The following is a 121,896-nucleotide window of genomic DNA, read 5'->3' as shown; positions in this document are numbered from 1 at the left end:
CTTAACTCTATGGTTTTGGCTCCAAATCGACAACATGGCCGTGCCCGCCATTGAGCTTCAAAACGTGTTTTAGAGACCCACGGAGAGTCAATGTGTGACGTCACAGTAGCTTTGTCCATATTTTTTACAGTCTCTGCACACAACACTACTGGCAAAGCTGTCACTGACCACGTGAGCTTGCTTCATCTTGAGAAGTCTGTGAGTAGCCTACCCAAAATTTTATGTTCTATAACACTTGTTTCACATTCATACAGATGTGTTTTTTCTTTTTAATCCCGTGTTTTGTATGTAACGTTATTAGCTGCTAATTTCAATTTGACCTAGTTTTAACAAATGGATGGTGCCGAACATTGCAGTCAGCCAGCTAACGTAAATATCAAGTTAATATCAATATCCTAGTTAGATAGCAAGAACCTAAACTACAACGAATGTAAAAGAGGTTTTAACGTTTAAAAAAGTTTGGGATTACTTCTGCCATTGTCTTAGATTGATTTGTATCATATTCGTCTGTGGAGTTAATGCTATCAAATTGGCTAACAGTCAATCCGAGTGTTCTAGCTAGTTTAACTTTAGCTAGCTAATGTTACACTCTGACCGCCAAAATCATGTGCTTCAGCCTCGCTGGCATTTGTCAGAGATGAGTCATTGTTCTCAGTAGAGTGCACCATAACCTCAGGGTCCTCTAATTCTTCGGGTTCCACATTTATTCTCCCTTCTACCTCAGAGAAAGAGGAGCCCCATGGAATTAATGGACTGGAATGAGGCAAAACAGGTAAACGTTTGTTGGAAGATATATTCTAAATTTGACATCCTACTCATTTGTTATTCGTTACTGTACACAAACAAAGTAAGTCTTTCTGTTCCTTAAATATGCCATGACCTGTTTTAGCAGATGGTTGATGGTGTTCTGAAAGCCAATCCAAAGGGTGAAGAAATCTATATGGAATATGGCAAAACTAAAACACTGACAGATGCTCAGCGTAAATAGATGGTGAACATCCTGGTCGCAGACATGATTGAGTCACATGGGTAAGAAGTTTGTCTCCCTTTTTTCTTAACTTGTATTTAAAACTCACATGCATTTTAAAGATGCTCTTACGAACAAACAATGTTTTGTTTTGACAGGAGGATTCCGCCATCAAATGTGCGAATCAACAATGCTCTGAGTATCGTGAGTCTTTTCCCAAACCTCCAAGATCCATTTTCAAAAATTGGATACATAAGTTCTTGTTCATGTCTCCCTAAATAACACTTACAGCAGTATACCCTACGTCGTAGCGGTACTCATTACGTTATCTGGGTCAAAAATTCATTATATTAAATGGGTAGAAACACACACATCTACCTTCATGTTTTGTCATATTGAGTGCTGTAACTTGAATGGCTATTTAAACAGTGCCCTGAATTAACACTCATCCATGCACCTCTTTTCATTTTGTTTCTAAACAGGAACACTACTATGATCCCGATGGCAATACTGGCTACCTCGCATGGAGGATCAAGACGACTCAACGCAACACCTCTAGTCGGTCCCAGAGGCATTCCATGACCGTTCATCAAAACAGCCCAAAAACTCCACGAGAATCTCTGGTAACTGGTGAACAGCTCTTTGGCGATGAGTGCAAGGAGGCTATATCTACAATGAGACACTCCACTGATGAATCCATTGTCAAAGAGAGGATGAGGGTGACTTTCCATTATCGACAGAAGCTGGCACATGATGAGTATCATCATCGATCCTGGATGTGTTCCCACGTTTCTTGGATGTGGCAGGATTGGTAAGGCCAGTTTCAGCTTTTTCAGCTGCAGCTTTAATATTTGACCCCTGTAAACCGCCTTCATGTGAAGTATACTAACAGCCTAATTCAAACAAAGTGCCTGAAGTGCTTAAGGACAAGTTTCTGGACTGTGATTGGCTAATTGGCTTGGTGTAGCCAATCACAGTCCAGAAACTTGTCCTTAAGCACTTCAGGTGCTTTGTTTTAATTAGGCTGTAAGTTTGGAAATTGTGTGTCTTTGTTTAAAGATTGGCCAGAATTTCTCCATGATGTTTGGAGATGAGGTGTCCGGGAAGTTCCTTGCTAAGTGGCCTACATATTTCAAGCCCTAGGTCATTGCAGAATGCAAGACTCTTCCCCCAAATCCGCATGTTGTGGAGTTGATGTCAGCATTGGAGCCACAACCTGAAGCACTCTGTGGTTAGTATAAAGATTTACGGTGGATTCAGAAAGTAATTTTTGCAAATGTATTAAAAATAAAAAATGGAAACATCTTATCTTAACATCCTTGATGTCTCCAGAACTTGATTTTAGACCATTTGTGGCAAATTCAGCTGATTAGACATGATTTAGAAAGGCACACACCTGTCCTATATAAGGTCCAACAGTTCATAGTGCATGTCAGAGCGTTAGCTGTTATTTAATACATTTCCTTGGATCTATGCCTCGACATAATTCTATCTCAGAGACTTCCTTAGACTTCATGGCTTGTATTTTGCTCTGACATGCACTATGAACTGTTGGACCTTATATACAGTATACAACAGAAGTGAGTACACCCCTGTGCAATATCTACTTTGAGGCCTGTATTTTCAATGTAGTCTTTCTAAAGTATTTGTTTTTGATTGTTCATAAGAGTAAATACTCTACTTGAAATAATGCAGAAGTTTCCGGTAGCATGCTGTGACACGTTTGGTTGCTTCTCTCCTAGTCCCGCTTATTTAACTTAATATGTGATGGAGTCTTATTACTAAATAACCCAGCGCTTTTTATTTACGAAAAGACTGCTAATTCGTGAGGATTTATGCCGTGATTGAACGCCGAACTATTTCGAGAGAGAAAGACTGAGAAAGACGAGGTCATCGGGATTGCTCTCACCTGTTCGCTTAACAAGGTTTAACCAGCCTCTTATACGCTTGTTCAACATGGCTCAAGGCACGCGCGGGGGTAAGACTTTTACTGCCGAAATACTGTAATGAGAGAAATAGTTTGAGAAGAGATTACTACAGCTTTGGAGACCAAGTTACAACCAGTCAATCAATGCTTGGAAGAGCTGAAATCCCAGTTGGCTGTCTGCAACGATAAAGTTACCGACTTAGAGCGGGCCACTGTTGAAGCTGACGTCCGCCTCTCTGAACTGGAACGAGAACAACATAAGATAAAGAAAGAAAACAAATATCTGAGACAGAAGATCGACCAGCTTGAGAACCATAGCCGAAAATTTAACATACGTATTATCAGCCTTCCTGAGGGTGCAGAAGCCGGTAACCCCACTGCTTTTACAATCAAGCTTCTGTATGATCTGTTTGGTCAAGAGACCATTGGTCCCGTACCACTGATAAGTGTAGCGCATCGCACCGGCCCTGTCAGGAACGACTCTCGTTGCATGATTGCAAGGCTTTACAGTTTTGAGGTCAAAAGAAAGATTATCCGATTGGCAGCAGAATCCCATTCTCTGTCCTATAACGGGAAAAAGATCAGCATTTACTCTGATCTCAGTGCCGAAATTCTGAAGCAAAGAGCGTCTTTCAATCAGGTGAGATCGGGGCTGCGGAGGCTTAACCTGAGATCTGGATTTATCCACCCCGCGACACTCATCTTGACCTTCCGTAATGCAACACACAAGTTTTCCACTGCGGAAGACGCACAGGACTTTTTTGATCATTACATAAATCGTGGAGAAGATGAGGACGATGCTACACCGACCAACGGCTGATTGATCTATTCACCCATACAACGACTTCCTAAATCAGGTACTTTTTCATTTAGCCTTGGATAACCTATGCTGAAATGAAGGGACAAGATCTACACATAGGATGATCTAATTTTCTCTATGATGCACAGATCATTCTGATTTGGCCTATTTTTTTCTGTTTGTTGTTGATATAATCCCCTTCATTATTATGAAATGTGATACTATGTTGGTTACATCGCCTACTGTATGTGTTCGAGGCGTGATAATTTTGTTTTTCTCTATTTTTATTATATTGTTACTACTCTTGTTCATTTATTCACTCATTTCTTTTTTTGTTTTTCGTGCCTTATGAGGACTTGGAAGATATGAAGCTATCACGCCAAGTAACTTAGTCTATTTCTATCTTGTACTAATTGTCTGATTTTTCAAGCTTTAATAGATATTATAATTATTATTGTTATTATTAATACCAAACATTAAATAATAATCATAGTAATATACAAAGTTTTAATATATGTCTTATTATTAATACTATGCTTGAATATATGAATCATTATTAACACTAAGCTTTAATTTATCTAGCTTTAATACATATCTTGTTATCAATACCAAGCTTTAATAGATATACTATTATAAATATCGTATTTTAATATATATCCTATTAGTAATATTAGGTACTTCTTATCTAGCCTTGGACAACCTATGCTGACATGCTGAATTAAAGGGACAGGATCGATACTTAGGACGATCTAATTTTGTCTGTCCCTGTTGACTTCTTACCGATTTGGCTTAATATTATGCTATTATAATGCACATGGGGTGGTAGAGTTTAGTAGTGATGACGACTGCGATGAAGATGATGACGTCAATGGTAATGTTTACAGTTTGTTGTTATTGTTAGTGTTTTTATTATTATTTACTACCAGCTACTATAGCATGTTGTTGTTATTGTTATTATTATTATTATTATTATTATTATTATTATTACCATTATTATTATTATTATTATTATTTTTATTATTATTACATGTTATATCTTATTTACTTTATTTTATTTATCTTGTTTGTATTACTTTTATGATTGTCTATTGTCATAATGGTACTGGTGTTAGGTATTATCGTGTGATGATATTGATAATAATATAAGTATTGTTGTCATCTTCGCTGTCATCATCATTATTTTAATATTACGGTCTTATTTTCTTCAAATTAAATCATTCTACAGTATTTGGTCCACCATATGATGAACCTGTGGGTGGCGGTGTTCTGGTCAGTTTATTATTTTTTTATTTTATTTTTTTACTTTTGTTTTTGGTCGGCATGATGGGGCAATGCGCTTACCAATGGGAAATTAGGTACAATACAAGGAAAATGTATAATGGATTTTATTTGGGCAATGGGAGGTTGTCTTATAGTTAATTCAGATGGCACTGATGCTTTGAGACATTTGTTTATGTGGCGCTGCCCAACAATGTTGCACCGGGAGTTGACCGGTCCATCGCCACCCTATGGGACTTTAGGGGATGTGGCCGCCATTTGTAGCCATGCTGCAACCCTGCGTTAGTTATGCAGGGTGGGGAGGATTTGCTGGGAGGGACACCAATCACCATTATATTTATTAACTTTTTTATTCCTATTATTGGGTTGGGTTACTTTGGGCGAGTACTTATTATGGGCCTTTTTGTTTTGTTTTGAATTTAGGATCCTTATTAACAAAGAAATAAATATTTAATCTCTACTTTACTCCTCTAAAATCAAATGTCTTTAACTATTTTTTCATGGAATCTTAAAGGTCTTAACAGTGCTATTAAACGGGCTAGCTGTCTGGACATTTTAGCAAGAAATCGAATTGAGATTGCCATGTTACAAGAAACTCACTTACGTGATAGAGATGTACATAGATTAGAAAATCACCGCTATAAAGTAGCTGCTTTCGCCTCACCCCCAAACAAAACTAAGGGAGTCACTATAATCATTGACAAGAAGCTAAAAATCTCTATTGTAGACAAAGGTAATGATCAGGAGGGCAGAATAAATGTATTTATAATGGTATAAAAATTGCTTTTGTTAGTGTGTATGCACCTAATTCCTATGAACCAAATTTCTTTCAATCGTTGAACAATATATTGATGGATCTAACTTTTCAACTGGTTATTGGGTCAGACATGAATGCTGTTGTAGATCATATGTGGGATAAATCTAAGGCAGTCAACCATAATTCTCAGTCTACAAATGCATTAAGACATTTGCTATATGATTTTAACCTTATTGATACCTGGCGTGCTCATAATCCAGGCACCAGAGTATTTACCTTTTATTCTAATAGACATAGATCCTTCTCCCGGATTGATTTTATTTTAATATCTTCATCATTATTTTCCTCTGTTAAAAAAATAGTAATTTAACCCATGAGTCTATCAGATCATCATGCCTATTTCTGTCAATTTCAATTTTCCCAGTTTACGAAAAAAAGAGCCAGATGGCGCTTTAACTGTACATTATTGGACAACCAAACATTCTGTGAACAATTTCAATCTGAGTTAACTCATTTCTTAATGATCAGTAAACATTCAGTTGATGATTTTCGGATACTTTGGGATGCCATTAAAGGTTTTATAAGAAATAATGCAGCTGCATTTGCTTCAGGTCTTAATAAATCACAACAGAAGAAAATATCTGAATTAGAAAACCAGCTATCTGTCTTAGAGCTCTCTCAACAGAGAAATTATTCTCATCATGTAGCCTCCACACTGGCCAAGGTTAAGACTGAACTAACCTGATCAGGAAAAGAGCTGAATTTGCTATCCACAGAGTTCGAGTCAACCATTACTTCCATGGAAATCGACCCAGTCACTTTTTGGCTAATAAATTACGTAATAGTGACCATCTGGCGAATATTGCAACTGTTATGTCAGAAAACGGTGAGTTGCTTACCGATCCAAGATCTATTAACCTCAGATTTACTAATTTTTATAATAAATTCTATACCTTCTGTAGAGGTTGACAAGTTATTAAAGGGTCTTAAACTTCCTGTTTTATCAGCGACCGAATCAAGCTCACTGGATGTTCCAATATCTCTGCAAGAACTTAAGGCATCTTTGGAAGCTATGAACAAAGATAGATCACCTGGGTGGGATGGCATTCCTCCTGAGTTTTATTTGAGGTTCTGGGATCATCTAGGCCCATTATTACTTGAGATGATTAATACAGCCATCTCTAAAGGTTCATTTGGGAGAGATGTGAATATGTCATTAATCTCACTTCTGTTAAAAAAAGACAAGGATCCAAACCAATGTTCCAATTGGCGCCCCCTGTCTTTGATTAACACCAATGTCAAATTATTCTCTAAAGTTTTATATCATCGTCTGAAATTGTTTTTACCTAAATTGATTCACCCAGACCAAAGCAGTTTTGTGAAGAAAAGGCTCTCTTCAGATAATCTACGCCGTCTCCTTCATATTGTTAATTCTTCCTCTAATGCAAAAGTTTCTTCAGCTGTTCTTTCTGTTGACGCTGAAAAGGCTTTTGATCGTCTAGAATGGCCATATCTCTGGTCTGTCTTAAAATCTATGGGACTAGGTGCAACGTTTATAAATATGATTAAAATATTATTTGCTAATCCGTCAGCTAGTGTTATAACAGGTAATATTTGCTCTCCTTCATTTAAAATTACCCGTGGCAGTAGGCAAGGTGATCCGATCTCACCTATATTGTTTATTTTATCCATGGAACCATTAGCTCAGACTATCCGTCAATCTACAACTATCAAACCAATTACTGTTAATTCTTCTGACCATCATATTTCTTTTTACGCTGATGACATTTTGTTGTACCTTGAGGATATCTCTCAATCTCTCTCAAACCTTCTTGATACTTTTAACAATTTTAACTCAATCTCAAATTATAAAATAAATTGGTCCAAGTCATTGTTAATGTACCTTAAAATCCCTTCCAAAGATATCCCTACTCATGAGATCCCTACTGTATCTCATTTTAAATATTTGGGCATTGATATATTTCCTTCTATTGAAAAAATTGTATCGGTAAATTGTAATCTCATAAAAAACACGTTTTCAACGTACAAAAATGCCAAGTTACTCAAAAGTATTGATATCAAAATGACGCCAAGTTACGGTACTACAAACAATATAGGCTATCTTGCCTCACCTAAATGACATAAGATGTATTTCAAAGCAATGCTACCCAATATTTCCTCAATTCTTTCAAGTCACTTGGCCCTGTGTTTTGTAATCTTACCATTTTACAATGTCATGCAAAATTGTGTCAGATCAAAGAGTCAAATATTTCGAATTGCCTCATGGAACACATTGAAATTAATGTACAAAACTGCTGCTGAGTAATTACAGGAAGCATATTTCTCCAGAAAACATATTTATACTTGCTTCTGAACTGAATTTGAGTACATGTTATTGTATATTTGCTACGTACAATAAATACTGCATGTAAAATACATATTGTACATACATACATAGAGAACTTCTTTATCCCCATGGGGACGTTTCCCTCGCAGCATGTTACATTCACATTTACGAACACACACCAAGAAACATACTATCATTCACGCAACAGAAAGGCTGGGCAGCGAAATACATACATACCAATACAAATTGGACATATACACGCCTATTCAATCAATCTTGACTGTGAGAGAGCCATCCACACATATGTTTGGCCTGTCCATGTAGTGCATGCTTATACACACAGGGCCAAGTGACTTGAAAGAATTGAGGAAATATTGGGTAGCATTGCTTTGAAATACATCTTATGTCATTTCGGTGAGGCAAGATAGCCTATATTGTTTGTAGTACCGTAACATGGCGTCATTTTGATATCAATACTTTTGAGTAACTTGGCATTTTTGTACGTTAAAAACGTGTTTTTTATGAGATATCATTTCTTTTTGCAAAGTGTTTTATTATGAGATTGAGAAATGCGAAGTCTGATGAGCGTGTACCGTTCAGCAGTTTCGGTTTGCTATATATGTAAAACAGTGGCTGTGAGAAAGGGTGTGGTGGCGTAAGCGTAAACGCATCAGAAACGCAGATGAAATATGGCCAGTGTATGTACTCACGGATTTGACGTCCATCCAACGAGCCTTGACTGACAAAAGAATCAGCAAGCCCGAAGAATTAGAACTCCCTAGGTCGCAACTTGTGTAGCCTTCTGTCCTGCTCCGTTGTCTGTTATTTCGTGGAGATGCACTTTTAGTGTTTGTCAGGTTTATAAGGCATTTTGATAGGCTTATCTGCAGGTAGGAATCCTCTTCGCTGTTTTGCTAAACTAGAACCGGAAAACATGAAAACTCCAAAAAGGTCAGAACAAAAGACTTTACTCAACAAAAAGGGAACAAAAGGGAACAAAAGGGCCTCGCAGGGCAACTCTTCAAAACAAAGGAAACTTCAGAAACACAGGGAACACAGGAAAACCAAAAGTCCAAAAACACGTGGAAAACAGAACATGGCAGGAACACATGGGGCAGGAACCAGATCAGAAGCATACGCGACAAACACAACCAACAACCAACAAGGATCCAGCACCTGAGTCCAGGAGAAGGGAACTTAAATAGACAGACACTGACGAGACACAGGAGGGCACCATGAACAATCAGGCCACAGAAAGGGAAGGGAAAACGAGACAGCCAGAAAACAATGATTGGACAATTGAAAACAATAATACAATTAAACAGGGGGAGCAGGACACAAAACAGAAGTGCCGCCATCTGGCGGCCCAACAAGGAAAACACAGACAGGAACACAGAACCATGACAAACGTGGCGTTTGCTGATAAGAAGGGTTTGTACGGTAGCCAAGTGAAGAAATGTAGTTAGTAGAAATGGCACAGCGGTGAACTGGTGTAACTTTTTAATAAAAGGAATACATTTGCTGTCATGAAATGCATATGGGTGGCCATGAGTGAGTTTTGGTAAAGCAAATATAAGTGTAAGAGAACATTAGTGTAAAAGAGGAAATTATCTGCCTGAGGACGAGGCGGAATTCAATCCTTCAACCGGAGGTTTACCAGTCTGTCACTTTGTTAGGGCAGCACCATGACATAGCTATGCAATGCATGAAATATCATTAGCAAACCTGTCCGTGGTTTTAAAGAAGAACACAGGCGAGTAGGCACAGAAGAGCTCCCGTTGAATCCATATGGCTTTGCAATATTGTAGCCGGTTAACAATTGAACGTGCAGACGGTACGTCATAATACAGTGTATACGTTCGGGGAACGGCTGGTAGATATGGTGCAAAAGCAATAATTGAGAAGTAGTACACAATTATTAGTGAGGGTAAAAGTAGGTTAAAGAAACACGTTTCTAGCTGGGCTTGAACCTAGGACCCTGTGTTCCCAAGACTGTAACCTTACCCACTAGGCCACAGGCAGACTAGCTGTTGGTACTGAAAATGTTTCAGAGTAAAAAGGTATGGGTATTTTGCGTGTGTATGCAAGTTTTTCATTGGGTCGTGTAGGTGAAGATTTGGCGGGTGTCGATAAAATGTCCAATGGGGAGACATGTTACATGAGAAGAAGAAGAAGAAAGAGAAGAAGAAGAAGGAGAAAACGCAAAATCCCCTTAGTTTGGGGCTTTATTGTGTGGACATGTGAAGTTGTTTATGAAATCTGTCTGTTGAAATGGGGTCAGAATGTACAGAATTTAATGTTTTTAAGGGCTGAGTGTCTGTGGCTGTTGTGGTTATTTCTGTGGGGAACCCTGAAAAGTGCCGAACTCTCGGTGCTGTATAGGTATGGGGCATGCCCCCGCCAAGGCGTAACTTGGCGGGATGGCATACCTGCCATCCCAATAGAACTAGATGACCTCAATAGATGGTGTAATATACCTGTCTCTTTATCCGGAAGAATCTCTATCATTAAAATGAATATATTACCTCAAGTTAATTTCTGTAGTTCTATGATTCCCATTGCTCCACCCAGTGGTTACTGGGATAAGCTGCATAGAAATATATCAAAATTCATATGAAAAGGTAAGCGAGCTTGTGTAAAACTATCAACTTTCTAGAATGGAAAACAGTCTGGTTGACTTGCTGTACCAAATTTTAAACTGTATTTTCAAGCTTTATCATTTCGTCCTTTAGCAAGTTGGTTTGATTCAGATTGTGAGGCCCCCTGGATAAACATGTAGAGAAATATGGTTGCTCCTACCCCCTTACATGACATACTTTTCATAGATATCTCATTGAAACAGTGTAGATTACATTTTGGCCCAATAATTGCTCACGCAGTATCAATCTGGCATAAATACGAAAAACTACTTAATTGGGATACTAAGTGGCATGCCCAGACTCCCTTATTTCACAATCCCTCCTTACGTAAAGGAGGCCTCTGGTTTGTGGCTCATCAGTGGGCCAATTCTGGTATACATGCACTGAGCGATGTCATGGATGGTCATGGCTTAAGAACTTTTTCAGATCTGAAAGAAACTTACTGGGTACTTCTTTTTTCTTGTATTTACAACTTCGGTCTGCTATGCAGGCCTACGGGGTCCCATGGTCTCAACCACCCATTCACCCCTTAGTTACTTTCATTAAAAAAATATCAGGTTTACCCAAAGGACAAAGCTCCATAATATATAAAGATTTATTACAAAGATCTTCATCCTCATTACCTGTCATTCAAGCTTGGAATACTGGTTTTGGCATACAACAACATATCAACTGGGTCAAAGTTTGGGGAAATATTAGCATGGCATCCCGAAACCCAAATCATCAGCTGATCCACTTCAATTTTGTTCACAGAACTTATCTAACTCCTCAGAAACGCTATAGAATGAAACTAACGAACTCACCAAATTGCTTATTCTGTCCCTTAAATGTAACTGGTACCTTCCTACACATGATGTGGGAGTGCCCCATGGTTAAATTCTTTTGGGAACAGGTTGCTAAACACTTATCCAAAGTACTACGAATAAATATTCCTTGTTGTCCAAAATTTATGCTCCTTAATGATGATGAAATATTAACTTTAAACACATTCCAAAGACGTTTCTGGCTAGCAGGAAGCACAACGGCAAAGAAAATGTTGGCACTCAGATGGCAATCTCCACATACTCTCCCATTTAACCAGTGGAAACAGTTATTACAAGATGTTGTATCAGTGGAACTTTCTACAGCAAGATTAAACGGTGCTAATTACCAGACAATAGAGAATTGGAATTCCATTCTAGATCAAGTTAAGTCCTTTACCTTATAAAGTAAGGACCTCTACCTTATAAATATGATGCCCAATTTGTTTTTGTTTTTTTTACTTTATTTTATTTTTTATTTTTTTCTTCAATGGTGGTTGGTGGTGGGATACAGGGGCTGATGGGAAGGGATAAGGGGTTGGTGATTTGATACGATTGAAGAGTTAAGGAGGGAGGGTTGCCACCCATCTGGGAGGGATAAGGGGATCTATAGAGGGAGGGGGATAATGGGTATGTGTTTATGTATGAGTATAGGCATGTGTATGTATGTGTGTGTGCGTATATGTATGTGTGTATGTATATAATATGTGTGTATGTATATGTGTATATATATATATATAAATATGTATGTATGCTGGACGGAGTGTAGCACAGTGGGTAAGGAACTGGACTTGTAACCGAAAGGTCGCAGGTTTGATTCCCAGGTAGGACATTGCCGTTGTACCCTTGAGCAAGGTACTTAACCGAAATTGCTTCAGTATATATCCAGCTGTATAAATGGATACAATGTAAAATGCTATGTAAAAAAAAAAAAAAAAAGTTGTGTAAGACGCTCTGGATAAGAGCGTCTGCTAAATGCCTGTAATGTAATGGTTGTTTTATTTTTATTACTATTTTTATTTTATTTGCTATTTGCAAGGTAATAATATTATGTATAATGTGCAATAATATGCAAATATGCGCAATAAGCTATATGTGTGTGCATGTTACATGTTTATTATTATTATTATTATTATTTATTTATTTATTTTATTTTATTTTATTTTTTACATTATTCTATATGGAGTGGCAGCCAGCAGGTACATTAAGATATCATTTCTTCTGTTTTGTCTTATACTTGAATTAATGTAACTTTTTGGGCTTGTACCTGCAACCTTTCTCAAAAAAATAAAAAAAACTTGATCACAAAAAAAAAGAAGAAATAATGCAATTATTGAGAGGTGATACAATTTTGAATCATTTGACATTTAAGTGATATTGCACAGGGGTGTACTCTCTTCTGTTGTATACTGTAGATAGGTGTGTGCATGTTGATACCTTCCCAGTTTTATTTTGTATACATATATATATTATATGTATTGTATTGTGTTTCCGTTTCTGCCATTACTGTGTCTGTAGTTCCTATGCTAAATGGCTGCTGGGGTTCCCAGGAAGGGACAAGACAATTTGTCTCTGGCCTGCCACTTAACTCAACCTTTTGATATGTATGACTGCAAACTGTATATCCAGACACCACACAGCGTGATCGGCAGAGATTCTCTCAGCGCAGCGACCGAATGTGCTGGGTCTGTCTCTCCCTTGCACATTGAATTAAACATCAAATCCTCTGACTAAACTTTGTCAGCGTGTTCTTCATCATCTTGCATTTGACTCCACGAATAAGGGCAACATATCCTAACAATGTCTAATCAACTGAATTTGCCACAAATGGACTAAAATTTGATAGTAATATAATCTGTCTCTAGGATGGGATGCTGATATGTCAGCAATTCTCTTGCTCCTGCATCTCCTCCCCCCAACCTCACGAGGCCGGCAAGATCAGTTCAGCTCAAGCAGCCAATCATCTTGTGAGATATCTTAGGGTAAATAATGTTTGTATTTTGTACAAATTTGTTCTTAACCTCATTATTTTTAAATAAATTGTGATAATGATAATTTAAAAAGTAGGATGCCTTATGATAAATGTGGAAATGCTCTAAGTAATTCTTCTTGCACAGGTAAAAAGATGCAGCCTGTAACCGCAAGACAAATAAGTACCTGAACAAACTACCACTATACCATTATGTTCAATTGCTTACAGGAAGGAGCCAGTCTTTCGACTTTCCTTGTGGTGCGACGGGATGCGATAGGAGCTGAGGAAAGACAACCCTTCCTCCTCGGGGTTAGGGTGCAGAACAAAATCCAGAGGTTCTACATCGTCTTTGACCAGAAGGCTATCCCATGCAGAGCCCTGACATCGGTGGCAGCTTTGGATGAGCTGTTCAAAGCTCACTACGTCATCGGTCTCAACTATGATGAAGTTCTTTGCGGTTTCTACACATTCCTTCAAACCACGGTGTACAGCATTGACGTCGGAAGCGCAAAGGAGACCCCACGTGTCAAGGAACTCTGAGCACGACTGCTGCAGCGAGACAACTGACTTGACTGACAGCCTTCGCGTGAACACATCCAGGACCGAAAATGTTCACGTTTTGTTTGTAAAGTGCACCACAACACCTGTTCACTTTGTCAACATTTGACGTTTCAGCATGAACTATTCCCAGGCAAGAACTTGCGTTTAAAATGTGGACAGCCAGGATGTCCCTTATCTTTTTGTACCAATAACAGCTTCAGAAAACACATTAAGATGTGCATGGTCAAGGACTAGATCATCCAGTAGACACCAGCCAGGACGTCGCCACACAAAGAGAATGTGATATGGAGTCTTCCTCATGTGATCTGGCAGTATGTACAACTTCTGGTGCCACTTTGCCAGGTCGTTCTGTTACCTCACAGAATGTTCTTGTTGCATCTCATTTGTCATCCATGTGTGGTTCAGTTGTTGCACACTTGCAAGTGTCGGGTCTCTCTGAAAGTACTGTTCAAACAATAGTAAGTTCTATGGGAGAAGTTGTTAATGATGTTCAAAGTCAAGCATGAGAGGCTGTTCTGAAAGTCTTTTCCAGTGAAACTAAGGGTTCAGACCTTAACCAAAAAGTAGAGCATTGCTTCAACAGTTTAGATAATCCCTTTTCAACGTTTAACACTGAGACCAAGAGGCAGAAATATTAGGATGAAAAATGGGAAATAGTCGAACCTGAAGAGCATGTCCTGAGAGTGAGATTAGATGTGCGTAGACATAGAACAACAGGTGTCTACAGCGAATTTCCAGTAACAGACAAGTATATGTATGTACTAGGGGTGGACCGATATGGTTTTCTCAGAGCCGATACCGATACCGATTATTAGTAAGTCAAGGAGGCCGATAGCCGATATTTGGGGCCGATATTCAGTTGCAGTAAATGTTAAAATTTTTGTGCCAAAATTTACAGCAACACAAACCCCAACACAAGGCTGCCTTTAAATGATATGTTTAATAGAATATTTCGTAAAACATGAAATATTTGAAAAATAAATAAAAAAATGAAATGAAAATGAAAATCAATTTTACAGACTTCACTCAGAACAATGTTTAAGTGTTTTTTTTTCTTCCGGTAAAAATAAATAAAATAAAATAAAAATTTAAACCCTTCCCTCCTTACTTTCCCTTCAAGTCCCTGTCCCCAATAACCCCTCAGTAGTCCCAATTCAGTAACACCAAGTAGTGGTGTAGAAAGCATAGCTTTTCAGCATTTTCTCCTGTCAGACGGTTTCTGTTTTTGTCATATATTGCTGTGACTTCACTGAACACGCGCTCACTCGGAACAGAGGAGGGTGGAGAGGAGAGACATCTTCTGGCTTGAGAAGCAAGTAACTTAAAGCGTGCTTCATTCTGTTTCCACCATTGCAGAGGGTCACCCTTTCGTCTGTTGATCGCTGGCTCTTTGATGTAGAGATGTCGCTCATCCTCAAGGCTGGCTTTGTCAGAGTCACCTGCATGGGAATCAAGGAAAGAACTGAACATCTCATCAATACGACCATGATAAGATGGCTCTGCTTCTGTCCGTTGCCTTTTCGGGTCTCAGTCTTTCGCTTTGGTTCCTTGTGCAGCAGTCTGCTCTTCCTCATCGGTCACTCTTGTAGCTTCCTGCTCTTCCTCACCGGTCCCTCTTGTAGCTTCCTGCTCTTCCTCACCGGTCCCTCTTGTAGCACATTGACTGGTCCCTTGTGTAGCAGTCTGATCCTCCTCTCTCAGCCATTCTTTGGCCTTGGTCAATGTTCCATCAGAGGAGAATGCATGGCTCTTACAACGGGGATCCAAGAGACATGCCAGCACAACATTTTTTGTTTCTTCAATTTTTGAGAAACGTCTGGTTAGGCTCTCCAGCATGACCTGCCTGAGCGTTCTGATGCCTCGTGAAGAGGGACTTTTATCATCTTGAAGTAGCATCTTCAGTACTGTCAGACAGGGAATGATGCATGACACAGATGAATCATAATGGCTCACTTCCAGTGTCACTTCTTCTATTGGGATGAGAGTTTCAACTAAATTGGACACAATGTCCCACTGGTCAGCAGTAGGGCACTTGTATCCGCCTAACCAGACGATGGGCGGCAGTGTAGTATAATGGGTAAAGAGCTGGTCTTATGACCTAAAGGTCACAGGTTCAATTCCCGGGTAGTACGCTGCCGTTGTACCCTTGAGCAAGGTACTTAACTGCATTGCTTCAGTATATATCCAGCGGTATAAATGGATGCTATGTAAATGCTATTGTAAAAGTTGTGTAAGTCGCTCTGGATAAGAGCGTCTGCTAAATGCCTGTAATGTAATTAATGTAATGTAATGTTCACCTGAGTAGATGCTAAGAGCACGCTTTTGCTCAAGCATTCTTTGCAGCAGGTGGAGCGTTGAGTTCCACCTTGTTGGGTTGGTCTGGATTATGTTGTGTTTGGGTAGGCCAAGGTCCTCCTGAATCTCCTTCAAATGCTGCTTGGCGAGAACAGAGTGGTGGAAGTGGGTAGCTCACTTCTTTAGCATTGCAATGACGTCGATGACTGCTCTTTGGCTTGACAGGCCATCGTTCACCACAAGTTGTAGCGAGTGGGCTGTGCAGCTGAGGTCTGGCAGTTCAGCGAGCCTCATTCCTTTTACCATATTTGCTCCACTGTCACGAAGTACAAGCCCCACATGGTCTTTGCTTATGTTCCAATCATCCAGCATGTCCAGGAATGTCTCTCTAATATACTCCCCAGTGTGGGACTCACACATCGCTTTTGTATTCAAAACCACCTGCTTTCTTGTCCATCCATTGTCAATGAAGTGGCATGTAAGACTCATAAGTGATTCTGTTGTCCCAGACCAGCAGTCAGTTGTGAAAGAGAGTGAGTGGCCGGCATTCTCTGGTTGGACCAGAGCCTTTATCTTCTCTACAACCTTGTGGTGAATACCTTCCATCATTTCTGTGCGGTAATACTTTTCGCTTTTCAGTGTGTATCTTGGTTCAGCTACAGCCATGAGGCGCTTGAAGCCAGCATCAGACACCACTGTGAAAGGTTGGTTGTCACTAACAATCATCTCTGTGATCACTTTGTCCAAATGTTTTGATTTGCCATCTGTATTTGGCCACCTTGTTTGTCTCTGAAACATTTGCTGTATTGTAGGCTGAGGTTGAGTCGTTTTCTCCGAAGTTTCTCTTTTCTTCTGTGCTGCATCATGCAATGCAGGGTGATGAATCCTTAGATGAGCCCAAATATTTGAAGTATTTTTAGTTTTTGTAATTGCTGCTCCCATACTGACACTTTCTTGGCATGTGTTGCACACCGCCTTCCCTGGTGATGGTTGGGTGACTCTACACTACGCTTTTAGGTCTTTGTGCAGCCATCTACAATGAAAAAAGCATACTGCTGATTATTTAATTCAAAATTAAGGCGGTTTCAGCATACGTTTTCCCATAGCCGTGTGTGCAGGCATATATACTATCAAGTATCAACTTGATGTAAGACTCTACCATATTAACAAGACTAATCCGTTATTATAATATCAAAATATGATACTTAAATTCCTACATAATCTGACTACTAATAGCACTGATAGCTGTACTAATTGTTAAAATTAAATTTGGTTTATCAAAGGGCAAATGCATTATAGACTAGTTCAGGTAAGTGTGCGTGTGTGTATTTTTCATTTTCAACCAAGACAGCCCTAGAAATTGTGTGAAGGGAAGGGGACTACAGTGCTACTTAGGACTACTGTGTCTTTTGTGGCTTGGTTAGGCCTGTGTGGATCATATCTTTATCATTTTGTTCTATGCTGAATATTTTAGATCGTGACTGTATTCTAGGGCCCTATGAAATTCGTTTTATCTTTTCCTGTTTTCGGATTTGAATTTTCCTGTTTTCGAATTTCTCGGATTTAATATTTTTTCCTTCGGATTTAACAAAAAAACAATACAAAATTATGTTTTTAACAAACTTTAATAACAGTACATCTGCAAACAGTGTCAATGCAGTTTTTAAAATTTGTTTTGATTTCTTTTTTTTTGTTTAATTCGGTTCAATGCAGTTCAGTGCAGTTCAACTGCCAGTGCAGTGCAGTCCAGTGCAGTGCAATAACAAAATAGTTAAATAGTTAAATAATAAAAAATAATAATTTGTTTAAAATTGTGGTGGGGTGGGCGTAGTTTGGGTGTCGGCTGCAGAGAGAGAGTGAGAGGAGCGGCTCTCGGATCCTTCGTCACAACTGTCAGGTGGAGGTAATCAGCGCCGATAATTATCAATTGTTTAATTGCGCTGATTGCCTCTGTTTTCAACAGTGAGCCTGGGGTTTTTAAAAGCGGGGACAGGAGCGGGAGTATTCGGGAGTAAACGCCAGAGAGACGACGGAACTGCACAGAATTACCGAACTAAAACAAAAGATCTGTGTTACGTTGTGGCCGAGCGAAGGCCGTGGGCTTAATAAAAGAGCACGGAAGTGCTAAAAACCAAACGTTGTCTCACGTGAGTCTGTTGGAAGGCAGGAGGGGTGGCACTCACTTGCCACAAAAATAAATCAGAAAAATTGTAAAATGTAATTTCTTTCAAAGGGATGTCCTTTAAAAATTCATGCTTCTCCCCATCTCTGGCTGACATCACCATTGTGATACATGATAGTTAGGCGCTTTGTGTTTTAGTCAGTGAGGGACTCTCTTTTGTCGGTCAGCAGCGTTTTGTACTTGCTGAAGCTTCTCTCTGTATCAACAGAGCTAACAGGGAAGAAGAGGTATGGCACAGCAACCTCTGCAACTTTAGGAAATCTTCCCCGGACACCCTCCCAGAAGCCACGAAGGTCAAGATCTGCTGGGGGCTTCTCATTTCTCACACACTGCTGGTACACCAGCCACTGCTCACTAAGCTCAGCTGAAGGATGAGCAAGAGGTTGCAGCTTTGCATAGTGCTCGATTTGCTTCTCCATGGCAGGGGCTTGTCTGGGGTCAAACACCCTGAGTAGCCTGTACACCTCCTTGGCTGGATGGCCATCCCAGTGTTTGGAGAACTTGTTGAAGGCTAGATGGAAAGCTTCATGGAGATTGTCCAGAATCTCCCTCTTCACCCTCATGCCAAGCTGGTCAAGGATGCTGTCAGTGTTGATGCCGAACCCGCATACCTTTGCTGTTCCATTACCCAGGTAGGACTCTAGGTTTTCCATGATGTTGAAAGCTGAAACTGCTGTGGGGCGGTGTGTGCCTTCGAGGATGGTCAGTGCTGTGATGAGCTTGGAGCATGCTTCAGAAATTAAGGTCAACTTCACCTTGATCATGTCCTTCTTCTCCTCAGTAGAGAGCAAGTCAAGGATGTTGGTCACTGCCATAGCAGATGACTTTTCAGCTTGAACGAACTCGTGGTAGAGATCAATGTGGTCTGCATGATATTGCAGTTTGAAACCAGCTGTTCTATCTTGTGTTTCCTGCTTCTGGGGGCACCTTTGTGTGTACACACTCCTTCATTTTCAAGAAGGCAATCCATCTTCTTTTCCTGGCAGGTTTTTTGACGAATGCCGATCTGACCCACATCACCAACGATGCTATTTCACCAAAGTATTTGAAGTGCTGCCAGGTCTCCCCCACCAAGTTGATCACATGACACAGACAGCCCACCTGCACACTGTTAGGCATCACACCTTTCAGTACTTCTCTGTAGGCCTTCAAGCAGTAGGATGCATTGTCTGTCACTACTGCCCAGACATCATTCAGGTCCAGCTTGTTCCTATGCATGGACTCCAAGACTGCTTGAGAGAAAGTGGGGTAATTGCAGGCATCCATGAAGATGACATCTGTAAGGAAGTATTGATCTTCAACACCTGAAATACATGTACAATTGTGTCATTATTCTGGCAGACAGATCAAATAACTTTATTATGAATTGTACTGCAAACAGTAGTAGGCTAATAATAATATTAATAATGATAATAATAATAATAATACCACTAATAATAATTAGTATTATTAATCATGTGATACTATAGCCTACATTTATGATACGTTTCATTACAATAATAATAATAATAATAATAATAATAATAAATAATAATAATATTACTACCACCACTAATAATAAGTATGTATTGATCATGTGATACTATACATTACATTATAATGTAGCCTAGTCTAATGTATTTTTAAAATACGTACATTGTCTACATTTATTTTGACCAACATTATTTAAATCTTGAGTGCAACACAATAATTGTGAAATGCAAATTACGTCCCACAGGGGCCACCGCAGCCTGCTCCGCCCAGCGCCCAGGAGAGGCTGCCGCAGCCTGCTCCACCCAGCGCCCAGGAGAGGCCTCCTGCCCCGCCCAGCTCCCAGGAGAGGCCTGCTACGCCCAGCTTGCAGCAGGGGCCACCTGCTACACCTGTTGTCCAGCAGGGGCCACCTGCCTCGCCCCCTAGTGTTCTCTCGCCGCCCAGTGTTCCCGGGCCCCCCAGTGTGCCCGCGTCCTCCAGCGTGCCCACGTCCCCTATTGTCGACCGGCGGCCAGTGTTTTTACCCGCCTGTCTACCTGTCTGTCTGCATGTCAGTAGGTCTGCTTGTTGTCCTGTCTGCCTGTCTGTCAGCTTCTGTGTCTGTCTTTGGGTTCGCCCCTCCTGTTGCATGTCTGTCTGTCTCTTTGCGTGTCTGTCTGTCTTGCTGTGTGTCTCCCCGCCTGCTTGTCTCTCTGTCTGCTCTTCTGTTAGTCCTCCCTGCCTGTGTTAGCCCATTCCCTGTCTGTGTCTTAGCCCATTCCCTGCCTGCGTCTATCAGTTCCGTGTCATCGGTGAGTCCGTTCCAGTGTTGTGTCCTTGTCCGTTCCGTGCTGTCTGAGTCCACTTCGTGTTGTCTGAGTACGTTTCGTGTTGTCTCTGAGTCCAGTTCCTTATGTGTCAGAGTTTAGTCCAGTCCCTTTCCTGTCTGAGTCCAGTCCAGCGTTGTGTGTTTTGAGTGTGTGCCAGTGTCTATCCGTGCCTGTCAGCTAGCTAGTGTCATGTTTGAGTCCGTTTCGTGCTGTGTCTTGTCGAGTTTGGTGTCTGTCTTGGCCCGTTTCCCTGTCTGTGTCTCCGTCCGTTTCAGTGTTGTCTGTGAGTTCAGTCCAGTGTCGTGTCTGAGCCCAGTCCAGTGTCATGTTTGTTTGAGTCCCGTTCTGTGTTTGAGTCCCTGTCCTGTCTAGTCCAGTCCTGTTCCGTTCTGCCCGGTTCCCCTCCTGTGCCCGGCCCCGTCCGTTCCGTCCCTGTTCCCGGACCCCCGTCCGGCTTCCGTCCCTGTGCCCTGTCTCGTCTCGTCCCAGTCCCCAGTCCTGTCTCATCTTGCCCCAGTCCCCTATATATTTCTATTAGACTTTTTTTGTAAATGTGTCCTTAATTGATGAATTGCTCTCAGGTGAATCTTGACTTTCACTAATGAAGGGGAATGTGCGAAGCGTTAGATCAACCAATGATCAGCCAGTTCTCTAAAATAGCTCAGGGGTGCATCTCATGAACCTTCAATTGGCAAGCATATATAGACAGAGCACAACACAGTGTTACAATTTCTGACAATGGAAGATCAATAAGGAAATGAACAGGGTGAGCAGCTGGGAAGAAGAAGAGGAGTAAGGCTGCGTGGTGGAAGGTAGGGAGGCAAAACAGAGGAAGAGGCAGAAGAGGCCAAGGACATAGGCACGTTCCTGATGAAATAAGGGCCACAATTGTGGACCATGTTCTCAATCATGGCCTTACAATGGCCGAGGCTGGTCGAAGGGTGCAGCCAAATGTTGGGAGAACAACCTGATCCTCAATCATTCAAATGTTTCGTAGACAGAACAGGTATGTAATCCAACAATGTGCACTGTAATGTAATACTGTTTACTTACTGTAATGATTCATATTACAGTATTCCACTTGCATTTTACAGTATACAGTACATATACTTTATACAGATACATACTGTACATATACTGTAACACACAAACACATATGTTTTGAAATCTTACTCAATCTTGTCTTGCATTACCGTATTTTTCCCACATAGGACTGCAAGACTACCTCACAGGGGGCCCCTTTTCACACCTCAACAGGAGGACGCTATTTTCACCATGGTCATAGCAAATAATGCTATTAGACTAAAGGAGATACAGAGTGCCATTATAGAAGACAACAATGTCTTTGAAAACATCCAATCTGTTAGCATCTCAAATATCAACATGGTGCTGAAAAAACAACAGATGAGCACTAAACAGCTGTACTGTGTACCATTTGAAATGAATGGTGACAGAGTGAAGGAGCTACGGTACCAGTATGTACAGGTAAAACATCTATGTGCATACAGTAACTACAGTAAACAGTACAACATTGTATAGTGATATACAGTACAGTAAGTGTGACCTGTACACATTTGCTATGGCTGTAGAAAAGAACATGCAATATGTATACATTTGATGTAACTGTATCTTGTCTAAAATGAAAATACATGTAATTCATAAAACCCATTTTGTATCTTCTGGGATATAGCGTATAATGGAACTGGAAGTAAGTGAACCATCTCACAACTTCATATACCTGGATGAAGCTGGCTTCAACCTGGCCAAATGCAGAAGGCGTGGTCAAAATGTCATCGGCCACAGAGCTACTGTTGATGCGCCAGGCCAACGGGGAGGGAACATCACTATGTGTGCTGCTATTTCAGAGCATGGTGTGCCAACTCGTATTCCCATTATAGGGCCACACAACACACAGCATCTCCTCACCTTCTTAGACACCCTCTACAGGGATCTCATCCCTGATGATGAAAGCGCTCTGATTAGAGATGATTTACCAAAGTATGTGGTAGTTTGGGATAATGTGAGTTTCCATCGCCCACTACAGGATGCTGATGGAATTCCTCCCACCCTACTCTCCATTCCTTAACCCAATTGAGGAATTCTATTCAGCATGGAGGTTGAAGGTTTACGATCGCCAGCCACATATTCAGATGACCCTGCTGGCTGCCATGGATGCAGCATGTGAGGACATCACAGTAAACGCCTGCAGAGGCTGGATAAGACATTCCAAAAGATTTCCACACCGCATTGCCAGGGAAGATATCCGTTGTGATGTGGATGAGAATCGGTGTCCCGACAGACAGGAACATCAGGAGGTGTAGAAAGATTGCACTATAATTCCCCATACAGCGCTGCATTTACAGTTCTGCCCAAGGGGTGTTTCCTATGTTTACGTTTCTAATTTTGTATTTTTTCCTTTGTGCTATGCAGTGCTGTAAAACAGTCTTGTCTCTTTCTTTTCTGTATTGCAATGACATGGTCTGTCAACAAATTACAGTACAAACAGTAAAAGCGTAAATGTGAATCCTGTCCAATCTCTTGCAATCAATCTCCCACATACGGTAATGTGTAACTTTGTACTGTTGAAATTGATATATTGTCACGGTACGGGTAGGGGGGACCCAAACGCAGATAGGAAAAAAACACAAACTCAAAAAGGGAAAATTAACAAAGATTTTACTAACAAAAAAGGCAAACAAACAGGGAACAGACAAGGCCACGATGGGCAAAAACACAAACTCAAAAAATATCTAAATAAAACAGAAAACAAGAGGAACTCACAAACACCGGCAGGGCAGAACACGGGCAGAGCAGAACACGGGCAGGCAGAGCACAAGGGCAGGTCAAACAAAAGGTAGGTACATACGGTCTGAAACAAACAGAAGTCGGGAACAAACACAAGTAGGAAACAAACACAAGGAACCAGCACCCGAGTCAAGGGAACAAAGAACTTAAATAGACGGGGTAACAAGACACAGGTGAACTGAAAATACAATCAACCCAGAAAAGGAGGGGATAACAAGACACAGGTGGGAACATTGATAGAATAACGAGACAATTGGAAACAATCATACAATTAACAGGGGGGAGCAGGACACAAAACAGAAGTGCCGCCATCTGGCGGCCCAACAAGGGAAACACAGACAGGAAAACACAGAACCATGACATATATGCCATACAGAAAAAGTGCAGCCTTGTGTATTTTCAATAATTGTCATCAAAACCTTAGCCATAGTTTACATCAGAAAATACTTTGAGTACACTGTTATATTGACAACATGGCTAAGCATTTTGACTATCTTGTTTGTAAACAATGACACAAGGACTTGTCATTCTGATGGCGCTGACATGTTCATTGACATAAATATTTACTTTTGAGAAATAAGCTAAGAATTCTGAGCAAGTTACGGACTTTTGCAGGTAATCCATTGTGTGGTGCTGTTTGTACGAATTGTTTCGAGAAATGCACTTACTGTTTTGCAAATGTTAAGGATGATTTGAGAAATGTACCAAAGCGACTGAGAAAAACTGTAATATACTATTATGTGTTCCTGTTAAAAAAGAAGAGTTTTCAAGATGGATGCCATGCATGCGGCAGTGCCATGAGTAAACATTACGGTGGCCCTGAGGGTCAAAACACAATAACATTTCAGAAAACACAACAACATTTCAGAAAACACAACGACATTTCACAAAACAAAACATTTCAGAAAACACAACTACATTTCAGAAAACACAACATTTCTCAAAACACAACGTCATTTCACAAAACACAACGACATTTCACAAAACACAACGACATTTCAGAAAACACAATGACATTTCAGAAAACACAACAACATTTCAGAAAACACAACGATATTTCACAAAACACAACAACATTTCACAAAACACAACGACATTTCACAAAACACAACAAAATTTCAGAAAACACAATGACATTTCACAAAACACAACGACATTTCAGATTACGAAAAAGGTGGGACAACACTTCTTGATTGTCATTGGACAGAACCCAAGTCAGTAAAACGTAATTTCCTGTTTCTATTGTGTACTACTCTCAGCAGTGTCCTTGCACAAATTTTAAACTGAGTTTGAAAGGATGGAAGAGGAGATTGAAATCATAAGGGAGTATTTTAACAAAGGACATTCATATGATGTAATTATCTCCGCCAGGCGAGAGTCTGAAGGGGATTATGCATTTGGTCGCGTGTGTGCGTGTGAGTTTGTGTATCTGCCCGCAGCTAATCTCGCATAGCCTACTACTGGGCCGAAGTATTTTATTTGAATGAGTTTCCATCATTGTCCTTTGAAATACATTGAGTGCTAACTCCGCACTCCTCCTAACTGGCCGGTAGGGGCCGCAAGTGATCAACAAATGGAGCATCGCGTAGTTCTGGCACGACACGAGAGTCAAGCGCTTCGGCTGAATCAGCTGATGGCTCAGCTGGTACTTCAGTACCACACCGCTGTCTGCACCTACTGTTCGACTTGTATCATACACCCAGACCTGCATACCTGTTCTGGGGTGCCTAAAGGCTCAAGTGAGTAGAGGTGACATCACTGCCTCTGCCACATTCTTTGTAGTGGATGAAGGAACCCCACAGCTCGGGATGGAACCGGATGACTGCTCTACATCTCTGTATTAGTGGAGATACCGTCCTCCCCTCTTCTGCTCCTCCGCTCCTGTGATGACCATGAGTATCACTGCTTCCACTGCTCTCACTGCTCCTACTGCCCCTGTGATCGGCTGCGCACAGGACTTTGTGCATCGAGTTTAAATTGACCCTACTGTTAAACCGGTGCATAAAAAACTATGTTGTCTGCTCTTTGCAGTCAGGGATGCTACCTCTACTGAACTGAAGCGCCTACTGGAAGCGGGTGTCATAGAGAAGGTTGATGCCTCTACCTGGGTGTCCCCTATAGTAGTTACACAAAGGAAAACCGGTGGAATCCGTATGTGTGTGGACTAGGGGTGTGCAGAGACGTCATTATCTATATCTGTATCTGTATCTGTATCTGTTCAACCAACAAAATTATCTGTATCTGTATTCGGATAGAAGACAGGAAGTGGGCATGGTTTATACCGGGAGTCACGTTAAATCAGGCAAATGTTGTATTTTTTAACCTAATATTAGGTTGGCAATGCAATTGTTGTGCCTTCAAAGCATCAAATTGATTTAATATTGGCATATAATTAATTATGAAATATATTTCCGCATCCTCATACTATACTTTTCATCTCTCTCTTTTTTTATTTATTTTTATGAACTGTCTGAACACCACCACCACCACCACCTAACCTCCTGCGTGGCGGAGCTGACATCTGCATTCCGGGCTTCCCCACCTGGCTTCGCTCCCCAGCAACCTGCGGCTCCCGCTACGCCTGGCATTCCACCTGCACCTGCTCGTGAACCCCACCTTCCTCCTCCGGAGAAGTACGACGGAGAACCTGGTGGCTGCCGCCTATTCCTTATCCAGTGCCGGCTGATCTTCCAGCTACAGCCAGCTACCTTCCCCACTGAGCAGGCCCGAGTTGCCTACATAATCACGCAGCTCACCGGGCAAACTAAGAAGTGAGGAACGGCTGCCTGGGAGGAGGGGCTTCCCTGCGTGCAGACCTCCACGCTGCTCGCAGAAGAGATGAGACGGGTCTTCCACCGCTCCAAGCACGGCCATGAAGCGGCGCGAGAACTCCTGCGCATGCGCCAAGGGGGAATGACGGTGTCGGACTTCGCCATCGACTTTCGTACCGTGGCTACCTCCAGTGGCTGGGAGAAGAAAGCTCAGCACGACACCTTCCTCAATGGCCTGTCTGAGAGCGTGAAAGACGAGCTGCTGACCCGGGACCTGCCCGAGGACCTCGATGATCTCATCGCCCTGGCTATCCGCGTGGATTCACGCATCCGAGAGCGCACTCTCGCAGCCAAGGGGTCTACAACCGAGCAGTCACAGAGGTCCTGGACCACTGCCGCACCTTCTACCAATCCCAAACCTCCTCCAGTCATGATGTCGGACCCGGAACCGATGCAAGTCAACCGTGCTCACCTGACCAAGGAAGAGAGGGATAGAAGGATGCACACCAGGTCCTGCCTCTACTGTGGGAAACCAGGCCACTATGTCGCAGCCTGCCCGCTAAAAGACAACGCCCGCTAGTGTGTCGAGGAGCACTAGTGGGCGTGATTCCAATCGAATCCTCCTCAAAACACCGGACTTGCCTGCCCGTCACCATTGAGTGGGAGGGACGGACCAAAGGGACTACCGCCCTCATCGACTCTGGGGCCGAGGAGAGCTTCCTGGATGCTGGGGTTGCCGAGAGATGGGGGATCCCCTTGGAGAAGATATCATGCCCTCTAGTGGCCAACTCGCTCAATGGCCAGAGGTTGGCGAATATCACTCACACCAGCGTTCCTCTCAAGGTTCGGCTCTCCGGCAACCATCAAGAAGAGCTTCGGCTCCACATCATTGAATCTCCCCACTCACCCATCATTCTCGGGCATCCCTGGCTTGAGAAGCACAACCCCTGTGTGGAGTGGAACTCACACAAGATTTTGGGCTGGAGCCCATTCTGTTTAGCATCTTGTCTGCGAGAGGCCCATTCTTCTGTTCCTGAATCACCTCCTCCCGAGAAGCCGACAGACCTGTCGGCGGTTCCTACCGAGTACCTGGACCTAGAAGAGGTCTTCAGCAAGTCCCGAGCCACCTCTCTGCCTCCTCACCGCCCTTACGACTGCGCCATCGACCTGAGGCCCGGCACCGCTCCCACCAGAGGTCGATTGTTCTCTCTGTCTCGGCCGGAAATGGTTGCCCGGGGCGGGCGGTCACGGAGGCGTCGTGGTCGGGCTGCCTCCCGGTCGGCCAGACCTCCAGCTGCTCAGCCAGTGGATCCCTAGCCTGCGTCTTTTGAGGGGTCTCGGCTGGTAATTTTTCCAGGGCCCGGCCCGCGGGGGTCCCGCCGGTCCCGTCCGGCTGCCCAGCCGGGTTCCCTACGGCTGGGGTCCGTGTTCCTGTCCCCTGCCCAGCGCAGACTGCAGGGGGGTCTGCCTGCTCCGCCCCAAGTCCAGGAGAGGCCGCCTGCTCCGCCCCAAATCCAGGATAGGCCGCCTGCTCCGCCCGTCGTCCAGCAGGGGCCACCGCCGCCTGCTCCGCCCGTCGTCCCGCAGGGGCCACCGTCGCCTGCTCCGCCCGTCGTCCCACAGGGGCCACCTCCGCCTGCTCCGCCCGCCGTCCCGCAGGAGCTGCCTGCCCGGCCCACCGTCCCGCAAGAGCTGTCTGCCATCCCACAGGGGCCTCCGTCTGCTCTGCCCCGAGCCCTGGAGAGGCCTCCAGAGCTGTCCAGCGCCCAGGAGAGGCCCCCTGAGCCGTCCAGAGGCCCGGAGAGTCCGCCTGCTCCATCTGTTGTCCCGCAGGGGCCGCCGCGGCCTGCCCTGGCCACTGTCCTGAAGGCAAAGCCACCTGCCTCGCCCAGTGTCCACGCCTCGCCCCCTAGTGTCCGTGCTCCCCCTAGTGTTCTCGCTCCGCCCAGTGTCCGTTCATCGCCTAGTGTTCTCGCTCCCCCTAGTGTTCCTGCCTCGCCCAGTGTTCCCACGCCCCCTAGTGGCCGTGCTCCCCCTAGTGTTCTCGCGCCCCCTAGTGTGTCCAAGCCGTCGCTGCCCCTACCCAGTGCCCAGAGACCTTGTCCCATCCTTGTTCCCAACCGTGTGTCTGCCTGTTCACCTGCCCCCTTATCTGTTTGTCTGCCTGTCTGTCTGTAAGTCAGTTGGCTTGTTTTTTGTCCTGTCTGCCTGTCTGTCGGTCCTCGTGCCTGTTTTTGAATTCGCCCCTCTCCTTCCCTGTCTGCCTGTCTCTTAGTGTGTCTGTCAGCCTTGCCGTGTGCCTCCCCGCCTGCTTGTCCCTTTGTCTGTCCTTGTAGGTCTCCCAGTGTTATTCCTGTGTCAGTGTCAGTCCGGTGTTCTGTCTCTGTCCAGTCCGGTGTCTGCCTCGTCCCTGTCCAGTCCGTTTCTGTCAGTCCCTGTCCAGTCCGTTTCTGTCAGTCCCTGTCCAGTCCCTGTCCAGTCCGGTGTTTCTGTCAGTCCCTGTCCAGTCCGGTGTTTCTGTCACGTCCCTGTCCAGTCCGGTGTTTCTGCCACGTCCCTGTCCAGTCCGGTGTTTCTGCCATGTCTTGGTCCCATCCAGGTTTCTGCTATGTCTTGGTCCCATCCAGGTTTCTGCCATGTCCTGGTCCAGTCCAGGTTTCTGTCGTGTCATAGTCCCTTCCAGGTTTCCGCTATGTCCTTGTCCAGTCCTGAGTCCTGTTCCCCCGTCCTTGTCTAGTTCTGAGTCCTGTTCCCCCGTCCAGTCCTGAGTCCTGTTCCTCGTTCCGAGTCCTGTCTCCAGTGTGCTCTAGTCCCGAGTCCTGTCTCCAGTGTGCTCCAGTCCCGAGTCCTGTCTCCAGTGTGCTACCAGTGAAAACGCCAAGAGGCGTTTCCTGGGGGGGGGGGGGGGTACTGTTGTAGTCTGTATTAGTATCTGTTTGCTGTTAGTGTTTATTTTATGTTTTTGTAATTTTATTATTTTTCACATCCTCCGTCCCAGTATTTTCATTCTCCCGGTCACTTGTCTCCCCAGTGCCGTCTCTGTGTCTGTGTTCCCTGAGCTGCTTCACTCCCCTGTATTTGCATGATTTCACTATTCGGGTGGTTCCGGTTTTTCGTGGTTTCCCCCCTTCTTTCCAGTCTCGTTTTACTTACTTCCTGCTTATATCTAGTTTTACTAATTTCTACTAATCCTTACTAACTTATAGATTGTAAAGTACTAACCTCATTAATATACTAACATGTTAATATTACTAATGGATTAACAAACACTAGTTTTGGGTTTTTGATAGTTTAGATCACTATACTAATACATTAACCATTCTCCCCTTTTCCATGCTGTGCTGTAGCTCCGCCCCTTTTCTTTCTAGTCTGCCCTAACGCTGAGTCCTGCAATTGCCTGCACCTGTCTCTTTCTCTAACTGCACCTCTCTCTCTCTGCATGTGTTTTACCTGCTAAACCCAGGTTGTCTGTTATCATTGTTGTCTATGTGATTCAAGTCCGCGTTTTGTCAGTCCCCTGTCATTTAATTAGTTATCCTAATGTTCTTCACCTGGATGTTGTTTTTTACTCCGCCCTCACTCACGTAACCCCTCCTTGATTGTTACCTTCCCCAGTGTATAAATGTCAGTCTTTTCCACCAGCTCCCTGTCAGAATGTTGATCGTATTCACTGTGCCGATGTTTTGTAAGCCTTTGTTTATCGAGATTCCTGAGACGCCTTTTCCGTACGACTTCGAGTTTGCCTGCCCCTTTTGTTTGATTGCTTTCTGGTTTGACCTTCGCTTTGTTTTGACTTCTCTTTTGCCTGTTCCTTTGTACCTTCGCCTATCTGATCTCCTGGTTTTTGATTTTTTGCTCGTTTACCACTATTCTTTTGGAAACTTGATTTTGTACTGTTCTATCTCTGATTACCTGGCTTTGAACTTTGGACTGAATAAAGACAACTTTTTTTGGATTTCCCTGGTCTGCGTTTGGGTCCTTGCACAGAACATAACATGTATAGGTTGCGGGGGTTTGAAAGAAATCCAGCTGCCACACCAGGTTTGTCTCGCACCTCCTCCTCGATGCGAGTTTCCCTGAGTGATAGCCGGGAACGGTCAGCTCTCAGCCCGCTGCCTGCTGTGCGCTGACTCGGTGGGGGCGACTACAGAATATAGCGATCACTTTTCAATAATGTGTAGTAAATGAAATGACTAGTTGGTGAAATCAAAGTCCTATGTTGCAAACACAATGTGCATTTTTATCTAGTGGCCATCCACAATGATATGAATCGATTTGAAGAAACATAATGGCTGACGCACAGAACTTATTTATTAAAAGTTTTGCAGCGCAGTGGCTCAAAGTTGTTGGTGTGTGTAACTGGTGCCTCTCTCTCACTCTCTCTGCCCATGTAACGTTAGGTCAGATAGAGGCTATAAGAACACAACATGGAGCTGGCTTTTTTTTTTTTTCGAATCCAAATAACTAGCAACTTCGGGTAGAAGAAATATCTGTTTCCATCGCGTTTTGTGCTTTCCCGAATACCATATTCGGATTCGGATACATCCCTAGTGTGGACCTCCGTGAACCAAATAAGGCAGTGATTACAGACCGCTACCCACTGCCACACATGGAGGAATTGTTCTCCAACCTGCAGGGAGCAAAAGTGTTCTTTACGATCGAATTGGCAAGTGCGTACTACCAAGTGCTGTTGCATGAGGATAGCAGAGATCTCACGGCATTTATTACACATGAGGGCCTTTTCAGATTCTGTAGAGTCCCATATGGTCTGGCATCTGCACCCTCTGCCTTCCAGAAAATTATGCCCCCATCCTCCAGGGCCTGCCAGGTGTTCAAAACTACTTAGATGACCTGATTGTCTATGGTCCTACCACTGCTTCACATAACCAAAACCTCAAGACCGTGCTGCAAAAGCTAAAAGAGGCTTGATGCTCAACGATGACAAATGCCACTTTAATAAGCCCTCCCTCCGCTTCCTTGGACATGACATCACTGCAGACGGTATTCTACCAGACAGAGAGCACACCGACGCAGTCCTGAAGGCTCCTGCTCCATCTGATGCTGCTTCCTTGCGTTCCTTCTTGGGACTGGTGTCGTGGTACTCCAAGTTCCTGCCAAACTTTGCGACAGTTGTGGCTCCAATGCGCAAGTGTGTCAGTGCTACAGACACCTTTACACGGACTGATGCTGCACAAAACAGTTTTGATGAAGTCAAACAGCTCCTGGTAGATAGCCCTGCACTCACTTTGTTTGACCCCACCCTTCACACAGTGATCTCCACCGATGTGAGTGACTACGGTTTGGGGTCTGTGTTCGCTCAAGTGCAACCGGACGGCACAGAAAAACCGGTGGCTTTCACGCCTCGCACACTGTCAATGGCAGAACGCAAGTACTCTACTGTCGAGAAAGAGGCACTTGCATGCATGTGGGCTACAGAAAAATGGCGAACATACTTATGGGGCCGTCGCTTCACACTTCATACTGACCACCAAGCACCCACCATGCTGCTTACAACAAAGGGCATGGGACGTGCTGGGATGCGCATTGCCCGATGGTCAGCACGCCTTCTCTGCTTTGACTATAATGTCATCTACCGACCTGGTTCCCAAAACTACACAGCTGACTGCCTTTCACGTCTTCCCCTACCTGCCTCTGCTGACCCTGCAATAGATGTGGAGCCCAAGATAGTCGCCCAGGTCTCCTCTACACTCCGCTCCTTGTCAGTGACTGAGTTTGAAGCAGCCTGTTCTGGCTGCCCTGAAATGACAGCACTGCATGCACAGATCGACAGGGGATGGCCTCGTTCAATAAAAGCAGTGAGCCAAAATCTGACAGCCTACCACAAGATCAGAGATGAACTCTCAGTTAAGGACAATTATGTCTTCAGAGGCAATCGCCTCATTGTACCAGTTACCTTACGCCATACACTGATCACTTGAGAGTCACCAGGGGGTCATACGCACTAAGCAGTGCCTGCGAGACCTTTACTGGTGGCTGAGGATGGACTCTCAGGTCCAAGCCTGCATAGCTACATGCGTTCCTTGCCAGTCTAATGATAAAACTGCCAAGCCTCGTTTTGCACCCCTACAACCAGTACCACTGCCGGATGGCCCAAGGAAAAAGCTAGGTCTTGACATAGTGGGGCCTTTCGAGACAGCTGTTGCCCGCCTGCCGTTATGCTATTATGCTGACGGGCTACTACTCCAAGTGGCCTGAAGTGGCCTTTTCTCACACTGCTGCAACAGATGACGTAATAAAGTTTCTTACCTCTGCTTTTAGCCAACACGGTAACCCAGAGAGCATAGTTACAGACAATGGAGCTCGCCTTCGTCAAGTTCCTTGAGGAAATCGACATCCGCCACAATCGGGTATCAGTCTACTATCCGGCGGCCAACGGGGCCGTTGAACGTTTCCACCGTGTTCTGAGAAGCTGCATCCAGACAGCAATCCAGCAGTCTCGACCATGGCACGAGGCTGTGATTGATTGGCTGCAAGTTTACAGAGCCACTCCCCACGCCACCACTGCCGCCTCACCACATTAACTGCTTTACGACTGGAGGATGCGCACTAAAATGGACATACTGCCCCTGCAGCCTGCTGTGACTGCACAGGGTGATTCTGTGCGCAGAATGGTCCAGAAGAAGCAAGCCAAGATGAAGTGCTACACTGACTCCAAACGTGGCACTCACATGCCTCTCTTTCAGGAGGGAGAGAAGGTTAGGATAAGAATACCTCACCAGGTCCCCAAAGCACATCCTAGATTCAGTGGACCAGTGACTGTGGAAAAGAAGGTAGGCACAAGCACCTTCTTGCTCAGCTATGGGGAAAAATGGAATGCATCCCACCTGGCTCACTTCCCCTCTGCAGCTGAGTATGAGCCTGTCAACAATCCTACTACGACATCCCACTGCGCGCACACTCCTTACATCCAGTCGCGTGCAAGAAACAAGCCTAGTTGGCATAAGGACTATGTCATGTACTGAAAAGTAGTAATTGTAACGTTGAGTCATTCAATGGCTAGAAAGCCAGGCATGCCAGTTTATACTGTTTATCTTTGTGCCACTAGATGGTGCTGTATTACAGTGATTGAAGTGAACTGAGTGAGTTGTAGTTAATTTACTATTTCTTGTTAAAAAAGAAGAGTTTTCAAGATGGATCCCATGCATGCGGCAGTGCCATGAGTAAACAGCTATTCCTATCCAGCCTGCATCCTTGTTTATTTTGCGACATCCAACATTACAGAACTTGCACAACACTGTTGTAGTTTCACCACGTCAGACCCACGTCAATAATATCCGCCGTCGCATAATTACGTAGCCTAGTGTAAGTGCAGTCGGATTCTCTTAGCACAGCGATTGTCTTTTCCTTAGTCCTTGTGAATCCTCCTTCACATCTTTCCTTGACCTCATGACGTTTTCCATCGAAGTCAAGGAAAAGTGGTTAGGAAAAGACAGGACGTGATTTTTTTGACTATTCGGACACAGCCCTTGTTTTCACCCAAAAGGGAGTGTGGTTGTTCGGACGACATGGAAGTGACGTATGACTGCTCTTAATGTGTTTAAGGGAAATGTCCGGGCTGCAAAGTAAGCAGTACGGTAATAGCCTACCCTGCCCCCCCCCCCCCCCCCCAACAATTCGTATGGAAATAAATCAACATGGAACCAATAATCACTAACTTTGCAGCGCCCAGTGAGAACATATCGGAGAACACCCAGCTAGCAACTGCGCCTAGCAACCAAGCTTGAGCTAGCGTCACGGTGCATGACCACTGCAGCATTGAAAGCAGCACGATTTGATGCCTCCCATTAATTTCCTATGGGACAAGCGTCAATCTGCCCCGCAATGCATTCTGGTAGCAGTGCGCTGAAGCGACGGGTAGCAGCGCGTATGGCAAGCCATTTTAACATTTAATCGAACCACACTCCTATTGGGATGGCAGGTATGTCATCCCGCCAAGTTACGCCTTGGCGGGGGCATGCCCCCATACCTATACAGCACCGAGAGTTTGGCACTTTTCAGGGTTCCCCACAGAAATAACCACAACAGCCACAGACACTCAGCCCTTAAAAACATTAAATTCTGTACATTCTGACCCCATTTCAACAGACAGAATTCATAAACAACTTCACATGTCCACACAATAAAGCCCCAAACTAAGGGGATTTTGCGTTTTCTCCTTCTTCTTCTTCTTCTTCTTCTCTTTCTTCTTCTTCTTCTTCTTCTTCTTCTCATTCTTATTTTTCCTGCCGCCTATCCCACTAACAACATGTCTCCCCATTGGACATTTCACTAACACCAGCCAAATCTGCCCTACACGACCCAATCAAAAACGCACATACACACGAAAAATACCCATACATTTTTATTCTGAAACATTTCCCGTTCAAACATCTAGTCCGCCTGTGGCCTAGTGGGTAAGGTTACAGTCTTGGGAACATGGGGTCCTAGGTTCAAGCCCAGCTTAGAACACGTTTGTTTAACCTGCTTCAACCCTCACTAATAATTGTCTACTAGCCTACTTATCAATTATTGCTTTTGCACCATATTTACCCGCCGTTCACCGTTCAGTTATTAACCGGCTACAATATTGCTAAGCCACATGGATTCAACGGGAGCTCTTCTGTGCTTACTGGCCTGTGTTCTTTAAAACCACCGGCAGGTTTGCTAATGATATTTCACGCATTGCATAGCTATGGCATTAGCTAACGAAGTCACGGCAAATGTATTCCTTTCATTAAAAAGCTACACCAGTTCACCACTGTGCCATTTCTATTAACTATATGTCTTCACTTGGCTACCGTACAAAACTTTCATATCAGCAAACGCCACGTTTCTATTTCTAAATTCATGTTACCTCGCTCTGTTCTCTATCTAGCCACATACGCTACAAACAATTACTACTTATGTACATTCTGCAACTCCGCAATTTGAACAGCTAATCCATCCGTGGCCTAGTGGGTAAGGTTACAGGCTTGGGAACACCGGGTCGTATGTTCAAGGCCAGCTTGAAACACGTTTCTTTAACCTGCTTCGATCCTCACTAATAATTGTCTACTACTTCTTAATTACTGCTTTTGCACCATTTCTACCCGCCGTTGACCGTTCAGTTATTAACCGGCTACAATATTGCTAAGATATATGCATTATGACTTACCGTATGTACGTTCAGTTATTAACCGGCTACAATATTGCTAAGCCATATGGATTCAACGGAAGCTCTTCTGTGCTTACTGGCTTGTGTTCTTCTTTAAAACCACCGGCAGGTTCGCTAATGATATTTCACGCATTGCATAGCTATGGCATTTGCTAACGAAGTCACAGACTGGTAAACCTCACTCACTCACGGCCACCCATGTGCATTTCATGACGCAAATGTATTCCTTTTATTTAAAAGTTACACCAGTTCACCACTGTGCCATTTCTACTAACTATATTTCTTCACTTGGCTACCGTACAAACCCTTAATATCAGCAAACGCCACGTTTCTACATTCCTGTTACCTCGCCCTGTTCTCTATCTACCCACATACGCTACAAAAAATTAGTACTTATGTACATTCCGCAACTCCGCAGGTTGAATAGCTAATCCGTCTGTGGCCTAGTGGGTAAGGTTACAGGCTTGGGAACACTGGGTCGTATGTTCAAGCCCAGCTTGGAACCCGTTTCTTTAACTTGCTTCGACCCTCACTAATAATTGTCTACTACTTATTAATTATTGCTTTTGCACCATATCTACCCGCCGTTCACCGTTCAGTTATTAACCGGCTACAATATTGCTAAGATATATGCATTATGACTTACCGTCTGTACGTTCAGTTATTGACCGGCTACAATATTGCTAAGCCATATGGATTCAACGGAAGCTCTTCTGTGCTTACTGGCTTGTGTTCTTCTTTAAAACTACCGGCAGGTTCGCTAATGATATTTCACGCATTGCATAGCTATGGCATTAGCTAACGAAGTCACAGACTGGTAAACCTCACTCACTCACGGCCACCCATATGCATTTCATCACGCAAATGTATTCCTTTTATTTAAAAGTTACACCGGTTCACCACTGTGCCATTTCTACTAACTATATTTCTTCACTTGGCTACCGTACAAAACCTTAATATCAGCAAACGCCACGTTTCTACATTCATGTTACCTCGCCCTGTTCTCTATCTAGCCACATAGGCTACACACAATTACTACGTATGTACGTTCTGCAACTCCGCATTAAAACATTACATTTAAAATCATGATTCACTCATAAGTATAACTACTAGCACTGAACATGAGAAAAACACATTCGTGCAATAGATTACATTACAGGTAAATAATGTGTGCAATGTTATTTGACCCTCCACTTCAACAACCAATGTTCAATACCGACTGTTATATATACCATTTGATAAGGAATATAAGCTCGCTCATGGTCACTCCATTTACTTCGCACTATACTCCGTGATCATGTCAACCTTCACCTACATGCCCATTCTGCTAAAAACATATTGTTTCAACTAAGGAATTTCGTACTTTCATTTTAATTTCTCTCGCACTGTTGTTATTCTTTCATATGCAAAGCCTGCTGGGACATATGCGTCTGCTCCTATTCTCCACTATCATGTTTTCCGGTTCTAGTTTAGCAAAACGGCGAAGAGGATTCCTACCTGCAGATTAGCCTATCAAAATGCCTTATAAACCTTACAAACACTAAAAGTGCATCTCCACGAAATAACAGACAATGGAGCAGGACAGAAGGATAAACCTTACAAACACTAATAGTGCATCTCCACGAAATAACAGACAACGGAGCAGGACAGAAGGCTACACAAGTGGCGACCTAGGGAGTTATAATTCTACGGGCGTGTTGATTATTTTGTCAGTCAAGGCTCGTTGGATGGACGTCAAATCCGTGAGTACATACCATATTCCATCTGCGTTTCTGATGCGTTTACGCTTACGCCACTGCATCCTATCTCACAGCCACTGTTTTACATATATAGCAAACCGAAACTGCTGAACGGTACACGCTCATCAGACTGTACAGATTCACACAACGATAGCCATAATCCACAACCGTTTTCTTGCAGGGTCGCATTTCTCACTCTCATAATAAAACGCTTTGCAAAAAGAACTGATATCTCATAAAAAACACGTTTTCAACGTACAAAAATGCCAAGTTACTAAAAAGTATTGATATCAAAATGACGCCAAGTTACGATACTACAAACAATATAGGCTATCTTGCCTCACCGAAATGACATAAGATGTATCTCAAAGCAATGCTACCCAATATTTCCTCAGTTCTTTCAAGTCACTTGGCCCTGTGTTTTCTAATCTTACCATTTCACAATGTCATGCAAACTTTCTGTCAGATCAAAGAGACAAATATTTCGAATTGCCTCATGGAACACATTGAACATTGTACATTGAAATTAATGTATAAATTAATTAATGTACAGAACTGCTGCTGAGCAACGACAGGAAGCACATTTCTCCAGAAAACATGTTTATACTTGCTTCTGAACTGAATTTGAGTACATGTGCAAGTTATTGTATATTTGCTACGTACAATAAATACTGCATGTAAAACACATATTTTACATACATACATAGAGAACTTCTTTATCCGCATGGGGACATTTCCCTGGCAGCATCTTACATTCACATTCACGAACACACTTGTACCAAGAAACATACTATCATTCACGCAACAGAAAGCCTGGGCAGCGAAATACATAGGCCTACATACCAATACAAATTGGACATACACACACCTATTCAATCAATCTTGACTGTGAGAGAGCCATCCACACATATATTTGGCCTGTTCATGTAGTGCATGCTTATACACAGGGCCAAGTGACTTGAAAGAACTGAGGAAATATTGGGTAGCATTGCTTTGAGATACATCTTATGTCATTTCGGTGAGGCAAGATAGCCTATATTGTTTGTAGTATCGTAACTTGGCGTCATTTTGATATCAATACTTTTTAGTAACTTGGCATTTTTGTACGTTGAAAACGTGTTTTTTATGAGATCTGTAATTACATTTTAGATATTCATAATAGCATTTCTCCTAGTAAAAATTGTATTCTCACTAGTCAGAATGGTAATTAGAGATATCTGCAATGACATTCTCACTAGTAGAAATTGTATTTCAAGATATCTAAAACTTTATTTCTCCTAGTCAAAATTCAATTTAAGATATCTTTAAATCCTTAAAAAGTATAAGTGGCCGTTTTAATAGCTAGACTGGCTATGTATTGCAGATATCCGTAATTCAATTCTTCCTAGTCAAAATGAACATTTCAGATATCCACAGTGACATTCTTCCTATCCACAATTGTCATTTCAGATATCCACAACGTCATTCTTCCTAGGACAAATGACGTCACTTTTGCCATTCATGTGTATTGGACTTTCAATTTCAGATATCCACAACGTCATTCTTCCTATCCAGAATGAACATTCTGGATATCTGCAATAGAATTCTTACTTGGAAAAACTCCCATTTCAGATATCTACTATCCAACTGTTGGATAGTTGGATAGTAGTCATAAATGAAGTGAGCCATTTTGGCATGTATTATTATCTTTTTGGATATCCGGAATTGCATTCTTACTAGTAAAAATGACGTCACTTTCCCTGTCATCATCATTTCAGATATCCAGAATTAAGTCGTTTCCCTCAGTGCACGACAAGAAAGCAGTCATGGCATTGGCGGTAATCGAGAAAATCACGAGAAAATGCCACGAAATTGAACGAGCTCTCAATCAGGTAATTTGTGGAGAGAGAACATCATTTCATTGACAACTGTTATAGAAATCTTGAAAGAATCGAACATCTTCAGACACAAACAATGAACTGAAAAGCAGTTTGGCTGAACTGAGAATGCTAATAACCCTAATAACTGCTAGGCCTAATTTCCAGGCGGACGAAGATCGAAGTTTCTCTGTAAGGCGCATCAGTTCAGGTGAGTCCGTTTATCACGGCATTCATATCATACACATTACATGCATGTACATTTTTTTCTAAACTTTTGCGGATATTTTTTCTGTTCAAAGAGTACCAATTAATACAATGTAGCCTACTGGCTAAAATATTAGCAGTGTCCGATAAAATTCTCATTTACCTAACGTGAAGATAAGCTATGTACAAGCATAAGAAAAATAAAAAGCATGTCCCAGTTGCCTTTTGTTATACTTCTAGATATTGCCAGTAATGTTAAAGCGGTATGGTCTTTGCTGTAAAACAAAATTGTAGTATCCCGACACAAATGAACTATATTGTGCTTAGAAATGTATTCATTTGTGTATTCATTTGCTTATTTAAACAATCAGTAATTGTATTGGTATTACGCAGATGTTCTGTCCACTGGTCAGTGGTCACAGCAATAAATATTTTAGCAATTCCTCAAGTCTTTCCATCACGCATGACTTATTTCCCATCTGGCTATCTGTGCAGCCTGTGTGGTAGCAGTGACACCTAGTGTCTTTCAAACGTACAGTCACAAAAGCAAGTAATCAACTAAAACCATCAAGATACCGATCAATTCTGTCTACTCTCCCCTTTCATAAAAGTTCTGTCCACTGGTCAGTGGTCACAGCAATAAATATTTTAGCAATTCCTCAAGTCTCTCCATCACGCATGACTTATTTCCCATCTGGCTATCTGTGCAGCCTGTGTGGTAGCAGTGACACCTAGTGTCTTTCAAACGTACAGTCACAAAAGCAAGTAATCAACTAAAACCATCAAGATACCGATCAATTCTGTCTACTCTCCCCTTTCATAAAAGTTCTGTCCACTGGTCAGTGGTCACAGCAATAAATATTTTAGCAATTCCTCAAGTCTCTCCATCACGCATGACTTATTTCCCATCTGGCTATCTGTGCAGCCTGTGTGGTAGCAGTGACACCTAGTGTCTTTCAAACGTACAGTCACAAAAGCAAGTAATCAACTAAAACCATCAAGATACCGATCAATTCTGTCTACTCTCCCCTTTCATAAAAGTTCTGTCCACTGGTCAGTGGTCACAGCAATAAATATTTTAGCAATTCCTCAAGTCTCTCCATCACGCATGACTTATTTCCCATCTGGCTATCTGTGCAGCCTGTGTGGTAGCAGTGACACCTAGTGTCTTTCAAACGTACAGTCACAAAAGCAAGTAATCAACTAAAACCATCAAGATACCGATCAATTCTGTCTACTCTCCCCTTTCATAAAAGTTCTAAATTTAGTAAGTTTTTTTTATATACATAAAGGCAGAATATAGACACTCACCTTAGCTTATTGGCCCATGCTAACACTGTTCATTAACAATATGCTAATTAAAAAATTTATAAGAATTTGTATGCTCATAAATACTGTAAATAAATAACAAATAAATAACAGTTCCTTAAAAATGTGTCAATTGCTGCTTAACTGGAGAATCACTTGCAAACAGTTATTGTTCTCCTTTTCCTTTTTATTGTAGGAAGAAGAGGCAGACCAGCCATTGATGTTACCAGAGAACATATTGAATTTCGGCTGAAGCAAGGTCATACAATTAAAAAAATTGCTAAAATACTGGGATGCTCCTCATCATTTCTGTACAAGAGGTCAAAGTTGATGGGTATACCTGTGAGAAGTAGGCTGTCTGCAATAGATGATGGTGAACTGGAACAGTTCAAAAACTGGAACTTCAGGGCCAATATCCTAATTCTGGCAATGAGGTAATTGGTGGTCTTTATCTTTTGTAATTGTGAGTATCATGGTAATTTTTATCTTTTCAGAAAACTATTTTAATTATGAGAGCCCTGTTGCATGCACAGGGTGTGACTGTTACACAGTCCAGGGTGCGTGTGATGTTGACGAGGATAAATCCTACTGCTGCTGCAAGGAGATGGAGCCAGACAGTTGCACGACGGTTTATCATGTATCGTACCCCAACAGTTTGTGGCACATTGATGGGAACATGCGCCTTATAATGTTAATTACCAGACATGTCATACTTTTGAATATTTTGAAAAGAAGTACTGCAAGTTAACCTCTTAGCGCAAAGCCCCTAGTGGTCGGCACGCTGGCGTGCCGAGATTATTAAACTCAATATCTGGGACTAAATATTGAATAAATATACAACCTTACTGTTGGTTTTACGTGTAGAGATGCCCCTTTTGAGACTGCGTGGTCATATATTGTCTTGAACAATCCGTTTGTGACGCCTGGGTATCTAAATAGCTGTGCGTAATACCACACCTGTTGTTTACGGCATCGTCGCCCTTTTTAGTACAGTCTGGCTTGATTGACAATTCATTTGTTCAGTAGGTGAGAGTATAAGCTTTCTAACGATGTATAACATGTCTAATTCTGCTTTTGGAATAGCGTTTTATAGGTCAGCGTAACAGAAAATATTCTTAGCATCCCATTCACTTACGCATTCTCTCTAGGTTAGCAGAAAAATACGCTGCATCAAACTAAACGTTGTCAACGATATTTCGTAATTTCTTGGAAAATACTATTATTATCGAAGACTTCTGGACATAGCTAAGCTATACGTTTGCTGATAGATCTAGCTGACATCGTTTCCTGGAGCAAAACAGAAGCAAATAGAACTGTATCATTGATACGGTCTCTGTCTCCATCTACTGAATATAGATGAGATTTCATCATTGCTATGTAAGTATTACTGCTCAAAATATTTAGGTTATATACGTTATTTTTGAAATTGAGTACCTTTAAATATGTTAGTGGGGTTATATAATGTGGATATTTCATGCTGTAATGTAAGTGTTAGATGGTAGTATAATAGTTTTTGTGAAGCATGCAACAGTGATGACGTGAGAGTTGGAACATTGCCAAAACGTGGTGGACGGTTGAAAATGGTTTTCATGTCGTCCCATCCCCATACAAGAAAACACACGAGAGTAGCCTACAGAGTATAGAAACACACACAAGAGTTAATTATTACACATTTAGGTACAGTACCGCACTGTGTGACAATATTTTTGCATTATTTTTAAAATCTGATAGCAATGTTTCATCTTAAACCTTCATAAGGGGCTCATTTATATGCTTTATAATGGACAAAAAGCATTTTATTCAATTTTGAAGAGATTTTGGATATGTTTCTGGACCTCTAGATATTTTAGACCACTGTACTGACTGAAAGCTTGTAATTCCCACTTGAAAATTATGCAGCAAGTAGTATGCGTAAAAAACACCTAAAGTAAAAAGACAAACAGATTTTGATCTTGATTGATAGTTGGCACAGCATCTGGCTTTAGAAACGTTGTCTTGGCAAAACCCATCTGTTAGGAATAGGCCAAGTGGTGAAATCAGCTGGTGTTTTGTTTTATTTTTTTCCACCAGTTGCAGCATATGTGGACAAAAAAAAAAAAAAATAGAAAATGTCAAAAAAAATGTATTTGAAGAAAAAGAAATACAAGGCTCCTCAAAACAACTTAAGGAAACTTAACTTTTCAAAACAAAGAAAAAACAAACCAAAAGCTAGGCCCTTGACTATTGGGCCCTAGCACTTGCTGCTTCAAGCAAGTTCCAGGCAGCACTGACCAAGAGGAGCTTCTGTCCCAGGCTTTCAACTGGAAGCTCCTCCTACAGAAACAAACCATAGTTAACATACTGTAGGATATGTAGTATTTAGATTTTGGCCTTAGAGAGGGAAACAGTGAATAAAGCCGCGTTTCCACCGCAGGAACTATACCCCGGAACTAGGAACCTTTTGAGGAACTCAGTGCGTTTCCACCGCAGGAACTAGGGTCTAAATTTAGTTCTGGGGGCTTTGTTTTACCCCCCAAAACGTTCCTGCTCGGGGGGTAGTACTTTCCGAAAGTACAGGAACCTTTTGGGTGGAGCTTGCAGCGCTGAACATTTCTGATTGGTCGAGTACTCGTAGCATTTGTGTTGTATTTATTTTCCGCCATTACCCGCTATGTTTGAAAATATGCAGCGGCAAACCAATTTATTTTCATAATAACTTCAAATCAAACTTGTATGTTATGCGGCGCAGTAGCCTACTTTTGGTTATAGCCTGGCAACGTCTTGGAATTATAACGTGTGCTCTTCTGTTCTTTTATTGCTTTAGTATTCGTTTTATAAAATGCTAAGCATTCGTGCTGGGACAGCATATTACGTAGGCTACCAAAACATTCAAACGGATTAATTCGATAAATTATTTTCTTCCGGATTTTCTTTGTTAGCCCGTTGTAATTGACTCAAAACGTTTGATACAGTTATGTGAGGTATGCGGTAGTTCTGCATAATTAACATTGGTGATACAGTACAAGCAAACTGGAAATCACCTTCCGCACTTTTTATCCGGGTAAAATAACAGGTTAATTCTAGTAATCTTCCCTTTAGCTTTTTCAGACTGCCGTAATTTTACTCAATTTTACTGCCATTTTTCAATTCCACGAAAAGACCAGGAAGACTATGGACTCATTTATGGTGCATGGTTCGCATCTGGAGGGCACACTTCGCTGCTCGGCTAGCAGTAACTTCGAAGGAAAGCAAACGGTGGCTGTACCACTACTAATTTACATTTTCACGCAAGTCCGAGTTTTCTTCTATTCTTGTCATTTTGCGATTAGCCTATATGGAATTGACGACGAGAAAGTAATAAAACAGCAAACTGTTTACAACGTGTGCATGTTTTCTGCTGTTAATGAATGTGTTTGAGAGGATATATGAAAATCAATAAATACAAAAGTAACCATATATAGTCATTGTTGGTAACCCGTTGTATATAAGTGGAATAAACCCCTCCGGGCTGTCCCGGTTATTAGAAAATAATGTAGGCTACTTCGGTGGTAGTATGGGGTTACAGAAGAAATCATATGACAGATGGACCGACGACAACGCCAGTGGGCTAATTTGCCTAATCTTCGCGGTACTTTAGACCCCGGTGGAAACGCAGACAACCATTGGCTGAAGGAACCTTTTAGTTCCTGGTAAAGTAGTTCCTGGGACTGAAAGTTCCGGGTAATTTTGGTGGAAACGCGGCTTAAGAATGCGGCCTGGCCTCCCCATCACAAGCATCAAAGCAAATGTGATTGGGGCAATTTTAAATTCCACTGATACCCTAATCTAGGCTGACAATCTATGGGTCTCACCTCCTCAGAAGAGACAAACCATATGACACAGGACACCATATCGGGGGTTGGAGACCCTGCATGCCTAAAGCCGCATTTCCACCAAAAGTGCGTACCGGGTGAAACTGCATTGACCCTCGGTGTAGAACTTCAGACGAACTGAGTTCCATTCTAAATCAAGCCTAAATTCTAATTTGGAACATAACTTTTAATTTGGAGTCAGATACAACGAGTAAGATCAGCGGGGATAGTAGAACAGATACAGTATTCACAGGCTGCTTAAAGAATAACCTTTTTCCAACAGCAACAGAGGAAGACATTCCGCATAAACCTTCACTCCGAACTATTTCCCTCCTTGGTGTAGTTCCGAGAGCCTACACACGCAAGTCCGATTTTTCATTCTATTTATTCTTGTCATTTTGCGATTATATGGAAATGACGAGAGTCGAATTAATCAATTCAACAGCAAAATCTTTATGACGTGTGCATGTTTTCTGCTATATTACAGTACATTTATTTGGCAGCCGCTGCAAAAAGTGCATTTCGTGGTCATGGACAACTACAAAACACAGATTCAATAAGATAGAATACTTATTTTGTACAACTATTTCTAGCCAAGAGCACAGTTTAGTTCACACCGTGAACACTATTCTGACCTAACCTCTGCAAAGCCAACTAGGCAGAAGAATAAGCTACAGTATTAGAACAAATACAAATTACCAAAAAGTGCTATAAATGTTGTTAACAGTTATTTGTGGAATGTGAATGCATTCAGTCTCCTCGGATGTCAAGACATGAAAGTGAATGTTCGCATAAAAACATAATGAATGTGTTTGAGAGGATATATAAAACAGTTACAATCTGACTATTGGCCTGTTATATCCTATTTGTTGCATAACAACGGTCCAAGTTGAACTACCAAGGACAGTTTTGCTTGACAACGGTAAAATATGCCCAAATGGCTGCAGAAGAATATTTCAATTTCAGGTGATTAAATCGATAAAAATCAATAAATACAAAAGTAACCATATATAGTCATTGTTGGTAACCCGTTGTATATAGGCTAAGTGGAATAAACCCCTCCGGGCTGTCCAGGTTATTAGAAAATAATGTAGGCTACTTCGGTGGTAGTATGGGGTTACAGAAGAAATCATAGGACAGATGGACCGACGACAACATCGCTTTTTCATACGTCAGTGGGCTAATTTGCCTAATCTTCGCGGGACTTTAGACCGCGGTGGAAACGCAGACAACCATGGGCTGAAGGAACCTTTTAGTTCCTTGAAAAGTAGTTCCGGGTACTTTTGGTGGAAACGCGGCTTTAGTTTTTGCATTTTAGATCTGTAGTAATTAATATTTGGACCGTTGTTATGCAAAAACTCTGGCTGGTTTCTATTTCCACCGTTGTTAATCAAAAACCTCTGGTCGTTAATTCTATGAAAACAATGATTCTATCAAGAAAAAATAGTTCCATCTCGTTTTATACCATACAATTAGCACCAATTTTGGTCATTTTTGTCATTACATTATTTAATAAAACTGCATGAAACCACAAGGCAATCAAATTAATCTGCCTAGCACTGTCTTGCTTTTTTAATGGTGTGGTCGTGCAGTGTGGACATAGCGTTTTTTTAAGACCCTCTGAAACGCGCTTTGAATGCCAGCTAGCTTTATGATAGCTTCGTGTCACATATATTAAAATTCTTGGTTTTAGGTCAGAATGGTCTCATGGCATGCTTGTTATCCCGGCTAGCTAGCTAGCTAGCTAGCTAACTATTGAATTGTATTCAAACCAGCGGTTACTATAAACGCAATCGTTCACAAACATACAGATGAAAATGCATCTGTAGCCATGAGTTAAATGCGGTACGCCTATTCTACTGTCCAAATAAGGGACGATTCCGATTTGTAAAGCTAGCAACAGTAACTACAAATGTGATTCAATGTTGCAATCAATTGTGAAATTGGACATTGAGGGGATGTAAAAACAATTAAAAAGCGAAAGAATAATGTTGCTGTTTAAACATTTAGAATGCTGGATTTTGTAGCGCATTGATTTTCTGTTAAAAGGCCGAGGTGGCCCTTTACTGAGAAATAATGCCCACCCTTGAACCAATCAGAATTGAGTATTCAGCCAAGCCGTTGTATAGTGAAACTTGATCTCCTTGTTGCCGGCCTTGGCACTAAATTGCGCACAGCCTGTCAATGTTTTTTTTTCCACTCAGACGCTAGTGGCTCCGTTTATAAACAAACATAATATTACGTTAATCACATTGTCATATTGCTTATTACTAATGCAATACAAGTTGGATCTAGCGCCATCGGCACAGGTTGCTCATGTAGTCTACTTTTTCATTTGCGAGAACGTTTCATAATGACAAATGCCAGTTCAGTCGGTTTGCATAAAATCAAACCGGTTTAAGCTCGTACATCGGACCGGACGGCCAAAACGGACCCAACCCTGTAGTAATTCTACATATACCCTTACATTTTATGAACTTGTGATCAAGAAGTTTTTGGTATACTATAACCTGCTGCATATATGCAATCTCCCAGTATTTCTTTGCGGACTAAAAAACAGTAAACTCATTTTAGATTTTTTGCCTAGACAGTTGCATTAGTGGCACTTTATTTCGTTCAAAATTATGAATATAAAGTAATCTAAGCTAGTATTGTAAATGGTACAAATGTCTTCCTTCATTTAAGCCATTTTCAAAGTGTCTGTGGTGTTCACATCTGGGGTTACAAAGCTTTAAATAGGGTACTCCCTAAATGGCCAAGGATTGGCCAGATTTGGCATGTGCGCTAAGTGGTGAAAGTTGTTGTTTGCTCTTTATTTTAAAAACAAGTTATAATGCACATTATCAGATGAATGGAAGGACTAAGTGGCCTTCATGTTCATGGCAAACACGTCATCACAGTGTGAACATGTAACATTGTACCAGGTGTGAATGACTTTGATGTGCAAACAACAATTAGCAGCAGTAATGCTATGTTTTTTATGTGGCATCAAGTTAATATAGTTCTTCCTGTTAAGCCATGGCAGGGTGTGGCTCACGTCATAAAGTCCGCCAATGGCCTGTGTCAGACATCACTGGGCATCAGCACAAGACTGTGTTTCCTAACAATTGTCACACCAATGAGAAAGAGGTGATGTATGCAAAAATGCCTTATGTAGTCTATAGCATCTAATACTATGTTATGTACTGTATAGCATGTCATACAATATAATTGGATACATGCAAGGTTGTTACATCACTTGGTGTTGTAACAACATTCATTCGCGTGTTTATTAACATGTTTGATTTGTCTTTTCCCTTATGTAGTAACATGTTTGATTTGTGTTTTCTTTATGTAGTTTGTGTTCGTTGTTGGCGATTCACATCTCAGATCTTTTGCTGATGGAGTTGTGAACATGCCAGAGGGTCGGCTGTCCTTTGGTTTTATGGCCACACCTGGAGGAGATGCAACAGCGTTGCGTTTGGAGATCTCCCATCTTGGTGATACTCCACGTACTCCGGATGCAGTGTGCCTGCTTGCTCCGGGGAACAACATGACCTCAAGTCGCACTATTGAGGAGGCTGCCAGGGCCTTTCTGACTCTCCTCAGTGTTGCATTGCAACACTGGCCAAACAAGGTATGTGCGAAATCATAAACACACTCAGACAAAGGCAATAATGTCCTTCAGTAAAATGTTATGTGTTCACAAAGGGAATAGTAATAGTGTAAACACCTCACAGCTAGACCAATGAGGGTTTGTAGCTGGAGGGGAAGGCACCGCGTGTTCTCCCTTGGCTGGTGTGATTCAAAACCGGAGATGTTAGTTATTTTTCCTCTGTTCGTAAGAACAGGGCACAATTATAATTAAGAATGCACTGGTTCCGTTGCCACGGGTTAGATATGAAGGCGCTGCTTCATATCCCGCTTAAAACTGGCCCGTAACGGATCAGTAGCATTCAGGTTACTCTCCGTTCGCAAACGGGGCTATGCTGTCATCAGAGATATATCCGATCTGTCGCCGGACTGTCAATATCCCAATGGGAGCATCAGAATATTCACAAATGCGCGGAACAACACATCAAATATATCCATGACCACAGCAAGAAAGCATAACAGTTAATAGGTTTTACCCTCGTGATAATCTGACTCCATATTAATTAATAAGTTATGTTCCAAATTAGAATTTAGGCTTGATTTAGAATGGAACTCAGTTCGTCTGAAGTTCTACACCGAGGGTCAACGCAGTTTCACCCGGTACGCACCGCGGATGCGCCCGTAACGACAATTTAACTAGCTGTTTGCAGACGACACAGCGGTTGTGAGATTTCCCTCATGGGGAGTATAACCTAATTAGGGTTCAGGGACTCCGAAAGGGCCAATATTGGTCATCCCAGGATCAACTTGGTTCTGCTGACGGTCCCGCCTTAACTGAAAACTTGGTGATCAAACAAGTCCAACGGGCAGTTCCCTAGTCATAATTGGGGGAAACCGACTTAGAGGGCTGTTACAAGAACGAAACATTGACCAAGACCACACAAATCAAGTCATTAACAGTTTTAATGTCAGGTAGGTTATACACTTAAAATAGTCAATTTGTAGTTACAGAATTTAGAAAATAGTCTAACAATCAAAGATAAAGATGAGCATACCTGACAGCAGTCTACACACAGAAAGAGTCTTGTGTGGGAAGTCTGATTGCAGACTCCCCGAGGGCCCTGTTCCTCTCCTATAAGAACCCAGCGCAGGCAGGTGGATGTCGCCACAAAAGGCTCATAAAACCATAAATTTACTTGGAGGGGGGAAGATTGGAATTTGGTTCAGACAGGATCAGACAGATGGATTTACCAGGAGGAGTGTCCAAAAAATACAGTTGACTTCCAAATTTATTAAAATAGATTTTCTCTAGGTTTGCTGGTTTTAAAACCTAAACCAGAGCATCACTCGCACAGAGACCATAAAAACCATACCAAATATGAATATTTGTTCTCGTGATTGTCATGAAAACTCTGAAAAACATGAAATAACTGTACAATCTTTTACATGAACCAACTGTCAACTCTCAATGTCTTTCCACAGTGTATCAAGGTTCCATAGTGTAGTGTATCAATGTATTCGACCCAAATCGGGATTTATTTCCTAACAAAAAGTGTGCGTGAGTAAATTTCTCTCCTTATGAAGGTTGGGAGACAAGTTACCCAGTGACACCAGGTGAGGGCACTGTGACTGTCCCTCAACTGTCCTGAGCAATTTGCCCCATTTCCATCATGTGATTTTATTACTTGCCATCTGAAACCTCCAGGACGTTGGGATAATTTTAGAATTGCTTTCCCGTAGAAAAGAGGTGTCACCTGTTAACTGTCGCAAAACCAGATGCCAAGGTCTTACGGGCCACTCTGTCCCGACAATATCAGACTCTGCACCTGGCGAATTGCTTTACGACAGTCCGAGAGGAAATTCCACTCTATGCCTGTTCCCGTGGGCCTTACAATAGTCACAGAAATTAAGTAGGTTTTGTTTTAATGCTAATAGCAATTTTTTATTTGTAGGTGTTTGTGGTGGATTTCCCCATACGACATGTACATGCAACACTGGAATACCAGCTTCTGCTAAAGCAGGAATATCACCGAGTTGCAGCAAAGATGGGGGTGCAGTACTTCTCAACAAATGATATTTTCCAGCCATCCAAAAGGTATGTTCCAAGAAGTTGTGGATACAACATCACTGTTCTTGGAGTACATAGTACATTCTTATGCATGTTTCTCTGGGACTTAATTATTATTGTCATTACTTTTTGTTTAAGGCATCTGTGGTGTCAGGATTAGGTACACCTAAGTGATGACAAAGGTATGCCTCTCCTTGTGGACTTCATTTGGAACACTTCATATAGCATCCTGCACATCCCTGTCAATCCTGTGCCACTTAGAGTGCATCCTACACTCAAACGATTACATAAAATTGTCCATTATTAGTGGTGTCCAATATTTGAACAATGTTCTCTCTCTGCTTTTTTCTTTTTTTTCGGTTTTTCTAAACCCATATGTCTGTATATTCTTTTGTGCAGCTGTTAAAATGAAGTATGTCGACCATGACCAATGGATACACCTGCTGCCTACTGTTCCAGGTAATTCTTGCATGCCAATGTGTCTGTGTCCCGATGTGTTACTGTTATGTTGGAGACCCATATTTAATTTAAGTCATATTGTTTGTGCTTGTTTCTAGATGTGAGGATGCAGGTTCGGGACCGGCGTCATTGTATACGTCAGCATGCTGCCAAAGGACTGTTTGTTGATATACAGCAAGTACGTTTGTGCTGATGTATACACTTTGTAGAACTGTTCAATTATGTTTTCTAAAAAGTAGGCCGTAAGTATTCAACGTAATTAACTCCTAACATCAACTTGTGTTTACAGCGAATTCTCAGCGGGGGTAGGATGGAACGCATCTTTGACACATACGTTCTATGTTACCCTTCGGCCTACCGCCAGAACGCCAAGCCTGTCCATGACCCAGCACCTCAGTCCGTGGCTGAGAAGAAATCCCTGCACATCAAAAAGCTAAGTGGTGCTGGTTCAGGTCATGTGGGTCGTAGGCCTTTGGTAGTAGTTGACAGGGTCAAAGAAGTTGTAGAACAGAAAGATGTTAGGGACAAGGTAGTAAGGAGGAGAAAGTTGGGAAACATACACACCAATGTTACACAGACAGAACAGAAGCAGGAGTTGCCTACTGAGAGAGGACTGAAACAGGAGCTGGGTAGTCAAATAGTACAGAAACAGAAGTTTGGTAGGGATGACGGAAGTGTTGTTGGTCAGGGGCAAGGGTGTCACATGCCTTCAGAAGTAGGCAAAGGGCTTCAGGATACACAACACATAAGAGGGTTATATAGCCGGGTGATGGTAACTAATTTCTGTGTTCCCTTCCAGCCCACTTTTGAATGTCCCGGTAAGTTCAGTATTGCAGAACTGCTTGATGACAACACATTGCCAATAACTTGTAAGCCAAATGGGGTGAAATCATTGCCAAGTAAGACATCAAATACACTGTACAAGGGGATTCTGTGCATGACACAAGTGGGGGAGATTCAGACCATAACAAGACAGTGTGCTTACAGACAGTAGCTCATGCTGATATTGAAAACAAACAAAAAGAAATAAACAGCAGACCAGCTGCAGTACTTACCATTAAAAAGGGCAAGAACCACATAAGAGGAGGTATAGGTGAAGGCAAAAATATTTCAGACGGCAATTAGCATAGCAGAGCAGCATGGTATCCAACTTAGAAGTGGCAATCCAAACAAGGCCAATGGTAATTGCTTGTATGAATCCATTATTGATAACATAAATGCAAGACAATGTTTTGCAGAACATTTGCCAGAAAGGCCTGTGCACTATAGAAAGATCTGGAATATTGTAGGTGAACAGAAAATTAAGGCATCTCCATACTATCCAAACATATATACAGAACAGCAGTGGAGAGAAGCATGGCAAACTTTGCAAACAACTAACCAATATGACCATGACTATTTTGGTGATATGGCTATCCTTAGTTGTGCTCATACTACTAAGAAAGATATCCTTGTTTTTTTCCACAACTTGGAAAATAGCGACTGCTCAACCTCATAGTCCAATATATGTAATATCTGCAGATGCAATAGATCGAGCAAATGCAAGAGATACTGATGTTCCATTGGTGTTAGCATACAATGGCCATCATTTTGAAAGCCTCATTCCTGTTTCTAATGTTGATGTTAACAAAACAATTGTTTTGGTGGATGCATACAAGACTGGCACGTATACGACTCCTAGGTCTTTAGCACAAATGTTTCAGCTTATTGGAAATGATTTACACAACACAGAAACAGATTCTCCCGCAACAAATAAAACCATATGTACACAGGACACAGAAAACCAGAAAAGAACAGAGCTTGCAGCTACAACCAGTAATGTCCAGATTCAGAATTACCCCAAAATACCACAATTTAGATGAAGGCAATAATACCAGCGATACCGTAGCCATAACTTTGCCAGATGTATGCAACAGCTGTCAAAAGCCATTTCAAACGCTGCTGGTACATTTGCGCAGGTCAAAACAATGTCAATTACATTACAACTTCCAATCTTTGCATCAAGAAGTAATTGTGAAACACGCAGACCAAAAACCTGTATGGCAAGCTGCCAAACGTCAAAAACTGCAAAAACATAAGCAAACTAAGGCCAATGTAGGCCTAAACCATGTTGAACAACAACCTCTACCATGTCAGAAAGAGAAAGAGGCCACTCCAATTGAAGCCAGTGCAATAAAGATGAAAGTTACAAGGAAAAGACAGTTGCATGGTAATCCTGTAGATGCCACAGGAAAACATGTTTCACTGTGTAATGTGAATAAAAACACAGAAAGAGATTCCCCCAGAACAAATGAAACAATATGTAAGCAGGCCAAAGAAAACCAGAAAAAACAGATCTTGCAGCTATCACCAGTAATCTCCAGATTCAAAATATAGGCCTAGGTCCTAAATCCCACAATCTACATGAAGCCAATAATACCAGTGATACCATAACAATGACTTCCCTAGATGTATGCAAGGGCTGTCAAAAGCCATTTCAAAGGCTGATGGTACATTTGAGCATGTCAAAACAATGTCAATTACATTACAATATTAAATCTAACAGCAACCCAAGTGCAGATGAAGTTGTTTTTGTCAATGGAATGGAAAGCCCATGTCTCACATTCTCTCCTTTCACTATGCAGCAAAAAAATCACTTTGTTCAAAAATTAACATCATCCACAACTCACCTAAATATGTTCATACACAAGAACCAGTTCCAATGAATGTCCCAATGAATGATCCTTGTGAGACAAAGGCTATTGTAGGTGATGGTAACTGCTTTTTCAGAGCTTTGTCATTTTCCATTAGTGGAAGTGAAGGGCATCACAGAAAAATCCGACTAGCTGTGGTTAAACATATGGAAACAAACGCATTACAGTATGCTCCTATTCTCAGAGATGGATATTTTTCTGTTGAAAACTATGTAAAAGCATCACGCATGAAATATGTTCAAACTTGGGCAACTGAGTTGGAAATACAAGCAGCTGCAGATCTCTTTGGAGTTGATGTTTTCACATACAGTCGCAACAAGTGGTTCAAGTATTCCACAACAAATGGAAAGACAATTGACACAGCTATATACCTAAAACACTGCAACGCATCTCATTATGAAGTAGTTACATGCGTGAAGCAACACAATTCTGACCAATGCACTAAACTCTGCAGCAAATCCAATGACTGTTCACAGTCACATCAGATAAGGAGTTCTTCAAGTCGACGTGAGCTTGACAGAAAAAACAAGCAATATGAACAAACAATTCCAAGATGCAAAAAATAAAAGAGGAATTAAAAGATACAATGAAGATGAAAACTACAAGAAAACTATCAAAGAACGCAGCATAAACAAATATGCCACTGATGCCCAACACCGGACAAATGTGAAACAGTACAGTGCACAGAAATATGCCACTGATGCCCAACACCAGGCAAATGTGAAACAATACAGTGCACAGAAATATGCCACTGATGAACAACATCGTGCAAATAAGAAAAAGTGCAGCATAGACAAATATGCCACTGATAAACAACACCGTGCAAGTACAAAACAATACAGCATAGACAAATATGCTACTGATGAACAACACAAGGAAAATCTGTAACAGTGCAATATTACCACAAGGATTGAATCAAAGAAACAAAGACAACAAATGGACTACATTGTTCAGCAATTCAAAGACAAGGTTAGCACTGGTCCCCAATATGTGTGCTCTGTATGCCATCGACAATTGTTTAAACAATGTAAAAAAAGTCACATATGGAAAAAAAGGGAATGCTTCATTGGCCAGTAAATGCATTACTGAAACATACCTTCACAAACGCGAAAGCACCTGTGTAAAACACTGCACAGATCCTAATAGTACACTGTGGATTTGTTACACATGTCACAGAAAACTTCTTGATGGAAGAATGCCTCCGAAAAGTGTTGCTAATAATTTGGTTTTGAATCCTATTCCATCACAGCTGAAGAACTTAAATTCATTGGAACAACATTTGATTGCAATAAACATTCCTTTTATGAAGATGCTTGCTTTACCAAAAGGGGGACAAAATGGAGTTCATGGTCCTGTCACGTGTGTACCATCTAATGTCCCTCAGATTGCAAGTGTACTTCCAAGACCAGAGCATGATGATTTGATGATCCGTGTGAAATTAAAGAGAAAGTTAACATACAAAAGCCACTATGAATATCAATATGTAAACAGTGCTGCTATTCATAAAGCTTTCTCATATTTGAAACAACATAACCCATGGTATAAAGATATTACTTTCAACCACGAATGGATTAATCCACTGAACAAAATTCAACAACCCAATGAAAATGATGACATACATCAGCACACATGTGAAGCTATGTCTTTTGACAATGAAACCTGTGCTGAGATTAATCCAGAAAACACTAATGATGAAGCATCCACTGAAACAAAACCAGATGATGAACCCATTGATGAATCAATACATGATACACAGCAACATGGAATGTTCAATGATACATGTTTACAACCTGTTGATACTGTCCAAGAGGTGATGGATCAGCACTTTGATGGAATTTTGTCTTTGGCCCCAGCACAAGACAACAATCCAGTCAGATTATTAACCAATGAAGGCAATGAAGCAAAATGCTTTCCTGTTCTTTTCCCCAAAGGAACCGGTACTTTTAATGATACTAGGGAAGAAAGGTTAACCATATGTAGATATTTCAATAACCGGATACTCAATGCAGATGGAAGATTTGCAAAGAACCTGGACTACATTTTTTATGCACAATATTTATCTGAGATTAACCAAGTGGTCTCAAATGTATCTATTGCACTAAAAAAAGGATACGACTCTGACAGAAAAATTACATCAGACATGCTAATGAACAAAGATTTGCTTCAAAGAATTCTCCATTTTGACGAGGGATACAAATTCATGAAACCTATCAGAGGCACACCTGCTTTCTGGCAAAGTGTTCAGAAAGATCTTTTTGCTATGGTCAGACAGCTTGGAATCCCAACATGGTTTTGCTCATTTTCTTCAGCTGACATGCGATGGAAAGAGACATTGCAAATTTTCCTCCAGCTAGAAGGCAAACATATAAATGCTGATGATCTGGACTGGTCAGAGAGATGTGATCTCTTGAGAAAGAATCCCGTAACAGCCGCCAGAATGTTTGATTATCGCTTTCATTGTTTCCTTAAAGATGTCATCATGTCACCAGCTCAACCAATTGGAAAAATTGTTGACTACTTCTACAGAGTGGAATTTCAACAACGAGGTTCACCTCATACTCATTGTCTATTCTGGGTTGAAAACGCACCTCAAGTTGATAAAGCTGATGATGCAGATGTTGTAGCATTTATTGATCAATATGTGACATGTGAAATGCCACCTGTTGATGATAAGGAAATGCACAACATTGTCTCTACTGTGCAACAACACAGCAAAAGGCATTCAAAGAGCTGCAGAAAAAACAAAACTGTCTGTCACTTTAACTTCCCGTGGCCACCATCAAAAAAACACTTTCATCACAAGGAATAAAATTTCTGAAGAAGAAATGCACCACAATAGTGAGCCTATCCAGAAACAACCTCAACAACAAACCAATCATCCAAGGCTTTCAATGGAACTTGCAGGACAGATTATGGAGAGAGTACGGCAAGTTGTCATGAATGCGGACATATCTTTTGACTCTGCAGATTCCCTCTTTGCATCTATTGGTATATCCCAGGAGCTGTTTGAAGTTGCATACATACGCATGACAAAAAAACCAATGTTGTTTTACAGAGAAAACCATCTGATGTTTGGGTAAATCAGTATAACACACAACTTCTCCGATGCTGGAATGCAAATATGGACATTCAGTATGTTGTTGACGCCTACTCTTGCATTGTGTATATAATATCTTGTATATCTAAGCAAGAGAGAGAAATGGGATTATTGCTACAACAAGCCCAAAAAGAGGCCTCAAATAACACTGATGCCAAACTAGCCTTACGGAAACTTGGCAGTGTTTATCTTCATAACCGAGAAGTATCTGCACAAGAGAGCATATACCGACTAACCAATATGACACTCAAAGAGGGATCAAGAAAGGTTCAGTTCATTCCAACTGGTCAACATCCTATCAAAATGAGTCTTCCGCTTCATCTTCTTCAGAAAAAACTTGAATGTATTAACACTGAAAATGACAGCATATGGATGAACAGCATCACAGACAAATACAAAGGAAGACCAAAAACAGAAGCATTTCCTGAAATGTATTTGGCAACCTTTGCATCACAGTACAGAATTCTGTCAAAATCAGACAAGTCATCACCTAACACCATAAAACTGGATCAGGACTTAGGATTTGTAATGAAGAGGACATGCACAGATGCTGCTGTTGTGCGTTATGCCCGCTTCTCATGCACAAAAAATCCTGAGAAATATTACCACAGTATTCTACAGTTATTCCTTCATCATTACAACGATTGTGAGTTGAAACCACCAAACTTCAACACCTTTGAAGACTTCTATCACACAGGCTTTGTCTAAATGATGACCACTGAACTTAAGGCTGTGAAATTTCTGGTTGACACAAACCAGAAACTGTTTGAAAAAGAAGCTGATGGAATTGACAAGGCTCAAGAAGATCTAAACAGAGATGGACCACCAGTAGATGCATGGGCGCTAATTTGCCCAGAATCAGAATTACAACGTCTACAGTGTCTGGAAGCAATGACCAATAATGTGACAAACACAGAGGAAACTGATGAAATCCTTCCCGATCTGCAGCCAGATGAAAGCAACACTTTCACAATTGAACCTAGGTTCTGTGGGTTGAAAAAGGACGCTGCAATGTGTCTGCTACGGTCACTAAATGAAAAACAGTTGCAGTCATTTTACAAGATTCGCCAGTGGTGTTTACAAAAACTCAACAATGAAAACCCAGATCCATTTTATGTATTCATCACTGGAGGAGCTGGCACAGGCAAGTCCCACCTGATAAAAGCAATCAATTATGAAGCATGTCGTATCTTATCACAGCTATCAGAAAACCCAGATGACACGCATGTGTTACTGACTGCTCCAACTGGTGTTGCTGCTTACAACATTGATGCTGCAACAATACACAACTGTTTTTCAATTGGAATAGATGTCTCATTACCATATCAACCACTTGCAGAAGAAAAAATCAATACTTTGAGAGCCAAACTCAACAAGCTCCAAATACTGATTATTGATGAAATTTCCATGGTTGATCATAAACTTCTTACATATATCCACGGATGGTTAAGACAGATCAAACAAACAGGTGACTATTCCTCTTTTGGTAAAGTGTCTATCATTGCAGCAGGAGACCTATATCAATTGCCACCAGTCAAAGGAAAACCCTTGTATACACAACCAAGTGGTGTCAACTTATGGGAAAATCATTTTGCTGTAACAGAACTCACTGAAATTCTCAGGCAGAAAGACACAGACTTTGCACAGTTGCTGACTGAAGACCCACCTCTTCAGGCTGCACCTCTCCCCATCCCTCCCTTCCCCCCTGTAAATGACTAAACTTAGGGTTGTAACTAGGCAGCTGTTTCATAGGTGACTTAGGCGCATCAACTGTCTTAACGACTACTTGTATTTTTATTTATCCATAGATTGCGTTGTTGCCGTTCTCGTTGTTAGTGTTAATCAGTTTAACCATCAGGGTCCAAGTTGAACTATGCGGTTGTTCCCTGTACTTGGACCGGTACTTCTCTCTAGGGGTTTCGTCATACTTGTTCCTGGTTATGGTTATACACTTTGTTGTACGTCGCTCTGGATAAGAGCGTCTGCCAAATGCCTGTAATGTAATGTAATGTAATGAATCGCTTAAGAAAACACAACAAAAAGCAACCACTGCAACAACAAGATATCAACATGCTGAAAAGTTGTGAGACAGGAGAAGGAGAATTAAGTGAAGATCTTCACATTTATGCAACAAACCAACAGGTTGACGCTCATAATTTTCAAATGCTGGACAAATTGTGCCCTCATACCACTTCCATTGAAACTCAAGACTTTGACAGGGCGCTAAAACTGGTCGCTTGCAAAGAAAAATCACACACCATGTCAAAGTTTACAATACTTGTTTGGTAAATACACTGCATCTTGGCATACATGCACGTGTCATGTTACTGAAAAACATTGATGCTTCAGATGGACTTGCAAATGGGGTATTTGGAACAGTTTCTGACATTTGTTACAAGGATGATGACACTTTCCCATCAATGATATATGTCACCTTTGATCATGAAAAAGTTGGAAAAATGGCTCGAACTAAGAAACCATCCTCAAAAGCTGGACTGGAAAAAGCCACACCAATTGAGCCTGAAGAGAACAGAATAACAAACAGTGGTGGTGTGAGACGTCAGTTTGCTCTGAAATTAGCTTGGGCTTGCACTGTTCACAAAGTACAAGGCTTAACAGTGGAGAAAGCTGTTGTCTCTCTCAAGAAAATGTTTACTTCTGGACAAGCATATGTAGCACTGAGTCATGTAACATCTCTTGAAGGACTCATCATAGAAGATTTTAAACCCACTGCTATATATGCTAATGACACAATTCATACTTCAATACAAAACATGCCTGCATTCATTCAGCCACCACTTCAATCCTTGAATACAATGTACAGAATTTTTTTGCACAATGTTCAAGGACTTTCTGCTCATATCCAAGACATTCAATGTGATCACAGGTATTTTGCAGCTGACGTCATTTGTGTGACAGAAACATGGCTAAAACAAGAACATTCTACCCAAGACATTCATCTCAACAACTTTTCATTTTACAGCAAACCAAGGTGCCTTGCATATGATGACACTGAACATATCTTCATGGAACTGAAGAAACAGCAGCATGGTGGTGTTGGAGTTTACTTTAAAAATGATGCAGACTGCAACATCACACATTTGCCATGTCTAAACATTGAATGTTTAACATTCAACATAAAGCCACTGGAAGCAAATGTTGCCATCCTTTACAGACCACCATCCTACAGTTTGGTTACTTTCAGAACAAAACTGCTGCATTTGATTGATCATCTTGACACATTCTTGGGAACCAAAATAATAATGGGCGACTTCAATGAAAATCTCTTCATTACACAAACTGTTGAAGATTTCATGCAGCAACATGGATACACTCAACTTGTTAAACAAGCAACTACTGAAAAGGCCACCTTAATCGACCATATCTATGTCAAAGATAACACAGCTTATAAAATTGATATTCAAATAATGCAAACATATTTCAGTTTCCATAACTGTATTGTCATTGATGTTTTCCAGTAAATCAATACAAGTTCCAGAAAACAAATGCTGAATCAAATTATTGCCTCTCATGCAGCCTATGGCACAAGACCAATGCCATTAGCTAACTGAAGCAAACAATGAACTCGAAGAGCATTAATCCATCCACCACTCTTTCCGATACATTGATTTATTTGTCCCAGCCCACCACATATTGATTATCTATTTTTTTACACTTTAAAATGGGTAAAATATTCCACAGCTGCGCACACCATATTGATTCGCTCAGCCCCTCCTTGCCCCGCTCTCGCTGTCTCACTCTCTCTCTCTCTCTCTCTCACAAACACATCGACAATGGACCCATCTGTGAATAGGCCCTTCTCTCCGTGCACACTCTGAATCAAAACATGATCATGCACAGGAGGAAGGTTTGTTGTTGGCTTTTCCCCACAGACAGCACAGCTGCCCAAATTCCTGAATACAATCAATCCGGAGTTCACAAATGGTTAGTCTCATTAACACCTCTGCACACATTTTTCCATAACTGATGCATTCAACTTAACTCTCATAAGTTCCTCTACCTATGTTCTTAACAAAACACTGTCAATCTCCAAGACCCAACTCTTCAAATAAGTTATTAGCAAGCATGTAAGGACCCTAGCTAGTAAGGATAGATATAACTTAACATTACAATACAGCTGGCTTGTCAAGGTTAGCACACTGTCATACAATTTTCCCCTCCCGTGAAAACGGCCTGACTTGTTTACATTTTGGACAGATGTGGCAAGTGACTACATCTATCCCTGTTTCAGTCACAGCACTTTCAACACAAGCAATATCGGAAGCGCTATCCCAAAATGTCTTATAATCATGAAGAAATTTTGGGATACTTTTTGAAAATAGAAAATAAATATGCACCACAATTACATCAACAAATACCATCTTTGGGGAAACAACACTATATTCTGTAAATACATTGCACTACTTATCCCCATTTCCAGTATGAACTGTCAACATGATTTCTTGACGATGAACGGGGTAAGAGCATCACTTTGAAAAGCACAACAAATAATTACGCATTTTCTTTATATTACTGCACTTTCTGGTTTTCCTTTTTTCTTTCCTTTATCCTCAGGTGAAAACAGACCTCCGAAACCAGCTTCAAGGACAACACCTGGCTGCCTACTTCAGCATCTCCATAAATGGACCCCATCCTGACGCCTTCCCATATGATAGTGCATTGGAATATTTTTCCACAAAGCCCCGTAAAATAAGATGTTCAAACAAACAGTGCACACTTTGCAACAAGTAGGCTGTGCAGCAGTCACTTAAAGTGTAGCAATGCAGCACTCACTGTATATTTTCCCACTTATTTTACACAAAGTGTTGCCAGTGGAGCACTGTATATTTTCCCGTTATTTCATAAACTATTTCACAATTGAGCACTCACTGTATATGTTTTCCAGTTCTTTCACACAAATTAAAGCTATAGACCACTGTATATATTTCCTTATTTGTTTGACACAACTTAAAGCCATGGAACTGTATATATTCTTCAGTTATTTCTTTCTCACAAAGTACTTCCCAATTCAAATATTTCCAGTGCCCCACCTTATATGGTATTATTTCATAACTCATTTTAAAAAGCATGTGCCTCCCCCCCCCCCTCCCCCAGTCAGCTACCGCTAAAGATACAATCTAATTCTGTGGAGAGGGGCATACAGGGGATGACCAATAATTGGATGGCCCATGTGCGTTATTTCGTATATTACATTTACATTTATTTTCCCTTTGCATTTTTGTGCTCTCTTGCCATTTTACTTATGATTTTACTCTGGATTTTTTTCTTTATTTATATTACAATTTAAAAAATGTACTTAATCTTTTTGTGATCTCTTGCCTTTTTTATTTGTGATTTTCCTTTTCACATGTTTTATTTCCATAGATTTTCACTTGGTGTTTTCTGATCTCTTGCCATTTTGTTCATGATTTTCATTTGTCTTTTCACATTTTTTATTTGCATACATTTTTACTTGGTGTTTTTCTCATCACTTGCCATTTTATTTGCGATTCCCAGTCTTTTCTATGTCATTTTCCAAAACACTTTCAAGTAAACAATTACTTTTATCCTATTACTGGTTACATTAAATAATACATTTAAATATGCAATTATCCTTAATGACATTGACTGGACTTCTTGGACTAAAAATCACTACATCTTTACCATTCTCACATTATCTTACGAAAACTTTCTTAACACACTGTACAGACTTCATTTTATACTTAGCCGCATTTGTATTTTACAGTCTACCTCAAGCAGGCCCATTTTTTAAGCTACCCTGACAGTAGTGGTATCATATGAAACTGCAGATCTTGGATACAAGCCATGTCATGCTACCTCATCTGCAAAGGGAATCAATATTACTGCCATTTATACTATCTAGTTCTTATTAGGGCTCCAAGCAGCAAAGCTGCTGAAACCCTATTGTCTCTGTTAGGATTATTCTTATTTTTCTTTGCTAAAAGTTTCTCAGACTCAGCAACCACATGTCCTACACCAACCACATTTGATACATGGCTTCCTATGCCCTCCACTACTCAAGCATTACAAATCACCTATGTCGACCAGATGGTGCCACTATAACAAACGGTCATGCTTAAAAAGCCCATAAATCCCACACCATAAGCCACATCAACACAAAACCTCATTCACCTATGCATCTGAACGTGCTCTACAACTTTGCCATTGTATCCACCTATGTCTGCCATATTCTTTGCCCACCACTTTCACTTTTTTGAAACACAGGTTTTTCTAACAAGGCTTTTTCAATTTTGCCCCACTCAGCATCAAATCAGATACACAGCCTCGGCAGAACAACCTACATAAACGCAATATAAATGGGCCCAGTCACATACATGTTATGCCCGCTGTCAACCAACACACTTCTCTAACATCAACGAAACATATCTCTTACCACAAAATTGCCCATAAGTCATCAATATTTCCTACAATCATGATATTCACTACATATGTTGAATGAACTTATATGATCATGACAACAAATCCATTTTAATATCGCTCCATAGCAGCCACAATACTGCCAAAAAACATGTATGCCCAATGCTTGGACCCCTCCCAACGCCGCTTGCGGCTTTAATTAGGGGTCCAAGCACCGAAACTGGTGGAACCCTATTGTATCTGTTAGGATTATTATTAGGGGTCCAAGCAGCGAAGCTGGGGGAACCTTATTGTATTTGTTAGGATATTATTAGGAGTCCAAGCAGCGAAGCTGGTGGAACCCTATTGTATCTGTTAGGAATATTATTATTATTAGGGGTCCAAGCAGCGAAGCTGGTGGAACCCTATTGTATCTGTTAGGATTATTATTAGGGGTCCAAGCAGCGAAGCAGGTGGAACCCTATTGTATCTGTTAGGATTATTATCAGGGGTCCAGGCAGCGAAGCTGGTGGAAACCTATTGTATCTGTTAGGATTATTATTATTATTATTATTATTAGGGGTCCAAGCAGCGAAGCTGGTGGAACCCTATTGTATTTGTTTGGAAATGAGACAAATTTTTTTTTTAATTATACCATGTCATTCTACAGTCAATATCTGGGACTAAACATTGAATAAATATACAATCTTACCATTGGTTTTATGCGTAGATGTCCCTTTTGTGAATGAGTGGTCATATATTTTCTTGGACAATCCGTTTGTGAAATATACGAGCATTTGTGACGCCTGGGTCGGCTATCTTCAAAAATAGCTGCGTAATACCACACCTGTTGCTTACGGCGTTGTCGCCCTGTTTAGTGCAATTTGGCTTGATTGACAATTCATTTATTCATTAGGTGAGAGTATAAGCTTTCTAACGATGTATAACATGTCTGATTTTGCTTTTGGAATAGCGTTTCATAGGTCAGCGTAACCGAAAATTTTCTCATCTGCCAATGTCTAAATAAATAGAACGGTAGGCTGCTCTGCGCGCAGCATACAGGTCGCGAGTTGATATTTCGTCTTTTGTTTCGTTTTTTCTCAATGTCATATTTATTATTTGAAATGTGTATTTATGTGTTATTATTCTATCTGTTTCTGAGGCGCTCTGAAATGTGCATTCTCTGCTAAGCTGAGCAATGGATTGGAATAGGTATGTGTCTAACGTAATGTTGCACGGTATACCGAAACTTCAGCACTTTTTCGGTACTTAAAACAAAAAAGGAAAGTTCGGTATTAGAATTTTCCGACGTTTGGTAGTTTTGCGTCAAATGTAAAAGCCAGGGAAATTTGTCTCCCGCATTACCGATTGAGAGGATGAAAAGTGTAATTTGTCAAAATCTTCGGTAGATGGCAGTAGCAACTAAGGTTGGCAAGTGAGGTGACCTGCGCTTGTGCATTTTTTCGTCGTTGATACAGCGCAAGCTTAGACTCAGTTCACTGCAGTAGCAATAGCTGTTCTAATTTGTAAATATTTTCTTATGGGAAGATGCTGTATTGTTATTGAAATATGCTGTTTTTAGATCTATTTTAAAGTGAAAGACCTGTTTAAAGATAATTTACTCTACAACTGTTTAATTTTTAAAATATATTTCATATAGTTTTCTATGGTTTAGTGTTGTAACACTATAGTCCTATGCTTATTGATAAGTTGAACAGGCTTCAACTTAAAGGTTGTTAATAAACCAGGTTTTTAATACACCGTGAATTCGAAAATGAGATCAACCCTTGTGGACATTACGTTTCTGATCTATGAAGGTAATTCCAGTATCGTTAGGTGCCAAGTATTGAATCAGTATCGTTTCAGTATCAATTATCGTGATACTAAACCTGGTATTGGTATCAATGTCAAAATTTTGGTATCGTGACAACACTAGTGTGACACACTTTTTAGTTGCGACATGGAAGCGCTGCAGCTGTACATACACGCCGGGCCATATATGTGTTACAACATCCCATCTAAGTGTTACCACATGCCATCTAAGTGTTACGACATAGTAAAGGCCTTTACGGGAAGCGGCCAGGACATATCCATGGCGATGTAACTAAGTCATCCGACAGCGTCTCTTAGCACAAAAGTCATCAATATTTTATACGATCATCATGATATTCAGTAGATATGTTGGGTGAAGGCATATGATCATGAGGACAAAGCCATTTTAAAATCGCTCCATAGGGGGTGCGATGGTGCCAATGCTTGGACCCCTCCCAACACCGCTTGCTGCTTCAATTATTATTATTATTATTATTATTATTAGGGGTCCAAGCAGCGAAGCTGGTGGAACCCTATTGTTTTTGTTAGGATTATTATTATTCTTATTTTTTTCCGCTAAAAGTGTCTGAGGCTCAGGAACCGTAAGTCCTAGAGCAACCAAATTTGGCAGGTGGGTTCCTATGGCCCCCCACTACTCAGGCACTAAAAATCACCTATGTCGGCCAGATGGTGGCGCTATAACAAAGGGTTTTGCGTAATAGTCCATAACTCCCACACCATAAGTTAGATCAACACAAAACTTCATCGACCTATGCATCTGAACGTGCTCTACAACTTTGCCATTGGCACCACCTATGTCCGCCATATTGTTTGGCCACCATTTTAACTTTTTCCTTGGGGCGTGGAAACTTCCTCCGCTAAAATGTCTGAGGCTCAGCAACCATAAGTTGTAGACTAACCAAATTTGGCAGGTGGGTTCCTATGGCCCCCCACTACTCAGGCACTAAAAATCACCTATGTCGGACAGATGGTGGCGCTATAACAAAGGGTCATATTTTTAAAGGCCATAACTGCCACACCATAAGTCCGATCAACACAAAGCTTCATCGACTGATGCATGTGAATGTGCTCTACAACTTTGCTATTGGGACCACCTATGTCCGCCATATTATTTGCCCGCCATTTGGACGTTTTTATTAGGTGGGGTGCGGAAGAGCTGTTGCTCCAAATCTAAACGGTTACGACATCTCGTAAACTTCTTTACGGCAAGCGACATCCATGGCGACGCAAGTAATCCGACACCGTAGGGTCTAGTTTTTATCAGTGAGGGGAGGGTCTGAACGTCGGGGAAGCAGTGGAAGACAGTGCCAGCCAGAGTGCATGCTAGGCTATTAAAGGTTTGTTAGTAAAAGCTTTTTGAGAGGATGAATAATTACTTTTCTTTGGCATGGATCCATTTGAAGACAGTATCGGGTGAGTTTGTTAAGTTTTTAAATCTGTCATTATGGTGAGAAATAGCTAAACCATTTTATTGGTAGGTTTTGAGTTTCTGTGCAAACGCGTGAAAACACACTGGTATAATAAAACAATGATGGCAATACATGTATAGTCCCCTTCGTTCCGTTGCTACCATAACATAAACTATCTTGTGTCTACAGCTGCAGTTTCTCGCTGCAATTTATAATACTGAATATAAACAAAAGACGCAATTTATGCTGTAAATCGTATTCTCAATTTAATCTCTAAATTGACTGTAAGCTTAGGGTTGTAACTAGGTAGCTGTTTCGTAGGTGACTCAACTCGTCTTAACTATTGCTTGTATTTTTGCATAGACTGCATTATTGCTGTTCTTGTTTGTGTTAGTGTTAATAAGTTTAACCTACAGGGTCCAAGTTGAACTAAGCGGTTGTTCCCTGCACTTGGAACGGTATTTCTCTCTAGGGTTTTCGACACACTTGTTCCTGGTTATGGTTATACACTTTGTTGTACATCGCTCTGGATAAGAGCGTCTGCCAAATGCCTGTAATGTAATGTAATATTCCGTAGCAACAAGATAAACCCTACATTAGCCCTAAAATATGCAAATACAGCAGTGAAAACGCTGCTCACTGAATAACGAAATGAACGAGACAAAGTTTTTTAAAATCATAACATGTCATTCTACAGTCAATATCTGGCGACGCAACCAAGTCATCCGACAGCGTCTCTTCGCACAAAATTGGCCATAAGTCATCAACATTTTATACAGTCATCATGATATTCAGTAGATATGTTGGGTGAAGGCATATGATCATGAGGAAAAAGCCATTTTAAAATCGCTCCATAGGGGGCGCGATGGTGCCAATGCTTGGACGCCTCCCAACACCGCTTGCGGCTTTAATTCTTTATTATTCTATTTCAGATAACTCGTAGTCCAAATCATTGGATGTCCTCATTTCACCACCACTACCCACCAGACTACAAAGCCCAGCTCCAATGTTATATTTAACTAATAAATACAATTTTTCCCCCCAAAGACATGTTTAGAAGCAGTTGTCCCTAATTTAGTAACGTAAGAGAACGTAACTTACAATTAATACAGATTGTTATGTTGCTAACTTTATTTAAGCTAACGTTATCTGTTAACGTTAACTAAATCTACTACTTTGGTGGAAAATAATGAGCTAACACGCTTTAACTCACATTGTTAATTCGATTCAAATGTGTTAATAAGATCAAAGTCTCAAAAATGCTGTTGATTTTAACTTCTTACCTTTTAAAAGTGCATCACAGACAGTCAAAAACACTGCTACTCCACGGCGCTGCTGCTACTAGCTCCCATAATTTCTCTAAATTATTTCCATACTATTTCAAATTGCATTCCCTGAGTTTCTTTCTTGTAAAGAGCATAGATTTTGTTTTTTCAACTGAAAATTTAACTCCCCACTTTTCAACTTGATTAATTCCATCTTGCACTTTCTTCACTATGTGTTCAACATTTCTCCCTCTTTTCCACAAAGCCCCGTCATCTGCAAACAATGACTTCCCCATATCCATAGGGATATTCATAAATATGTCGTTTATCATGATGGAAAATAAAGTTGGACTTACTACACTTCCCTGAGGTGTCCCGTTTTCCACAACATATTGGGTTGATAACTCTGAACCTATCTTCACCTGAATAGTCCTTCCATCTAAAAAGTCCATAACCCAATTAAACATTTTCCCTCCGATTCCCATTAAGTGCAGTTTGATTAGAAGTCCCTCTCTCCATAGCATATCATAAGCTTTCTCAACATCAAAAAACACTGCAACCACTGTCTCTTTATTTACTAGCGCTTTCCTTATTTCATTCTCCAGACACAACATTGGATCCATAGTATTCCTTCCTCTCCTGAATCCACTTTGATATGAGGCCACCATACCTCTTTTCCAAAAAATACATTAACCTCTCATTTAACATACGTTCCATTAACTTACAAATGTGAGATGTCAAGGCAATTGGTCTATAGTTTCCAGGCCTGCTGGCATCTTTTCCAGGTTTCCTTATTGGAATAATTATCGCCTCCTTCCAGGTCCTTGGCATTCTCCCCTCTTCCCACACTTTATTAGACAGTGACAACAATTTCCCCAGACTTCCTACACTCAGATGTTTTAACATGCTATAACATCTCATCTTTACCTGGTGCTGTCTTTCCTGTTTTATCTAGTGCCCTTTTTAATTCTCCCATGCTGAAAGGTACATTTTGTCCATCATCCTTACTATCTTTTCTGCATAAAGCCTTCATATTTTCAGACTTTGTTTTCTCTTTGTCTCTTCTTCCTTCTACAGATATATTATTGGAGCTATGTACCATAACAAACGTATTTGCCAATAACTCTGCCTTTTCCTTATTTGTTACTGCAGTCTCATGTCCATCGATCAGAGCCGGATAACTCCACTCCCTCCTGTCCCCTCCCATCTTTTTTATCATCCCCCATACTTCTCCCACCTGAGTTGTGTTTCCAATTGTACCACAGTACTTTCTCCAATGTGTCCTTTTTTCTTATTATCCTCCTTACTACTGCCTGGGCCTGCTTTAAACGCCTTATTTCTATTTCTCACTGCTTCCTTACACTTATCATCCCACCATGGTACCACTTTCTTCTTCATACTACCTTTACTTTTAGGAATGGATTTGAATGCAGCTGTCATTATGCCTTGTTTTATTTTGCTGTCAAGTGACTCTATGTCCATTCTGTCATTAACCTGACTTAAATATCTATCACTTCCTTCCAGAAATTTCTCCCAATCAGCTTTCCCAAGGATCCATTTCCCACTTGTGTTCTCTATGGTCAATGAGACAGCAATATTTATCTTACACCAGACTGGGTAATGATCACTCCCTATAGTACCTTCTTGGTACACTGTCCAGTCACACACTGCTGCTATGTTGTTTGACACAAGTGTAAGATCAAGCACAGCCTCTCTCCCTGAATTAACATCTATTCTTGTACTACTGCCATCATTTAAACATACTAAGTTATTTTCATCTAACAACTCTTCTATCACCTGACCATTAGCATCTGTTCTGTCACTCCCCCATAATGTGTTATGTCCATTAAAATCACCACACCAAACCGTGCTACTACCATTCTGCCCTTCTATCTCCTCAAGCTTGCTTAACTCTAGCCTTTTGCATAGATTATAGTAATTCACAATCACTAACTCTTTCCTTTCTGCCCACACTTTTACTACCACATACTCTTGCTCATTACCTCTACCTATTACTATGTAAGGGACGCCTTGCTTTACAAAAGTGACACATCCTCCTCCTCCCCCCTCTGTCCTATCTCGCCTCACTGCCACATAACCATATAAAACAAAATCCAAGTTAGACTTTAACCAGGACTCTTGAATACACACAATGTCTGGTTTTTCTCTCCTACTGGCTACAAACTGCTTGAAATCTTGCCCAGTAGCAACCAGGCTTCTCGCATTCCACTGAAGAATTAAAATTATTAGTACAATCAACCCACACATGCCGTTTCTTGACTTGACTGTACACTGAGTTCATCCCTTACTTCTTCCCATTTTAAACCTATCATATCCAAGCGGTGTACTGCTGCTTTGACAATAACCTGAATCCTTTCTGTTTTAGATTTGATCTCAGCTGTTGCATTTATCACTCCTGCTATGAAAGTCACCAATTTCTTCTTCTCTATCCATGCACTCTTCTTATCTTGCTTTTCTTTTGCTACGGCTTGTTCTTTGCTACATCCTCCCTCCTTATTCTGTTTTTCCTGTCCTGCCATCTTAACTGCCTCAGCAAATGAGACTTTTTCCTTCCTCATTATCTCCTGCACCTCCACCTCTCTTCTTCTCTTCTTCTCCAACACTTCACAACCCCAATAAGCCACACTATGATTCCCTCCACAGTTACAACATTTTGGTCTCACTCCCTCTCCACACTTCCCATACTCATGTTCCCCACCACATCTAGCACACCTTCTCTTCCCTTTGCACACCTTAGCCACATGCCCAAATTCCTGGCAGTTAAAACACCTCATTGGCTTTGGTATGAACTCTCTAACTCTGTATCTCACAAATCCAAAGTATAATTCCTTTGGGAGAACCTTTGTTTCAAACTCAATCAAAACTGTCTGTCTCTTCTTTCTCCACCCCCCTTGTCATTCTTTTAGCACTTTTAACTAACCTATTCCGCACCCTCAAGTTCTCTACCAGTTGCTTCATGCTAACTACAAGAGGTAATCCAGAAATTACCCCCTTGCACCCACCACCCCTCTGCTCCCCCACTCTTACTACTTTGGCTACTTTAGCTTTTCCAACACTACTCATTTTCTTTGCCTTCTCCATCTGACCTTCATTGTCGCATCCTATAAGCAAGTTTCCATCTCCCAAAACTCTTGCATACTTCACTTCTCCAATCTGTCCTCTAATAGTTTTAGTTAGCTTCAGCGGATCGACTTTCTTTACTCCCCCCTCTCCCTCAAATCTCACCACTATATTTATCACTCGTGCCTTCCGGGGGTCCTCCTCCCTCTCGCTCCCCTCACTATCCGTTCCACCTGAGCTAGCTCCGTCCTCTTTTCTCTCTCTATTACTTCTACTTTCCTTCATGCCTCTGTTCCCTCTCACCACCTGCCACTCACTCGCCCCCCTCTCAACTTCCTCCATGCTGTCACCATCCGTCTCCCTCCCCGCCATCCTGTCAGGGATTGTAAGGAGGAGCAGTGCAGGAATACCGTTCCGGACCTATGCAGGCCGTCGGTCGATATTCCTACAAAAACTCCCCCCCACACCCAAACATATTGCTACCACGTCCCGACGTCCGCAAAACAAAGTCAATATCGTTTAATCACTCAAAATAAAGCCAAACTAAGTTAAAAAAACAAACAAAAAAACCAGCGTAGCACAATGCACTCTTCCAGAGACAAGTTTTATTTTAAACTGTTGCCCGTCGACTCCGCATTAACGTTGACGTTGATTTGCAGCTAACCAGCTAAAAGAAATCACAAACACTAGCAGCCGATCTTCCCACTCGTTTACCGTCCGTTTCCTGAATCTGAGACAGCTACGGCAACTCCGTCGCCCCAGTCTGCTGCAGCGGAAGTATCGAATTGAGGAGGCTTGGATGGAACCACATGATCACGGGTCCCTTCTAGTTCTTATGCAGTTCATTGATGTCTATGGTCCCTCAGTCTCGCGAGGTCCTCTGACTTGAATATTTCCGACAGTTTTACCATAGATATTCGGTTTTACGGTAAATAAAATTTACAGCCAAGAGCTCCACGTGTGTGGATGATAGAGCGTACGGTGTGGATTGTTCTGTACCCTGTGAAGACGTTGAAGTGAACGCTTTTATCTGAGGAAAGGTAGAATCTGATTGTATTTATTTTTGTTTTCACTCCAACAAAGTAAACGAGTTACACGGGCAAAGAAAAATACACTATTGTTCTTTCAGTCCTGTGTTGTTTTATAGCGAATTCACGAAGTATGTAAGTACGTTAACTTTTCTGCAAATAGGTAATGTTCGACACATAAAAGTGATAGTTGCTTAGAGTAGTTGTGCTGTTTTGTACATTGCGTGTTATTGAGTTTGAGAATTTATAGTGAGCGTCTATTTATTTTCGGAATTTAGTGTTTGTACACTAGTTAAGGCTAGCTAGCTGGCCGATCTCATTGGGAACCCTTTTAACAAGCTGGTTTGCGGGTTAGAATAAACAGTAATTCCAGTGGCGAGTCGTATGTGTAATAATGGCTGAAAAACTCGTGTTTTGAGTTAGGTTATAAACAAACGGTGATAATTTATTTAGCTGGCTAGCTTCCAAGCTGACTCGTGGGCTAACTCCTTACACGTGCAACGCATGATACTGGCATATTGACCGAGTTCCATCGTTTCATTCAATAAATGGGAAGTGCAAAACGTTTAAATCGCGGCTGTGGTAACCATTCGATTGAATTTGCTCCTGCATTTCTTTATTTGGTGTTTTTCTATGAACTACATATCACCGTCGTTTATGCGAGTTTAGCCAGAATCAATTGCTCATGTAGCCTATCTTTACCGTTACATGTACTAGCATTTCTCATTTCATCTTCACCTATCTTGATTGCGTGGCTTCTTGTATTGAACAGTATGTAAACCAAGTTACCGATCCTATCCGGTTAAGATTTTTTCCCTGGGTTTACACGATGTTTGAAAAAGTCGATATTGTATTTATCCGGCTGGACTTTTAAAAAACATCGTAGTCTGACTTAGGTCTGAATAGTGTTCACTGTGTGAACTAAACTGTGTTCTTGGCTAGAAATAGCTGTACAAAATAAGTATTGTACCTTACTGAACCTGTGTTAAGCAGTTGTTTATGACCATGAAATGCACTTTTTGTACGTCGCTTTGGATAGAAGCGTCTGCCAAATAAATGTAATGTAAAATGTAATGACTGAAATCGTACGAAGTCGAGTTTTTCAAAGTCGGGCTAACATACCTAGATAATGCTGTTCCGGTCGATTTACTACGGCATGTATACGCTTCAATCGGACTACAATTGGCCTAGGCGTGCTGCGCATGTTCTGTAATTTATATAGCAACTTTACGCTCACGGTGGCCAAGCGGAATCGTTAACGTTTCAGAAGATATGTAACTTTAAAAGATTTAATTCAGTCTTCTACTGGGACTTTTGCCGTTTATTGAGGGTAGCCTATGACTGAAAATTTCGGTGCCGCTGACTAATCGAATGTTTTTCACCGTTCGATTGAGCAAGTAGCATGCCATTCAAAGTACATTTTTATGGGTTCGTGCTGTCCGATTGTACTTCACATTAACCTTGTACGGGGATCAATAAAGGCCAACAGCAGCGTACCACTTAATTATTGTCACTTCTATCACCACTGTAATGAACTAATGAACTAAAAAAAAAAAAAAAAAAAAAAAAGGCGACAAACGACCTTTTCCATGAGAAATGCATTGAGCTCATGCGCATGCACTGCTGGCGACATTCTAAAGCTCCGTTTTGCCCTAGTATCATGGCGAAAAAAACATTTCTGGACGGACGAGGAGACCAACTTCATGTTATTGCAACTTAAAGGAGTTAAATATCCTAAAATACATGAATGGAAGAAACTATTCAAAAAAGTTGCGACAAAATTGGAGGAAGCAGGATTTATAAGAAGCCTTCGTCCGACACACCTCCGGTCAATAAATCGATTCTTTCCGAGTCATGTATATTTGGACAACGACAGTAATCCAATTAAATTTCGTCTTTGGCCAAATCGAGTCATTAATATAGATCAATTTCAACTCTGCATGTAAACCCACTGATTGACAATGAACCATCACTAGCTTATCCAACTGCATACGTGAGGACTATTATGCTGCTATCACGACAAATTTCATCCCCCTATTCACTTCCGGGGTTACGTTTCCGCTTACGTTCCCTTAATGCGTAAGTTAGCGCCAACTTGACTACCTTGCATGCGTGGTTTCCAAGCGTTCTCTGCTGGTTGCTAACGACAGTGAGCGATCGGTAGCTAGCTGGCTAGCTAGAAAGAAGCTTTTATAAAAGTCTGAGAGAAGCTCTTCCAGCTGGCTAGCTAGTGATTTGTCTCGCTGGCTATCGATTATATTTCTCTTGCTAGCTAGCTAGCGATCTATGAATCTTGCTAAAGAGAGAGATTTTTAAAGATATTTATTATTGTACTCACTGTTTCACCTAATTTACACACGCCATTACACAAGCTAACATACAGAAATACCACACACACACACACAAATTTGTATTCTGTTCATATGTTTATTGTTTGTTGTACTCATGTTTTTGCAATATGTACGCCATGCCAATAAAGCTTATTTGAATTTGAATCTTCGGCCAGTGAGATCTGACCAATCGGCGCAATGTAATGGCACAACGTAACACCGGAAGTGAATAGGGGGGATGAAATTTGTTGTGATACTGCCATTATGCGACCGCAACAGCTGCTAACTATATCATATAAATCAGACTTGCCTAGCGTGACAAAAAAAATGTGACCCATTGATTATAGATATATGAGGTGTTAGCTAGGTAGAAAATGGTTTACCTGAGTCTAGCTGGAAAGATAGTTAAGACGGCACTGAAAATTTTAAAATAAGCATTTTGGATGAATTTGCTTTGTATCACAGTTAGTGAATTGCATTTGTCTTAAAACAAATTAAATTGTAATCTCCCTCTTTCTTCCTAGCGTCTGGATAAAAGTTAGTGATGTCATTCCGAGGAGCTCGTGGTCGTGGCAGCAGGGGCGGGGGATTTAACAGGGGGGGTGGAAGAGGCGGGTATGGTGGTCGTGGAGGTGGTGGCGGATTCCGAGGTGGAGGCAGAGGCAGCTTTCACAGACAGCAAGATTATGGCCCTCCAGAATACATTGTTGGTAAGTGAGGAATAATCATTCTGATTAACAAATTCAAAATGGCGATGTTTGTGTATTAACTGATTTGGTTGTTCCAGCTGTCAATAAAGAAGTGTGTCCAATTACACATGACAATACTCTTCTAACTTTCCGCTATTGTTCCCACACAAGTATAAAGGTGGCTCTGCCCCATGCTGTCTAAAAGGATTAACTTAAATTTGTCATATTTGTACGAAGAAAATAGGATCCATTTTAATGAAGGTGATCTCCAGGATTACTTTCTGACTGAGTCTTATCCTCTTATTCTCTTTGCAGCTGTTGGCGAATTTAGGCATCCCTGTGAGGATGACATTGTGTGCAAATGCATCACAGAGGAGAACAAAGTGCCATATTTCAATGCACCGGTGTACCTGGAGAACAAGCAGCAGATTGGCAAAGTAGACGAAATCTTTGGCCAGCTTCGAGATTTTGTATCCTTTCCCTATCATTTCTAAAGTAAGATTGAATGCTGACATTAAGCAAAGTTTGAATATTTCATGAATTATTTTTTGTTTTTGTTGAAGACTGTGTTGGTGCTCTATAGTCATGTGATTGGTTGAAAACAAAGACCAATTAGAGCACTGTGTGCTGGGTGCACAGAAAGATTCTCTTTTGTTCTGGCCTCTTTTGTGTTGACCATGCTGCTAAATGTGGTTAATGCAAATGTATTTAAAATGGCAAGATGATTGTATCACAAAAAATGTTGTCATGTAAGTGAACAATTTTTAATGTGAGTATATGCTCAGTGAACTTTGCTTGTGATGTGTAATATTTTAATTTGAGCATTCATTCACCTTCCCCTTGTTGCTAAATGTAGTTTCTTACATTTAGAACAATTTGCTGTTCACACTGTGGACAGTTAAAGTTGGTACCAGAGAGCACAGAACAGGGAGTGGAGTTTAAAGTCAGATTCCTTCGCCTATGGGTTTTTGTGTTTTGGAGTATACAATACAAATACAAATTGACAATTGCATTTCATTTTCATTCAAAAATCTTTTCCCTGTTTACCGCCTTCCATACACTAGACAAATTCTAGACTACTGAAGTCTGACACACTCTTACATTTAACAATGATCTGTCCTAAATCATGTTTTTTAGTGCACACACTGCAAAGACTGGGAATCATGCAGCTTCATACATTATATGATTCCAACAGGACAATTTTGGAGATTTCTCAACCCTCCTCTTACTGTTGGAAACTCAATACCTGTGCTGATGTCAGACAAAAGTCCTGTCCAGGTCATATATTCTAATTTTTACCAGTGTAATTCACGTCTGGAACGTCCATGTTAGTGATTTTTATTGAGCATATGAATAATAATCTTGGCTGAAAAACCTACTGTTGTTCTACAAACTCCGAAGTCCTCTGATAATTCTATGACTGTTCGGGCCAATGTGTTAATATTTGATACAAATTACAGCTATTTTGCGTACATTTTTATAATGCTTCCCATTTCCAGAACAAGTAGATTGTTAACATTTTGGGCCCCCACCAATTATGCTGTGTTAGCACCTACAATTTCAGGGCCAATTGACGCCTAACTTTGGTGATATGAAGTAAACATAACATTGTGGTGAGTGAAGTAACAACCATGTAAAATAGACGTATATCCCTTTTAACACTTAGCTAGTTGCGTTTATAAGTAGCAAAGACCAAAGCCTTGAATAATAATGACCCTTTAGAACCCAGTAGAATTCTAAAATACTAGCTACTTCAGAATCCCAGTAATTTTCACAGGAAGTAGAAATTTTACCAGTATTATACAAAAATAAAAATAACTAAAGGGCAGTTTAGGCTATAATTGCAAATTGTATTTTTAAATATCAAATATACCAGTCAAATAGAATAACCATCCTATTTTATGATTCACAACATTAAAAACGTAATATTATTGAAATAAAGGCAAGAAGTCTTACAAGATCAAATTCACTTACTTTTTTGTGCTGCCTCCCTTTTTCAGAAATGTTCAGAATAATCACCTGTCATATTTTGTGACGTTCAGTGAGCAGGAAGTCAGATATTGTCAACTTATCTGACCCAAAATTCCAACATGCCTGACATAAAATGACAACTGCAAATCCATGTTTTGGCGCCTGGATTCCAGTTGTTTCTGCGAACTGCAGCGATCCATTTGCTTCTCTTTTCTTTAGCTTTCGGCAGTCTGTAAAAAGATAGCTTATTTGTTGTTTGTTGAATCTATTTGTACAGTCAATCGCACAACAGCTCTTTCCCATTTTAGATGTGTTTTTTGTGTTTTCGCGGCATTCAAGCTGAATGCTAACACTGCCACTCAGTAGTCTTTCTGCCACTCAGTGGGTGTAACCGCGGTGACTTCCACTTACTGGGACGTCATGTGCATACCCTCTATTCAGGCTACAGCTACAGTGCATGCATTGTAATCAAGTGCATGCAGCGGTTATCACTACGCATGCAGGGAACATATCAGTTATAGTCTGTAGCCTATATTTTAAATTTATGGGTATTGGGCTTTACTTGCATTTCACATTACTTGACCACTTGTGGGTGAGAACAGGATGGGCAGAAAGGCAAGAATGTGCAGCAGAAAATGGGGGAAAAATCAACAACTCAAAATGGTAGTTCTGCTCCAGAGGGGCAAATGACCTTGTGCTTCACCAAAATGAGGGCCATATGTGTGCATGTACCAGGCTGGGAATGAGAAAGGACTGAACCTTTCACACTACTTGTCTCCCTCTTCCATTGAAGTATGCAGTGCTCCCAGCAACACAACTGTGGTAACTAAATTGTTACAAAACTTTGTTTATATTTTTGCAGACATTTCAGAAAGATACAAATTGCACTCAGTGCTCTGCAGTCCACGAAAATCCTTCTAAGACTGAAAATGATGCGAGAAATATGTTATAATAACTGAATTTCAGCTCATTTTAACCATGCAACATATAACTAAAAACATTTAATTCGGCTCTAATTTAATCTGTTACCTTAGAGACCAACTCATAGCCAGAGGATAGTAGCCTATTACGTGTTAGCCGAGCTGAATTAAACTTTTTTAGTTCATTTAGTTTTCAGTAATAAATCTGACTAAAATCTTCCACAAACGAAAATGAGGTGAGAAATAGGTGTTAAAACAGCTTCATTTTAACTCATTTTAAATACAGCTTCTGCGAATAAGTATCGGCTCGTAGCCAGTACTAGCCTCTGTTGTAGAGGGGGTGCATCAACAGAGGCAAGCGGAGTTGTGTGCTGTAGCAAACGCTGACTTGAAGTTGTTAGCTGATACAGAGAGCAATTTTAAATGATCGGAATGGCTCGGCTAACTTGTTGATGCTTGGTTGGCTGCTTCGGTTTATCCAAGACTGCCCTTGTTGCTGAAAGTGCTAGGTAGATTTTTGTTGGTATAGAAAGCAATTGTGAATTAAGCAACCAACATGTATTAACTAGCTAGACAACAGAGGATAAAAGAGACGTTTTGTTCACTTTGATATTTTAAGTAGCCTACAATTAACGCTGGTTTACCATTTAAATTAAACTATACCCCAAACCAATGTAAAGCAGCCTTTGAAAGAAACTGGAATACACCGAGGACAATGACTGTCAAGTAGCGTAACCACACGTCACAAGCACGCATGGTATCTCAAATACATATAACCGCGTTCTGTTCTTGTGAGCTTGCGAGTTCATTCTTCCAAGAACGACTAGCAAGAACGTTCTCCCCAAGAACACAAGCCCGTTCTTTGCATTCTTGGTATTGAGAAACACCCCTTGTATCTCCCAGATGGTATGGTGCTCCTGTAATCTGATAGGCATGTTATGGATGTAAGAAATTGCAATCTAATAGGAAATGGTAGATATTGACCTGGTGGTGGTGGCGCTATAGAGCACGTTCAAAAATGTCCAACTCTGAACAGTCATAACTTTTGAATCATTTGACTTCGAGACATACAACCAAGACTTTTAGCAGCCCGTGTTACAAATTAAAAATTATTATTGGCCAATGAAATGCACCAGACATGATTTTCCACAACAAATTTTTTGATAAACGTCATCTTGTGAACCATCCAGCCGATGTCAGATTTGGTGTGAACCATCTTTGTACTAGCCCCTAACTAAATTGCGAAGCAATAGCTGATGCATCAAATGGCTGACTCAAATTGATTCGTATCTAGGTGTGTAATTTAAGATCACTAATTAATTCTTGACATGGTCACTGGCCTGGAAACACATCGCGAATCGAAGGGCTGGTCGTTCTGAACAAGACCACTTGAATGGTGTTGATAGCTTGAAAAACATGGTTGCTTAAAAAAACAAAAAGGGATATTTGGTGTTTTTGGCCATTTTTCTATCTGAGGAAACTTTAAAATAATACTTCTCATGAAGCACAAGTCTGATCAAGATAACATTTGGAACAAGAACACTTTGTTGAACTGCGTAACAAAATTGCGAAGGAAAACGTTCTGCTTTCAAAGATGGCCAAATTACAGCTGTGAATGACTATAGCATATAACAACATTGTCTATTTTGGACTACTTAAATTTCCTTGGTCAGTTTTCAGTGATAATAACTATGGCAATTTATGGTGTTCACAGTCGGGTTTACTGTCAACTCTATTTTCATTAACAATCTCTGGCATCGCCCCACTTGCTCTGCTTTTACGTCCTATATAATGGTCTACCATTCATGTTGTGGATGAACCATTCAATTCAATAGCTGTCCGTTCTGCAACACAGTTCTTGGCACTCTTGCCTGCCGAAGTTTCATTCGGACTTGCAGTGAATTTCACAAAGAGGTTGGTAGTCTGAGCCATTGTTGTTGACGTTCACTTCAGGGATTTTCCCACCTCAACTTCACTTTTGATTTCAAGATGGCAGCCGCGAGAATAAAGTATAGATTTAATCATTTCAGCTATATATCTCTGCATCCTGTTGTTTTTTTTTTAGTATAATTGCACAATGCTTAGATCCTGAGGCTCATAACTCTTTTTCAAATTGAACATGTTAGAAATATTTTATAGGAGGAAAAACAAATGTCTTAAATGCAGAACCTGCAGTCGTATTGAATGTAATTTGCCTGGTTTTATCCCATTTTTGGATTCTGTTGAAGTTTTCATGGGTTAGATTCTAAACTTTCTAATATTTCTATGGGGGCGACAGTGTAGTATAAAGGTCACCAGTTCAATTCCCAGATGGGGCACTGCCATTGTACCCTTGAGCAAGGTACTTAACCTGCATTGCTTCAGTTTATATCCAGCTGTATAAATGGATGCAATGTAAATGCTGTATATAAAGTTGTGTAAGTTGCTCTGGATAAGAGCATTTGCTAAATGCCTATAATGTAAACTATTTGCTAGACTTAAGCTAAATTTGCGAAGTTTTGTATCCTCTCTAAATTGAACAGATTTCATGTTCTCATTAAGATGATTCTGTGAATAAGGCAAGGACACTGCCTTACACTGATTATTGTGGGACTCTTGCTCTGATGTGGTTTGAATGCTGATGTGGTCTTTGTGTTACGGTTTTTTTTTTTTTTGGTCCTACTTTGGGTTCACTATGAAGTGTCAGCCTCCTTAACCGACACTCTAGTATTTTTCTGTAAAACTCTCGGAAAGTATGAAGGCGTCTTCATTCAAGAAACTTCAAAAGGTATGCTTGAAATATTTTAGGTCAAATCTGGTCCAGGGCAGTAATAGATGTTGAGTTTCCCTCATTCACTGTTTGCAGAACTCACTGCAAATGTCATGAAGCACTTTGCAGTGGAGAATTCCCATTGGCAGGAAACCTAAACAAAGACTGGTTTTGGTCAGTGTGAGGAAATGCAGGAGATAAAGTTGAAATCTTGGGAAGGTACAAATATTCCAAAATTAGGGATACCCGAGTGCCTTTTAATGCTTCTGTGAATCATCTTCATGAATTTAATGAAGTCGGCAACAATTTGGGAAATGTTGAGTAATAGAAGATTACACTCTAACATTGCAGGCCTGGGGTTCTGCTGCTACCCTGTTTAAGATGCTATAGTGATTCAATCATTCAGATGTTGTTTTCTGTGAAATGGTCCATAATGGGTCTTTGTCCTCTTGTATCCACTGTGTGGAGGTAACCTAGGCTCCTGTTGCACCATTGTTTATGTCTGACAGAAGCATACTTTCATTCCGCAGTTCTACATCGACCCCATGAAGCTTCTCCCCCTACAAAGGTTCCTACCACGCCCTCCGGGGGAGAAAGGCCCACCAAGGGGAGGGAGAGGTGGTTGCCGAGGAGGTGGCCGTGGCGGTAAATGGACTTATCTTGGGTTCAACATGGGTTTAAAGTTTAAGCTGAAAATAATTGACAGGGCGAGGGTATAAAATGCAAAAAATGTTTGATGAAATGGGTGTAAGTCAGTCAGTTAATGGAATGTGTGACAACTCTGCTGCCTGAATTTTTTTCAGCAAGCAATAGAGCTGCACAATATATTGTTGCAATATGAATTTCCACAGTAAACACATCGCAAAGGCTGTGATCTAAGAAATGTGATTATTAATGCAAGCCATATCAATTTATCATATCTTAATTTATACTAAATAGATACATGACAGTTTTGACAATTGGCATACATTTTCTCTGTATCGCAGTCCTTTGGAATTTTGTGACGTGGCGGACACCATCATGCGTCATACAGCCAAAGGGAACACCAAAATTTGTCGTCTTCATCCAACATTTTAAACTTCTGCTTAATGCTTATATGCACTAGGCATTGCCTACATATTTCCGCTAAAATATAAGCCAGCTTGTTTAATCTGTTCTCTGTTGACAGCTTACACTGATAGCTAGCTATCTAACATAAACTATCTTGCCATTTGACAGTAATGAATTACAGTGAAGTTACTTTTGTGTTTGTAAATTAGCTGTAGTTCGATAGTGTATTTACTTAAACGTCTTTGGTTAAAAAAGGTTTTAAATTTTAAAGACGCAATGGTTTTTGCACTGAGCATTGCTGTGTGCCAATATCAGTGGGTTTACATGATGTTTGAAAAAGTTGATTTATTGTTTTAGTCCGGCTGAAACTGGACTTTTAAAAATCATGTAAACATTGTACTCTGACTGAAATCATATGAAGTCAATTTTTTCAGAGTTGGACTAACATACCTAGGTATGGGGGCCGATTTACTACGACATATACAATACCCTTCAATAGGCCAAAAATTGGCCTAGGCGTTCTGGTAAATGATAAATGGACTGCATTTATATAGCTCTTTTATCCAAAGTGCTTTACAATTGATGCCTTTCATTCACCCATTCACACACACACTAACACGCCAATGGTGAAAGGCTGCCATGCAAGGTACCAATCAACTCATTGGGAGCAATTAGGGGTTAGGTGTCTTGCTCAGGGACACTTTGACACGCCCAGGGCAGGGGATTGTACCGGCAACCCTCCGACTGCCAGACAACCGCTCTTACCTCCTGAGCTATGTCGCCCCCATGTTCTGCGCATGTTCCGTAATTTACATAGGGACTATACGCTCACTGTGGCCAAACGGAATCGATAACGTTTCAGAAAATATGTAACTTTAAAAGATTTAATTCAGTCTTCTACTGGGACTTTTGCCGTTTATTTAGGGTGACAGAAAATTTCGGTGCCGCTGACTATAATCAAATGTTTTTCACATTTACCGTTCAATTGAGCAAGTACCATTCAAAGTACATTTTTATGGGTTAGTGCTGTCCAATTGTGCTAGCTTCTTTACGTTAACCTTGTACGGCGATCAATAAAGGCTAACAGCACAGTACCACTTAATTGTCACTTCTATCACCACTGTAATGAACTAAAAAAACAAAAAGGCGACAAACAACCTTTTCTGTAAGAAATGCATTGTCGAGCTCACGCGCATACACTGCTGGCGACATTCTAAAGCTCCGTTTTTCCCTCCCTAGTATCATAGTGAAAAAAACACATTTCTGGACGGACAAGGAGACCAACTTCATGCTATCACAACTAATGGAGTTAAATATCCTAAAATACATGGATGGAAGAAAAACGCGGAATGGCAAACTATTCAAAAAAGTTGCGACAAAATTGGAGGAAGCAGGATTTATAAGAAGCCTTCGTCAGACACACCTTGGTCAATAAATCGATTCTTTGAGTCGTATATTGGGACGACATCCAATTAAATCTCATCTTTGGCCAAATCAAGCTATTAATATAGATCGATTTCATCTGTGCATGTAAACGCACTGTATGTGAGGCCTTTGTGAAATTTAATTCGACCCTTAACTTGCACACATTTCCAACTGATGAGAATTTAAGGAAAAAGTGGATCATTCTCACTTCTTAAGAAGCCATGCATTTAGCTAGGCTACATTACTATTTAGATTTTTTTTTTAACCCCCAGAAACCAGAATGTAATACACAACTAGTTTTTGTCTATTTTTAGCCTGCTTATTGCTTCCTTTGCCCAGATTTCATGCTGTGTCCCACACAGAACTGAGACAGTTCACCTTAACAGTGAACTAACTCTTCAGTCTCCTTGTTAGACACTGGTTTATGACACAAGTAAACCAAGGAATGGGTTTTGACATGCATATTATAACAACGTTGTTTACTGGCTAACTTGGAATAATGAATAGTAAGGCAAGTATCAGTTAACTTTACTAACTAATTCTATCCACTGATTGCAATCATTCTAGCTATGCTGTAAGTTAGCTTAGTCTGCAGAACTGCAATGTTAGCTACTCTACAGACAAAGCCAGTTAAAACCAGCTTATGATGATGGGTGGTTTTAGGTGGTTTTAAATTATATAAACTGGTCTTTAATGGTCTAAACTGGTTAAAGTCCTTGTGCAGCCTCCCTTTTCTTACATTTAAATTGTTCTTTTAGTTACTAAATTATAATATATATGTATTTTTTCTGATAAGACTTTGAAAAAAAAAAAAAAAACTGCTTTGATGTTAAAAAAAAAAAAAAAAAAAAAAAAAAAAAAAAAAAACCTGAATATAGCAGACTCGAGACTGGCTGGGCGTGTCAGTTCTGTCCTAATTATTTATGCATTTTGATTGACAGCCCGGGCCGCTCACTCCCACTGAACTGGATCAGTGCTCACTCCACGTGACGTCAGTTGTTAAAGCTAGTTATCATACAACCATAATAATGGATGAAGGAGTACAGCAATAACAGCATTAGAAATATTGAGCCGTATATGTATGAGCCCATCGCTTACAGCCTACAATATAGGACCCTAACATTATAGGATAACCTGCGTTTGCACATAACATTATCGATTGGTTTTTTTGCAGCAGTAAAGTTATAACAGTCTGGAGACTAAAGTAACGTTACACTCGCCAGCTAATGTTAGCTATATTTACACAAGATAAGTGTGCAGCTCATTGCTACATTAGCAAAATTATCGATGGTCAGACAGTAAGTAAATAGCCAGACAGCAAGAAAATTGGGGAGATGAGGTTAACGCTAAAGTTATAGTTTGTAGGCTTGATTCGATTAATAGCAGAACGTAATCTAGCCCGAACGGATGCTTACCGGAACCGGTCTGTTCAACCGATAAGCGTCCGTTCGGGCTAAACATTATCGACAGCAAAGTAAAGTGAGGTTAGGACGGCTAACATTATGATTTGTAATATAATCTATATCAACGTCAAGTAACTTTAACGTTAACTGATCGTATTAAGCAAAGGCTTAATTAGATTATCGATAGCATCAAAGCTATCTAGGATTCTCTGGTTGGGTTAGTTAGCGACGTTGCGTTTCATGCACATTGAGAATGGACATTGCACATTGAGCACTAGGTAGCATGCGTAAAACACCTAAAGTAAAAAGACAAAAAGACCTTATCTTGATCTTGATTGATAGTTGGCACAGCATCTGGCTTTAGAAACGTTGTCTTGGCAAAACCCATCCTCTTCTGTTCATAGTTGTAGAATGAATTGGGTAAAATGTGTTCTGCACAATCTTGTCACCTTTGATATTTCTAACTGTGCACCGTTTTGTTTTTCTATATAATCGCTTCAGACCTTTCGGAGACTTGGATCTTTTGGCAAGGCGTGAAAAGATGCATTCCTATCTCTGCAATCTGTAATCACACAGTAAGGCATTGTTGAACTGGATAGTTAATATTAGCAGCAGACCCGCGCAATATGTATTTGAGAATTTGATCATGGCTTTGAATTTGGGAGCGCACACTACATAAATATTCATACTGCGTGAGTGTTTTGGCCACTGGACATTAGTTAATGTAAATCAGAAACATTTGCAACGTCACTCAAAACCACCAATACCAAATACTCCACCAGGCGGCAATGTCGAGCATTGTATAGTTTTTAGGAAAAAATATCTAATTCATTACGTACATGTATGAAATACTTTTAACATCAATGTGTTAAGTAACTTTGTAGTCTTTGGTCATAATATAAGCATTTTAAAATCATGATTTTGACAGCACAGGGTTTTTTCAGTAGGGTAGCTACACTAGAGCTATCATTAAAGTTAACTAGCAGCAGACAAGCACACACCATATAAAAAGTAGCAAACATATGATAAGTTGCAATAAAAACTGCTTCATAGCTAATGATATAGCTATAACTACTGTATGTAACCAGCTAATGTTTGCTAACTAGCTGGCAAAACTTGTCAGGTAAAAGGGAACTAGCCAGCAAGCTGGCAAATTTAAAGTTACAATCTCGAAGATTTCCATTTCGTTCTCTTTGGCGGTACCAATGGCGAGAAGCGGTAATTGCAGGTGTGTTTTTGGACCTCACTTCCCATAGATCCAACCGGATCCAACCATTGTCGCCTGTGTGACGTCAGTTGTCATTGTCACGCCAACTATTACACTTATTATTTACTGAATAAAAAATGGTTGTTATAAAAGTAACGTTATGTACACACTCATTCATTGTCTAACATTAGGCTAACTTAAACAGTACACCGCTCACACACAAGTGAGTTGAAGAGCGAGCCTGTTATGTTATCTCCGCCTACCCTCTCTGGCGGACCAACTACTGATCGGTGATGGAAAACGCGTCACTAACCATGCGCTGCTTGTGATTTTTTCCCGGGAATGTCGCCACAGACACCCAGTTCTTTAAGCATAAATTATAATTATAATAATAATATAAATTTATATAATACGCTTAATCACCATTGTTTTACCTAATTTGGCGATAGATAGTGACTTAACAGACATTTATTTTAATGAAAATCTTCGAGATTATTACGTTAACTAACTAGATTGTTAACCAATTACATTTTACCTTTGTAATTGTAGATATCGGCTGAAATGTATAGTTTGAAGCCGTTCTTGTTATTAGTGAAGGCGCTGGACATGGATTGGATTACCCTGTGAATATGGTTTGAACTTGAACTAGATGTGTAGTGATAAACCCAGTCGCGAACAGTAGTGTTCTCTGCTAACCAGAAGTAGTTGGGGTGGCTTAACCAAGTGCGGAAGTATTCCATGCATATAGCCAATATAGAATATATAATACAGCAGACAGAGCCCTTCCCGTCAGGCCTTCGCCAAAGTATACCCGCCACTTGGCTACGGATATTGTGCCCGTTCATACTGTTGGCAAAGAAGGCTTTGTAAGCCTATTAAGTAAGTTGGATAAACAGTACCAGATCCCCTCAAGAACACTTTACTCCTGTGTTGCCATTCGTGATTATTTGCTACAATGATAGATCTTCGCAGTAGTTTTTTAAGGAGAGATTGCACAGATGCTCTTACCCAAAGAAGATTGCTGTGATAAATATGGTTGTTCAATAGATTCTATAAAATAACATCACTTGTATTACACATCAGACTTAATGTTTGTGTCATCGGATGTCGTATTGGCATCACAATATCTAACATGTTTAATCACACATGTTGGCCATATTGTCCAGCCCAATAGCAAGCAGGTTTGAGTCAGAACAGGACTGCGAAGATTTTTTTTTCAGTGTTCCATGCCTCATACATTGCTTGTCTTCACACTGTTCAGATTGTGAAGGCAAAAAGCCCAACTCAACTTGTGCTCTTTGTATGGAGGTGGTTTCCGTGGTGGCAGAGGGAGCAGTTTTGGAGGTGGGCGAGGTGGATTTGGAGGTGGACGAGGAGGAGGGTTCCGTGGAGGAAGAGGTGGTGGTGGTCGTGGTTTCAGAGGTATGTATCTACTCTCAACCCTGTTATGGAAACCATGGTTAATCTGCTCTGCAAATGGCTGTTACTGTCTAGAGGAAAAGTTTGGCAAAGTCAGCAATGTGTGCTGTTCTTGACAGAAAGTATTTTTCTCAATTCATATTTGTGTTTGCAGTGATTGCTCTCAGTAATGTGCTTCAACAAGGCAAGACAAAAAATGTACTGAAATGAGTAATTTATGGTTCGCGTGGTTAAGATTTATATAAAAGGTCATTCTAAAAAGTAAAGTTTTTCATTCTAATGTATAATATGTACAACTTCATTTCAACTGGCATGGGTCTGTCTATACACCTGGATCAGGTTTCGCTCACCCATGTGTATTTTTCAACATTTTATCAAGAATCTAACAAGGTGGCCTCTGTGGCCTGTACGCAGAGAATAACCAACCGACATGCCAAAATAATTTGCGTAATATCACTGTGGAGAGATGTGTCTGGACAAGTAGAATTGGTGGCAAGTTATAAAAACAAATTAATCTTTTTTTAATTTATTTTTTAAAAATATTCTGTTTATTCATTTTCCATATTCACCGTTTAACATAACTTAAAACTAGCGCCATAATAGATATTACATCTTACATTTGACACATACTGTACATACACACCACTTCTCCCTCCCATACCGAGACAGGTTCCCCAACATCACTCTCACCCCACAAATTAAAAATGCAGAGATAAAACATAAAAAAGTGGGCTACCTCTCATGGCATAGGTTATTTTCTCCAAAGGATCACATGAATTTCCTAGTTAGTCCACTGAATAATATTAGGGGGATCCTCATGAATCCACCTAGATGTGATGCATTGTTTGGCAGCTGTAATAGCTAGGCTAACAAAACCCTTTACCCTTTGGGAGGGATGATTCAGTCCCCAAACATTGTAATCACAGGAGATAAAGATATTTCCCTTGATAAAACTCCTTCAAGAATATTTTCAATCTCCAGCCACCACTGTCTAAGCTTAGAACAAGACCACACCATATGTACGAACGTACCAGTCTCCAGTTTGCAGCGGGGACAGAGAGGAGATGAATCTGTTTTAAAACGGCTCAGTCACTCAGGCGTAAGGTATGCTCTATGTATGAATTAGTAATTGCAGAGCTTATACCTGGTATTAATGTTAGCTAGTACTATCCTCCAATCACATACGACAGAAATACGAAGTGTTTGTATCTACAACACCCCATTAAAAACACTTCCATTTAACAATATGACACTTTCATTTATCATTCATGGTAAAGGAAAAATGATTGGAAATGATTGTGTTCCTTTGAGCTACAATGTATGTTTGCATATTTCTCATAGCCTATGTTTATATGCATTATTGTTAACAATAAGAAACAAACATTTTCCAAACCCAGCAGTTTCAACGGCTGACACCCTCATTTGACGTCTGGCACTCTGAATACCGAACACCATCAATCGTTAAAACACCTCACTTAGCCATGTAAAATATATTTATTTGATTTAATTTGGTAATTATTATCAAAGATATCTATTATCAATTAAATTGCCAGATTTGTGCAAATCAACCTTTATCAAAATGTACAACTCACCCCCAGATAAAAATGAGGAAATTTATTAAGCTACAGTGGGCTCCAGAATTATTTGCACCCTTGATAAAAATGAAGAAAAAAGGCTGCATATAATAAATGACACGGATAATAATCTATATGTTATGTTCAATCATATGGGAAAACTATATACTTTTATTTCAATACATTTATTCTCATGCTTCAATGTTTTTTTTATTAAGTAATCTATTTTTTTCTGAAAATCATAGGTGCCATAATTACTGGCACCCCTAACATTTATTGTAAGTAAAATCAAACTAAATGAAATTGGCAATACAATTTTACTTAATTTAGTTCATCTCAGTCTAAAGGAACTATATTGTGTCGTTCCATCATTTCCAGTTTCACTAGAGAATAAAAATCAGGTAACAAGCATACAAAATCCCTTTGTCATCCATCAGCTTTGGAAAAATCAAATAACTGTCAATTCAGAAGAGACTGATGGTAATTTACCGTCACAAGTCTGGTAATGGGTACAAAAAAAGCCATGAATGTTGAAACATACCACTTAGCACTGTAAGGGCAATAATGTGTCAAACATATGGAATGGTTGCAAATTTGCCAGGAAGAGGAAGCAAGTGCATGTTGTCCCCACGGATGGTGAGGAAGATGGTGACGGAGGCCATTAATAACCCCGAGGATCACTGTTTAAAGAAGTAACATGGTGGTTGAACGTGACACTTCCCAGTTGTCTTTAGGCAACAACAAAACAAATGTGCATAATTTTTTTTATTATTCAGTCATTTCAATGTACTTTAAAACGTATTTTTCTAAGCCTAAATTTCCCACTATAAAAGTTCACCCGAACCATCTGGGCGTGGTAATGAGAACTGTCAGTTAGCTATGAAAAAATTTTTTTTTGGTTGATTCAAATGAATCATTAATCAAGCACACTAGTTTACACATGTTGGAAAATAAAGCTTATGTCAGTAACTGTATTATTTTTTAGTTTAGCATTTTTTGTGCATATTTATCAAGGGTGCCAATAATTCTGGAGCCCACTGTACAACAAATATTCATGTCTAATCTAAATACGTTCAACAACCTTAAAACGATTAACATGGACATGGACAGTCACACAAGATGCCAAACCACAGCCTTTGTCCCAAAGTAACCCAAAATGAAACAAACCAAAAGACAGCAGAATATTCAGAAAGAACCAGAGATGAATGTAGAATGCCAGACCTAGATGCAGGATTCAGATGCCCGCTTCCAACTGTTGCAAAACTACTTCTTTCCAAGTTGCCCAAAAACTAACTGACTGACCAAAAGACTGCCGCATAAAGCTGGCAATATACTCTGTAAGAAGAAAGAACTTCAGGATTGAGAACCACCGGCGAACATGTCCACGAACACTGTTGTTGGTATACTCAGTGAGAACACTGCACCGTTAAAGTCACTCCATGCCGCTGGGGCATGAAGAATTACGAGGCAGCTATTAACTGAGACTGGAATCTCGCCCAAACCTCTGTCTCGCGGCTACGCCATGGATGTATAAAGAGTAGGGCTACGCGAGATCAAAACACAAAACAAAAAGTTTAAAAGTGTTTGAAGTGGCTTTAGTTTATCTAGCTATGCAAAAGAAGAAAGAAAAAAAAAGCGAATGAGGTGGTGTATACATTTGCCCTCTAAATCAGAGTAGGACAGGGAATGGACAATTTTCTCTTTACATTCGGCAAATCCGGAGTTTAAACGAGGGGGTCCACTTTCTCTTATTTCCGAATGTGTGCTAGGCGTTTTGATGACTTGCTGAAACGAGTAGCACCATTCATCAAACATGCGGGAACTCTCAGAATTCCCATCTCTACAGGAGAGAGATTGGCGTTGACTCTCCGTACATTAGCATGTGAAGTCTGCCCTCTGAACGCTCAACCATGACGTAACCAACCATGTGATATTTGGACCAATAGCTGAGAGGGGGAGGTCGGGGAACAAGAAAGAAGTTTTCGAAAAGTTCTCCCTGGAGGCCGTCGCACACTGGAGGGGGCAGGGAAATGGACACCCCTTCTGACACAGACACAAAGACACACTCATTCACACCTCAGATAGTAACCCCCCAGTTCCTTCTCTGTCTTCTCTCCAGGCTATGCTGGCTGAGCACTTTGAAGCTTCCAATGGCTGAGAACAGCCAAATGGTGAATTACGTGTCCAACAGTACAAAAATGCCAATGCTACTCACACATACAAATCACTGTCTATAAGTCATTAAAACTTGCCAAATCGTGCCATTAAAAGTACTGATATCAAAATTAGGCCAAGTTACAAGGAACAATATCGGCTAATTTAGCTCACAGAAATTAAACGAGCCATATTCCAAAGCAACAATGTTACCCTATGTTTCCTGAATTATTTTATGTAACTTGGCCCTGTACGTTGAAAACATTTTTTTCTTCAGATTCACATTCACACCACTTGGCTGGTTTGAGCCACCATTCATTTAATGGAAGTGAGACACCTGAGGTAATCTCAAAGATCTATAGGATTCATCTGATGTGTGACGGATTGTTCTATGATAAAATGGGTTTGTCGCCACCTTGTGGCTGACAAATAATATTACAATGTGACAAATGAACTAACAAAGACCAATGCATAGCCCACCCATTACATTACATTACATTCATTTGGCAGACGCTTTTATCCAAAGCGACGTACAAGAAGTGCATTTTCATGATCGTAGACAACTGCTGAACACTGGTTCAGTAAGGTACAGTTACTTATTTTGTACAGCTATTTCTAGCCGAGAACAATGAACACTATCCTGGTCTAACATCTGTAAAGCCAAACTAGGCAGAAGATTAAGCTAGAGTATTAGGACAAATACAATTTACCAAGAAGTGCAGGGATGGGGCAACATGTAACAAGTAACAGGAAAAAGGGTTTTTTTTTTTTTTTTTTTTTTTTTTTTTTTTTAAATATATATATATATATACACAGCATGGTGGTGGTTATTCTAGGTATAGTCTGAAGAGATGAGTCTTCAGGCCACGGCGGAAGATGGATAGTGAGGGGGAGGTTCGGAGAGGGACGGGGAGTTCGTTCCACCACTGGGGAGCTAGGGTGGAGAAGCTCTGTGATCCCTTTGGGCGGGTGGGAGGGGTTACAAGACGCCCTGCTGCTGCAGAGCGGACTGGTCGAGCAGGCACATAGAATTGAGTCATGTCCTGCAAGTAGATGGGGGCTGTCTTGTTGGCGGCAGTGTAGGCAAGGGTCAGGGCTTTGAATCGGATCCTGGCAGCGACCGGTAGCCAGTGAAGTGATCGCAGCAGAGGAGTGACGTGGGAGAATTTGGGGAGGTTGTAGATGAGCCGGGCAGCGGCATTCTGAATCATCTGTAGTGGCTGTATGGCACAAGCTGGCAGGTTTGCAAGGAGAGAGTTGCAGTAATCAAGGCGAGAGGTCACCGTAGCCTGGACGAGCAGCTGGGTGGAGTGCGTCGTCAGGTATGGTCGAATCCTCCTGATGTTGTATAGGAGGAATCTGCAGGACCTTGATGTTGCCTTGATGTGCTCCTTGAGGTCCAGTTGGTCATCCAGGACCACCCCCAAGCTCTTGGCAGAGTGAGAGGCAGTCACTGTGGTGCCATCAACCGTGATTGAGAGTTCACGAAGCAAGGAGGTCTTGTACGGGAAGAAGAGCAGCTCAGTTTTGTTGAGGTTGAGCTTCAGATGGTGGCTGGCCATCCAGGTGGAGATGTCAGCCAGGCAGGAAGAGATCTTATCATTGACCTGTGTGGCCGAGGGGGGGAAAGAAAAGAAGAGTTGTGTGTCATCTGCATAACAATGATAGGAAAAACCATGTGAATTAATGACTGAACCAAGAGATCTGGTGTATAAGGAGAACAGCAGAGGACCCAGTACAGATCCCTGCGGCACTCCCGTAACAAGTGGATGAGAAGCAGAGGCAGACCCCTTCCAGGTGACCTGGTAGGTCCTATCTGCAAGATAGGAAGCGAACCAAGACAGGGCAGTCCCGGCAATTCCCATCCCAGCCAAGGTGGAGAGGAGTATTTTATGGTTGACTGTGTCAAAAGCTGCAGACAGGTCAAGAAGGATCAGGACAGAGGAAAGGCGTGAGGCTCTTGCAGTGGCAAGTGCCTCCATCACAGCTAGGAGTGCAGTCTCTGTTGAGTGCCCAGATCGGAAGCCAGACTGGTGAGGGTCTAGCAGGTTGTTCTGATGGAGAAAAGAGGTTAATTGTTTAAGAACTGCTCGTTCGAGGGTTTTGGACAGAAAGGGTAGAAGGGATACGGGTCGATAATTTGCTACATCGGAGGGGTCTAAGGTGGGTTTTTTGAGTAGTGGGGTAACACGAGCCGTCTTAAAAACAGAGGGAACATGACCAGAGGAGAGAGAGGAATTAACAATGGAAGACAGATAGGGAAGGAGCTCGCTGGAGATAGATTGAAGAACTTTAGATGGGATGGGGTCAAGTGGACAGGTGGTTGCGCGATGAGAGGTGATGAGTTGTAATACATCGGAGTCCTCCAGCATTTCAAAGGAGGTCAGTGTGGCACCCCCTTACACCCCTGTTATCGGGGTGGGGGAAAATAATAACCCCATACCTGTGGGATATAGTTGAAGTTCGCAGCCACAGTGTTATACTGCTGAAGTAGTTCTGCTGCGATACTACTGATTGTGTATGTGTCTGATTCAGTTGGAAGGTAATGATTTGTGTTTTTCTCTAATGCAGGGGGAAAGTGATGCGTCTTCCTACAGAAGTCATTGGGTGTTCCTTGCCTGAAGCATGGTGTCTTTCAAGAGACAACTGAAGAATCCAACTGTGTGTTTGGGTTGGACCTGAGTCAAAATAATTTAATCTTTTCCCATTTTATACCGTCTCAATCCTTTTCCTTTTTGGAACATTTTCCGTGAATTTCTATGGTTTGTTAAATGAAAACCTGAATTTTTTGCATTACTGGCCCTTTGGCCAGCATTAATGTTAAATGTGAAATGCTTTTATTTTTGCCTGTCATGATCATTTGATTTATAATAATTACATTTTTGCTAAATACCACAGCTGCAGTAGATTAGTTGATATTTTACACTTTTTAAACAGTTTGTTAAAAAGAAAAATTTACTGACATTTCAAATCAACTTTAGGAATCTATGTACAAAGTAGATTTAAGGATTCAAATACTAACTGGTCCAAAATCTTTGATGCTGTCCAGTGTTTGGTTTATGTTGATTATTTAGGTGTCTAAGCACAAAGTGCTGGAACCCTATTTTTATAATTGCTATTTTTGTTGTTGTTATCATCATTGTTATTATTTCTGTTTCTGTCTGAAGTATCTGGATTTCTCACACCATAAATGGCACATCTTCCAAATTCCAAACATAAACAGTACAGTGCACGATTAGACTCTACCCCAAAAAACAAAATCCCCAATTGACCACATGACGCTGTAATAAGCCATTTTACATTTTGGCTTACAATTCCCAAACCAGTTGACTCAGAAGAAATTCTTTCCTGATGTTCCATTGGTCAAACGGTTGAATCCCAATTTAATTCAATTCAAATTTTGTAGCTCCTCCCACAAATCAAATTTAGTCCAATCTACACCATATTTTGCTTAAGCGAGTACCCTCATACTGGCTATTTAATAGCTTTTTTATATTTCATACCGTTCTCTAATTCTCTAGTTAAGAAAGCTAAAGTATCTTTTTGGCGGGGCCTGGGCGGAACATTTCTGAACGTTTGGCAGCATTTGTCATTACAACAATACAATGTGCTCTATCAAATATGCTGTTTTATCCATAGGTGGCATTATAACAACCAACTTTGTTTTATTAGCTGATTAATCCTCAACCGTATGCATGAGCACTAAAATTTTAATATTTTATGAGCCTTTGACTCAAGGCTCATTGAGCTCACTGATCGTTGAATTGTCTCATTTTCAAGGGGTGCATTATAACTTGTAGGTAAATGGGATCAACATGGCCTGAGAAGTTTATTGATTAATCCTAATTGCTACTCAGCCACTGGGAAAACCATCATTACAACCCACAGTCCATAATGTCCATGGTCCATTATCTCAGAACATATACATGTAAATTTGGTGTCCACCATCATAGTCTCTGTGGTTGCCAACTGTTGCTTATGCTGCTTGGACCCCAGGAATTGTTGCTTGCAACTACCATGCTCCCCAAACGTATGGGGACGGTTGTTATTTTTGCTGTATACTTAAGACATTTGGATTTGAGATCAAAAGATGAATATTTATACTTTTAGTCTCGAAGGTCCCACTGAGATTCAATATCTCTTCCAAGGAATCCTGGTGAAGATGGCACTAGAAGTCTAAAAGTTTCTCATTTCAATACAAAAAAATTCACACAGTCATATAGTCATATAAAGGAAAAAGCAAAAAAAAAAGAAAAAGACCATCTCAAAATGTTAAAGGGAAACAAAACACAATATAACTAGCAAAAAAAAAAACTCTGAAGCAGTAGGTTATGCCCTTTTAAACTGGGCCCTAACAGAGACTGTTGTCAGAGGAACAATGACAGGCAAAACACACATCCCCCCTTCCAGGAGCTCTATCCCCAGCTTATATAGGCTGCAACTCCTCCTGCTGAAACAAACCAAATATAATTAGTCAATTATCAAACAACAAAAAATTTTACCTGGGCTGCAATACACAATATATAACATTATTCATTTGCAAAGTCAACAAGTTATTTAAAATCAATTTCACCTTATTATGGGCACTTAAATAAGTCTATTCCCAAATAATTACAAATCACCCCTGCACTCTACCACACTTGGTACATTCCCCTGGGAACCGGCATGATGTCATAAGTAGAAATAAATAATTCTGAGAAAATGAATGAATGAATCATTGCATTTTATACAACACATTTCCCAACACTCAAAGTTCTTTGAGTGGGAACTCACCTCACCCACCACCAAAATACTACAGATTACTGATCAGTAAGGCTCAATGCTTAAAAATCACAGAAAAACAAAAAAGCAGAAGGAAAACATGTTTTTGTTTAAATGTTAATTTATTAAATTGTTTAATAGATCTCATGCACAGTAGTGAGAAACGATTGAAATAAGATCAGCAACAGTAACAAGTGTTTTGCAGTTTCAAAAAGATCAGTGGGCAGCATGGTTTTTACCTTTTGCATTGCTACAACAGCTGTGTGTCCTTTTATTTCTTTAAACCCTTTGCACAGATCCTCAATCTGGCCAATACTCGCCCATTTAGGATGTGTTCTATTTAAGGCTTTATAACTCCAGATGTGAGTATTACAGTGACTTGGAAAATGGGTTAAATAAAGCAAGTGATTCTTGTACCATTTACAATACTAACATATATATAATATAATTTAGGTTGAAATGAAGAGCTATAAATGCAATATCTGGGTGAAAATACAAAAATGAAGTTTTCCTTTTCCAGTTTGAAATGAAATGCTGAGAGATCATGTATACATGGTAAATGGACTGCATTTATATAGCGCTTTTATCCAAAGCGCTTTACAATTGATGCCTCTCATTCACCAGAGCAGTTAGGGGTTAGGTGACTTGCTCAAGGACACTTCGACACGCCCAGGTCGGGGATCGAACTGGCAACCCTCCGACTGCCAGACAACCGATCTTACCTCCTGAGCTATGTCACCCCTACATAATAGGTAAAACAATGTGTGTCCTGGGTCATAAACTCTTTGACCACAAGTGTGCAAAATCTGAAGAGGATATGCAGAACTGCTGAAGCAAAACTAACCATTGTATGCTGGTGTCTCTTAGTGTCTCCAAATATATTCAAAATGTCTAAATTATGCATTGCTGTACATCATAAAACCATCTATTTAACTACAATAATTTTTCTACAAACTTTTGACTCGCTCATGAAATTCAAGTGGGAATTACTATCTTTTTATTATTATATGGCTATAGATTATCTAGGGGTCCAAAAACTTTTTGATTTGACCCTGCTTTCCTTGTTTTGGGCAACTGCCCAGAGCAGTAGCCATATGACCTAATCTTCTAGGTGCAGTTGGTTCAGCTGAAGCTCCACGCCTGTCCCCTGCATGACAGTACCATCCATCCATCCATCCATTATCTATACCCGCTTATCCTGGGCAGCGTCGCGGGGGTGCTGGAGCCTATCCCAGTGTGCATTGGGCGAGAGGCAGAATTACACCCATTTCCGTTACCAGCCGGGGACTTTTTCCTTGCCACTGTCAGTTTAGGTGTGTTTTGGGGCTTCAGGCCTGGATTTCTGTAAAGCTGCTTTGTGACAATGCCCTTTATAATTAGTGCTAATTGCTAATTGAATTTTACGTAGGCCTACATTTGCTACTGTTTCAGTAGCGACTCCATTCCTCCCCTGACATTTTAGGGGACCTTCCTGTTTTAAAAACCTCTGCTGTAAGTAGTAATAGAAGTAATGTAATAGATGTTTTTATTTTCTATGAATGGAGAATATAAAAACTAAAAATGCTGAGACTTACAGAGTTTCAAGGCATATAAAAACAATAACATTTTAGCATATGTTGGAAAAAGTCATTGATTGACCGCCTTCCAATAAGTGACATTGCTGATTGCAGCGGAAAAGCCTTCAGACAGCTTCAAATTAGGAGTTAAGGCCCTGGGAGATTGTAGATACCAGAAGCCTGAAGGATTCCACAGCCAACACAGTGCTGTTGAATATGGTGAGGGGGGGCAGCAATGGGGGGCTCCTCCTGAAGTCCACTGTCATCTCCACAGTTTTGAGCGTGTTCAGCTCCAGGTTTTTAGCAAACTGTTATCTCGCCTTTCTGTTCTTCAGGCTTATCAGTGGTTTGCATCTTGTAGTGTACCCTCTTTAGTCCTGCTGGTGTAGTCTTCTACGTATGGTAGACTTTGACACATCTACACCTGCATCCAGGAGAGTGTTTTTGATCTGTTGGGTTGTCGTCAGGTGGGTTTTCTTCACCACAGAGAATATTCTCCGGTCATCCACTACAGTGGTCTTCCTCGGTCTTCCGGGTCTTTTGACATAATTGAGTTCACCGGTTGTTTTTTTCTTGTTAATGATGAACCAAACTGTTGACTTGGGCATGCCCAGTGTTTTTGCAATGTTCCTGATTGATTGATTTTCATTTCTGAGCCTTATGACTGCCAGCTTAATTTGCATCGACACTGCTGTCTTCATGTTGTCACACCCCAACAACAATCTCCAAAGGCAATTGCAAAGTCTAGAATCAAGACTAGACATCAACAGCTCTCTTCTGCATTCACTAACGACACAAATGAAACACCTGCCTAACGAAACACATCTGTGAAGCCAATTCAACAATTACTTGTAGTACCTTAAAATGGGGGGGCCATGTACAAAAGGTGCTGTCATTTCTAAACGGTTCATCCGATATGGATAAAAATACCCTCAAATTTAAGCTGACAGTCTGCACTTCAACCTCATTGTCATTGTATCCTTTCAAACTCAGAGTGCTAGAGTACAGAACCAAAATAACAAATGTGTCACTGTCCAATGAATTATGGTGCTCATTGTATATAAGCTGAAATAAATCTGTCTCTTAGCCATTATTTTGAAATGACCTCTAATGGAAATAAAGTAGGTACCCTAAAAGACGTAACACAGGAAACGTATGGTAACATGTAATGTGTGGAGTTGTGAAAAATTGAATTTGAATGTTTTAGCCTAGGTATGTGTAAACGTTTGGCCTCAGTTGTATAAGCCTTTAAGCCAAAACCAGGGAGACAATAAATAGCATTTTATTTTCAAAATGGCTGTGATTCGAGGTGGATGACGAAGAAGGTGCTGATATATATTAGTTGTTAGCAAGTTTTAAATGTCTGAAAAACAACAGTGATTTTTGCATTATACTACCCAATTGGTCCAAAACTTTAGGGCTGGGCTCCAGCTATGAGTGTGAATGTTGCTACCAAATTTAATCAATTTTTGTTAGACTGTTTGGGAGTTATAAGCATTGTTGTGATAAGCCACGCACACATCACATTTTCTTGACTTGCTGCAGCCATGTTCTTTGGAGTATCAGCTTTCTTTATAGTAACTTTTTAGAGGACCATCTACTGAACAAATGGATGCCAGTTATATGTTGATATGTCAAACAGACTAGAATGAGATGTCATTTAAAGATTTTACAACAAATTCAAAATGGCAGAAAACTCAAATTGGTGGACATAATGATTTCTATGGGTTTGAGTTGTCCATTAGGAGAGATATATTGAGAGGCAAGATTCAAGTCTCTGCTTCAAAAGTGGCTGGAGCTATGATTGTTTGAATACTGGATATTCAAAGGACAGTTATAGCATCACCAAGTGGCCAATCAGTGCCAAAACCACTCAGTCACCATTCAGAGGTACCCTCTACCACTCTGCAAAGTTTCATAGGTCTCTGCCATGTGATTAAGCCAAAACAGAGGAAAATGGGTGATAGCGTTTCCAGACTGGTGGTAGTACCAAAAGCAACAAAAAAGCTACAGATTTATATTCTAGGCGAAGACGTTGATCACTACAGCAAGTTTTAAACATCTAAAAGTCAACAGTGCTTTTTCATGAATTTATGAATTTAAAAAAAAAAAAAAACATTGTTCTCTGTAATGCCACCATGTGACTCAATTAGGACAATACTGTAGGGCTAAGATTACAATGCCAATGTAGCTACAAAATTTCATAATTTATTTGTCAAACCATCTGGAAGTTATTACCATTTTTGTTATAAGTCAACCCACATGAATATTTATTGACTTACTCTGGCCATGTTTTTTGGAGTATCAACTTTGTTCATAGAACCATCCCGTCCATATTAGTGAATGTTTTATAAAAATCAGTTAGTTGCCTTTGGACGCAATGTTGTTTAACCCCTTAGCGCACAAGTCAAATCTTGCGAATCCTTGCCCATTTAGGGGGTACCCTATTTAAACCTTCAAAACTCCAGATGTGAACACCACAGAGACTTGAAAAATGGCTTAAATGAAGCAAGATGTTATGCCCTCGTGTTTCGATTGTCATTTGTATTTCCTCGTGTTCCCGTTATTTATGTGCCTTGTGCTTTTGTGTTCCACACCATGTCTTTGCTTTTCCCCACAGGGTGGGCGTGACCATATCCCCTATTCACTCCCTAATTACTTCCAGTCTTCAGCCATTTTCTCACTCCGTTCAGGTCGCATTCCTCACACCTCCCTTATTAGTTCTAATTAGTCCCAGAGTATAAAGTCACGCTTTTCGTTTCACCCCTGGCCAGATCGTTGATTTGTTGCCTAGTCTTGAACCTCGCACTCCTTGCCTAAATCAAGCCTAGTTTCTATTCCCCATACCCCGATTCTCAGTACCTTCCTTGTTTCCTTTAGATAGAACCATTCTCCTAGTCACTTTTAGTTTTTGTTTCATGCACTTTGTTTCAGTGTTCCCCTGTCTGTCGAGTCTACGTGTTTGTCTTCGTCGCGTCTCGTTTGGTGTTCTCTCTCTCTCCCCGGTTTACCTCCCCAGCTCCAACCTCCCGGTCTAGCCCGTCCTTCGCCGGCCTCCCAGTTCCCAGTTCAGTTCCGCCGCCGAAGCCAAAGGAATCCCTTCCAGCGCCACGCCAAGCCGGATCCCGGACCACCTCCTCGCCAACCCTCACGGTCCCTGCTTCAAGCCTGCCCTGGTTCCTACCCCCCCCTGCTGTTTAATCAATAAACATCTCTTTCGGAATTCCATAACACTGCTGTCTCTGAGTCCTGCATTTTGGGTCCTGCCAAGCACGGAACATAACACAAGACATTTGTACAATTTACAATACTAACGCAGATTAGTTTATATTCATAATTTTGGAAGAAATAAAGTGCCACAAATGCAATTGTTTTGACAAAAAAAAATGAAAAAAATGAATTTGCACTTTTTAAGTTTGCAATGAAATACTGAGAGATTGCATATACATTCACCGGCCACTTCATTAGGTACACATGTTCAACTGCAAACTGCACCCGTTAACGCAAATATCTAATCAGCCAATCACGTGGCAGCAACTCAATGCATTTAGGCATGTAGACATGGTCAAGACGATCTGCTAAAGTTCAAACCAAGCATCAAAATTGGGAAGAAAGGTGATTTAAGTGACTTTGAACGTGGCATGGTTGTTGGTGCCAGATGGGCTTGTTTGAGTATTTCAGAAACTACTGATCTACTGGGATTTTCACGCACAACCATCTCTAGGGTTTACAGAGAATGGTCGGAAAAAGAGAAAATATCCAGTGAGCAGCAGTTCTCTGGGCGAAAATGCCTTGTTGATGGCAGAGGTCAGAGGAGAATGGCCAGACTGGTTTGAGCTGATAGAAAGGCAACAGTAACTCAAATAACCACAACCAAGGTATGCAGAAGAGCATCTCTGAACGCACACCACATCAAACCTTGAAGCAGATGGGCTACAGCAGCAGAAGACCACACCGGTTGCCACTCCTGTCACCTAATGAAGTGGCTGGTGAGTGTATACAGCAGGTTAAACTTATACATGTGTTAGATCAAAAACTTCTTGACCACAAGTTCATAAAATCTAAGGGTGGATATGTAGAACTACTATAGATGTATGAAGCAAAAACTAAGCAGTGTACCCAGTGTCTCCAAATCTATCCAAAATGTCTAAATTATGCATTGCTGAAAATCAGAACATATTCACGGATTTCACTACAAATCAACTGTTTTGACTCCAGAAAATCACTGTTGCCTCATTTTCAAGTGGGAATTACAAGCTTTCAGTCAGTACAGTGGTCAAAAATATCTCTCCAAAATTGAATAAAATGCTTTTTGTCCATTACAAAGCATATAAATGAGCCCCTTAAAAAGGTTTAAGATGAAACATTGCTATCAGATTAAAATAATAATGCAAAAATATTGTCACAATGCGGTACAGTACCTAAATGTGTAATAATTAACTCTTGTGTGTATTTCTATACTCTGTACTCTGGTATGCTTCATTGTAGGGATGGGATGACATGAAAACAATTTTCAATCGTCCACCACGTTTTGGAAATGTTCCAACTCTCACGTCATCACTGTTGCATGCTTCACAAAAACTATTACACTACCATCTAATGCTTACATTACTGTGTGAAATATCCACATTATATAACACCGCTAACCTATTTAAAGATACTCAATTTCAAAAATAACGTATATAACTGAAATATTTTGAGCAGTAATACTTACATAGCAATGATGGAATCTCATTTATGTTCAGTAGATGGAGACAGAGACAATAAATCAATGACAGTTCTATCCGCTTCTGTTTTGCTCCAGAAAACGATGTCAGATAGGTTTTTTCGTTAAGTGCAATGTCTTTTAATGCTACCATATATAGAGCGAATGCCATGGTAAGAAAATGTTCGGTTACGCTGACCTATAAAACGCTATTCCAAAAGCAAAATTAGACATGTTATACATCGTTAGAAAGCTTATACTCTCACCTACTGATTGAGCGTCCACCATCGTAGCAACCTCACACAGTAAACAAACATAGGCTACTACCACACGGCTTTATTTATGGGCGGTGGCTTGACCGAAACAAAGTGACAATAGCCAACGAAATCAAACATGGTAATTAAACTGCACCCCCATCACGCCTCCAAAACCCGGCTGTAAGAATCACTAAAACAAGCCGACTTTGCTGACAAATTATAAGTATTTAGTGACCCTAAAAATGTTGTTTATTCTATTGAGTGACCTATTCAACACTTTAACTTTCGTAATATGAAAAAAAGGAAAACAGTAATCTCCTAGCGCGATTTCAAGATTTGCGACTTGCGGACCTTTTCTCCAGCACCCGTCACATATTAGTGTGTGCTGTGTAATATTGTCATAATGTTTATAACCCGGTGAATAACTAGCTTGCCGCTGTTTTTTTTCCCACTTGAAATAATATTGTGTCTGTTTTATGTGTATCATTGCCTTTGGGCTGGTGTGGTATTATGTTAATTATGACCAGATCGTCCAAGCTCTTGGACTGGGCCTAGTAGTACTGGGGCCTCCTGCCTGTACAAGGCTGATATACAAACTTATATACTGCTGTTGTTTATTAATTATTTGTAATAATTGTAGTCCTCACACTGGGCCGTTTAAAGCCTGCATTATTGACCAGGGTGCTGGGTTCATCTGCGGTCCAGGATGTTTTTAAAAATGTGAAAAAATGTGTTTGTTTTGTTTCTAAGGGAATAAAGATTTTTAAAATATTTTTATACACCAGCCTCTTTGGTTATTCGGAACACCTGCTTCACAGGGAACCTCGCAGTGGGAATAGAGAGCACCTTACCTCCATTTGCAAGGGTGGCGTAGTCGAGTCTAGGCGCTTTTGAGTGTCACACACTTATAGAATACCAAAAAGATACACGAGTCATTTTGTGAATGAGCTTAAACAAAATGACTGGGAACAGTTTATAACTACTGAAAATTTAGAGACATCTTGTCAATGTCTTGTGAAAAAAAAAAAAAAAAAGTAGTTTTTCACAACTCCGCACATTTCATGTTACCATAAATTTCTTTTGGCAAGTCAGTTAGGGCATCTACTTTGTTCACAGCAGTCTTTTGGGCAAAAGTTTACATACACCAGGTTGACTGTCTCTTTAAGGGCCTACCTTTAGCCATTGCCTTTTTGTCTTCATACCATGGGAAAATCCAAGCAACTCAAGCCAAAACCTCAAGTTCCTCTGGTTCCTCCTTAGGAACAATTTCCAAACAACTGAATGTACCATGAGCATCTGTTCAAACAATTGTATGCAAATATAAAAATCTTGGGAACACACAGACAGACACTGCATCTTTCAGGAAGGAGGCACATATTAACTCCCGGGGCTGAACAAACTTTGGTCCGAAGGTTCAACTGAACCCAAAGACAGCAACAAAGGAACTGGTGAAGGAGTTGGAGGCATCAGGTCCAAAGGCTCTGCATCCACCATTAAGAGAATCCTAAATCGCCATGGCCCAAAAGGCTGTCGCGTAAGAAAGATGCCCCTACTCTAAGATCGGCATAAAAAAGCCAGAATTAAGTTTGCAGGTGATCACCAGGATGAAGACCTAGCCTTTTGGAGGAGTGTTCTCTGGTTAGATTAAACACAAATTGAACTTTTTGGCCATAATGATCAGCGCTATGTACGGAGAAAAAATGGTGAGGGTTTTAATCCGAAGAACACCATCCCAACTGTGAAGCATGGGGGTGGCAGCATCATGTTGTGGGGGTGTTTTGCTGGAAAAGAGACTGGTGCACTTCAGAAGATAGATGGCATCATGAGGAAGGAGGATTATCTATAAATACCGAAGCATCAAGACATCACCTAGAAAGTGAAAACTTGGTCGCAGCTGGGTCTTCCAGCAGGACAGTGATCCTAAGCATACCTCCAAAGTTGTAACAAACTGGCTTAAAGACAACAAAGTGAAAGTATTGGAGTGGCCATCATAAAGCCCTGACCTGAATCCCATAGAAAAATTGTGGACTGAACTGAAAAAGCTTGTTCGAGCAAGGAGGCCCACAATCCTGACTGAAATACACCAGTTCTGTCAGGAGGAATGGGCAAAAATTCCAGCAAAGTATTGTGAGAAGTTTGTGGAAGGCCACACAGACAGTGCCACTAAATACTTACAAAATGTATGTAAACTTTTGACCCACGGAAAATCTTATACAGTACATAAAAGCTGAAATATATTTGTCGCTTAGTTATTATTTTGAAATTACCTCTTATAGAAATAAAGTAGATACCCTAACTGACTTAATACAATAAATGTTTCTTGGTAACATGAAATGTGTGGAGTTGTGAAAAATTGAGTTTGAATGTCTTTAGCCTAGGTGTATGTAAACTTTTGGCCTCAGCTGTGCAAGAGTTAATTATTACACAGTGAAGAGTGCCTGACCGGCCACCATAGAAATGTGTTAACACAGCAGCAAAATTAGGCTATATCTAGAAATACCGTCTTTGGAGAAAAAAAGCTACGGTGGAGGGTCAGGCACTCTTCATGGTAAGAAGAAATTTCAGGATTTTTTCGATATTGCTTGTGTCGAAAGTGCTGCGATGGAAACAACGGTAGATTTACTCAGGAGCCACATCTGTCCAAAATGTAAACAAGTCAGGCAGTTTTCACGGTCGGGAAAAATTTTATGACAACGTGGTAATTTAACTACCTTAGCTAGCCAGCCAAACAGTCAGTAACACAGACACTTCCTTTGTGACATTTAGGGATAATGTCAAGGAGAAAAGCTATTGTAAAAGCCAAAAAACCTTAGACAGTTTTTTAAATGTTTAAACGTGCCCAGCATTCCATGGCTAGTTGTAAGATTCAGTAGCCAATCAGGACTTGAATACAAGTTTTTTGTAGAGTCCAAAAACTTTGATATTATTTATTTTAATTTCTTTTGTTGTTGTTGAAATGTGCCCAGCATTCCAAGGCTGAAAGAATCAGTAGCCAATCTGAACTTTTTCAAGTTTTTTGTAGAGTGCAAAAAAATTCATATTATTTATTTTAATTTAATTTAACAAGGCTCCAGAGTGCAACCATTTTGGTCGCACATGCGACCAAAAATCTGTCAAGTGCGACTAAACATTTTCATTGGTCGCACCGGTGTGCCTGACATTTAGCAGGTCTGTCTCTGTGTGTCACGACGGAGTATTAGGGCCACATTGAGGGAAAAAAATTCTGAGATTTCGAGAATAAGGTCGTAATATTACGAGAATAAAGTCGTAATATTATGAGAATAAAGTCGTAATTTTACGAGAAAAGAAGTCATAATCACAAGATAAATAAGTCGTGATCACGAGAAAACAACTGTTGTTATCTCGTGATCATGAGATAAATAAGTTGTGATCTCGAGATAACGGAACCCAAAACAATAATATTGCATGGCCTGTTAGGGCTTCCATACATCTGAGCTCACTGACTTCAGTTGAGAAATTAAGCTTCAAAATCAAGCCAGATGCACCAGTAGCTCCTTGGACTGGCTGGCCTTCAGATAGTTAAGAAATAAGTGCTCTACCTCTGTAAGGAATGCAAAATCAGAATATTACTTAAATTATCTTGCTAGTTCTCATGCTAATCCAGAAAACTTCAGGAAAATAGTTAACTCAACTAAACGCAAAAGGCCATAACTCACTGCCTAATGAAATCAGGCTAAACTAGTTATGGATCAGAGTGATGTAGCTGACGCCTTTAACCAGCATTTTGTTGCAGTGGACCATCTTTTTGAGAGAGAATCCAGAATTAATGTTGACATTTCAGATTTGTCTGAGCCTACATCCATGATTCTCCAGATACTGCTCTTGATATTGCTGTTACCAGGAACAGTTGCCAATTTTTCTTTTTCTCAAATCACTTTGTGTGAGGGACTTAGTGCTCTCCTGGCTATTGATACTAAGAAGTCCACTGGAGAGGATCAACTTGACCCATATTCTATTCGGCTTTCTGCTCCTCTGATTGCAGTGCCCCTGACTCATATTTTTAATCTCACTATTTTCTCAAGTGTTATTCCTAAAGTATGGAAAGCTGCACGTGCTACCACTCCATAAGAGTGGTGATCCTAGCGGCCTTAATAATTATTGCACAATTTATAAACTGTCCTGCTTGGCTAAAGTTCTAGAATATTCTGTCTTGTGAAGCACTTCGTGACATCGTTTTGACAGGTGCTATATAAATAAATATTATTATTATTGAGGTTTTGGTAGGTGGCAAAATACAATGGTACTTCGGGAGTGGACCCAAATGCTGAAGGACTGTGCTTTCACACCAACATTGTTTTTTGTTTGTTTCGTTTTGACAGGTGTGAAAGCTCTACCAGTACCCAGGAGCATGATGGTCTTAACTAAAAATGTTATCCAGACCAATTATGGGAAGAGTAGGCTGTGAAGTGTAGGTATAAGGTGAACATTGTAAATGGATGGGAAATATACAAAGTTCCATTTTATCGGTGTGTCATAAGGTTGATAGAACTTAGTTGAGTTGTTCAATTTTAATTAATTTATATTTATTTTATTATTTCAAATTTAATTCGCGGGTGACCCCCAGCTACCCTGTTAATGGCACAGCACTCTGAATACTGAACCCAGAATAACTGGAGATCACCCTTTATCAACCTCAACACTTAAAATTATTTAGAGGGAATTGACCCTCCGCACTTATTAATTCAAATGTCTCTATTTGACTTTGTTGGTGGATCATTCCATCAGCATGAGAGAGGAAACACAAACACACATCTACAAAAATATATGCTTTAATGACAAATGATTGTTATTATAAGTTAAGCAGTTTGGTTGTAATATGGGATAGGATACTGGCACAGTATAGCACGATGCAATTCAGTACATATGATGTAGAATGTAGTGACTAGTCAGACGTTATAGTATTAGTATTATTGTTCATAAGTGAAACGCTCTCTCAACAAGGTTGCTGGGTATCACTACACAGAAACTCACGATGAACTAATACCATTTTACACACGTAGCCTATGATTAGTATGAGACAGACAAGAATCAGTTACACTCGACTCATAGCACAAAGTTCTTTAACCATACAATTAGGTTTACGGTCTAGCCGCTGCCTTGCTACTGCGGGCTCCGTACGGATGCACAAAAATAGCTAACGGTAGGTTAAACTTCGAATTATGCATTATTTACAAGTCGGAGTGTGGAGAGGAGAGGAAGAGAGGAAAGAGGGAGGAGAAAGTGATCCCCGAGACCCAGCTGAGGCAGCACGCGCTAAGTTCAAAGCTGGAAAATGCAGTTTGAGACAGGCCAGCTTGATCAGCGACACCGGACTCCCAACACGAGTCCGTCAGTACTTCAAAGCGTAAAGACACGGTTCCAAAGCAGTGCAAACACTCTTAAGTCCAACGGACAGCGATCCAGGGTTATTCGGCGGGGACACCGAGGCTAGGGTAGCTTCCTAAAAATCAACGTGAGCCACGGCTCGGGTACGGAGAAAAAGAAAAAATTGGAAAAAAGAAAAAGAAGAGAGCTGGCCTCGGTGGTCATTGACTTAAAAACCGGACCGGGAGAGAGCGGTCTGAGCTGTCATTGGCTGTTTGAAGGGCACACATTCATATCACGTCCGCCTTTCCCATTGTGGGGCGGGTTTCAATAACTTTGGTAAATATTTATTCAATTTTGATCTAGTTGCATAATTATTTAGCAATGCAAGAAAGGTGGATATACTTTGTACCCCAACCTTCGTTGTGAGTATGAAAATATACCCATACCAAACATGATTACTTTAGGTTCAGGTTACGAGAAGATGAAGAATTATTTCTAAGTTGGGCAGGCTAGGGAACTCAGAAACATGATAGCCTACTGTAATATCCTAATATCCTGAGAGAGAAATATGATGTACCTCCGGTCAAAATGATTGATTGATGCTCTGCCCCCTTGACCTTTTGACCTCTGATATGGTCCAGTTTTCTATGATGTACATATTTTCAAGATTTGATTGATCGGTTTAACCTTTTGACCTCTGATATGGTTTGGTTGGTGAGGGATAAGGGGAGGGGAAAGGGGGGTTGTGGTTGCCAGATCGTGAGGACAAAAAATAGAGAAATAAATAAATAAATAAATAAATAAATAAATAAATAAATAAATAAATAAATAAATAAATATAAAATAAAATAAAATAAAATAAAATAAAATAAAATAAAATAAAATAAAATAAAAAATAATTAAAATGTTAAGAATGCTTGGTGTAACTAAACTCCTTGTGGGGCAATTGCTTGTGCAACTTGAAACATTTATTTATTCTTTACCAGTATTCTTTACCGCAATATGTGAGAATATGTAAGTAACTGAGTTTCAAAGCAGTGGTTTGTACGTTAGAGCGACGAAAACATGCCCAGGCAAGTATGCAGAGTCTTAACAAGCCGATAGGGTGCTGATTTAAGTGTGTGAAAAAATCAAGGAATGAAACAATGTAAGCGGAATAAATAGCAATGTTGTTGAAAAGCATGAATTAGCAAAAGTGGGGAAAACAGGGTAAAAGTTATATTAAGCTACGAAGAGAAATGTATGAAAAAGCGATGTTATTGTGAAACTAATCTGGAGTGTTAAAGCGTTATAAGAGAGGTTTTTAAGAAAGCCAAAAGTAGAGAAAGCACACGCGTTAGATACTTATCCGATTTCCTGCGACAAACAGCAGCGGTGCATCTCTAGGTAGGTAGATGTTCACAGTTGAGGTCCGAGAATCAAAATGACCACAGCGTCCCTGTAAACAGGGCGGAGTTAGGGAGGAGACACCATTACGTTAGAGCATCGCCCCCAAAGTTTCGAAGAGCCCATCAATCGTTGGTAACATTTAGGATTTTGGGGTAACTGAAGTGACACAAAGTGTAGATGGGTAGAATACATCTGGTAATTGCATTTACGTCGGGAGATGCGTGCAGAAGGCAGGGTTGAGGGAGGACACAGGCACCCCCGTGACATTTTGAGAGATATATTGGAACAGCTGAGGCCCCCCGGAGAATGCAATGAAATGTTTTTGGTTTTTTTTAAGTAAATACAGATACAAACCTAAAGTTTTTCAGCACCCATGTTGGACAGAAAACATTCGTTTGTAAGCAACTTCATAATGTAAAAAAGTTTTTTAGAATATTACTTATAAAGCCTTAAAAGCCTATCTTCGTAAAATGTTGTATTAAAAATACTTTTAGCTAAAGACTACATTGACAACACCTGTTGGTACAAATGGATGTTTATGCTCCAGCCTCTGTGAATCCAAGCACATGGCAAAGGCCTTCCTGCTTTTCCATAGGGAAGTGTGCGTTGAGGGTTTTATAAATGAATACAGATGATAGGAAATAACGAAAGGAAGTTTTTAACAGCCCATGTAGGAAAGAAAACATGAGATACATGCAACTTCATTATTAAGTCTTTAAAAGGGGTTTAATGTTAAAATTGTGCACGTTAGGAGCCACATAGATGTGTTTGGTATCTATAGACAGCAAAATGTTTGAATGGATTTAAAATTGTGTTGAATAATTATAAAGGATTTGTAAAATAGTGTAATTCAAACTACTGTTTATAACGAAATATTTTATTTTTCATTGAGACAACCCCCCTAAAAGTATCAAGGGTGGGGGTTTGGGGGGTTACACTCCGAGCATAAATTAGGGCTGTCAAATTGTGTGACACAGAGAAAGGTGTGCTTCTTTTCTTTGGTAAGAAGTTATCAAACCACAATCAAGAATGTCTGGAGTTGACTTTTATGATGAATCCTGTAAGTATATACATTTATTTGAGTTTCTTTTTCTAATGCTCTGAAATAAATACACTTAAAACAAAAGTCTGTTAAAGCTAAAGTGTTTTTATTTTATTTATTTTTTTTAACAGATATGCCCAGCACTCAAGTTCTGAACGAAGGTGGGTTAGCAATTTGCATATGCATTAACGACATTGCTCATGGGACCACCTTTTGAGTTTGCTTATAAAACAGGATAACTTTTTACCAGTTCTAGAGATCTTGACAACTAATGAAGAGCTGGGGCCAAGTCTACCAACAAATCCACAAACACCGGAGCAAGTGCGGATCAACCCTGCCGAGGAGAACGCAAGCTTATCGACACCTACACTTATTTGTAAGAATCCATTCTTTAATCTGTTTAGTATGCTGTTTGAAGGATTTACAGTTATTTGCAGATATTCTTTATTATACAGGTCCAGAAGAACCAGAAAAAACTTTTGAAGAGGGGAAAAAATCCTGTCTAAAGCTCCGCAAAAAAAGGAAACTTTTTAGCAATGAGAATTATTTCAAGTATGTTTGTTATCAGACTGTTGTTTTGTACGCATTTTAGATAAAATGAAACTATTTCTACAGAATCAGGTCCTGAGAACCACGTGGCGGAGAGGGTCGTGGGAGAAATGGTGGTGAAACAGACCACAACACAAAGGCCTAAACTGCTTGAACAACTTGTGATACTTGTAAGTTTTGATAAAAAGTATGGTTTGAAACTAAAACAGTTAAATATTGGTTTTTCTGCAGTAACAGCTGAGGAAGCCCCTGGACTCCGAGAGGACTGCAGTGCTGAGGAAAGCAACCAACAAGCCCGGATATCACACCTCCAGGAGCAACCAGCTGCTGAAGCAATTATCCAGAAGCCAGAGGACGCAGAAAGGCGATCCTTTAAGGAACAAGTGCATTTGGAAGCTCTGAAAATCTTCAGTCTTGAGTTACATTTGTCTGAACAACGTCTCACAGTTTTGAAGGAGTCTGAGTTTCGTTTGGCTGAACGACGTCTCACAGTGTTTCAGAAATTCTTCGAAAAATATTAGAAATGGCACAGAGGCAACAACCAGATCAGTTACGCCGGGCACACAGCACAGAGAATATTAACTCACAAATTTTACAAGCAATTAATGTTATAAATCAAGGCAATCCCCACAAGCTGCTGAAAACATTCAACATGCTTTCATAAACCCAGATCTGCTACATCTTGTTAATAATATTAACCAGGATACTAACGACATGCATGAAATGGCTGGAGACTACTTTGATCGGTTGAATGAGGCTTTGGCAAACCTTACCGCTGGTGATGGTGAATTAACCCCTGCAGCAGACTGTATTGGTTTTCTGAATGAGGCTTTAGATCAACTTAACCAGGACGGGGGGAATCTTAATGAATTACCACTAACACCTACAGCTGCTAACAGCCCACAAGGTTCTGGTGATGTGCATGATGCTAACAGTAATGATGATGTTGGTGAGGTGACTTGTGGCCCTGACATGGTAGTGGTACGAAGCCCCTTCTTTAATTGTGTTGAAATTAGGCAACGGTTTAACTTTGCATCCTTACACAATGTGGACAGCTATGAGGACTTCTATAATGTGCTGCTAAACATGTTAGATCATTTATTGTGTAGAGCTATGCAGTTGGCATGACCCAATGATGTGATTCAGCTGGAGTTGCTTGGTGACTAGCCCATAATTGCTAATATAGTAGTGTTGATCTGGACACATTTTTGGGCTTGGTTGAAAGCCTGGTTCCGATCAATTTCAAAATCCTTTCTGATGATACATTGGAGCTGGTGGTTCAGTGGTTCAAAACCAAAATGGTGGTGTCCGTAGAAAAATAGCCACATGTCTCAGAAATGAGATTTTAAGGAAAAAACTATGTCATCAATTGGGATGGCAGGTATGCCATCCCGCCAAGTTACAGCACCGAGAGTTTGGCACTTTTCAGGGTTCCCCACAGAAATAACCACAACAGCCACAGACACTCAGCCCTTAAAAACATTAAATTCTGTACATTCCGAACCCCATTTCAACAGACAGATTTCATAAACAACTTCACATGTCCACACAATAAAGCCCCAAACTAAGGGGATTTTGCGTTTTCTCCTTCTTCTTCTTCTTCTTCTTCTCATTCTTATTTATCCTGCCGCCTATCCCACAAACAACATGATTCCCCATTGGACATTATACCGACACCAGCCAAATCTTCAGGTACACGACCCAATCAAAAACGTGCATACACACGCAAAATACCCATACCTTTTTACTCTGAAGCATTTCCAGTTTAAACAGCTAGTCTGTCTGTGGCCTAGTGGGCAAGGTCCCAGGCTTGGGAACGTGGGGTTCTAGGTTCAATCCCAGCTAGGAATATGTTTCTTCGACCTGCTTTTAGCCTCACTAATAATTGTCTGCTACTTCTCAATTATTGCTTTTGCACCATATCTACCTGCCGTTCACCGAACGTATACACTGCATTATGACGTACCGTCTGCACGTTCAGTTATTAACCGGCTACAATATTGCAGAGCCATAAGGATTCAATGGGAGCTCTTCTGTGCTTACTGGCCTGTGTTCTTTAAAACCACGGACAGGTTTGCTAATGATATTTCACGCATTGCATAGCTATGTCATGGTGCTGCACTAACAAAGTCACACACTGGTAAACCTCCGGTTGAAGGATTGAATCCCGCCTCGCCCTCAGGCAGATAATTTCCTCTTTTACACTAACGTTTTCTTACGCTTATATTTGCTTTACCAAAACTCACTCACGGCCACCCATATGCATTTCATGACGGCAAATGTATTCCTTTTATTAAAAAAGTTACACCAGTTCACCACTGTGCCATTTCTACTAACTATATTTCTTCACTTGGCTACCCTACAAAACCTTCTTATCAGCAAACGCCACATTTCTACATTCATGTTACCTCGCCCTGTTCTCTATCTAGCCACATGCCATCAATTACTACGTATGTACGTTCTGCAACTCCCCATTAAAACATTACATTAAAATTCATGACTCACTCATAATTATAACTACTAGTACTGAACATGACAAAAGCATATCAGTGCAATAGATTTCACACATTACTTAGCCCTCCACTTTAACATTACATTGCATTTATACATTTATACATTTTATACATTAACAATCAGTACTTTATACAGACTGTTATATATACCCTTCGATAAGGAAACTAAGCTCGCTCATGGTCACTTCATTTACTTCGCACTATAGTCTGTGATCATGTCAACCTTCACCTACATGCCCATTCTGCTAAAAACATATTGTTTCAACTATGCAATTTCATCATTTCTCCTAATTTATCTCACACTGTTGTTATTTCCTCATATGTAAAGCCTGCTGGGACGTATGCGTCTGCTCCTATTCTCCACTATCAAGTTTTCCGGTTCTAGCTTAGCAAAACAGCAAAGAGGATTCCTACCTGCAGATAAGCCTATCAAAATGCCTTATAAACCTTACAAACACTAAAAGTGCATTTCCACAAAATAACAGACAACGGAGCAGGACAGAAGGGTATACAAGTTGCGACCTAGGGAGTTCTAATTCTACGGGCTTGCTGATTCTTTTGTCAAGCAAGGCTCCTTGGATGGCTGTCAAAACTGTGAGTACATGCACTAGCCATATTTCACCTGCGCTTCTGATGCATTTACACTTACGCCACTGCACCCATTGTCACAGCCACTGTTTTACATATATAGCAAACTGAAACTGCTAAACGGTACACGCTCATCAGACTGTACAAATTCACACAAGGATAGCCATAATCCACAACCGTTTCTTACAGGGTCACTTTGCATTCCTCACACTCATAATAAAACGCTTTGCAAAAAGAAATGATATCTCATAAAAAACACGTTTTCAACGTACAAAAATGCCAAGTTACTCACACATACAAGACATACATCGTCTATAACTCATTCATTCAGACTGCCAAAATCCAGGCTTGCCATTAAAAGTATTAATATCAAAATGATGCCAAGTTACGGTATTACAAACAATATAGGCTATCTTGCCTTGCCGAAATTAAATAAAATGTATTCCAAAGCAATGCTACCCAATATTTCCTCAATCCTTTCAAGTATATATATACATTATTGTAATTTAATTACGAAAAACAATCAATCAATACAAAACAATACCGTACATTAATTTGGTATTTAAACTAAATCCCTCGGATTGGACCAGATGCTACAACCTTGTGCTTGTGGTTCTGTAACCCCTCCCCGACCCACTCAACACCCACTGATATGCAGCAGTAGCCTACTTTATTATCCACCGAGGCGTAACGCTGCATTGCTGAGGTAAAATGGGAAGTGGGGGAGTAATAATCAAGTACAAACATGTGGCCGTAATGTTAACATGTAAAATGTTAAAACATGTTCGGTAACTTTACGAGATGATGTATTTCAAGGGGTAGCCTATATCCTAATGAGATAAATTTGTATATATAGTTAGCCGTAGGTAGCTTGCATACGATGTGATTAGCCTCGTTATGAGATGGCTACAGTGTGAATAACTGATGGAGTAATTTAGCTGCAGTAACTCAAATGCCACGGAGACTCCCTATTCTAACTTTGAATCGCGCAGCGCTCTGTTGGAGATAAATGACCATTGTAAAGGTGTTTGACTACAGACTGCTAACGTAGCAAATAATTCCTATTATTGCAGCCAGTCACCCGACCAGTTAGAAATTAATCATGACGTCAGATGACGAGGATACTGACAAGGAGAGAGAGAGCAGCAGACCTACTAAAAAGAAGCAAGTCCATGCCCCCCAGAAGTTCCTCGCAAAATATCAGGAGCAATGGTCGTCACCATGCAATTTTGCACATTTTGCAATTACGATTTTGACATTAGCCACCAAGGAGCTTCAGGTAATAATTTAGCTAAACCTCTAGTTACAAAGGCCTACATTCCTAGGTAATTTTTCAATTGAATACATTTTTTTTTCATTAGGCCTATATGATGTGTGCCTATATAAGCTAATTCAATTATTTAATTATTAAATAAAAATGGAAATCATGAACAGAAACTTGGTTTTATTCATAATTGACAGTGTTTTACATTACAACATTACAACAAGTTTTATATTACAACATTACAACAAATTTCTGTAAATACTTCTGTAAAATGAAAACATATGTTACAATATACAAAATATGTTATTTCCTTTTTTATTAAATAATTGAATGCAATTCACTTACGGTTATCAGTTTGTATAGCACACATATCATATAATGAAATATTAATCATGAAAAAAATAGTTTTAAGCAGGTGTACTCAAACATTTCACTTGCAAGTATATCATAATATAGCCCAGTGCAGTGCAAGTGATATTTTAGAATCAGGTCAAATTATACAATTTTGCCTGATCACTTCAACAGTCAAAACTATAATTATGAACAAAGGCTTATGTGTGTTGTGTGTGTGTGCGTGTCTCTTGCAGACTGTCGACGCCACGTGGAGGGAAAAAAACATTTTAAAATTATGGCTGTTACAGATTCAGTCTCTAGAATTAACTCATTCTTCCTAGAAGCACACGATTTGAGATCTATTCGGGCAGAAACCCTTTTCACTACATTCATTGTAGATCACAACTTATTGTTAGCTGCTGCAGACTATGCCGGACCACTATTTAGGAAGATGTTTCCCGATAGCGAGATAGCCAAACAGTATGGCTGTGCCAGAACCAGGACGGCCTCCATAGTAAAAACACTGGCCAGGAATGATGATGAGTGCATTACAGAAGCAATGAAGCGGTCTCCATACAGCCTTGCTACAGATGGGAGCACAGATATGGAGGACATAAAAATGTACCCCATTGTGGTTAGGATTATTGATGCCAGTCTTGGGAGGGTAGTTGTGATGTTGCTCAAGATTTGGGAATCAAGAGAGTCTACTAGAAGAGCAATATTTGAATTTCTTGATGGTAAACTGAAAAAGAGAGGCATACCATGGTCAAATTGCGTCAGGTTTGCAGCTGACAATGCTGCAATTATGCAAGGTTTGGGGAAAGGTGTAGCAGCTTTTTTGAAGGCACAAAATCCACACATCTACCTAGTTGGTTGTGCCTGCCACCTGATGATACACCTAGCTGCAGAGAGGGCATCCAGGCAGCTTAGTGTGAACATTGAAGACTTCATTATCACCATTTATTACTATCTGGACAAAAGCAGCAATAGAAAGTCAAGTCTACGTGACATACAGATCACGTGTGATGCAGATGTGAGGAAGATCCTCAAGCTGGCCTCCACAAGATCGCTGTCTCTGGGGCAGTGTGTGAACCGTCTACTGCAACAGTGGGATCCTCTTACTGTTTTCTTTGAAAATGAGGTGGATACAGGAAAGAAAAAGAAGACAGAACCCTCAGGTTCCTCCAAGTTGCCCAAGCCTCCATCTGGTCCTACAAAGAAGCCTAAAGCCACACCCTCCACCAGCATGCCAGCTACAATGCAGCCCAAGCTCTCCTCCTTTATCCCACCAAAGCTGCCCATGCCTCCATCTGGTCCTACCCAGAAGCCTAAAGCCACACCCTCCACCAGCCTGCCAGCTACAATGCAGCCCAAGCTCTCCTCCTCTATCCCACCAAAGCTGCCCATGCCTTTATCTGGTCCTATCCAGAAGCCTAAAGCCACACCCCTTACAAGTACACCAGAAGTTAAAGCTCCTGCACACCCGAAAGAACCAAGAAAAAAGAGAAAAAGGATCTGACAAAACCTGAGAAGGTACTTCAGTTCCTCACCAACCCCATGTCAAAGGTGTATTCACTCTTTCTGAAGAGAGCCATACCTATTTTTGACATCAGCAACCAAACACTTCAAAAAGAGGAGCCATGCATACAAATCCTGCTTCCAACTTTGGAGCTGCAACTGCAAAAGGTATTGCTTTCTGTAAGCCTGAGCATGTGATCACTATGATGAATGAAATTGGTAGAGGTACCAAGCCAGCAATGTACAGCACAATCAGCTACAGGAAAATCAGCTACCGGATGAGGAACTCTCAACTGGCCAGGACACCCAAACCTTTATCCAAAGCCAGGGTAACCTAGAGCTGAAGCCATTCTTCAGAGATGTGAGGAAGTTCTTTTCATCTGCAGCTGACTACATGGTTTCCAAATTTCCATTTGGGGATGAGCTGCTTATGCATGCTGTTGTGGCAGACATAGCTAACAGGCAATCTGTGAAATTCCGTTCTCTCCGGTTCTTTATCAGCCGCTTTCCTTCTATTCTACCTGAAGGGGTCACTGTGGATCAAGTGGAAGATGAGTTTCGGATGTATCAAACCACCAGCTTTGAGGAAAGCATCCTCAGCAAGCGCGCTGATGAGGCCTGGCGAGACATTGGCCTGTTGAAGAGGGGAGGCAAGGAGGTCTTCTCCAACCTTTCAGCAGTCATGCTTGGGATATTGGTTATCTTCCATAGTAATGCTGATTGCGAGAGGGTTTCAGTCTCGTTACCAAAAACAAGACCCAATACAGAGCCAGCCTGAACGCTGACATGATAAGCGCCTTGGTGACAAGAAAGGTGAGCATGGCTGCAAAGGGGATTGTCTGTCACATGGAAGGCTTCAGTGATGCTCTGCTCAGAAAGGCCAAGTCAGCAAACTATGAGGGAAAGCAGTCAAGAGCAAGTGCCACTGCAAGTAGAGGTGATGAATGATGCAAAATGGAAATATCTGTCTTTTCATTAAAGGAATTCTTCTCAAGAATATATGATTGTATTGTTTTCTTCATAGCCAATTTATATGTTGAATAACTTGATGATATGGCAGTGAGTGGGAAAATGCAAAGTGGTGCGAAAGCATGTGAATTAAGCGTTACACTGACTATTGTGGTACTCAAAATATTTCCCCAAGGTTGGCAGGTCTGTATCTGTTTCAGTCGCATTATTCGTGCTTTCCCGAATGCAGTATTAGGATTCGGATACATCCCTAATAGCTAACTATCTACCAGTTAAAATCGAAATTTCTCTAGCTAGCTAGCTTGCTATTATACATACAACTAGGTGGATTAAGATTAAATCTATTCAGGGATGTTTAATCAAACGTTAACTTTCCTAAAACAAGATATGTGTAACCCGTTAGAAAAATAACAACGCTTTAAAAGAGTCCTGTAGCTTTAAGAACTAACTTGTTAGGAGGACTTGTTTTGAATTCCTAATTAGTTTTATTGGCTGTAACAGGTAGTAATGTTTTAAGATTATTCTGGAAAATAGTTAGCCCCGCCCACTCCCAGGGACTTGGTTGAGACTGTTTGTCGTACAGGAGACTGCACAGCAAGAGGGGAGAACGGGAGAGAGAAAAAAGACGATCAGAAGTAGAAAATCATAATCGTTAATTTAAGCAGTAAACCTAAAGAGTAGCTCCTTAAATGACCCAGGGACCAAATATTTTCCAGATCGCACACTTCAATCTCTTTCCTTGGGATCTTGGTAAGTTTAAATGTTAAAACTTGCTAAAGTATCGTAACTGCAGCAGCAACACGTGTGCTATTAACTCCGTGTTTCCTTGGAAATAGCATTAGCCACACGTGGCGTTTAATATTTTTCAGTTTGCACACTTCAGTTTCTTCCTTTGGGATTTCGGTGAGTTTAAATTTGAAATTTAGCTAAAGTATCGCCATGGTAGCAGCAACATTTGTGTTATTAACTCCGTGTTTCCTTGGAAATAGCATCAGCCACGTGTGGTATGTACAGCTATTGAGTTTCTCTCATATAAAGTTGAATGTTGCTATTTGAAAGCCTGAATGGCACTGTTATAGTAGTTCTATCATACGTGTATGAATGTGCTATGTATATGTGTATGAATGTGCCATGCAATAACCTTGTGTTGATTTTAAGTAGGTTATAGCTCATTCAAGGTAGCTATTAGTTGAGCCTATGCACTTTAATTAAGTTAGCTAATGCAGTACTGTTAGAAACCATGCACTAGCACTTAGCAAGTGCACTACAGTGGGGTATATGATGTAGCCATATCTTCTATTGTGCATGACAATGCAAGAGTGTTAGTTCACATGCATTTAAATGATTTTACAGTCAACTAATGATTTACCTGATTGTTAAAGGTTTATTGCCATGTATTTGTATTGAGTTCATGGTTTAAAAAATTATTTGCTATAGTTACATGGAAAATACCTTGATCATAATTCATGATTAATGGTTAAAGAGTGATAACATATTTGATAAAAGGAAACTGTACAGTTGCACATTTATAAAGTGTACTATTTGGTTTATTAGTAACACTTTTACACTTTTGAGGTTACAATGATGCCTTAAAGAAAAAAACTAAGATTGAGAAACGTATGCAGTTGTTATAATAGCCTGTTATCATACAGGCTGGGTTTTTGGATACCCGAGAAGAAACCTGTGAACCTAGGATTCTCTCCCTGACGAGGGAGATGGCGAGCCGACCAACTTGATCAACTTGATTCATCTTCATCCATTTGAGGAAGGACTCCCTGATACCCTTTGTTTCTCCCAACCCCACTCCGGTGTGGTAGGATTGTGATACTTTATTTTTTGTAAAATGGGTGCACCCAACCAACAAAACTGACTTGAAACTAACTAAATTGAACTTGACCAATTGAACTGAACCAGACTGAACAGAAGACATTCAGAACTTAATGGACAGTGAATACAGTTACAATACTCAGGACATTGATATGAAAACAAATGAATGTGTTTGAATGTGATAACTAAATGGCGGCTTTACATATTGTCATTACATTTTCTTTAATACAGTTCTAACCATTTTGCACTTACTTTCTGGCTCCGGTTGTTCATTGTGTCCATCTCTTCATTCATAACCTCTCCTTACGAACCTAGCTTTAACCCGAAAATATTTACCTACTGCTAACCCTTACCCTTAGGTGGGTTACATATGGTGGAATGACCTCCCCGTGACGGTCAGAACAGCAGAGAATCTCACCACTTTCAAACGCAGACTGAAGACTCATCTCTTCAGGCTGCACCTCTCCCCACCCCTCCCTAGCCTATAGTTCAGCTCACTGTACCTAGCTAGGATAATTTGATTATGTTAGTGTATCTGGCAGGATTGTTTTTGTATGATTAGGTGTGATTCCAGTGCTAGTTTGTACTTGGTAGGATTCTTGCTTGCTGAACAAGCTTACTCTACAGGGTTGGAGTCCTGATCGATGTGGTCACTTCTGGCACTACGATCCTTACTTCACTCTAGTGTTTCTTTTGCGCCTCTACATCATGAAACCTATGCACTTGTTGTACGTCGCTCTGGATAAGAGCGTCTGCTAAATGCCTATAATGTAATGTAATGTAATGTAATAATACATATGCTACCTAGGCTATGTTGTTAACTAACTCGCTAATGTTAGCTACCAACATAGCCTAGCTTGCATATCTTGTTTTAGGAAAGTTAACGTTTGATTAAACATCCCTAAATAGCCTTGACATCTTAAATCCACCTAGTTGTATGTATAATAGCAAGCTAGCTAGCTAGAGAAATTTCCATTTTAACGGGGGGAATCTAGCTAATGTGGTAGATTTAAATGATAGCTAGCTCCAGAAGGATATGTCCTTTCTTGCGGCATTACTTTTTTGCTGCTTTTTCCATCTACGCAGAGGAGAGGACTGTAACCATAGACCATATAAAAATAGACTGTAACCTGACTGTAACCTAAAGTTAGTCTGACTGACTGTGCTTGCATCAAAATGCAGTTAACGTCTGTTACAGTGCACATGAACGTGACACCAGCTCTGACAGAGGCAGCGGGAATTGATTAAACCAGTAGTATTAGCTAGCCAGCCCATTAACATAATATTGCGTTTTTGTATGATTACCATTGACATAATATAATATATACAAAAAAAAAGAAAACATTTCAAGCTCTCTTGTGGGACATTTCAAGCGCTCTTGGGGGCCCTCTGGTGGCCATGGGGGCCCTAAGCAGGCGCTTAGTTTGCTTATGTGTTGGGCCGGCTCTGCTGTTCAGCAACTGAATAACCAGCTCTTTGATGTGACATTTAATCATACAAAATTCATTCCCTGCAATCATCTGATGAATTTTACTTTAGTGTGGGGATGAATAATTGTGGATGCTGTAGTTATAGAAATGATAGGCTTAGAACACCACAGAGATAACGCCACCGACATATTTTCAGGTTCTCTGAAACTGAGACATTATAATTATAATTACATTAATTATAAAATAATTTTTTCAGTTTATAATTGACTTCAGTGTCCCTCAGGCAGGGGTGTTGGTGGAGTCACAGTAAGGATAAGTAACTATGTTTTGATTTATAAAAACATTTGCCTATGTTGGAAACTTGATTTGACTGTTTACCTCAGTGTTATAAAAGACTGTTATGGCTATATAACATATAGTTCATTGTTTGTTAAACACAGCATTAAACTGCATTATTATTGATGTCATTGTAAAACCATGACTTTAATGCCTTAATATCTCAATATTAGCAGGGTCAGGGATTTTTGTCTTTTTCTACAGCTTGGGTTAAAATCCACACAATTCTGGTTTTAGCCACACCCACTTATGGTTTTTATCTGAATACAAATACAAATATTTTTTTGGCTAAACAAATACAGATACAAATACAAATAGTGGCATCTCCCTCCACCCCTACTTCTAAGCAATGTATTTCAAGCAGCAAACCTGGCAACTGCTGGAGCACAAGCCACACGTTCAAATAAGCGCTTTTGGTGATTCCACAATCGGTATGAATATCTTCTCCCCAGTGTCCTAGAGACATGCTCAGGTCCTCGTTGGTATTCATTCTTGAGGACAGGCAGAAATAAATAGAAAAAACCACAACGCAGGGAGCGGAATTGCCCACTTTCCAGGAGGATCTAATGCAATTCTGAGTGTTTACTTTCACCATTTGTGCTGCACTGAATCACAGCTCAGGCTGCATTACTTGAGGAGAGCCAGTTCTGTTCAGCCTCCGCAGCACTGTTTGTTTTTAGAGATTGGCTTGCTGTGTTCTCAGGAGCACTAATTAAAGCAGGCTGCAGAGTGGCAGAAGAAGGGAGTAGTGTTTGGAGACTGGATTGAACTCCACTGGTATATTAAAAGTCAAAAGAGAATAGGATTTGGAGTGGGGTGTAGGGTGGCAAAATATACATTATTTATGACTTCAAGGTAACACACAGTGAAAAAGAGGTTTATTTAATGGATTAATGATAGGCTTGTAGCAAGGTCCAGTTGTTCCTCCCCCCACAAACCACACAGTTCTCGGTTCAGACACACACAGGCTTTATTGTGCATTCGATACAGGTAAGTACAAACAAACAAACAACACACGATAAGAGAAGGGAACACGTGTGTGCCTCATTCCAGTCCCTGGTCTCGCTGCTGACAGAAGCAGATAAGCAATCATGAACATTGTCAACAGCTATGATCGCAAACCAGCTAAACCGCTCCATCTCCGCCTGCAGATGGCGCCTTAACCACACCACCCCTACACATACCCCCACCGCCCGACAGCTCAGAGAAAGCTGGAATAAATCTCCTATAGTAGCCTGCCAGTTCCAAGAACCATCTAACCTCTTTTGTCTTGGGTCACA

The 121,896-nt window shown here is 40.6% G+C and overlaps 3 protein-coding genes across 5 annotated transcripts; 1 reads left to right on the top strand and 2 right to left on the bottom strand.

Annotated features, from left to right (window-relative positions):
- Positions 1-16,283: 16,283 nt before the first annotated feature.
- Positions 16,284-18,138, bottom strand: LOC118232231 (zinc finger BED domain-containing protein 4-like). Its single transcript, XM_035427019.1, has one exon. It carries the CDS (start codon positions 17,282-17,284, stop codon positions 16,517-16,519), a length of 768 nt encoding a protein of 255 aa, XP_035282910.1. The 5' UTR covers positions 17,285-18,138; the 3' UTR covers positions 16,284-16,516.
- A 118-nt stretch (positions 18,139-18,256) lies between these two features.
- On the bottom strand, positions 18,257-71,144 carry LOC118232230. Its single transcript, XM_035427017.1, has 2 exons — positions 71,047-71,144; positions 18,257-19,828 (listed from the first exon to the last, which is right to left on the bottom strand). The coding sequence occupies exon 2, from the start codon at positions 19,337-19,339 to the stop codon at positions 18,659-18,661; it is 681 nt and encodes a 226-aa protein (XP_035282908.1). The 5' UTR covers positions 19,340-19,828; positions 71,047-71,144; the 3' UTR covers positions 18,257-18,658.
- Positions 71,145-71,233: 89 nt separating this feature from the next.
- On the top strand, positions 71,234-94,957 carry gar1 (GAR1 homolog, ribonucleoprotein). Of its 3 annotated transcripts, none has more exons than XM_035427004.1 (8): positions 71,234-71,372; positions 74,215-74,400; positions 74,695-74,849; positions 79,978-80,037; positions 80,550-80,664; positions 84,399-84,472; positions 86,413-86,526; positions 92,823-94,957. In XM_035427004.1, the coding sequence occupies exons 2-8, from the start codon at positions 74,235-74,237 to the stop codon at positions 92,871-92,873; spliced, it is 735 nt and encodes a 244-aa protein (XP_035282895.1). In that variant the 5' UTR covers positions 71,234-71,372; positions 74,215-74,234; the 3' UTR covers positions 92,874-94,957. The 3 variants fall into 3 exon arrangements, with proteins under 3 accessions (XP_035282895.1, XP_035282897.1, XP_035282896.1); XM_035427005.1 differs by lacking the exon at positions 71,234-71,372 and adding an exon at positions 71,379-71,495; XM_035427006.1 differs by lacking the exon at positions 84,399-84,472.
- Positions 94,958-121,896: the final 26,939 nt, after the last annotated feature.

Source organism: Anguilla anguilla, chromosome 7 (assembly GCF_013347855.1).
Source record: "Anguilla anguilla isolate fAngAng1 chromosome 7, fAngAng1.pri, whole genome shotgun sequence".
In the NCBI taxonomy this organism is placed as follows: Eukaryota; Metazoa; Chordata; class Actinopteri; order Anguilliformes; family Anguillidae; genus Anguilla; species Anguilla anguilla.
Note: the sequence above shows the minus strand (reverse complement) of the source record. Positions and strands in the feature narration are given on the sequence as shown.

Coding starts and splice junctions, on each gene's coding strand:
- gar1 (XM_035427004.1), top strand. CDS start 74,235: ATGTCATTCCGAGGAGCTCGTGGTCGTGGCAGCAGGGGCGGGGGATTT. Junction 74,401..74,694: donor CCCTCCAGAATACATTGTTG/GTAAGTGAGGAA, acceptor TTCTCTTTGCAG/CTGTTGGCGAATTTAGGCAT. Junction 80,665..84,398: donor CCGAGGAGGTGGCCGTGGCG/GTAAATGGACTT, acceptor TAATCGCTTCAG/ACCTTTCGGAGACTTGGATC.
- LOC118232230 (XM_035427017.1), bottom strand. CDS start 19,339: ATGGCAGTGACCAACATCCTTGACTTGCTCTCTACTGAGGAGAAGAAG.
- LOC118232231 (XM_035427019.1), bottom strand. CDS start 17,284: ATGGGAGCAGCAATTACAAAAACTAAAAATACTTCAAATATTTGGGCT.